The sequence below is a fragment of the Meles meles genome, chromosome 11 (assembly GCF_922984935.1).
Source record: "Meles meles chromosome 11, mMelMel3.1 paternal haplotype, whole genome shotgun sequence".
In the NCBI taxonomy this organism is placed as follows: Eukaryota; Metazoa; Chordata; class Mammalia; order Carnivora; family Mustelidae; genus Meles; species Meles meles.
In genome coordinates this window covers 1,589,975-1,700,767 of record NC_060076.1, presented here as the reverse complement: position 1 = coordinate 1,700,767, position 110,793 = coordinate 1,589,975, and the positions used below count along the sequence as shown (strand labels likewise).

Sequence of the window (110,793 nt, the reverse complement as noted above, 5' to 3'; positions counted from 1 at the left end):
GACCCAGGGTCGGAGCCAGGCGCCCCGAGCTGCCCAGAGAAGAGGCCACCCCGGTGCGTCCTGCTTCTCGGCCGGGGCTGGTGGGGCACAAGCAGCGACATCGCCGTGTCCCTTCCGTGTGTGACGCAGTCTGACAGAAACCTGTTCGAAGTCAAGGCCAGTCCGCAAACATCAGCCTCTGTCCTCAAAGGCGACCCCAAGCTCATCTGAACCCAAGTTCCTTCCAAAAGGAAAGCTTCTTTAGGTGAGTTCTCGCCCCTTCCGAGCACAACCACGGTCACAAGCGGCAGAAGTACATGCAAGGAGGGACCGCCGAACGCTGCTCGCATCTCCGCCCTCCAAGAGCAGGCCCGGGGCCCGAACACCTGCCCGGACGCGGCTCCGGAGCGGCGCCCGGAGGATGCGGCATGGAAGGCCCCACGGGCAGACGGGCCACCTGTGCGCCCACACCCCAGCTGTGATACTGCTGCGCGCGGGGGTGTGGACGCGAGAGCAGGTCAACCGAGAACTGGCTGGCATCCGTCCTACAACGGCGACCCTCGGGGCTCCCGGCGCCCCATGTCCGACCAGTCATCTGGGTGCCACTTCCTCCACAGGCTGAACTCTGCGGCGGGACAAGCACAGACCGACTCCAGCCCGTCAGCATTCCAGGAGGCCACGAGACGGCTGTCGTGCCGTCCTACGAGATTTGCGACACGACGCAAATACCACGGGGGCGTTGGAAAACGTGCACCCTTTATAAAGCTGTAAGGCCATCCTACAGAACTGAAAAATGTTTGCCGCATCAAGCCAGAAGGGACTAAAATCTCAACCGCGAGGCGTGCCTGGTGGCTCTGGGTTAAGCCTCTGCCTTCAGTTCAGGTCATGATCCCAGGGTCCTGGGATTGAGCCCCGCATCGGGTTCTCTGCTCAGCAGGAGCCTGCTTCCCCTTCTTTCTCTGCCTGCCTCTCTGCCTACATTTGATCTCTGTCAAATAAAACAATTTTAAAAATAAAAAGTAATAAATAAAATCTCAACCACGAAATGCATCCCGTGGGTCTGAAATTTTTCATAGTAAAAAAGCTGGCTCTACCAATCGATACACCAAACACTTCTATCGGCCATTTCAGCACCGGCCTGACGACAGGACATCAGAAACGACAGCTGCTGGGGGCACCTGGGGGCTCAGCTGGCGAGGCAGCTGCCTTCCGCTTGGGTTCTGGCCCAGGGTCCGGGGATCGGGCCCTGAGTCCGGCTCCCTGCTCAGCAGGGAGCCTGCTTCCCCCTCTGCCGGCTGCTCTTCCTGCTCGTGCTCTCACACTCTCGTGCTCTCTCTCTCTCAAATAAATAAAATCTTTAAAAGACAAATTTTTTTAAAAGTGTCAGCCTCTAAGTGAGGGCCTGTTGATGTAAGGGACAATGAGAAGACTGTAGGGACAATGTCCGAGCACTCCACAGGCCGACTAATCCCATCAAGAAAACCCAGGATTTACCCGGTCTGGCAGGAACTCACTTCCCAGCTCTCTGCCGTAAGCGCTGAGTCCTCGGTAACAACCACCACATCTCCTCACTTCACCAGGACCCTGGCGAGTCGGCAGAGAAGCGGCTACCCGTTGGGACTCCACGAAGGCAAGCGGCTCGTCAGAAAGCCTCCATGCTCCACACGACAAGAGGACAGGGCTCTCTGGGAGCGGAGTGTTTCCAACGTAAAAACCACCAGAAACTTCTCGGAGCAAGGAGTGGACACAGACCGACAGAAGGACCCACAGCAACCGCACACAGGTGTGACTAACAGAACGCAAATTAGTTAATTACTTTATTACGTCTTAGCGATCTCTTAAAATAAATATAACAGTAGAAGATCAAACGTACAAGGAGAGACACAGCCCACGAGTGAAACGCACGGGGACAAGAAGTCCACTGCCGACCCCTTCGCACTCCGCTTCCGGAATCCTGCAGCCCCGCAACGCGCTCCCAGGACGGAGCCGCTGCTAACACAGGACGGACGGACCTGGGGTCTTCAGAGGGCGGAGGGCGCCGATGGGAGGAGGCGGAAAGAAGGCCCACAGTTCCTCCCCGTGCTCTGTAGCCTGTTCCCTCCTTCCTCAGATACAGAACTCACTTACCTTCCATCTTCTGCAAGTTCGGGAGCAGGGACAAGGGTCTGACTTTTCCCATCGATCTGAAGGGTCTGCCGCAGTTCAAGACAGATTCGAATGATACTCCCAAGAAAACGTGCAAAACTAACGCACGCGACTCCAGAATGTTCCGACACTTGGCTCAGATCAAGGCCCAGAGCAGCTGGTCAGTCACACAGCGTCAGCAGGACTGCAGCTGCGTGAAGGCCGGGGGGCCGGGCGCACCTGTCTCCCGGGAGCCTCCGGTTGGGAGAGGCACGGACGACCATCTGCACCAACACGGACAGAATCCAAAGCCGTTTCGCTTGCTTGGAGTTCCCAGATAGCTGCAAACAACCACTTACATTGTTTGTAAATCCGCAACAGCACACAACGGCTGATGTGAACGGAGCCCTGCACAGTCCTCTCAGGGCGCGCTGCCCGTCAGAAGCCAGACTCGGGACGGACAAGTCAGGACATCGGAACGCCACGGAGGGACCCGTCAGCCTAAGTGCATCAGCTCTCGAGAGAAACATGCTCAGAGTGAAAACTATTCTACGTTAGCAAAATCTGTCTTTATTAAAGTGAACAAATCATCAGAGTACTATCTAAAACGTCGCGAGCGCCGGCTGGCATTGGCTCGGCTTGCGCACCTGCAGTCAGGCAGCCGCGGGCCACGCGTGATCACGCGCCGGCAGTCGCCACGTCTGTAAACATCATCTTAGCAGAAGACAGACTTTGCAGATTTTCAGGGCTTTTAGTGAACTGGTATTTTCAGTAAACGTTTTCTGAGCAGCAAAGAACAAGAATTTTTTTCAGAAATCTCAGAACTGGATATAAACATTGGCAGTAGACACAATCAATAAATATCATACAATTTCTCAAATGACCAAGATTCCCCCAATTCAAATCCCTTTCCTAAACACATTCAACCCCCGACCCGAGACCGAGCCTCAGCCCCGCCATCTCCTGGGATTGCAGCCGGCCAGCACGAGGGGCGTGAGGTCACGTGCAAGGTGGGGAGGGCAGGAGGTGAGAAAGTGAAGATCACTTTCCATTCACACCGAAGGAGAACTTCAAGTAAAGGGATCCACGGCCTGGAGACCTCACGACACCCCCCGTGGTCGGCCGCGGCCTCCACGAGCCACTCAGCGGGGTGCCTCGTCCTCCTCGCTCCGCCCGGCATCCTGTGCGTGCGCTGGGAGCCAAGGGACGGTTTTCCGCGGTTTCACGGGCAGCCTCTCTGGAAAAGGTCTGTGACTACGCACACTTCGTACCCAAACGGATGAAAATAATAAATATCGATGCTGTCCACACACCCTTCGGACCCGCCCGCCGGCGCCCCTGTCATTTACGAGTCTGGGTCTTCTTTGGCACCGCGGGCCGCTTGGGCTGCCACAAGTGGTTATGAATAGTGAGCGCGTCCACACTGACGGACATGGTTTTGGCCGGGATCAGGTTAAACTGTTTTCGGTCTGAGCTGTATTTATACAGCTTGTCGATCATCTTCTTGGTGATGCTCTTTGGGCCCGTGCCGGTCAGCTTGTAGATCTCCTCGGTGTCGGGATAGTAGCAGTAAAGCGCTCGGAACTGGCAGCCGGCGTCACGGAACAGGATGATGTAGTGATTGGCGTCACACTTCTCCAGCTCCTGCAGGAAGGGAGGAGAGGAGGAGAGGCGAGGGCTAGAGAGAGGCTCCGGCGCGCCTCCCGCTCTCTGCACGGCCCACCCACACCCCGGCCGAGGTCCTCCCACTTGCACAGCGGGGGAGCAGCACCTGCCCCTGAGACTTGACTTAGGTGGTCCACGTGTGTGAGGAAAAATGCTTCTGAGATGGAGTGAAAAATCACACACGCCCTCATGGGCCACCAGAGAAATGCAGATCAAAACCCACACTGGGACAGCGCTCACGCCACGGGGAGGGCCACCCCCCAACAGAAGGACGATGGCAAGTGCCAGTGCTGGTGTGCAGAGACCAGAGCCTCCCGCGCGGCCACAGGGAGCGGACCCAGCTGGGCGACTGCTTGGAACGTTGAGCACAGAGTCACCCCCCGAGGCTCGGCAACTCTCGTCTGAAGCTTCCACACAAAACCTCCTACGTGAATGCTTGCGGCGGCATTCGTTAGCACCGTCACCGGAGCAGAAAGCCAGATGCCCTTCAGCGGGAGAGCAGAGAAACACACGGGGGCAGAACCGCACAATGGAGTCAGATGTGGCCACTAAAGGGAGAGCGCCCCTGCCCCGTGCTCGACAGGGATGGGACACACCCATGACGCGGTCAGGGAGCAGACAGCCCCAAAAGGCCTCCCGGTGCGGGACCTCCTTCATGGGACACGGCCAGGGGAGGCCCCTCCAGAGACGGACAGCAGGTTGGTGGGAGCTGGGGTACGTGGGGAGTGGCTCAAGGGACAGGGTTTCCTTCTATGCCCGAGCTACAGACGACAGCTGTACCGGTCTGCAAACAGACGGAAAACTGCCAAGCCTACCAGGGACGTGCCCCCAAGGAGCCCGAGGCAAGCAGCAGGGTGGGTACCGGTCACCGTGTCCGCTGCGTGCGGCTCTGACCTCCAGGTTTCCGTGTTAGAGCCCAAGCTGAACCACCCAACCCAGCACCATCGGGGTCCCCGAGCCCAGCGCCCTCTCACAGCCGCGGCCGGGCTCTGCCCTCACCCGCTCGGCCCAGCGTGCCACGGGCTGCTCCAGAGGCCGGGGACAGGCGTTCCTCACAGACCACCCACAGAAGCACACAGGGACCAGGCCGCCCTCCATGAAGCCAGGAAGTTAAAAGATTCGTAAAAATGCAAAGCAGAGCCGCTCTTCTGTTTCTGCTTTAGAAAACACACTTGTTTTTCACAGACACATACCAGCTTCCTAAGAATGTAACAGGCTCATCGTTTACTTAAATAAACTCACACACAAATACATATTTTCAAAGATCAAGTGGGAAAACCCGGATCCGGAAGTATAAACGATACTGACTTCAACGAACTAAAAAGTGCGTTTAAACAAGGAGCAAGATGCAAAGCAGCAGCGCCGCCAGACACGGGGCCCCCCACGCGTCCCACGCCGCGGCCCGGCCCAGTCGCCGCCCTCCTTCCGCACCCCCGCTCCCCGCCTCGCGCCCCTCGCGCCGGCCCCTGGCCCGCAGGCTACAGGGCGCCCGGAGGGCCGGCTGCGTGTGCGCCCCCCTGCCCACAGCCGCCAGCACCACCTCACCGAGAGCCCGGCGGGTCCCGCCGCCGACAGCGCCCTGTGCGAGCTGCCCCATCCATGTGCACCGGCCTCCCCCGAGCTCCTCCAGCCCCTCTGCCCCTGGTGTCCACGCAGGCTGTGCTCCCGGCTGCGGGCGGACCCTCCCCCCGGCCCCCGCCCTGCTGTCCTCTCCGCTCCCAGGCAACTCATCGCTTCCTCTTGTGCGGCACAGGCCCAGCGCGGCCGCCACCTGCCGCCGTCAGCAGTGCTGCGGGCACAGACCACGCCCACTCGGTCACACAGGGTCTGCGGCCGTTTCCACGCCACAGCACCAGAGCGGACACCACGTCCTCTCCAGCCTCTCCCAGAAGCAGCCGCGAGCTCCTCCGTCAGGGCCTGCCTCACACCCCAGAATGTCCACATCACAGCCCGGGCCTTGGGGTTCGCCCCGCGACTGATCCCCAGGATCGAGCCCTGCGTGAGGATGCCGAAGGAGAGGCGTCCCCACCCTGCGTGGGGCACGGGGCGTCGCCACCCCCGACACTGAGAGCCAGTCAGGCTCAGGGCATGCAAGCCACCTCGACCCTCCACTTCCCGCTGCAGATCAACTTCTCGCTGAGACCGTCATCAGCTTCCCCCTAAAGTGGCCGAGGCCAACACCATCCCGCGGCAGCTGTGATCACGGTGGCCAACACGAAGGGGGCGTCCGGCACCACGGAGCCAAACAGCAAGCACTTCACGCCAAGCTTGCATCTCCCGTCATCCCTCAGGATATCCTGCCGGCTCCTCCCATCTCCAGCCGACACGGCCTCGGCCACGGCCACAGGCACCGGAGTGCAGAAACTCCGGTCCCCTCCGCCACCTGCAGTCACCCTGCCCTCGGCTAACGGCCGCGGCTACCAGCTCCTGCCACTCATTCCGCACGTGAGGGCCCTGCCCTCGACTCCAGCTCTGTCCCCAGGGCAACAGCCCTGAGTCCGGCCCGTCCGCAGCCCTCTCTTCCTCAAGCGCCCCCCCCGCCCCCGCGCAGCAGAGCGCCATGCAGGCGGCTCCCGTGTGCCCGCGCTTCCCCACCCGCACCACCAGTGGCGCCCGGGCGACTCGGCGGCAAAGCCACGGCGGGGAAGCACCTGCGCACTGAGTAACCAGGCTCTGTTTTAGGAAAGGCTCTTCATTCACTAACATCCTTCCCTCTACGTAAAGACTCGTGGTTAGTGACAGCGCGCGCCAACGGTGCCGCACTTAAAAAGAACAAGCGGCTGACGTTGGATACTTGCCTCCAATATGGAATTCTTGTGAGGCTCGTTCACTTTCCCAGCCAGACAACAGTGAGAGATAGCGTTGTGAATGATCGGTTTGTTTGACTTGCTACTGGGCTCCTTAAAGAGCTTGGGACCTGTGAAAACAGGCGAGAGGCACAAAGTTACACTCTCAGGCGCACGCACGCACAAGAAAACCCAGAGTTCCCCAAGCAGCAACCAGGCAGGGTCAGCAAGGTCTGTTTTTGAAATCGGAAGGCAACAGCCACTTCAGATCTGTTGGAAAGCATTCATTCCGAGTTACCATCTTTCAGTAAACTAAGAATCAAGGTGGTGTTAGTCCCTTTCTGGTTTCACTTGCTCTCATACGTAAAAGAACCAAGAAATAGTTTGAAGGTCTACGTCTCCCTAGTGCCAAGACAAAATGACTCGGCATGGGGCCAAAGGAACAGAAAGGCACGTCGTGGGCCATAGCCGGGCAGGGCCTGCCTCCCCCCGTCCCCCCGCGGCAGGGACGCGCCCATGACCTCCCGTTACCTGTGTACTCGGCCACGGACGCGAGAGACGACGCTGCCGACGCCGTCTCCCAGTCTCTGTCTGTGCTCCGGCTGGGGTTGCGGCTCAGGGTGGGCAAGGCTTCCAGGGACTCGACTCTGAAGCGGGGGGGTGGGGACAGGGGAGGGACAGTTGCAGGCGTCCCCTCTCGCCCAGCCCAGCCAGCCAAGCAGGAAGCAATGCCCGCCGCGGAGGAGCCGGGCAGCGGCCCCACCCACTCTGCCTCCCAAACATGACTACAAACTCAGGGCAAAATACAAGGGGCCCAACACAGTGACGAGAGTAGACACCCTGCAAGGACACTGCCCTCCGTCAGAGGCCTGCCTGCGGCGGCACCCCACTGGAGCAGGAAAGCAGCTCCGAGACTCTGCTGGCTCGGGAAGCTTCCAGACTCGCTTCGGGAGATGTGCGCTGCTGACACACGAGAGACAGGCCCCGGGAGGGAGCACCATGGACGGAGTCCCGAAGCCCAGGTCTCGGCCCCTCCCCGACGCCAGGCGGGCCTAAGGGCACCCTCGGGGCCGTCCCCGCAGAGCCCAGCGGAAGCCAAGGGTGGCAAAGCAGCACACGGCCGGCCCAGGGGACACCGCGGCGGAACCGAACCCCAGCCAGGATCCAGAGTCCCTGACGTGGGCCCTGCGCAGGGCGCTGGTGACAGGAAGCCACCAGCCACGTGACGAAGAGGACCACGTGGCCACGGCCACAGGAGGAAACACACAGTAAAGACCGGAAAACACGCGGGGCCAACGACACACGTGCAGAAGGCACAAGGCCGTCGGTGCTGGTACCAGCAAGTCCCCCGTGCAGTCCCCATCACTGCAAGGTCCCAAGGGAAGCTGTCCCACGCCACAGAAACCCGGCCTCATGCAGGCCGGGCACTCGCCTGCCGCGGCACCGACCAGCAGCAGCCGCCAGACCCGCAGGCTGAACCCAGCCAGGGGCGGTCACCATGGGAGCCACATCCAGGGTACGGAGGGCAGAGGGCAGAGGGCCGGTCCTGATCGGGGTCCTAAGCCCGCAACGCCACCACGGGACGGCTGGAGTGCACGCCGGAGGCCCCAGCGAGGCACTGCTGGGAGCCGTGGTACTCAGGGACGCGTCCGGGCTCACAGGGAAGAGGCAGCCCCGCACGGAGGCTCCAGCGCCTCGGCTCGGACGCAGCCTGCGGGGTGGGGCGGACAGGACTTCCCGGGAAATCACCCCAGGATCACCGCCCGCGACCCCCCCCACATCCGCCCCACGGGCCCCCTTACCGCTGGGAAGGCGTGCCCCCCGAGTGCACGCTCTCGGGCTCGGTGGTCGCCGCGGAGGCCAGGGACAGGCTGGAGCCCGACTGGGCCCGGCTCAGGTGGTCGGCTGGTGGGAGAGGAGAGCTGCCGCCAGGCCCGCCGCGGCACCCCCCACCGTCGCCGCACACGGCCGCCCGCGCGCCCCGCCTGCTTACGGGTCGAGGAGCACTTGGTCCCCGAATCGCTGCATGACTCCTCGCGGTGGACGGACTTGGGCCGCGGCTTCTTGGGCTTGGCTTTGGGCTTGCCCAGCCCCTGCTCCTCTAACATCTGCTGCTGCTTCCGACGCAGGTACTCCTGCTTGATGAGCTCCCGCCGCGCCTTCTCCTCCTCCTTCCGGACCCGGTCTTCCTCTGCTTTCCGCCTGCAGACACGCGCCCGCTCACACGCGCTCCGCGGGGCTCAGGGCCGACGGCCCCGCACTCTGCGCCCGTGCACGCCCGACGCCCCCACCCGGCGGCAGCCGGACGCGAACCCACAGCCCTGACGGTCACGCATGGCGAGGGGGACCAGCCCTAAGGGTGTAAAGCAGAGCCCGGCTTGGCCCCGTGGGGGGCGGGATGGGGACAGGCCGGGGCAGGAAGGGGGAGCCGGCCGGGGCAGGGAGGCCCGAGCAGGGGTGCGGCGGGGGCCGGCTCACCGGGCCTCGTCCCTCCGCAGCTCCACCTCCGCCTCCAGCTGCTGCTTCCGTGCGCGCGCCTCCTCGGCCTTGCGCTGCTGCTTCAGGAGGAAGGCTGCCCGCTTCTTGGCCAGCTCGTCCTCCGCCTTCTGCTCGTCCTGCAAGCGGGCCGCTCGCGTCACCCGCCGGACACAGCCCCCGCAGCGCACGCGCGCCAACAGCGGGTCCTGGCACAGCCGCAGGCGTCCCCGCCTCCCTCACCGAGGATCGGCCGTCCTCGCAGACACGGGGACACTCGGGAACAACTAGGCCACCCCGAAAACAGCCCCAGCCATCACCTTCCTACTGGGTCCCATCTGCCTCGCTTTCCACACAGGAGCTGACAGGTTCAAAGCATCAGGTGCCACGTACGGCCTGGCTGCTGGTCAGAGGAGACGCACCCTGCGCCCCGAGGGAGAAGTCGTGGAAAACAGCAGAGAAGCTCCCCCACCCCGCCTCCCTTTCTACCTGAGAAAACACCGCAAGAAAGACACAGCCCGAAGGAAGTTCCTCAGAGATCCCGCTGCTCTCCCAGGCTCGGCAAACCTTGCCCTGGAGGCCGGACCCAGCCCCCACGGGCCCAGGAGCTAACAACCGGCGTTTACCGAACGGTCAGGCAACCGTCAACAGAAACAGAACACTTCTGAGCCATGAAAACGGCAGGGGATTCCCGCTTCGGCCCGGCACTGAAGCCTCACGGGCACACGGCCACGCTCGCTGCAACAGGTCGCACCCATGGGTGCTTCCGGTGGAGTCGGTCCCAGCGACAGAGCTCGCGGGGCCCAGCTCGGGTGTGAGCCTCTGACACACCCGTAAAACCAAGGGCACGAGAGGAAACCCGACACCCGTCCGACAGTTTACCTTGAAGAAGAAGCCGACCCCCGGCTTCTGATCGCCTTCGCTGGCAAGGTCCGCCGAGCTCTGGGGGCCCTCCGTCTCCCCGTCCTCATCAGGGGCCTTCAGGTCCGAGAGGTCCACCTCGATGAGACTGGCCTTGCTCCTCGGGGGCTCGTCCACAGGGACACTCTCCTTCCCGGACACAGCCGGAGAGCCAGGTGCCGCCTCCTCCGCGCTGCCATCCAGAACGTCTTTGAGGCCCACCTGTTCCGAGAGGATGTTTGTGTCTTTGGAAGGGGGCAAGACAAAAGTCCGCTGGTTGTTTTCATCGTGGAGCCTGTAGCTGTCGAAGAGGCATTTGTCATGAGCCTCGTTTCCAGGCTCCGCAACACTGTCCCAGCCCGGGTCGGAGGGGGTCCGAGGGGTGAAGGGCCGCAGGTGAGGGAGGGTCTCTCTACTGGGCGTGGGGGTCTTGCTGCGGGAGGAAGCCTGCTGTCTGTCCTTGGGCACTTTGAGCTCGGCTGGCCTGCCCGAGCGAGAGTTCCGACCCTGCCCAAGGCGGGGAGGCTTGCGGTGACCCGTCGTCCCGGGCGGAGAGAGCGGCTCCACGAAGTGGATGGCCGCCCTGACCTTCTGGTCCTGGGCGTTCTGCTTCGGGCCCGGGGCCGCGGGCGGCTTCATGAGCAGCTGCTCCTGCTGCTGCGAGATCCTCAGGATGGCCTGCTGCAGCGTGCTGATGGTCTCATTCAGCTTCTCGATGGACAGCTCACCCTCGCTCACGTCCAGCGCCTCGCCGGCGTCCTCCAGCAGGGCGGCGGACAGCACCTTGCTCTTCTCCAGCTCGGGCAGCGTGGCGGGGACCTTCGCTCTGGGCGGCTGCAGGAGAAGCAGGCCCTCCGCGTCCACATCTGGAGACGCCAGGACGCCTTCCCGGCCCTCCTCCTTCAGGACAAACTCCTCGGATGTGCAGACCCCGCCGTCGAAGTCCTCGCCGTTGTGCTGGGCGTGCTCTCCCGCCAGGGCATCCGGCTTGCGCGGCGGGAGCACGCCGTCGGCCTTCCCCTTCTTGACCACGTGCAGGAAGGCGGCCTTGCCCAGCTGGAGCCGCTGCCGGGCCGACAGGGCCTCCACCTTGTGCTTCTGCGCCTCGATGGCGCGGCGCTTCTCCTCCAGCTGCATGTGGAGCCGCGCCAGCTCGGACGCCAGGAGGCCGGCGTGCTCCCGGCCCTGCCGGCTCGGGCTCTGCTCCCGCCTCTGCTTCCATGTGGTCAGAGGGGCCGGGCAGCTCTCGGACGCGTCGGGCGTGGTCTTCTGGGAGCTGCTGGTGCTCGACTTGGTCTCGCAGCTGTTTAGCCTCTGCAGCTTGCGCTCCGCGAAGCTGGTCATCTTCACGCTGCCACTGGCCACGGAGACGCTGCTGACCTGAGACACCGTGCTCAGGCACGGGCTCGAGCGGCCGCTGGCGTCGTCCTTGTCCTCGTGCTCCTTCCCCTTCATGTCCTCCTGCAGCTTGGCTGACTCCTCCTCACCAACACACCTGGCCGTCACCACGGGGGGGTCCTCGCCCACGAAATCCTGCTCGGCTTCCTCCAGGTCCGCCACGTCCGAGTCTGAGTCCTGCCTCAGGATGGCCCACGGCTCGTGCTCGTGGGCACCGGGGCTCCGGGCACAGCCGACGCAGAACCTGCCCTCGGGATCCTCATCAGCTCTGGCGACGTGAAGGAAGAAGCCATCGGCAGTGTGCCCCTGAGGTAACAGATTGAAGCCACCGCTGCCCAGGAGCCCACCGCGGGCGTCCCCGGCCACCGGCGGCCCCGGCTCCATGGGCACAGGCTCCGTGCCCACAGGGAGTTCCGCACAGGAGATTGGGGTGAAAGTCCTACTCAGGTCACGAGCACCGTGACTGCTGGGTGCCCTCTTGCGCACCAGGGGCTGGTGGCCCTCGCCGGGCCTCTTGGATGTGAAGCTCCGTGGCCGCCCCTCCCCACACTCTTCCTCCTTGGCGACCGCCTGCTTCTCTTTGGCGGGCCGAAGCACGGCCGGCATCAACGGCTCCAGGAAGAAACTGTCAGGCTTACTTTCTAGGGCATCCGCCAGCCTCTGGGGAGACCCGGCGCTTGGGGGCAGGCCCCGGTCACCACAGTGGGGTGCCACACCCGTTCTAATGATGGCTACCAGCTCTTCTTCCTCATCCTCGATATCGACATTGTTCAGAAGGCTCTTCCCATCGGTCTTCAGCGCCGTGGGCTGCGGCTGGTTCTGCGGCGTCAGGTTAACGACATTGGAGGCCAGGCTGTCCTTGCTGATGGAGCGGGCCAGGCTGACGCTGTCACTGGAACCGGGGTCCATGTCACAGCTGGTGGCGTGACGGAGAGCGAAGGGTGCCGGCTGAGACACAGGCCTGCCACGTGGGGAAAGAAACCATTGGACATGCCACCGTCTACACAAGCAGTGACTCAGACCCCGAGCGACACGATACTAGTGACGGAAAAAGACGACAAATCGGAGCTCTAGAGGATTTAAGCAAACCCTCGGCCAGGGAAGGGGACGACAGAGACCAGCTTCAGTTCAGCAATTCTCAAACGTTTCAGTCCAGAACCCCTCTACATCCTTAAAAATCACTGAGGACACCAAATAGTTTTTAGTATATATTTATCAATATGAAAATTTATCACACTCGAAATTAAAACTGAGGGGCTCCTGGGTGGCTCAGTCGTTAAGCCTCTGCCTTCAGGTCAGGTCATGATCCCAGGGTCCTGGGATCGAGCCCCTCATTGGGCTCTCTGCTCCGTGGGGAGCCTGCTTCCTCCTCTCTCTCTGCCTGCCTGTGATCTCTGTCAAATAAATAAATAGAATCTTACAAAAAAAAAAGTTTATAATATGAATTATTATCTGCTGTCCACCCGGACTCCCATGTCTGACTCCAATTCGATCGACCTCCAGAGTGAGGAACATGGAGAACGGCCCAGCCCCGTCAGGAAACAGTTCTGCCCCGTGGACAGGGGAGGGAGCCCATCGGGAGAGCCACTGTGCTCGCCTAGCGAGCACGTCACACACAAGCGTCTCTGACACGCGGAGCTCACCTGTTCTTTTTTTCTGACCACGCTAGCGGTGCACCGCGCGGCTGAGCGTCGACTCGGGTTAAAGAACTGGACCGGTGTCTCTGATCTGCGTGTGGGGAGAACGGGACGCTCGGGGTTAAGCAACTCATTTCATAGTATCTGAAATTCTTTCAACATAAGGACCATTTCTTAAGCAAATGCAGGACACAACTGCCCAAGGAAAGCAGAGCATCGCAATGCGAATTTCGGGAATTCCAGTGAGCGACACCTGACTCGGTAATTAGTCCACATCACGACATGGAACAACCAGACCTCAAGTAAACATCAACACACAGATGCTCCTGCTTAGCGAACACACAGCAATCTTCTGTAACTTCACATAGGTTATTAGGTTTTAAGGATATTTTCTCTATACAGACTATAAACGCGAAGGAATATCAAAACAAATTAAAATTTATTCTACCATCACCTTCCTAACTAAAACAACCACATCACAGTAGGAACGTTCAACTTGAGGACGATCTCTTTAATGAGTTACAGGAGAAAGGGGGAGGGGAAGGCGGGCGAAGGGGAAACGGCGCTCTTACCGGGGGGGCCCTCCCCCTGCACGGCCTTCTGCTGTCTCTGTCTCAGAGGCAGTAAAGGATGGGACGGGCTAAAGGCAGAAGCCCCTTTCCCCCTAGACAGGAAAGAACAGGCGAGAGAGTCACGGGCTTGTCAGTCCGCAAGGTCAGCGGCAAACACAGTAAACTCAAGAGAACGTCACAGGCTCACAGCAGTCTGGGAGGGAATCGTAGATTCTTTGGGAAAAATTAATTATTATAAAAACAAGCCCAAAAAGTACCAAGAATTTCCAACCTGGGGTAAATATCCCAAAACTGCAACTGAGGCTCACAGGGACTTGCGGCCCCTCTGCGTGCCTGGAGGGTCCCGGGGGCAGGGGGCAGGGGGCCCGGCCGGCGGAGGCCCTCCCACGGCCAACCCCCCAGCACCTCCTCCCTCACCCCTTTGGAAAGACGCTGCAACTCAAGCTGCCAAGCAACTAGAACAGGCGGACGGGCCGGGGACTCACAGGTGTTCGGGCTCGTCGTGTGCGCGGTGCCTGTGGCCACCCTCAGCCAGCGGCTGGGTGAGCGGCTGCGCGTCGGCGGGGCTCACGGCTGCGGGGCTGCCCAGGAAGCTGCGCTTGGTGGCGTTGGAGATGGGAACGGGGGGCCGGCTGCTCTTGTGGTGTGACACTGTTTTAGCTGCAGAAAACACAGTTTACAGAAATGTTCACGTTACTTACAGTTACTTAAAGCATCAGCAAGGGGGTGCCTGGGGGGCTCAGTGGGTTAAAGCCTCTGCCTTCGGCTCGGGTCATGATCCCGGGGTTCTGGGATGGAGTCCCGCATCGGGCTCTCCGCTCAGCGGGGAGCCTGCTTCTCCCTCTCTTTGCCTGGCTCTGCCTGTTTGTGATCTCTGTCCAATAAGTAAATAAATAGAATCTTTTTAAAATAATAAATAAAACATCAGGAAAAACACCTAAAAAAAAAAAAAAACCCCACAGCTTTTATAAGAACTAAAAATTAATGCAACTTTCACCTAAAACAAACTTGTCCAAAACACTGGTTTCAAATCAGTGAGTGTATTTCGTAGTGATGAATACTGCAAACGTTCTACCAAGATGGCTACAAAATGAAAAGCTACACCACAGATTAGAGCAAGAAGCCCCGAAACTGGCGGGCGTGTCTCCAAACACCACCAAGCCGCCACCACCACCACGGGCGCCCTGCCACTGGCTGCCACGGCAGCCCCAGACTCAAGACAGCCCCGGGCAGCCCTTCCTGGGAAAGAAACCAAACACAGGGGCTCAGGGTGCAGAGGGCAGCGCCCGCACACCCCCATGTCCAGGAGGCCACTCCCACACGTCCCGTGTCTGGGTCTGAGCCAGGGTCTGTGCCTGGAACCACCGCCCAGAAGAGTGTCACCGCCAGGAGCGAGGACCCACAACACTGAGGCAAGACCACCCGCACTGACCCTAGAGTCAGGCCCCACAGGGACAGTCACCACTTACTCAGGGGCCCACGCGCTGGGGCAACGGGAAACTTGAAGTGTCACTGACGGGTGGACACAGGCCTGAGTCGATCCTGACACCCAGAGGCCCGAACCACTGCTGTGGCCCCTTCAGAGTGGGGAGGTGGAGGCCAGTGAAGTCCAGCTGCCAGGGGGCTGGCTGTGTCCGCCCTGCGTGTGGGAAGGCGGAAGGGAGCCAGAGAAACTGCGCACCCCACGGCCTCAGCCCTGAGAGGACAGCAGGACCCGAGTAATCCCATCGGGGACGGATCAGCACCCGTGAAGGGCCTGCACACTCTGAACTTGCAGCCCCGGGCTGAGCTGGGGCAACTGGACGGATCCCGGCCCAAGTCGGGGGGACCACAGGGAACAACCTCTGCACCCCAGGGCCCGCGCCGAAGTGGCCCTGGGAGTGCCAGCAGGAAACAGAACCTCAGAGCTCGAACCAGGTGTGCCGGGGTCGGACAACCCAGGTCATCCCATCCAAAGTAAAACACAAAAGACACCATCTCACAGCCTGTGCCGTGAAGGAGGATCCTAGAGGTCACATGGTGACCTGGAACACGGCTCCCGCCGGGGGACACAAAGCAGGCAAGGTCCCGGGCCCCACAGCTCCACAGTCCCTCGGGCCTGCAGGCATCAGTGGCAGGAAAAGAGCCACAGGGTGCCAAGTCCCAGGGGCAGAAACACGGACGATGACCGCGGATGCCCGCTGTGCAGGGCCGCACCACCCGCCACAAGGAGCCACCCCCCTCCAAACACCAAGCCCTGGGGCGCCTGGGAGGCTCTGTCGGCGAAGCGTCTGACCCTCAGCGTCGCCCAGGTCATGATCTCAGGGCCCTGGGATCGAGCCCCATGTCAGGCTCTGCGTTTGGAGGGGAGTCTTCCTGGGCTTCTCTCTCCCTGTGCCCTTCCCCCAACAAGCCTGCACGCACCTGCCCACCCTCTCTTTTCTCCAAATAAGGACATCTTTAGACAAACAAACAAAGCAACCTGGCACACACTGGGCATGGCAGAGACCAAATGCCTCGGCCACAGGACACCCAGGACAACGTGTCCCGAGCAGAACGCTGTCCCGCGCTCCCAGTGAGGAAGGCAAACCGGCCTCCAACCAAGCCCGGAAGCTGTCGGTGCCTCCGGCTGTGGGTGACGTCCGCCACGGCCCCGGCGGGCTCCCAGCTCCTGCCCGTCACTGGCAGAAGGCAAGCCCGAGCCTGGGGAACAGCGCGTCAATTCACAATGTGGACTAGGCTGCTGGCCACTGCCCGCCGGGGTGCCCGCAGACCCCACTGCATGGGCACAACAGGTTTGCGCCTGTACGAGCCAGAGGCAGGGGCGGGCCTGCACCTGGGAGACGAAAGGCGGCACACAGCCCGCAGAGGAGACCCAGTGACCACTTGGTGGCACGTCATCTCCACCAGGCCCACCGTGGGAGGACCAGTGATAGCCGTGAGCAGACACACGCGGTCAGCCTGGAGGCTGCCATTCCCGTCTGCACGGCTGGGCCACACGGCGGCCACACGCTCCCAGCATGTCGGGCAGCGTGGCACCCACGCGGCCAGCACCAGACCAGGTGGGCTCCACGAGTCAGGCCACAGCCCACAGGGAGCCTCACACGTGCCCCCTTGCCCCGCACGGCTGCCCCCACGCCTCCCTCCCACTTTTTCTGGAAAACCACCACCCCCCATTCGGAGGCCAGCTCTTCTGGCCAGAGCACAGGTCACAACACCGAGTGGTCACCACGAGGCATCTCGTTCCCATCAGCACTTCTGGCGCCGGCCGGGCTCCACACACACTGCTGGGGGCTGGGAACCCAGGAAAGCACAGCAAGGACCAAGGCGCAGGGAAGGATCGCGGTCAGGGCACGACCTCACAGGCACCACGGGAAGGACGGCAAGTGAGGCGGCAGCGAGCATGGGGCCCGGCTGGCAGAGGCGGGGCAGGCTCCGGCCTCTCAGGCAAGAGGTGATGCGAAGGCTCTTGAGCTGGGGCGACCCCTGTCGCCCCAAAAACAAAAGGGGAGGGAACCGCACCTGCATTCCGGCCCCAAGCCCGCTCGACTGTCTCACGGCCAGTCCGCTGGGGCGTCCGTCCCGCAGTGCTGCTTTCAGGGCTGAGGAGGCTAAGCCTTTCCCGCAAGGCGACTGGGCGTCCGCAGTACGACTTTCTTAAACTCCCTATTCAAGTCTCTTGCTCATTTTTCTGCTCTTTTTTCTTAGTGATATGCATGAGCTTTTATATACTTTGAGTACCAGGGACACGCTCCGGGCCCCGGTCACGCCGGGCGCCAGTGACTCGCGCTGGGCACCAGGATGTCAGACACCAGGGACACACTCCAGTAGCAGGTAACTGCTGTACATATTATAAACACCTTCTCCCCACTGTGACTCCTTGTTTTTAACTCTTTACTTTCTTTCAATGAAAAAATCTTAATTTTAATACAGCAGATTTCTAAGTGTTTCCTTCGTGGCCTTTTAGATCCTTAACAAGGAACTGCGCAGACACGGAGATGCTCTCCCGCACTGTGGGTCCCCACGGTCCCGGCTGATTCCAGGGCCTGGCTGATTTACCCTAGCCCACAGTCAACAGATGTTTCTTCTTCCTCGCGGACGAGAGCGGAGCTGTACACCCCCCCTCCAGGGAGGCTAACTGGAAGCCCCCAGAAGCGCTTCTCCAAATACGCCGGGATTCTGATGCTGCGGACAAGCACGGGCCCAGAGCGGAAAAGCTCATGCAGTGACCACCGCGGGCCACAGCGCAGCAGCACACGGCAGCAAAGACAGCCACCCTGAGCTCCGTGTTCCCAGGAGAAAGCAGTTAAACACCGCCTTGTGCGGAAAGGCAGAGCCCTGTGACGGGCGCCTTCCTGTCACTGCACCTGGCGTTTCGGACAAAACCACCATCTGTCCCCAGAAAGGCTCGCCACTCACCGTCCTTCAGTTCCTGAACATCCCTGGGCTGGACGAAATCCGGTTTGACGTTCTCAAACCACCAGAAGAGCTCGGCGATGAAAACCATAACGTTCGGCTAAAAGAAAAGAAACAAAACCAGGCACGCAAGTAAGCAGCTTATTCATAAATGGGTTTAAAACCTGCGTTTTTACTAACTCACGGTCACCTTCAGCACGAGGGGAGCATAGAGCATGTCCTCCAGCGTGAGATAGAAGCATCTGTTGAGGTACTCGTTGGCGAACTCTCTCAGAAGCCGGATGTTGTACAGGCTGTCGGCCATGGACGTGACCTCCTTCAGGCATATATCTGCCGGACAAGACAGGAGCGGCTGATCCTGGGGACACTCTGCTCCCAAAGCGCGCGTACACACGTGTCTAATTCTGCCCTGAACACATGCTAAATGGAGGGAGTGCGGCTGTGAAAGGGCAGCGCCATGGATTAAACATTGCAGGAAATGTAACCAGGGACACTAAGTACAGTAGGCAAACACTCAAGAAAGAGATCGAGAATCCCCAGGACCTGAATTTAACTGTTAACACCTAAAATGCGTAAGAGAAACCGTCTGAGATTTAAGACTGGGCTCCAAAACCCTGCGGTTTCTCCAGGGGCCTTGCCACACAAAGCTGGCCAATGTTCCACTGCGTCTCCTTCGCCAACCGCAAACCCTCTGTGAGACGTGATCTCCACTGGGGGTGGGGACGGGGGTACAGAACAGGAAATGTCAGGCTTTCCAAGGAGTAACATTGGATACTTCTAATCACACACGCACAAAATCAGGAGACCACACATAACAGCAGTCTCCCTCCAGCAAAGCGGCTGGGGACTGCTGGCCGCTGGCGTCTGGGGCGGGACAATTTCCCAGGTACACTGCTTTGCACGAAGCCAGACCCTTCCAGCAGTCAACTCACGCATGGGCCTCCAGCCCCAGGAGTCTGAGTGCTGGGGGAGGAAGTGGGCAGGGAGCGGAAGCGGCTGCTCTCCAGCAAGCGTGGAAGGAGCTGTGCCGAGCACTACGGGAGCTCTGCCTGCAAGCTCACGTACACGAGAACGCCAGAAGTAGAACTTATTTGAAAATAACTCTTTTCAAGAAGCCACCGCCAAGAGTCTGGAAGCAGGACAACTGAGATCTGCGGTGTGCCGTCCTCACCGAGCAACCCGGCCCGCCGCCACGCCTCCAAAGAAACCCAGTAACCGTGCACGCTGCAGACAGAAGCGCGTCCCTATCTTAAGCGCGGACTATGAAACTGACAAATGCAGGGACCGGACCCCGAGCACCCGCACGCAGACGGGAGAAGCGATCACAGCACACCTTATCTGATTCCGCTCTGCTCTTCCGGGGCTCGAAGCCCACAGACAGTCTTGAAGCCCACCCCACCGTGCGCCCAAGGCCGTGGCTCTCTCCGGCTGCGGAACCCGCGCCCGCACAGGTGTCCGTGTGCACTGCACCGAGACCCCGCTTTCTCCGATGGATGCTCTGGGTAACACAGGCGACCTACCATTTTGCAGCCTGTCTTTCCCCAAGCTCAGGTTTACGTTTCCAAGTCCTTCTGTGTGGGCGGGAGATCTCAGTTCTGCGTGTGGACAGCTGGCCCACGTCCTCCAACTCCCGCTGCTACGCCATGAGAATCAAGTCTGCGCTCGGCTCCTGCGGCTCTCCGAGAGGCGGCGGGGGGAACAGGAGCCATGCTCCGCACACCGGGCTGCCTGCTCTCGGCCCCCCGGCCACCAGCTGGGCGTTAGCCAGCCTCGGAGCTCCTGCCCCCTGGATGCATGCGAGGTCCCCCTCCTGAAAAGGCACCTCCCTGACCACTGGGGGCATTCTTGACGTCCTCTCTGCCGAAGCCTGTCCCTTCTCTGCAGGCTGCTCGTCTTCTCACTCATTTGTACAACCTCTACTCACTGCGTTTATGGCAGGACCATGCGACGACCCTTCGTCTGCTGGTCCCATCATTTTTTCACGGGTCATCATTCACCACTACATTTTGTTCACAGTGTTCCTCGGTCAGCGCCCTGACCTTCAATATGGTTAAACGCAATAATCCTATCGCTTGTGGTTGTTTCGTAATCTCAGTACCCATCCCAATGCTGAATAAAACATTTTCCTGTTTTTCCTTCCCCAAAGTTTCACGTTTCAGGTGTAGGTGTTTCACCTCAGGCAGGGACTCCCACCTCAGGGAGACTGAGACCTCACGGCCTCCCCACGGGTGGCCACCCATCCATGGCACCAGGAGCCTCCCCGGCACCAAGCCCCCAGAACACGGCTTGTGCAGCTCCTCGAGGCCACCGAGCTTTCCCGGGCCCAAACCACCTGGTTCGTCAAGTTCAACGAAACCTGGTCTTCAGAGAGCCAAGTACCCACACTCTTATTCTTCAGAATGACTTGTCCGAAGCCGGCGACAACCACGACAGAGTAACGAACACGTGGGTTACAAGCGCTGGACCAGCAAGACCCCGAGCCCCCGAGACAGACCAACGCATAGGCATGGGCAGAGGAAAGGCCAGAGATAGAAAACCGTCGACGGACAGGACCACCAGCAGGTCAAAGTCTGATGAGAAACAGGCTTAGGTCTCAGAGCCCCTTCCCCAAACAACTAATTAATGAGAAAGCAATCCTAGTGGTCTCAGACTGGAGAAGCCCAGCGACACCTCCTGACAAGCAACCCAAGGGGCCACGACGCCGGCCCACCCTGGGAAGACACACCACTGGTGGGGAATTCGTGCTAAAAATGCCCGCCCGGATCTCAGCAGGAGGGCACAATGGACAAACCCGAACAAGGGACGTTCCGCAAATTGAAGGACCTGCTGTACCCTTCAAAAGGTCAAGGCCAGGAAAGACAAAAAGACTGGGAACCGGCTCCTGACGACAGGACACCACACAAGAGGCCTGATGACTGCCACGGTGCGTGGCATGGGCTCGAACCCGCACTGGGAGCAACACGACAGCAACAACAGACAAAACTTTCCCGACTCGCTGTGGTGACAGAATGCTTCTGTCCCCCAAGGCCTTCTCAGATGGTCCAGAGAGAAAAAACCCAACGCGCGAGACAGCGCAGAACAAAGGCGGCGTCGGATCAAACTACAGCGGGAATTCCGCGCGCATCTCCTGTGACGCGCGTATCCAGACAAAGTGCAACAGAACAGTCACTGTGTCCCTTTGCCTTCATGCTTCCGAGTCAGTTTTTACGTGACTCGGTCCCTTTCTGTAACAATTCATTTACTGGACCGGCAACAAACGAGCAATCCGAGGAAATCACGGGTTTTGTACTGATGCTCCACATCCGCAAATACAGTTTAAAACTCCTTCCAAGGACGGTCAACAGGTCCTCCTTTGTTCAGGACTCAGGGCCAGTGGCTCCCGGAGGCAGGGCAGAACCCCGAGGCCAGGACCCCGAGGGCAGACTGTGTAGGCGCAGCACGGCCACAGCAGTCTGTGCGGGCCCAGAGCCGGCGGGCTCCCAGGGCGTCCAGCACACGCGGGCAGCGGCTTCTCACGGCTTGTTTCTGGCGCATTCTGCAGCCGTCCTGGCTAAGTCCCCCGCCTTCCGGCCCTGTCTGTCCAGACGGGGTCTCTCACTGCTCCACGTCGTCTCTCCCGCCGTCCACTTTGCTTCGGGGCTCTCCTTGCTGGGGGAGCTCTTCACGGCCGTCCTCCATCGCTCGCGCGAACTCCGAAGTTGCAGCGCCGCGTCTTATTTCCAGAGCCCGCCTGCGCCGTCACACCGCACACCCGTGTCTGGCGCTGGTCCCCGCCGGCGCCCTGTCCCTGGCGGCAGACCCGCTGTCCTCCCTCATCTCCCGTTGTCTTCTCTCGCCCCCTGCATGGCCTCTCCTGACCTGGCCTCGAGTTCAGGCCAGGGCCTTCCTCAAATGTGGGGGGGTCAGCAGCCACCCAGGGTCGAGGGCAAGGCCGCAGGGGAAAGACTCCGCGTGGGGCAGTGGGCGGCCGGCGCCCTCCCGGAGGACCGCCAGCAGGCAGCAGCTGTGGGACCGCCCAAGGCCCGTTTCTGCGGAGAAGAATCCTTTCCCCTTGTTTTCAGCATCGCAGACTCATTTATTCAGTGATATAAAAATTGTCCTTACGCCATAAAATGAGATATAAAACACTTGGTCACTTAAAAAATTACTGATACGAAGAAATGCTGGTAAAAACTGGCCTTCAAGCACATGACTTTATCCCACTTGGTACGATGACAGGAAGCAAGATTAGACAGGAATTAGCACAACTTTCTTTTAACATTTATTTATGTTTCCTGGAGACAGAGAGAGCATGCACGTGAGTGGGGCGGGGGCGCCCAGAGGGAGAAGCTGGCTCCCGTGGAGCAGGCAGCCCCACGCGGGCATCCCAGGACCCCGGGATGAGGACCTGAGCCGAAGGCAGACGCTTCACCCGCTGAGCCCCAGGGCACCCCAGCACGACTGTCTGACGCGCAGCTGACATCACACCAGCTTCAGGCGTAGAGAAGAGCGAGCCGGCAGCTAAATACGTCGTGAGACGCTCCCCATGACACGTGAGGTCACCGTCTGTCCCGCACGAGGCCACGCCCACACTGCCGACTGGACCCCGGAGCTGTCCCTGTCACCCCGGGGCTGCTTCTGTGGCTGAGGTCCGCACTCTCCCAACCCGGCTCCGCCCCGGCAACCGGCCGCCCCCCCCCCCCAGTGCTGATTTGTTTGTTTTGTTTTCGTACATCCCACACGCAAGTGAAATCATACGCTGTTGACGTGTCTGACTTCGCTGAGCTGGATACCCTTTAGGTCCGTGCATGTGGTCGCAAAAGGCCAGATTTCATTCTCTTTTGTGGCTGCATAATAACACCCCCGGTGTGCACGCCGCCCCCCCCTTCATTCACCCCCAAGGCCTTTGGCACTGGGAGCGCGACAGACGGACCCGAGGTGCCGCGGGAGGCAGGCAGCCGCCTGAGCCCGCCAACGGCAAGAAGCAGCGTCTCGCCCTCCGGAACGAGGAAGCTCCCACCAGGGCCGGCTGTCAGGGCGCCCGGCCGCCGTACCTGCCCGCCTGTGTGAGACGCCCGACGCCACAGCTGTGCGGCCCAGCTTGCCCCGAGGGCGGTTGCCCATCTCCTGAGACGTGTCAGGTCACCACAGCCTGACGGAGGAGGAGGGACCCCGCCCTCGCGGCAGGCACCCCAGCCAAGTCCCCACTGGGTGCCTCCCTGAGTGCGTCTGTCCTGCTGCCTTTCCGGGGTTGTCCGGGAGTGAGCTGCTCCCATTCCCCGGGGCCGCAGCTCCTTGCTGCGCCGTCATCAGGCACTTGCCGCTCAGAGTCCGGATGCGGCCCGTTGTCCTCCGAGACCAAGTCCACACCTCAGCTCCCTGGGGTCGGGGCTGCCGACTACGGAAGGGGAGAGAAAGCCACTCCCCGTTCTCCTTCCTTCAGCTTTCTGGGCTTCTTTTCTAATGCGCCAGATCAACCTAGTTTGTTAGGTCTTCAAGTTCCCCACTTTCCAGAATGTGCCCTGCGGCCACAGGTCTGCCCTTTCCCGCCGTCCCTGGCTGCCCGGCACAAGCTCTGTGCGCGTCGTCCGTTCGCTGGGCGGCGCGGGTCCCCTGAGCACCGACCTGTCCTCCGCGCGGGTGAGATGGACAGAAAGGACAGCTGCCCTTGGGGAGCTCACACTGGAGAACCCCGCTAGGACGGCCACGTATCTTCTCTGCTCTCTAAACATTAAAAATTTTAGAGGTTTGGAGAACGATTTCTCATTTTACCGCATCGAGGGAAGTTTCAGTTCTCTGCAATCTGCCCAGTTTCTCTTGGGGCCTTAATCAGGTCCACCTCGCACAGACACTTCCCGGCTTGCTTCACAGCGCAGGCCCCGCGGCAGCCACGCACCGGACCGGCCAGGTCCCTGGTGCCCAACCGCCCCGCCTTCCTCCACTCGTAGCCGCGCCTCCTCCGCTTCTGGGACGAGCTTAGGGGCAGGACTCGGGTCACGCCTCCTGGACTTTGGTCACTTGTAAATCCCACGCCCATGTGCTGCCGGCGGACGCAACGAGGCTCGAGGCGGCCACGTCTTCCCGTGGCTCCCCCTCCTCTGTGCTGGGGACTCCCTCCTGCCAGAAACTCGTTGTCTTACGACCCCGACCCCGGGTCAGAGGGGCAGGCTCGACGCACTGGAAGCAGGAGCCACCCGCACTGCTGAGCCGGAAGGCGGACGGAAGGTGGACCGGAGGCGGAGGGAGGCGGACGGAAGGTGGACGGAGGCGGACGGAAGGCGGACCGGAGGCGGACGGAAGGCGGACCGGAGAAACAGCCAGAAGGCGGAGGGCGACAGGCACGCAAACCCCACCCCAGGTGCGGAGGGCCCGGGGCAGTTCCAGCACACACTGAACGGTCCGTCCCCTCTTAGGGTTCCCACGGCCTGTCATGTCCTCCGTCGTTCTGAGCGTTGTTTCTCATTCCAACATTCCGTTTCACGCCCGCCCAGGAGTCAAACCCGACGCTGCACGTGCCGTTCCCCACACGGCCCTGCTCGGCCACGGAGCCCGTCCTCCGCGCTGGGGTGGCCGTTCTCCGCGGGCACGTGGGGAGCCCGGCTCCTGGAGGTGCCCCCTTAGAGCAGCCCTCCTCCTCCCGTCCCCTCCTGCCATGGCCCCAGGCTCGCACAGTGCTAGACTCAGTTCGGGAATTCGCCTGCCCTCACCACGCGGGCAGCCTGCAAGTCACCCCCTCACACCTGTGATGCCCCGGGAAGATCTATTTCCTCAAGAAAGACCACCCCAGTCCCAGGGCCACGGGCTTCCTACGAGTCTCCTGAATCTTTCCGAGGCCGGTATGCGGGCGTTGGTCCCGTCACCACGGTCCCAAAAACACAGCCCCGAGGCCAGACGAGCACGAGAGGCCTGATAGTCCCGGGGTGAACAGGAGCCAGTCACGATGTTCCCTCCAAGACAGAGACCCTCTCTGGAACCCAAGATCGGCCCTTTCTTTCAAGCTCAGCTACGGCTTTAGCTATAAATGCTTCGACACGCAGCTCCCCCGTGTTTGAGGCAGGATCAACCTCCGCGCCATCCCCTGGGGCCCGCGTCTAACACAAACACTTCACGGGTAAGGGCGTCGTCCGGGCACGCTCCTGGCCTGCGCGTCCCTCCCTCAGAAAGAAGGAAGGATGCTTAGCAAAACCTAAACCTGCATCCCTGTTCCCGTGGTCCCCGCTGCCCTGCGGTCCACGGAGCCGTCTGTGTCTCCTCCCCCACCCACCGGGCTACGCACGCCTAAGAGATACGCTGACCTGTCACCAGCACGACGCGTGCGGGAGCCACTCAGAAACTTGCCGTCCCCCCAACTAGGCTCCAGATGATTTCAGTTTTACTGACTAGGGCACGGAGCCCCATGCAGGGCTTGAGCTCACCACCCTGAGACCAAGACCTGGCTGAGACGAAGCCAGCGGGCCCCCGGTTCCAGATGCTTCAAACGGGCTGTAGCAAGACAGACAAACCCTAGCCACGCTGAAATGTAAGAGAAATCACATATGTTTAAGACTTTACCCAAACACTTCCGAAATCCCACTTCTTTGTGAGATAAAAATGTAGGTCACCCTGGTCTGCCTCTACCTATCCACCGACATCCTGGCTGGGGTCAAGGACTCCACGTGCTACGCCCCGGCCCTTGACGCATCTGGCCCCACTCGCGCGCGGTGCTCCCGCAGGGCTCGGGTCTGCTCCCCGGGGGCGTGCGGCACTCACCGTCCAGCTTCATCTGCTCTGGGCAGTAGTAGTGGACCACAGCCAAGAGCGCGGCCCCGTCGCTGCCGTCCCGCATCAGGTCCTCCAGCAACGGGAAGTAGGGCGGCTGCCTGGCGGACAGGTGCTCTCGGCGATAGCGCACCTGCAGCCGAGAGAAGGAGCACAGTGCAGGCGAGCCGCGCCCCCACGACCGCCACGCTGCCGGCCGTCACGGGGACAGCGGACACGACGCCCGCTGGATGACGTGGGAACAATGGCGATCGCGCGGGAAAAGCTCGAATGTCCGGACGACGTGCTCTGCCTTGAACACACATGCTAAGGCCCGGGGAGCTGAGCGCCACGGCCACCCTGGGGGACAGTAGCAAGCCGCAGACGACGCCGGGCTGTCCCATCCTGAGGGTGCGTGAGAGTGAGGCAGGGTGCGCGGCCACACTCCCGCAAGCCGCCCGCTCGGAACGATGAGAAACAAGTTAAATGGTGAGACACTGAGGGTCGGAAGACCTGCCTCACTGCTCCTGGCTCGGCGGGATCAGCTCTGACCTCAGCCATTAAGAAAGGGGCGAAACAACACTAACGTACAGTTTGAGAAACTCCCCAAACCGCGTTAGAGAAAATTCCAGACTTCTCGTAAATGCGACAGGGCGTCAGGAGACCAGACATGCGCACCTGCCCTGCGATAAGCAGGCGGCCACGGCCTCCACCCTCCTGCCTTCGGAGGAGGGGCTGTGCACCGGGTCCCAAGCCACCCCCTGCCTGCCGGCAAGGCCCCCACTGCGGGATGTCCGGGGACGGGTGTGCAGACACACACGCCGCCCAGGGGAGGCGAGTGCACACAGGCACCTGTCCCTGGGTCCCGCCACGCGCAGTCCGTTTCCTCTGCATCAACCCTCACAGCACAGCCGCCTCGTTCCGGGGGAAGAAAACACATGAGGCAAACAGGAAAGAAAACCAGCCGTCCGTCCTGACGACCGCGGATTTCTGAGACTCACGCAGGATTCCACCCAAAGAAAAACCATCTCCGAGCAATCGAATTTAAAGTTGTCTGAGTATCGACCTGAGCAGAAGAGTCGACACGGCTGCCGCGGGCCGCGCATCCAGCAGGGACGGGTTTCCTCCGTGCCCCTGATGTGCTGACGGAGACTTTAACTTGTTTCTCAGGGCCCGCGACAGCGGGGACGGCAAGCGCCCATGGGACAGCCCGCGGGCCGGGTTCAGAGCAGAGCGCATGCACCGGGCCAGGCTTCCACACAAACGACACAGCACACACGGGGACAGACGGACAACGGCATGCAGCAAAGCGAATGACGTCTGGCGGAAGATGGATGGCTGGGGCTTAAGATCGGGGAAAATGACTCAACCTCGGGGTCCAGAGAGCTTGTCTCGTTACCTTCAAGGCAGGTCCCTAAAACGTCCAGGCCGCACAGCACCAGCACAGAGTAGCTGAGCCTGCCAGGCCTGCCCGCCGCGCCCCGGGCTCGGCCCCACGAGCCTGTCCACCAGGCTCCAGAGGTGCAGCCCCGGCTACTGGCCTCTACGCGGGGCCTGAAGGGCCACTGCTCCTGACCGCGTCTTTCAGACTCTACGACACTGTCCGCTGAGACTCGCCTTCCTACAGGACGGCTCCATTCCCGACGACATCCTCACTAAGTAACGTAACTTAACACTTAGGCCGTTGGCCTTCCCGGCTCAAGAAGTGCGGAGACACACAAACACTAACAAGCTTGTCCTGTCTTGGTTACAAACGCATCTCAAAGAAAAGCAAAATCCTCCCCAAAGCTGGCCACAAAGCAGAATCCAGCACACGCCCCCCACGGGCCGGCTTACAGCCATGGTGTCTCCCTCACGATCAAACACCCAGGACTGGCTGGTCTGAATAACTAAACTGAAGGCACGGGCAACGAGGAGTCTGCGGAAAGCTCTGTGCGCCACAACTCCAGCCTAAAACGCACCACTGGAAGGGCCCCGTGCTTTCCCACAGGAGTGGGGCGACAAGCAGCTTCTGCTTTTAGAACACATCACCAGGGGGAGCACAGCTAAAACTGTAGACCCAAATCCCCACTTTTCAACTTTCTTCTTATGGGAAAATTCACACTTACTGTTAAACTGGATTGCAGAAATCCTGAATCTGCTGACCTAATTCAGACCTGCAGACCTTGCCTGGCCGTCCCGTTCCCCACCCCAGAGTGGGGGGGTTGGAAGGGAGCAGGGGTGCTCCACACACCCCAAGAGACGTCTCTGGAGAGGGACGTCCCCCTCTGCCACGAGAGCAGCTTCCACGAGGCACGCCTCCTGCAGCCACCCCATGACCCGGGTCACACTCACTAGGAGATGTCACATTAAATCTCACCGTCAGGGAACGTAACATCTTGACAAAATGTCAAGAGTAACCTGGAAACTCGACTGTTCCTTCCTGTATCTGTTAGACCAGAGACGGGTCCTCTCGTCTACGTTTATGCTCATCACATAAAGAAGTAAACTAAGTGTCCGTAAGAAGAAGGCCAGACTCGGCCTATAAAATTCCCTAAGAAACCAGGCAAAGCCAAGCTGGGTGTGGTCTACAAAAAGCCTACGGAGCCCAGAACCGGGTCGCGGCTGGCACTGGGGAAAAGCAGTGCCCACCGCAGGGAGGACCCTCTCAACCAAAGGACCGGGTCCGGGTGTGAGCAGCTGTTTAATGGAAGCAAGTGACCGCGACACGACGGCTGTCTGGTGTGGCTGGGCACACGGCGTTCACTTACGGGCACTAACTTCCAGTACCACTTGGAGGGGGACTGCTCGGGAAGCAGGGGAGGAAGCAGGAGAGAGTGTCAGCAGACAGGCCCTGGCGGGACCGCGTCAGACACACCGTCACACAACATTCACAGAGCCGGGACGTCCTCTGAGAAGGGCTGTCCGGTGCACGTGACCCGGACGCCCTCGCTCACCACACGACTGAGGTGCAAAGTCACAGGCACCCGCACCAACACTAGCCTCTGCGGGAGCAAAGGACACCCCGGAAACTTGGCGGGCCAGGCACACGACAGGCCATCGACAGACGCCAACCGCCGCTCGGAGAGGCGCTCGGGGCGTCGTCTGTGCCCATCTGAAGACCAATGAGGCTCGGAAAGTGTGGCCCAGAGCGTGGTGCCCACGGCATCCCCGGAGTCCAGGAGCGCGTGGAGGAGGCGAAGGGACGCCGAGACCACAGACGTGACCGGGCCACATGGTACATGCGTTTGAGGGATGTGGGTTCAGTCACATGCCTGCTTAGCAAAAAAATACTATCGCAGGGGAAGGAAAGGTCAGAAATGAGAATGGAATATGCCGCATCTGTGTCATTTCGTGGGACACGTAACATTATCTGCCTGGGCTCCAGGCTCTAGACACACCACGGCCACGCTCGACCTCGCCGGCCACAGAAAGGATTCTCGAGGGCACCTCTGACAGCAGGCGATTTTCTCCTCTTTCTAGAGGCTAATTCCCAGGTAGCACTATACGTCCCCATTCAGAGTTTCTAATCCCTCCCACATCTCCCTCTCCCTCCCACGTGACCTACATGACCCCCCCCCACCCCCCCCTCAGGAAGAAACCCAGACTGCCCTGCCACGCCCACCACACCCACCCAAGGCAGGGAGCTGGTCTCCCAGGAGACCTCGGGCCTCACTCCTCTGCAGGGGTGGGGCGGGGGCGTGCAAATAAAGAGGAAGCAAGTAGTGAGCACTGACACAATTCTTGAAACCCGGAGAACACTAGCTGGACGCACTCCAGAGGAGCTGAATTTACCTTTTGGTGAGCTGGGCTTTCCAACAACTGCTGTTTCAACTTCACTTCTTTCTCTGTTATCTCTCTCATTTTAAGGTTTACCTGAAGCAGAAGAAAAATGCATTAAAAGGGCTGTGGCTTTAGTATCTGCACACACGAACCTCTGCACCCCCCAGCTGCACCCCACCCCGCTTGTCCACGTTCCCACGGGCACAGGCATCCCTGAGGCCCACCGCACAGATGCAAGACCCCACGGCACGGTCGCTCCACAGGGAGACCAAAGCTGGCCTGCTGCTCCCCGAAACACTCCATGCCCCTGCCCGCCCGTGTGATGCTCGTCACCTCCCGACAGGGTCAGCGGGCCACCTCGGTGAACGCCTGGGGCACAGAGACAGCGCAAACTGTCACCACCAGCAAACGCCACTTGTGAGACCGTGTGGCTGGGACAGCCCGCGGCAGAGCCCAGCAGGTGTCCCATGTGCTCCCTGCCTGGTCACATGTGACACCAAACCAACTTTAACCATAAGATTTAACTGTACTAAACAAAATTAAACAACTAATACAAATTCTCAGAAATTGAAGTATTCTCTCCTGGATGATTAACCCAAAGATAAAATCAAAACTGCAACCATAAAATAATACGCAGGGGGCGCCTGGGTGGCTCAGTCGGCTGACCGTGCGACTCCCGGGTTCGGCTGAGCTCACAACCCCCCGGTCGAAGTCGACCCCAGGGTGGAAGTCCGGCTCTGGGCTCAGCAGGGAGTCTGCTTGAGGATTCCCTCTCCCCTCCCCCGCCCCTGCCTGCACGCTCCCTCTCAAAATACACTTGTACAAAATATCGTGTACTCTCTCTCTCAAAATAAATAAATGTTTAAAAAAATAAATAAAATAAAATCATGGAGAAAAATACTCATTAATGGTTCAAGGGGTATGGTCAAAACTATAATCAGATGAAAGGGCTCCAAACTTAATTTTTTTTAAAGATTTTATTTATTTATTTGACAGAGACGGGGGTGGGGGGAGCACAAGCAGGGGGAGGGGCAGAGGGACAGGGAGAAGCAGGCTCCCCTCTGAGCAGGGAGCCCCATGCAGGACCTGATCCCAGGACCCCGGGATCATGACCTGAGCCAAAGACAGTCACTTAGGCGCCACCAGGCACCCGAAACTGAATGTTTTATTAAACAAGAACACAGGCAGAGCATGTGGGTGGCTCAGAGGGTTAAGCCTCTGCCTTCGGCTCAGGTCATGATCTCAGGGTCCTGGGATCAAGCCCCGCATTGGGCTCTCTGCTTGGCGGGGAGCCTGCTTCTCCCTCTCACTTTCGCTGCCTGCCCCCTGCCTACTTGTGATCTCTGTCCAATAAATAAATAAGATCTTTAAAAGAACAACAATAATAATAATGATTTTTAAAAAGGCTATCTAACTGCTGAAAGCAAAGTAGTACGTCTGCGATTCCAGGGAAGCGAATGCCAACAGCACCACAGAGGTCAGGAAGAGAAAAGACGTTTCTGACATCATTTGTGAAATGGTATCACTTTATCTGAAGTCCATGTACAGAAGTAAAGATGCATACTGTAAACCCTAAACGAGCCCCCGAAAACTACTGGATAAAGCAGAGTCCTGAGAAATAGTCCGACACAAGCCATAAAAGAAGAGAGAAAAGGAAATAATGAGAAAAATGGAAAGCAGATCTCAAGCCCAGATGTCTCAGGAACCACTTTACACGTAACTGCTCTGAACACTTCAGCGACAAGGCCGGTGCTCGTTTTAAAGAGAAAGACAAGAGAGGGGCGCCTGGTTGGCTCAGTGTGGAGCCTGGACTCTTGATCTTGGAGGCTTGTGTGTTCGAGCCCCATGCTGGTAGAGATTACTGAAAACCAAAATCCTTAAAAAAAAAAAAAAAAAGGGAAAACAGACAACAGAGTGAAAAGGTACAGAGGAGGAACGGAAAGGCAGAGCACAGGCACCAGGGGTTAGGAAGCCGGGCGGCTGTGCTTCAGGAGTGGAGGCGGCCCTGGGGACAAGGACGGGCACCTGGGAGAGAGAGAGACACTCCCCGATGACAAAAGGGTTCATCCATCCAGGAGATACAGAGATGCTAGCGACGGTACGTGTAACAGCAGGCCGCAAGCACCAACACGGCAGAGCGGAACCCACGACGGGCGCTGAGACTGCAAGGACCATCGCAGTGGCGGCGGGACGGGGCGCCCGCGGCAGAGCACCCCGCAACACCAGCACAGCACGCGCCGTGTCCCCGCACCCGCCGAGCACTCAAGAAAGCCACGCCACAGACCGTCAGCCCCCAACAGAGTCAGGGCTGCCATCGCGGACTCTACTGTGTGAGCACCAGAGAGTGCGAAACCTGAGCACCGCAGGAGCCCAGCAGCCGCCCAGACTCAGCCCCGCACTCCAGGTAAGCCGCAGGGGGGCAGGACGAGCGCCTCAGCACGCAAACGGGGGCGCTCCTGCTGGAGAGCTACAGGCTGGCGCGCTGCAAGAGCTCACTTTCTGTCTTCGACCAGAGAGGAGAGCAAAGCAAATCCAAAATAAAAAGGAAGAGACGTTAAATAGTAAATGAAATCAGTAAAAATCTAAAGCGTGTTTTTAGAAGATCACAGAAGATGACAAACCAGACCAAACCGAGGAAAGAAACTCAAGTGACAGCAACAAGAGGAGGCGTCACTACAGACACGCACGCACTGAAGGGGTAATAATTTAATTCAATCACTTAAGTAAAACTGCGATTCCTTGGAAGTCGCAATTCACCCAAACTGACAGAATTAAAGACAAAACGCGAAGTCGGGCAGCATCCTTGAACACGCGGCTAACCCCGGACGACCTGCAAGCGTCCCCAGTCCTCGGGAAGGAGCGGAGGAAGCCGGGGGACGCCGGCTGCACACGTCCGCTCCAGCGGCGCCCAGACTGACAAGGCCAAGGGCTGGCAACGGCTGGGGCCACCGGGGCCCCCTCGGTAGCGGGAGATTCGTCACTCGCGAAGACACTCCAGCAGTCTCTTCCAACGGTCGGTCGTACGTCCGCGCCGCTGACCCGGCAGCCCTACTCCTCCATGCGCGCTACTCAACGAAACACACCCGCGTGGGGACTTGTGCGCGGTGTCCCTGGCAGCGTCAGTCACAAGAGACCGACCCTGGGAACAAGCGCAGTGCCCATCCGCGGGGGACCAGGAAGCCACGCTCTGCTCATACAACGGAACCCTCCTGAGTTGGGAAAGAAAACCGCGGGCAGACGCTAGCGAGGATCGATTTCAGGACCGTTTCATTCCGCGGAAGAAGCCATCCGCAAACTGAGCACATACAAAACCTGCAAGAGCGAACGCTAACTCGCAGGGCAGAAAACAGAGCAGCAGTGATCTAGGCTGCAGGACTAGTTGCACAGGGCACAAAGGGACTCTGACGTGACGGAGGTGCCACCCTGACTGTGAGGGTTAAACACACAGCCACTTGTCAAAACTCAGACACAGAGCAGTGAAGCTGGGCTCTGTTTGTTTGTCAAAGACTAAGCAACTGGCCAGCCATCAAGAAAAATGGGAAAAGCCACAGCAAGACGGTCCTGGTAGAACTCCAGAACTCCAGGACAGAGGACAGCTCGGTCACACGCTGAGAGCACGGACTCTGGAGAACAGCTCAGTGGTGAGTCCCAGCCCTAGGGAGGGCAATTCCCCAGCCCCCTCCAGAGTGCTCGGTGACCCAGCGGGAGGGAAAGGGGCCTGCTCAGAAGCTGGGAACGTGGGCAAAGCCGCAGCCTTTCTGAGCACGCGGCCATGTCCGGACACGCTCCCGGCACAGCGGCACCCGCTGAGAGGGAGGCCGGGGGCCGGCCCGGCACGGACGCCAAGGGCTCTCCAGACGGTGGTGAGGCAAGTGCCAGCTGGCAGGTAGGCAAGAGCCTAGGTGGCAACCACCGAGCCACTTGGGCTGGGCAGCACAGTCCCGAGAAGTGATGCCAGAGAGGAAAAAACCCAGAGGTCGCCGGACAAGCGTGTCCCTCCACAGTGGCTGGGGGGGAGACAGCGCCCAGACACAGAAAGGAAGCGAACCCACAGAAACACCTTCCCAAGTGAAAACGGGCCAACCCGGCCGTGAGAAAAGCCAAAATCTGCACCCAGGCGTACTCACCCGGCAGGAACCTGGGGAACACACTGTCTACAACCACAGCTTCGAAGAAGACCCAGATCTCCTCAGGCACTGCACACCGACGCCGGGAGAAAGCTCCTGCGTGAGCTCCCGAGAACCTGAACACGTTGAACACGCAGCAGTTTTCAGTGGGGAGAAAACCCACCGCAAAACGAAGGAGGGAAGGCTTCCGGGCCCCCTTCTAAGCCGCCAGCACCCGAGGACCCACAGCCACTGGCGTCCACGTGGGAAAGGCTGTGGGGAGCTCGCGGCCCGTCACAGCTCCGGGGAAACCCCGAGTGCCGAGAGCGTCCCTCCTCACACCCCAGAGGAGCCCCCGTCTGACACCGCAAGCCCGTGCTGGAGCGAAATCGCGGGGAAGCCGTGAGCGCGGCGGCCCTGGCCAGAGCTCCGCACTCGGCCAGCGTCGAAGAACACGCAGGAGGGAAAACCCATCAACGTACGAAGCTTGTGTCCACGTGGAAACACTAAAGGACTAGTGCGACACGGAAACTACTGGGCAGGGACAAAGCAAAGTCACCACAAAACGGAAGCAAGTATTAACTCCAGGAAAACCAAAGTGTGGCACTCAAGAAAAGGGTTGCGGGCTGTGACAATGTCGTTCCTAGTCACAGTATGTCACCCCTGACTGCAGATCCATCCCCAGCAGGCCACGTGACCACAGGAGGCCGCCGGGGACCTAAGGGGAAGGTCCCGTGAGCGAATACTGAACGGTACGGCAATGCCGACCAGAGGCAGATGCACCAGAAGCAGGGCTTTCTTCAAAACAGAGGCTAGTGCCAGAAAACAGCTGTGAACCGCCAAGTGACGCTGCCGGACCACACGACGGCCACCTTCCGCACCGCAGCCACGGCCCGCAGGCAAACAGAGGCAACGAGAACCTGGGGAACTGTGCGCAAAAACACAGCAACGTGGAGGGCAACCCTAAAATATGCGAAACGTGATCACGTCGGGGAGAAAAGGAATACACCCCACCCCAAAGAAATATGACCAAAGATAACAATTTACCAAAAAAAAAAGGAAGTAGCCAAACATATACCCTATTTTTTAAACTTTGATTTGACCAGTGAATGAAAACATAAAAGTAAAAGATGACGCTATGTTTCTCCCTTAAAAATGGCAAGTTCTTTCTCAGCCATCTCCGATCTAAGGGAAGTCACGGAATAAGACGCCTTCATGGACCAACAGTATGAAAAACCAGTCCGACCGCTACACTCAGAACCTGCAGAAACCAGTCTAAAGCCTGTAAAAACAAACCTCAGCTACGCGGCGACCACTGGCCACCAGTCGCATGCAGGAGAAAAACGCACACGGCGGCCTCCGTAGCCCCCGGAGACGACAGCAGGCGGGCGGCAGGTACACGCCCCCCATCCCGCCAACGGCAAGCCTCTGCTTGGGGCCCAGCAGCTGGAAGCACCCAGTTGCGCCCTTAAGCCTACATAAACGTCCAAATGAACAAGAACGATGAGAATCTATACTAAAACACTACATTTCCAGCTGGTAAGGTTACAGCAAATACATATTTGATTCTGTTTACGCACCGTGTTCTCTAAATTTTCTATAATGACCATGTCATTTTGTCTACAAAGGGAAAAACTCGATGAAAGTTGTTGGGGGGGAGGCTAGAACTTGAACTTCAGCGGTGAGGAAAGGGGTAACATCGGGCACAAGGGCCCTGCGGAGGCCGCGTGGCGACGGACAGCGGCTCCGTCTGCAGCAACCGCGGCGGGGAGCGAGCTGTCAAACCGCTGTGCCGACCTCCTGAAACCAACACAGCTTCGTAGGTCACCGGTAAGAACACACACGCCCGAAGGCCTGACCACAGAAGCTCACGCTGGATGTACGGAACAGTCCTGGTGAGCGCGGGCGGGGCTCGCTTGGCCAAGCGGCGGACTCGAGGTTTCACCCTAGCTCATGATCTCAGGAGGCGAGACGGAGCACCGCAACGGACGCCACACTCCATGAAGCCTGCTTAAGAGTGTCTCGCTCCCTCTTCCTCTGTCCCTCCCTACCTCTTGCTCTCAAGACAAAAAAGAAGGAAAGAATCACTCGGGGTTCAGTTTCCCATGGAAACATGCAGCAGCCCCAAACATCATTTTTTAACCAAGTTCTTGTGGGCGCTTCCGACACACGTGGGATTACACAAACGACAAGTAAGACATGCAGCCCCCACCAAGAGGCGACCTGCTGGGCCATGGCCAGCTTCCAAGTCCACACCAGGACCCAGAGGTTCCAGTGAACCGTGGAGAAGCCCTCTGCCTCACTGGGCAGGACTCTAGGTCGTCTGGTCCTCCATCTGATCCCGCTGACCTACACCTGGGCGGGAAACCAAGTACACAATGGGCGTCTTAGCGAGAAGTCACGACAGGCACTTCACATAAGGCCTTGCTTCCCAGGACAACGAGGGAGGCCCTTTCAAAGGAGCCGACCCACACACCAGGGCCGGGCTTCGCCATGTTCTTGGACTCATTCCACGGCCACGGATCCTCACCTCGCCTCTTACTAAAGCCTTACACTGTAAAGAACGCATGCACGGCTGTGTAAGGAAGTCCTTTACAACTCGTGGCACACTCAAACAGCGTGACAGGGCACGACTCCGTCTTCTTTTTTTTTTTTTAAAGATTTTATTTATTTGACCAGAGAGAAATCACAAGAGAGGCAGGCAGAGAGAGAGGAAGGGAAGCAGGCTCTCCGCTGAGCAGAGCCCAACGTGGGGCTCGATCCCAGGACCCTGAGACCATGACCTGAGCCGAAGGCAGCGGCTTAACCCACTGAACCACCCAGGCGCCCCACAACTCCGTCTTCTGTTCCCTCTGCTTTAGGACCCAAGCGTCCCCCAGTGCACACGTGCAAATAAGGATGCTTATAACTGAAAAGCGTTGGTGAGGTGACCCCATCAGTAACACAGGCCACTACCACGACTTCCACACTCTGCAGACCACACTGGCAGCCCCTAAACTCAAGGGGGGAAACAGCACTCGGGAAAATACCACTTTTCTCTTAATCGCCGAAGCGCCTTGTAAACTCAAGGCCTCCTTGAACGCCCAGAGGCAGGGAGATGAACCTCGACAGGCCGAGAGGCGTGCTGCTGCTCGTGCCCCACTCACACCCCTCCTTTCCACGGCCAGGCGCGGAGCCCTCTCGGTCCGCAGGGCCGCAGGCGCACGGCGCGCACGGCGCGCTCGCTCCTGCCCCCACGGGCCCCACCAGGGGCTGGTTCTCAACGCGACACGCGAGGAAGGTGCCTCCCGTCCCCTGTGGAGACAGCACCTGCCACCCAAGGGGCGCCCAGCCCTTCGCACTGCTCGGGGAGACGACTGCAGCCCCTCGTGCCCGCCCTGGCCGCGGCCCCCGGCTCTCACCTTGTTCACCCAGAACACCATGGCGTCCTCGAGGTCGTACGGAAGCTCCTTCGAGGCGCTGAATGTCGAGAAGCGCTTGACGCTGGCCACCACCTTCTCGATGCTGATCATCTCCACGGTGTAGGCCATCATGAGGGCGTCCACCATCGCCATGTGGGCGCTCTGGAAGCAGAAGCAACAGTCAGGTTCAACACGGACTCGGCTCGCAGGCTCCAACCAGTTCCGTTCTTTCAAGGTCGTTATCTGCACATTACCCGTCCCCAGGCTCTGGCCAACTCGGCACTCTGTGGTGTGGAGGGCCCCGTGCCTTTCTCATCTCCATGGCAACCTGGAGAGCCCCAAGGGGGGCATCCCTGTTCCGGGGCTGAGACAAAAGGTCCAAGGGGAAGAGGTGTGTCTGAGGCCACGGGACCACGAACAGGCCCCCAGGTGCCAGTCGGGAGCCCTGAAGGCTCACAGCACAGCACACCTTTGCACCCTTTCTTCCCAGAACCGAGGAACAGCCTCCTGACTCGCCCAACACATCGTCACAAAGCCCACGAGTGAAAAGCCACAGAATGCAAAACGCCAGTGACCAGCCCAAGCACCAACGTGGGAGCAGGGAACCGGCGCAGAGCGCCTGCGCGGTCCCACAGCGGTGCGGCCTCAAGGGAAATGGGGATGCGGAGACAGGCACGTTTCCTTCCGTATCGGGACACGCACGCGATACGCATGGAACAACCCAACAGGACGGGCTTGGGGACGGGTGGGCACGACACCGCAAAACCTCTGCCTGCAGATGTTTCTATTAACAGGCCTCAGCCCACGCTCGGCGTCCAGAGCTCTCCCGACGCCGACAAGCGCGGAGAGGAAGCGGCTCCTTCCCCACTCTCTGCAGCCCGGGCCCCCCGAGACACGCACAGCTCGGGGCCTCACCCGCACACGCGCACTGGGCCAGCCCGCGGGACTCTCGCGCCCGAGCCACCTGTGCCTCAAGTTTCGGGCCGACCGCGCCACGCGCAGCTGAGCCACAGGCGGACAGCCGGCAGCAGGACAGGCCGGGGCGCCGTGCTGGTGGCCGTGGCCCTAGCAGCCCTAAAAGCAGTCCCCGCGGCGACAGCGCAGGAAACTCACCATCTTTATGGGTGCGTGGCTGAGGTCGGGGTCCGTCACGGGGGTGTCATCACTCTCCATCACGTAAATCCCTTTCCGGGACAGGGCCTGGATGACAGACTGGTGTCCCTGAAGGGCGGCCACCTGGTCCCCCTTGAGGATGAGGCTGCAAACACGGCAGTACAGCTCACTGGACAGCAGGAGCTTGATGACGGGCGGTTTGATGTGCTCCTGCTCATACTGGTCAATGTAAAAGGGGTCCCTGAGGTCCTCGGGGATGTTATCTGAGCCAAGGGAAGAGAGGACCACGTGAGCGCGACGCGTCCGTTCAAAACACTAACAGAGGACAGAGCTGCCACTGATCCCGAAGGGTGACTCACGACGTAGAGAGACCCCAGGACCGCACACTCCCACGCCTTCTCCCCTGGCAGAGGCAACGGCTGCTTACCCCCGCAGGGACGGGCAGCCTGGGCGAGGCACAGCCTGGGGCAACTTCCCCACCACAACCTCAGTGAACAACTGTCCCGACACAGGGGAACGAGAAGTAGGTGTGGGGCCCAAAGCGGGTAATGGAGGCAAAAATCAACCGAGACACAGTGAGGCTGGGCGGCAGGGCACCTGGTCCCGCCACAGGCGACACGTGCGGCACCTGGGACCACCCAGCAGTTGGTGGCCCCGTGGGACAGCCGACATCAGTGCGGGAAGGGAGCCGAGCGCATCTTTCCTCTGACACCCAGCTGGAGAGGACAGCGAGGCCAAACACTGGGGTCTTTACAGACGAGAAGGCCGGGCCTTTGGCCACCGTGCCGAAGCCAAAACAGCGGCGCCGGGCCTTCACCCGACTTTGGACCAGGCAGCACCAGGGCCACCCAAGCCGTGTCCATGAAGCATCACCACAATTCCATCAAATCGAGACTTCTGTCTCTGCATTACAAATGGGGAAACGGAGGCACAGAGCGAGTACACCACGTGCTCAAGGTCACAAGCGGCAGAAACCAACCACAAACGCAGCCGGAGTCGGTGTCTACACCACCTCCCGCGTGAACACACCGGCTGTCTGTGCACAGCTGGGGACACTCACTTTCTAAATGGCTGGAATGGCCGGCCCTGTGGTGTCCCTCACACTCACCCTGCACGACGTCAACGGCTGTCCCCCAAGAGTGGGGACACACTGTACTCAAGTGGATTGGGAAACAGCCCACACAGAGGCAGGTCTCCGCTGGAGAGGCCCGCAGACCTTTACCTCTCCAGCCTGAGACCTCCCGCACACACGCCGGTCGAGCCCTGGAACCATCCCACCTGTGGAAGGCTTCCGACAAGCCCAGTCTCTCCGGGGAGGCTACTGAAGGAAACCCGAGACTCCCAGGGCTGAGACCCGGGGCCGGCAGCATGCCCTCTCCCTGCACGGTCCAGGCTCCGGCCCCACTCTCTGTGGCACCGCCTGAGGAAGAGGCCACCTTGCCAGGGACCCCCAAAACACCCTCCGCCTGCCCCCCCTGCCCCGCCCCCTCTGTCCCCCGCACTGTTCTCAGAGCGCTGAGTCACTTCACTGCGGCTCTGGGCCTCCTCCGCGTCGCTGTCTCCTTGGCGCTCACTTGCCACGACAGTAGCTACCTTGTACGCTGCCCTCGTGTTTCCAAGCTCCTGGCTCGAAGCCCCATGAGAGCATCAGGGTAGCCCAGCCGGCAGGGAGGACCAGGACCAGAGGGACACACCCTTGCCTCAGGACAAACCAGCCCAGGCTCCAGAATGAATGTACCCTGTCAGAGCCGATCCTATTTGGAAATCGCCCAGGCTTCTGAATCACAACAGACCGTACCAACTACAAAAGAAGAGAGGACCAGTGCGAAACACAGGGAGAAGATTTCCGCTTTCTTGGTAGGTGATCGGGACGTGCGAGTGGGGGGCGGCCAAGGCAGGGACCGGGTGCCAAGGCAGGGACAGGAGCCATCCCAGGGAGCAGAGAGCAGCCTGGGAGGACACACGTGGAGGACGCCAGACCTGGTCCCCAGCAGGACAGAAGTCAGGGGAGGACACTGAGCCAGGGAGTCCCCGGTCCGAGGACATTTTCAGGGGAAACACACAAGGCTGCCCTGGGCAGGGGCGGTGGGACCAGCCAGCACCGGGACCTCGGGACCCCCCCCCCCAAGTGTCCTGCCTCTCTCCACGCCTGCCCCACCTCCATCCCCTCTGCTGGCTCCCCATTTCTCCAAACACTGGAAGGGGCACTCCCCACTTCACCAGGCAGGGGACCTCGTCATCTGCACGCCCTGACGATGACCTGACGCCAGCCCCTCCCCTGAGCTCCTCCACCCCTCTGCCCCCTGGGGACTGGCAGGTGGAGGCTGCCACCACGGAGCCTAGCCCGACCTTCACCTCCCCCGCCCGCCCTCCTGGGCCAATCCGTCTCAAGGTCAGCTGCTCAAACCTAAAGCTTCAGGGTCATCCAGTTCTCTTCCTGCCAACCTTCTGGCAAGCAACTCTGGCGGGCTTCCGCTTTGAAACAGATCCAGACACTGGCAGCCACTGCCATGGAGAGGATGGGACACAGGCACAGCGAGGGGCTGGCCCTAGGAAGGACAGGGGTCCTGGAACATAGGGGCAGAAAGACACTCGAGCTGAACCCCGGAAGCCGGCAAGGCTGGACAGAGCACCCATCATGCCCCGCAGCTCCCTTCTCTTTTCCACAGGAGGCCCACTTAGTGGAAGCTTCAAAAATAATCACTACAGGGGCGCCTGGGGGGCTCGATGGGTTAAGCCTCTGCCTTCGGCTCAGGTCACGATCTCAGGGTCCTGGGATCGAGCCCCACATCGGGCTCTCTGCTGTGGGGAGTCTGCTTCCCTCTCTCTCTCTGCCTGCTTGTGATCTCTCAGTCAAATAAATAAATAAAATAATAATCACTATGAGTTGCTTCACATAAACCGCTTTTTAATCACGTAAGGACATGAACATGAGTCCCACGCCTGACTCACCTAACCTGCGGGCTCAGGACCCTGGCAGTTACGGGAAAATGATGATCCGCTCCAGGTACACACTCTGGACGTCGACACGGGCCCCTGCTGCCCCGTGTCCCGGCGGGTCCCTGTACCCCACCCCCAGGGCCGCACCAGCCCCCCCCACCCCACCCCCTCTCCAGCAGAGTCAGCTAACCAGCCGCTTCGGGGCTCAGCGCCTGCCAGGACTGCTTGGGCACATTCTGAAATTTCCCACCGGTTTTACTGAGTCAACAACCAGTTTAAAAAAAGACAACTTGCAAGCGTCTTGGGCCTATGCCCAGTGACTGACTCTCCCTCTCCTCTACGACCCAAGACCAGTTGGTCACAATTACCCGTTTGTTTAGGGCTCATTACTGAGCACCTCCTGGGAGCCAGAAACGTGCAGAAGCGAGGGGTCAAACGAGGCAGAGCCACCGCCCGGGGCAGGGCCTCTTCAGACGACTGAGCAGTCACCAACTGACACGGACACAAGGCTCTGGGCACCACGCAGACGGGGACAGGGTGCAGTGGGGCACAGATGAGACCCCAGGTCGGCACCGGAGGGCAGGGAGCAGGCCGTGCGCAGCCGACGAGGCAGGATGGGGGGCAGGGACGATGACACACGAGGGACACATGAAGCCAGGACCCTGACGAGAGGATTCCGGGAAACCACGGCCCCAGGCCGCAGGAGGAGCCGGCCTGTGGCCGCTTTGTTACTCGCCCACCAGGCGACCGACTAGGCCCCTACCCACTGCCCGCACAGGAGGGACTCGGGGTGTCCATGGGGCCGTCAGGCACTGAGGCGGGCACAGGTGCTCGGGGGGCCTAGAGTAACGGGGGCGACCAGCCCCGGGGGATCGGGGCAGTCGGAGGACAGGGGTCGCTAGCCGCCAGAGCCCTACTGCAGTCAGCGGCCCGAGTGACGGGGGCTGGCTGTGAACAGGCAGCGGCGGGAGGGGCACCAGGTCTGCGGTGCGACCAAGGAAGACGGCAAGTTGCCCACCTGGCCGACGAGATGCAGGACGGGGGCTTCTGCTAACTCGAAAACCAGAGGCACGGGGGACGGCCAGGCGAGAAGGACGCTCTCCGCCAGGCACGACAGCTCTGTGGCATCCAGGGGGCTCTCGCAGAGGTCTCAGCAGAGGCAAAAAACCCAGTGACCCAAGCACGGGAGAAAGGAGGTGGCTGGGACCCACGCCCCAGGAATCGTCAGGGCGGCCACGGGGTCAGCGTGCACAGGGCGCACCGCCCGCGGATGGCTGCCCAGCCCGGACACGGAGAAGAGGTCAGGGCAGGGGGTGCCCCAGAAGGCGGGGTCAGAGAGGGAACACATCCGAGCGGCAGTGGTCCGCAACACAAGACCCAAGAGGCTGGAAGGTGCCCGTGGGTTTACGAGTGCAAGGCAGCACCCGCCCTGGAGGAGCCGGCTGAGGCGGGCACAGGCCGAGGGGCTGCTGAGGGCCAGCGCCTCCCATGGCTTTGAGGGCGGCAGGGGGCCTGCAGGCGGCGGCAGGAGCAGCTCCGACCAACCGCGACCGTGGGAGCAGCTCTGACCGACCGCGACCACGGGAGCACAGCCGGCAGACCGAGGCCTGAGTGGTGGCCCCATCTCTGGCTGAGGGGGATGGACAGAAGGAAGGAAAGGACGGACGGAAGGACAGACAGAAGGCAGGAAGGGGGAAGCAGCAGGTGGGTGTGAGGGCAGAGGCCACGAGCCGAAGGCGCTCCCAGCAGACGGCTGGAAGGCAGGAGGCTTCCAAGTGGGAGGGCGATGCCTGGCAACCGAGCGGAACGTGGGGCCACGAGAGCGCGGTCTGGGGGACAGGGGTCCCGCTGACACAGGCCTGCGGTGGCAGCAGGCACACTGTGGATGGCCAGCGACACAGGGCTAGGACCCGCAGGTGCACGTCGGCGAAGGCAGTGTGGGTGATGGGAGGGCTCGGGCCCGCCGCCCCCGCAGAGGGAGGAGGTGGGGGAAGCGGAGACGGCAGCAGGTGCGCAGGCGACAGAGGGCAGCGCCTCCTGCCACCGGGCCTCCCAGATCCTCAGGGGCTAAGGGCATGTCCTCTGTCCAAGGCAGAGACCGGAGTCACGGTGCGGAGGGCAGAGCTGGAGTCCATGGGTCTCACGCAAGGGTTAGCGGCCGCTCTCCTCCACACGACCTCGAGGACTTTAAGAGGTTGAAGAGGCACGTCAAGGAAGCGCCCATCTGTCGCTGTCCGCCCCGCCACCAGGCAAAGGAACCCCCCGCCAACACCCAGCTCCCCCCCCCCCACTGAAGCCCAAGACCCCAGCAGGCTCCAGCGGGGTCTGAGGACAGCAGAGACCACCCAGCCGCCCACGACCCGCAGGACAGCACCTCAGCCCGGGGCTTTCAGCAGCCCCGCCGTGCCCTGCCGCAGCCCATCTCCACCGCGGGCGGGGGCCGAGACGTCAGCGCTCGCACCACTCTGAGGTTCCAGAGGCGGCTGTGACGATCCCCATCAAGGACACCTATGCCGCTTCTCGTCGGGGACGCATGGGGACAAGCCCCACAAATCATCCTAAGGGCAGTAAAACCGGCCAGAGGCCTTCGAATCTGCCCACAGCCCACGCCTACACGGGGAATGCAGGAAAGCCGAGCGGCTGTGCTGGGGGGAATCCGCGGACCCTCCTGCCCCTACAGCCACCAAGCTCAGCACCGAAGCCGCAGCCGACAGCCGTGCAAGCAGGCGCCCCGTGCGCGCTCTCCCCGCCCCGCTGTGCTGGGGCCGTCTCGGTGGCAGGAAGCACAGACTCATCTTCCAGCCAGACCAGGAGGACAGACCCTGGGAACCCCCCACCTCAGAAAGCAGGAGCGGATGCTGCATAGGGAATCCCCAAATCTGTGCGTCCTGTCCCACACGACCCGAGTGGCCCCGGTGTGACCCCAACGGGATCGGCACAGCAACGACTTGAGAACTACACGGGGACCCAGGATTCACTGTGGTGTCCTGTGGGCTGGCCAGAGGGGCCCAGGCCTTTCAGGACCAAACGCACACGGAGCTGAGCGGCACACGAGGCAGGCAGACTCGGTCTCTGCCTAACTGGGCGGACGGTTTAAAGAAAACTTTCTAGGCTGGGCGATGACACCGGGGAGGGCGTGTGCTACGGTGCGCGCTGCGAAGTGTGTAAACCTGGCAGTTCACAGACCTGTACCCCTGGGGGAAAATATGTTACGTGTTTATAAAAAAGTTTAAAAATTTAATAAAGAAAAAAAAAGAAAGAAAACTTTCTAGATCTTAACAGGATCCAGGGTCTCACATGTCAGAGTCAGAACACCCAAAACATGATCCGGATTTACTCCGCCAAGAAAACAGGAACCGCACTCAAGAGACCCCTGACTCCGCGAGGGCCCAAACGTCCGAGTCCTCTGACGGGGACCGACCGGTGTTTACGAGCATGCTCCAAGAAGGAAGAGCAAACGTTTCTTAAATGAATGAAAACACTAACACAAAACTCTGAGAAACTCCATTAAAAAGAAGTCCCAGGGGACACCTGGGTGGCTCAGTAGGTTAAAGCCTCTGCCTTTGGCTCCAGTCATGATCTCAGGGTCCTGGGATCGAGCCCCACATCGGGCTCTCTGCTCGGCGGGGAGCCTGCTTCCTCCTCTCTCTGCCTGCCTGTGATCTCTGTCTGTCAAATAAATACATAAATAGAAAAGAAGTCCCAGAGTGGAGGGAAACCCAAGACCAGAGCAGAGGAGGGCCGGGCACTGCTAAAGAGAAGAGGGGGCTGCGGACCACACAGCGCTACCCCCGGGGGGGAGACACTGCGGCCCTGGCCCAGCACCGCGGGAAGCAGACCTGTCAGCCCTGGGCAGGCCCCGCCCCTGCCCCCCCCCAACGGAGTACAACTCGGAGAACAGCTCTCTGACCTCTGACCAGGACGGTGCCTAGGGGAGGGAAGGGTTGAGCACAAACCCCAGCGCCAGTGTCCTGGCAAGACCCTCCTAGCTCACACCTCAGAGACTCCCCAGGAAGTGCTCGTCCCTCTCCCCAGGGAAGAGACAGCACCCGCAGCCACCACCCCAGGGGTTCCACCGCGGGCGCCCGACAGCAGGCCCCGCATCGGGTCAGGGAAGACTCGTGACCAGACACCAAGTTGGGATCCTTACACACCCGCGCGGAGAGCAGTGTCCAGTACCGGGAGGCCTCACATCCCAGACGGTGCACACAGAACTGACGCCGTCGGGGGTCCGGCTAGCTGACGAGGACAAGGTCACTGGACACGTTCCAGAGAGCCCACGCTGCTGCAGCATGCTGTCCGGGCCACCCTGTGTCCCAGGAGGACCCTGCAGCTGGGGCGCCGGGGGCTCAGTCTGTGAAGGGTCTACCTTCAGCTCAGGTCATGATCTCAGGGTTGCGGGATCGAGCCCCGTGTCGGACTGCAGCTCGGGGAAGCTTCTCCCTCTGCCCTCCCCTTGACTTGTGCCTCTGCTTCTGGCTCGGCTCTCTCAGATAAACAAAATCTCAAAAAAAGAAATAAAAAGAAAAAGTGAAAAAGAGTAAGCCACATTTCTAGCCTTTCAAGTTTTAAGGGCAAAATTTGGATTTGCAGGGCGGGACAAACAGCAGGGAACCCGGGTAACCTCGCAGACACTCTCGGCTGAAAACCCCAAAGGCCGCACCCCAAGAACAGGCTTGAACCAGAGCTCAGCAGCCCCAGAGAGCAGCCGGAGCCGCACACGAGAGGGAGGTGACCGGCGACTGGGGCCAGGGTCTACAAACGCACTCTCCTCCCAGAGGAAGGCTCCGTCTCAGACCTCCGAGGGCCCTGCCATCCCCCAGACACCTCATCCACTCAGCACAAATGACAAGAAGCGGAGTAGCAGAACGACAGGAGGTCCTGCACAAAGCCAGCAGAGACAACAAGCGGGAGAAGCCGGCTCCTGGGCCTGCGGGACTGCCAGGCTGAAGGAGGTCAGGACGGCCTCTCCCCACTGACCACCATGAACTCTGCAGGAAACCAAAAGCAGCCACGGGAGGGTTCTCGAAGCCAACAACAGCAGGCGACTGTGCGAGCAGCCCGAAGGAGCAACACTTACGGGGTCCCCCGCTCTGTACCCAGCTCCTCTCCTGCCTCTGAGCCGAGGGCGGCCGATGCAGCACCGCACGGGGGGCGCACAGCCAAAATTCTGACGCAAACCGGGTCCTTCCTGCCAGAGGACCGAGGGAAGGGCCCTGCATGCTGGCAAGTGGGACCCGGGCTTGATTTCCCCTCTTCCTTCCAGCCTGCCCTGGTTACAGGACGATGGGGACAGTGCAGGAGCCGGAACACGAGAGGGGAGGGGCCTCCGTGGTCTGAGGACGTGAGGGAAGCTGTTGCTCTCCCACCTGGCTTCGCTGGCCGCCCCGCCCCAGGCACGCTGGGGCTGCACGGTGGCATCAGGGGCAGCTAGGACTCCACCTGAAGCCCCGTCCTTCCAGCCGGTGGAGAGGGACTTCTTGGAGCCAGAAAGTGTAGGGAGAATCCAAGAAAAGAGAGAGCCAGGAAGGGGATCCCTAATTCCATGGATGAAACCAGACAACCCTGAGCTACAAGCATGTGGAAGAGACCCAAAGGACCAAGATGACCTTGAATACATAAACAAATCTTTTTAAAAATAAGATAGGGGCGCCTGGGTGGCTCAGTGGGTTAAGCAGCTGCCTTTGGCTCAGGTCATGATCCCAGCTTTCTGGGATCAAGCCCCACATCCGCAGGGAGCCTGCTTCTCTCTGTCTCTGCTGCCACTCTGTCGGCCTGTGTGCTCGCTCTGACAAATAAATAAAATCTTTTTAAACAATAAAATAAAAAATAGGAAAATGTGGCCAATTCTCGGGGGGGGTAGGGGGGGACTCAAGCAACAGATGCCAATCCTGGATGACCCCGATGTCAGAATGACCAGACTTTAAAGCACGGACTACAACCAGGCTCTACAAGATCAAGGTCAGGACTCTGGAAATAAATGAGATGATAAAAGTTCTCGGCAGAAAAATAAAACTGGGGGGGGGGGCAAAATTTGAGGACAAAACAACATGGTGTATTGACAAAATGGTCCCTGAGCAGGAAGGAGAACGAAGAGGACGGGGAAGTGGGTCAGTGAAGCAGAGACGTGTGTGTGACATCATCAAGCCGAGGGGACAGACAGAAGAGAAGAGCCTCGGGTGACGTCAGACGTCTGACGCCTGTGCTCCTGCAGGGAAAAGAACGGTGCCCGGAAGCCTCTGAGTAAGTCATGGCCAACTCTCCCCGTAGTTACTAGAAGACACAGGTCTGCAGGCTTAGGAAGCCCAGCAAAACCAAACAGAACCGACTGGAAGAAAACAGGGCCCAGACACATCCTAATTATACGGCAACGCAACAAAGACGAAGCAACAGGTTCCTGAGACGACGGCCGGCGTGATGAGCTGGAGGCCTCTGCTGACTACCCTGAAAACAATGGAAGGAGAAAAGACAAGACGAAGGGGCGCCTGGGTGGCTCAGTCGGTGAAGGGTCTGCCTTCGGCTCAGGTCAGGATCCCGGGGTCCTGGGATCGAGTCCCGCTTCGGGCTCCCTGCTCAGCGGGGAGTCAGCTTCTCCCTCTCCCTCTGCAGCTCTCCCTGCCTGTGCTCTCTCGTGTGTGTGCTCTCTCTCTCAAATAAATAAAATCTTCAAAATATTTAAAAATAAAATAACATGAAAGTATAAAAAACATAACATAAAATATTAAAAGAAGACGGGAAGCATTTTGACAGAAACACAATCTGGAAATTACAAAAAAAGAAAAAAGAACTTGTCAGATAAGAAAAGCGACGAAGCAGAAGGCCCAGGACAAAAACGTCCAGTAACTAAGCCTCACGCCGCAGACCCGCCACGGAGGAGAGCGCGCAGCAGAGAAGGGAAACGACGGAGTCCGCAGGCGTCACGGGAAGAGGAAGGAGAGAAAACACGGGACAGAAACTGTCCTCCAGCAAACACACAAGAATCTTCCGTACTTGCAAAGTTCACGAAACCCGGGGTACAGGCGTACGCACGGAAGAGCCTGCGGGCGGTGCGGCAGAACCGGAGAACACAACACCAACTCAGAGCAGCCGTGAGGGCCCTGTGGCCGAGTGCTCAAGGACAAGGGGGCACGGACTTGTCCCTCCCTGCTCCTCTCCTCTAAGTCCAACCACAAACCTCGGAAGAAAGTCAAAAGACAACCAAAAGGAGAATATGAAAGCCGCCTGAGGAGGGCAAACCGTTCTGGGACCCCCGGACTGGAGGAGCGGCACAGCCACGGGGCAGCTCATGACGTCCCACCCAACAGGAGTGTCCAGACCGGGCTTTCTTGACCCTCCGCCTCGCAACAGAAGGCAAGCGGAGTGGGCTCATTCCTGCCCCACACTGACCGGGAGCCCCACCGAGCAGGCCGGCCCGGCAGAACCAGTGGGGGGCAGACAAGAAGCCCCACTAATAAGCAGTCTGGAACACCTCCCTCACACAGCCCCCAGTCTGGAAGTACTCTCCTTCCAGCCCCCACCCCCGACAGTCTGCACAGGGGGGGACCCCACCACGGCCAGCACCCGGCCCAGGACATGCCCTCTGTCCTCCAGAGACGCCAGGACGTCCAGCGCCAGGAAGCTCTTCCGCGTCCTGAAAGCAGCACCAGCAGGCACAACGGGAGCCCCCCGGCCGCAGACGCACCAGGCAGCCATCCCGAAAGCACTCGGGCCCTGAACGTTAGACTGCCCTTGGCACCACACTGCACACAGGTAGGCCCAGGCCGGCGTGCTGCGCTTGACTAGGGATGGCGCTGCGGGAACTGTAGATGGGACCCAGAGGCTCCCGACACAAAAATGATCAAAAATCCCTCGTCACACCCAGAACCAGGAAACTCATGACTCGTGAGGAAAGATCACCCACTGACACCAACACCAAAGCGAGCAGAATGTCGGAGTTCTCTGACGAGGACTTTAAAGCAACTATCCTAAAAGTGATTCCACAAGCAACGACGAATCCTCCCGAAACAAGAAAAATAGAGAATTTCAGCAAAGAAAAAGAAGTGATACAAGAACCAAACACGAAACTGAACACTAGAGCTACACCCTGCACTGGCCGGCTGGGCTCAAGAGCGGACGTGACGGAGGGCGGCGGCAGTGAGCCTGCAGGCAGAGAGACACTGTCCCCCAAGCTGGACAGACAGACAGCACGCCGAAGACAAATGAGCCTTGAGGCCTGCAGGAGAGGAGCACGAGAGCCAACATCCAGGTCCCCGGAGTCCCCGAAAAGAGGGGACAGCGAGTGGGGCTGAAAGAGTATGAGGAGAAAATAATGGCTGAAAACCTCTCGAATATGGCAGAAACTATAAATCCACAGGTTCCAAGAAACCGGGTGAACCCCAAATGACACAGACCCAAAGAAATCTACACGGAGACACATCATCACTAACTTTTGAAAATTAAAGACAAAGAAAATATTTGGAAGCAGCTGAAGAGAAACCCTGCACTCCAAACAGGGGCCCTGAGCCCGACGGACGGCAGGTCTGTCCCGGAGCCACGTGGGCTGGACGGAAGCGGCACACCTTTTTCACGCGCTTGTGGCACAGAGCCATCAACCAGATTCCACATCTGGTGAAGAGATGAAGGAGAAATAAAGACATTCTAATTGGGAAGCAAACTTTATTTATCTACTTATTTACTTATTCTGCGCAGCGAGGGGCAGAGGGAAAGAGAGAGAAACTCAAGCAGACTCCACCCTGAGCACGGAGCCTGAAGTGGGGCTCGATCCCACAACCCTGAGCTCATGACCTGAGCCCAAACCAAGAGCCAGAGGCCCAACTGACCGCACCAGCCAGGCACCCCCAGACACAGGAAAACTTAAAAAAAACAAAAACAAACAGTAATTTCCGGGGCGCCTGGGTGGCTCACTCAATAAAGCCTCTGCCTTCAGCTAGGGTCATGACCCGGGGGTCCTGGGACCCAGTCCCGCATCAGGACCCCTGCTCCGCGGGGAGTCTGCTTCTCCCTCTGCCTCTCACCCTCCTCAAACTCTCTGTCACTCTCTTTCTCAAACAGATTTTTTCAATTTTCTTAAATATTAAAAAAATGTCCAGCACACCTCACACGAATGTCGAAATCCGCCAGAAGAGGGAACCCCGGAGCGTCGGGGAGGAAGAGTAACAGAAAGGCACAGATAGTCTGGTCAGACACAACAGACTCTGCTCCTCACGTGCTCTCTGAACGACCTCCGGTGACAAACGAAAACCCAGCGCCCTCTGATCCTCACAACAAGCATGTAAGGGTGGGGAGAGCAAAGGGACCAAGGTGGAAAACGGTGTTTGACACCTCACTCGAAATGGCCAACCGGTGCCCGTCAGCCGGGCTGAGCCCCATACACTGCGACACCCGCAGCTACTGAGAGCACTGGAGATGTGCTCCCGAAAACAACCTGCACAGACCAAGATAGAGTCCTAGGAAGCAGCCAAGCGATCCACGGGAAGGCAGGAAACGAAAACAGAACAAGAAGCATTAAACACAATAAAACGTCAGACTTAAGCCTTAACCACTAGCAACTCCACTAAACGTAAACACCCCAAGGGCCACACATAAAAGACAAAGACCGGCAGAGCGGACCAATACCGCCATGTGCTGCGGACGAGAGAGTCACCTCAAAGTCCAGCAGGAGGCTGGAAATGAAGGGACCGGAGAGGCTAAGCCAGGAAAACACTGTTCCCAAACAAACACACAAGTGCAGGCCTCGCTCAGCAGTACCGGACACAGCAGAGGAAAACTGAAGACAAAGAGATGTATCACCTAACAATGAGAGGGTCAACCCATCAGGAAGACATTAAAATCCTAATTGGGAACACACCAAATTAGAGCCTCAGACCCTGAGGGAAGAGAAGAGAAACCGACGAATGTGCAAGCAGGGCTCAGGGCTTCAACACCCCACCAGCACCGACAGAAGTGCTACACGGAAGTCAGGGAGGACAGAGATCCGCACGGTCCCACCCAGCCGAGGGACCCGGCGGGCACGTGCAGACCACTGCCCCCACGTAGAAAACGCCGCTCCTCCGGTGCCCAAGGAACGTTCACCACAAGGACCTTATCCTGGGCAGCAAAACAAACTCCAAGAAGTTTAAAAGACTAGAAATTCTACCGAGTATTCCCTCACCACAGCAGAGTCACACTAGAAATCACAACAGAAAAACAAAACGGGAAAATCTCAACACGTGGAAATCACACTTAAAAATAACTCCTGGGTCAGGGCGCCTGAGTGGCTGAGTGGGTTAAAGCCTCTGCCTTCAGCTCAAGTCATGACCTCAGGGTCCTGGGATCGAATCCCGCATCAGGCTCTCTGCTCAGGGAGGAAAGCCTGCTTCCTCCTCTCTCCCTGCCTGCCTGACAACTTGTGATCTCTGCCTGTCAAATAAATAAAATAAAATAAAAACCTCCTGGGTCAACGAGAAGCATCGAGGGAAACAGAGCTCACAGAACTGCATGAAAATGAAAACACAACAACCAGACGTATGTGGGATGCAGCAAAGGCAGTACCAAGTGGGAAGTTCATAGCACCGAGCACTGAGACCAGAAAAGGAAAAAGGTTAGTAATCTAAGAACCACCCCGGGAACCGAGACAAAGAGCAAGCGAAGGAAGGGCAGCAGGTGCGGTCGCTGTAGGAACGGGATGTTCTGTGTCTGCATCCTGCACGGTCAGTAACCGGCTGTCCTTCCCAGTTACCGTTCTGCAAGAAGTTACCACAGGGGAGACTGAGGAAAGGGGGCCCAAGACCTCTCTGAGTAATTTCTTACAAATGCCATGTTAACATACCATTATCTCAAAAGAAAAGTTTAATTTCTTAAAACACTGTCCGAAGACCTGAAAGCAACCAAAAACAACGACAAAGATTCAAATGGCCAACAAGCCTATAAAAAAAGTGCTGATCACCCTGAGTCATGAAGGAGCCCGCACGACCCGTGCACCCGAACGGCTAGTTACAAAGACCGACAGTGCCGTGTGCCGGCAAGGACGCGCGTCCACTGGGGCTCTCACACTTCGCTGGTGCCAACAGGAAGGGGAAGCAGCGGGCAGTGAAAAGCACCACGTGTCCCAGCAACTCCAGGGCCGGGTGTCCCCCAGGACAACGGAAACGGAAGCTCACACCCAGCCATGTCCGCGAGCACCCACGGCAGTGATATCCGTGGCAGACAGAAGTCCCAGCAGCCACGCCCATGGGAGCAGCCAGACCACAAGGGCCGCCGCGCAAGCAAAAAGGTCTGTGCACTCGGATAGCTGAGTCTCCAAATTACCAGGCCATGTGCAGGAAGCCACACGGCACAGCTGCGGTGTGCGGAGAGTACACACGGCCCTAGAAAATCCGAGCTCACCCACAGCCCCTGGAGCACATCAGAGAGGCTCTGGGCTGGGCCCCGCTGGAGGGGCGCACGTGGACCCCTGCAGACGGTCAGTGCAAAGAGCTGACCTTGACCGTGCTCGGGATCCTCAAACTACACTCTCAGAACGTGTGCGCATCGTTGTATGCACGTGTGCCAAGTGTCTCTCGACAGAGCCGATTTTCCCAGGGTCCGAAGGAAAACTTCCCAGTGCACCTGCCGAACAAGGGGCACTACCCTACCCTAGAGACTTCTCTGGAAGGCGCAGGTTTCCAACGTCTCTTCTCGCCTCACGAACCTTCAACAGCTCCCCAGTTGAGACAACAAAACCCCACTTTGCCCACCGGCCATTCAAGGCAGCCCAAGGCCGGGCCCCAGGCATCTCTCCCAACGCACACTCGCCTTCCCACCGTGCACCCAGAGCCACACCAGTCCCAGCTGCGCGGGTGGCCCCTGGGCAGGAAGGGGCCCTACCCTATCTCCTCCTCTCCATGCCGGCTTCCGACCGCCTGTGCCCTCTCCACCTGGTTCTTCCCCACCTAAGCCACAAACTCAGGCCTCACTTAACTCGAATGGAACATTCCAGATTCCCTCACACTCCCCTTACCTGCTCTGCCACAGCACCTGTTCCTTCCCCAGGTGCCTGTCCCCTTGGGTGCATCCCAGGTGTCCGAGTGTTTGGCCAAGTCGGGCACTACCCGAGCCCTGAGAGGCCTGTCAAGGACCCCCGAGTCCACAGCACAGGCTCGCTGACCTGACGGCCATCTAATTTTGTGTGAGTGAGTCTGACGCGAGTAGAGGAGTCACCCAGGGGCCCGCAAGTGCACGGGTTAGGCGCACAGCAAGGGCTAGGCCAGGTGGAGGGGTGGGAAAGGCACGAGAGCAGAAGAGCTGTGCGGAATAAGGGCTGACTAGTCCCACCCCGACGTCAACCCAGCCCGTCTCGGGGGTTCGTCTGCTCTGTCGTCCCCGCTGCAGACAGGCTAGGCTAGGCCTCGGCCCGTCAAGCACAACACCCCCAGCTCTGCTAGGCACTCTGTGTGCACCCCCAAGCCCACAGGGTGAAAGCCAGCCCCGGGCTGAAGGCGTGAGGAGGTGCACCCTCACCGGGGGGTTAGTGCCCTCGGAAGGAGGCTCCGGAGAGCTCTCCCGTCCCCGGCCCGGAGCAGCCACCTCCAAGGCAGGAAGCAGGCTAGCCGCACGCCGATGCTGCCGGCGCCAGGGTCCGGGGCTTGCAGCCTCCAGCCCTGGGAGAGACAGATGTCATCCAGGCTACGTCATGTTGTCATGGCAGCCGAAACACCCCGAGACCTGATCCCAGATCCCCCACTAGACTACGGCCTCTGCCCACTCCCACCTGCTAGAAGAATCCTGCCAGGCTCCGTCTCTCATCAGCCCCCCCCCCCCACACACAAACCTTCCCAGGCACGCATCACGAAAGAAACCCCTACAGCGTGGAACGCCGCAGCCCATCTGGTCCACACTGGTTTCCTAAACGGATCCCTACCATTCCAGTCCTCGAGCCCTGTCACAGGATACTCAGTCCGCATGGAGCACTTCTTCCCCTGCACACAACCAGCCAGACGCCCCCCTCTCTCCTGGAGGGGCTTCCCACGCCGGACCCGTCCTTCTGAGCCTCTGACCCACGAAGCCCACCCACTGCTCCAGGGGGCCCACGCCCCCGGCCAGCGGCTCCCCAGTCCGCCTCCCGACGGCTGAGGCACCGACTCCGTGCTGCGCTCGCTCACCTCCCTTCCCTCCCTACACGGCTCGTGTGGGCTTCAAGCCGATGGGCGCACCTGGGCCCGTACCGACGCCCTGGGCCACGGAGCACACAGGACAGTGACGCCCGGGGCAGCTACGCGGTGATCGCTGGCCCCATCGCGGCCACGCTCCGATCAGACGAAAGATGAAAGCAATCGGAGTGGCTCAACCGTCCAACTAGGAAGTAAAAAAGAACACTGTCCACGTACGGTACCACGGCCACAAAACCAAGCAACAGCAGGGGAAGCCCATGAGCTAGTCGGGGATAAGGGTCGCACGGACGGGCTTCTTGGAGGGGCCCGTGCACGAGTTACCGCTGCAGCCTAGGAGCGGCCGGCCGCCCTGAGGGTCGCTCCCATGTAAAGGATCGGGACAGTCTGAACTTCGAGGTGGACATCCGCGCCCTGGTTAGCTTCAGCTGGTGCCAACAGGACAGGAAAGAGGATGTGTGCAAACGGGTGGAGTTTGAGAAACGCAAACTCATGCAGGTCACAGTCGTGGCGACGGAACACAGAGCATCTCTCGCCGCACTCCAGCCACTTCAAGAAGGGTTTCAGCTCTGGCACCCGCTGGACAAGCAGCTGAACGTGGCAAACAGAGCATCCACCAGGACAACCGGGACCCCTGGCCTCACAGACACCAGGCCGTCCTCAGCGCTCCGAGCAGAGGGAAGGTTGTGCCACAGGCCTAGCAGCGGCCCCTTCACTATCTAGGAAACCTGGAGGGGACAGCCAGGCTGCCTGACCCCCGCACCTCCAAAGTCCCCGAGCTCCTGCCAAGAGCAATTGACTATTAAAAAGTACAATCCGGGGCGCCTGGTGGCTCAGTGGGTTAAGCCTCAGGTCATGATCCCAGGGTCCTGGGATCGAGTTCCACATCGGGCTCTCTGCTCAGCGGGGAGCCTGCTTCCTCCAATCTCTCTCTCTGCCTGCTTGTGATCTCTGTCAAATAAATAAATAAAATCTTTAAAAAATAATAATAATAGGGGCACCTGGGTGGCTCAGTGGGTTAAATCCTCTGCCTTCGGCTCAGGTCATGATCTCAGGGTCCTGGGATCGAGCCCCACATGGGGCTCTCTGCTCGGCGGGGAGCCTGCTTCCTCCTCTCTCTCTGCCTGCCTCTCTGACTACTTGTGATCTCTATCTGTCAAATAAATAAATAAAATATTAAAATAATAATAATAATAATAGTAAAATAAAAAGTACAATCCGGGGGCACCTGCAGGGCTCAGTCGTAAAGCGGCTGCCTTTGGCTCGGGTCCTGACCCAGGGTCCTGGGATGGAGCCCGTGTCGGGCTTCCTGCTCAGCGGGGAGCCTGCTTCTCCCTCTGCAGCTCCCCTGCTCGTGTTCACTGTGTCTCTCCTTCTTGGTCAAACAAATAAGTGAGGTCTTCAAAAAGAATTTTTTTAATTAAAAAAAAATACAACGTGAACTCATAAACCAGGAATCCGAGTAAATCACCAGGTTAAAAAAAACGACCATCTGCTTGCAAGTAAGGACCTCCCGACGGAGACTCACCTGGGCCTGTTCTCCCACCAGCTTGGGGGCTAGGGCAGCCGCCGGCTCTCCTCCCAGTTCTGGGGCCCAGAGAGGGGTTCCAAGCACACAGTGCATTTTCCCCAAAGGTCCCTGTGGCAAAGCAAGGCGGTGAGCCCCAGAGCTGCCACCGAAGAGAGGCTGCTGCCGACACCCACTGAGCAGACCGGCTCCGGCCGTCCCTGCGGTCTGCAGAACGCGACACAGCAGCCCGTCCCAGCTCCGTCACAGGGACCCGGCCCAGCCGTGAGGAGCTCGCTTCCCACAACACGCTTTCCCAGTCAGCTGTCTGATCACTCCGGTGCGAGTGAGAGGGCGAGGGTCAATCCCTCGCGGAGGACGGGCTCTCTCCACCGCCGTGAGCTGCCCTGGGGGCCACTCCGGGCCTGCCGGACTGGGGCAGCTCAGCGCCGGGCCAGGGAGCGCTGAGGGCGGCCAGTGTCAGCCCGGCTCCCGGCGCGCCTTGACAGGAAAGTCGCCCGCGTTCGGCCACATGGCAACAAGTCCGGAAGCAGCTGCGTGCCTCCCAGTACCTTCCCTGCTTGCTGTTTCAACCCTGTCCTTGGAAGAGAACAATTATGCCCTCCCAAGAGCCCCTGACACCAAGGCCTAGAACCCTTTAAGCTTCTAAGGTCATAAGCTAAAGTCAAAGCCAGGCACGCGGTAACCCTTTACGGCACTCTCCCCTACAATCAAATGGCACTTCAGGTCACTCCTTTTTTACAAATTTGTTACAACTTTCACCGAAAAAGACTTCACAAAATTTCCCAGGTAAGCAGCTTTTACTTTTATTTCTCTTGGTTTTCGTAAGTAACCTCTAGCCCCACGATGGTCTTGGACTCAGGACTCAGAGACCAAACGCCACATGGCCTACGGCTTCCACGCTTTCTTGCAGAAACTTTTAAACGGACGCCTTCAGCACATCCGACACACTACCGCTAAGAAAATGACCGAAGCACTCTCCGCGAAACAACGGTCACCCCGAGAAGGAGGGGCAGAGCAAGCACAAGGGGACCCCGGCTCTGGGCTGCAGCGAGCTGAAGGCGCCTTTCTGAATCACGGCAGGCCACCAGCAGGCCCGGCTGAGGGACGCGCCCCTGAGCCTCCCCGGGCGCTACAGATGGCGCGCGGTGACCCGGGGGGACGCGGAGAGTCCCACAAGGCAGACACAGGGCATGACGGCCGCGTCGGAGCACCGGCCCTAGAGCGCCTGCGCGCTTCCCACGCCCGCACAGAGCAGCGACGCAGGTCCACGCAGCTACTTGATGAAAACAGCACGGGCGAACACCGAAGGCTTCCACCGCCACCCGCAACACTGTCGTGCCCTGGAAGCTGCAGCCCCGAAGAACTGTCAAATTAGCTGGAACTAAACCGGAGAGACACAGGGAGCTGTCCCAGAGAAGAAACAAAGAACAGGCCCCTGGATCAGGAGAAGAATTTTGGGGCGGGGGGGCTGTCTAAACTATCCTATCAAAATCCACTCCCCCCCACCGTTCTGCTCTCCTGAAAGACCAGACCCCGGGCAGCGCCCGGCTCCCACCCAGGCCGTGACCTCCACACCCGCCACCTCCAAGAAACCACTCCAGCTGAGCCAAGGTGAGTCTTCTGAATCACGTGACTTAGGATCGCCCAAATCTGTAAATTTAAAGGGACATTCAACTAGGGAAAAAAAAAGTCTGTTCCCCTTCTGAATCAACGTACAGGCCGGAAAGGCCTTCTCGTATGGCAAAACTGAATGGAAAGCAGACCTCCCAGACTCAGCCTTTGCCCACTGCGCCACCGCAACGGGGAGAGCGACCCAACGCCGGGCGGGCAACACGGAATCCGGTCTCAGGCTCGGACAGCATCTTTCCCCCTCCAGCTCCCGCGCACGTTCCGCTCTACGAACACCCACCTTTAACGATCCCAAAACGGTAGCCTATTTTCATGAGTCTCTAATTAATTACCGGATGAGTCGACAAGCACTAAAGAGAGATCTGGTACTGCGAATAAAACCGGACCCTGAGAGGCGCACACTCATCTCCGAGAGCGGCCGAAGCCCCCGCCCGTGGCCAGAGCTGAGCGCAGTGAGACAAGCACACCCGCTCTGAAGAAGCCGCAGAGCGAGCAGCGGGCAGCGGGCAGGCTTCTGAAAAGTATCTGTGCCGCACAGCAGTCACCACCGGGACGCAGTCATTTCCACACGTAAAATCTCCAAAACACGCACAGCAGCGAGACCCCGCACACATGCCCCAGGAGCCGGGCCCAAGGACACACTGGGCCTCGGAGCCAGCGCCCCTGCGCGGTGACCGAGCCTCTGGTGAAGCACTACGCGGCCGTGGAAAAGCAGGAAGTCTGCCGGGAGCTGGGAAGAACCTAAGACGTCCTCACGTCGGAAAACGGTCTCGGAAGGCAACAGCAGCCCGTGGGAGGCAAAGCCGCAAAGGCCCACCCCGCCGGGGGCCCTTCGTTACCCCAGCTGCGAGACACCCAGTATTCCTCCTCACGGCTTGCTCTCACCGTTCTGCAGTTTCTATCAATTCCATGCTTTCCCTAAAATCACAAAATTCACGCGTGCACCCAACTCCCCAGAACCTGCATGGTCAGCGCAGCCACCAACGAAACCGCAGATCCAAGGCTGCGAAAGGAGGAAAAGGCGCTCCTAGCGCGCTGTCCCGCCAACCCAAGGAAGCCCGCGCAGGCTGCAGGCCGTTCACCGTCACGACTGGCCGGGCCTCCCCGGGGCACGGGCTGCTCCGACTGGTGCGATCGTGTCCCGGGGCCGCCCTGCTCCGGACGGGCTCACGCCGGCCCGCCAAGTCCATCCCCAAGGGCCGCTCCGCAGGTCGCTGCTGCGCCCCGCGAGCGGGGACGTGTGCACAGAGGAAAGGCCGGCGGACAGCGGCGCCCACGGAAAAGGTAGGCTGCCCAGCGCCAGCGCCCAGCACGGACCCAAACAAAGCACCGGGTCTTACGAAGCCACGACGCGGTCCCTGTCTGGGAAGTTCCGAGAGCAGGAGCCCGGAGCATCCTGATCCGCTAAGCACATGAGGGCCGAGCGCGGCGGCTGCGGCAACAAGGTTACCCAGTTCTTCACAGCCGGAGCCCCCCGCGGGGCCGGGGCTCGCGCGACGCGCTCCATTCCACACCCGTTTCCCGCCGGGCAGTGCCGCGTGCGAGCCTCTGCGCGCCTGGCCGGCGCAGGGCGTCCAGGGTCTGCCCCGCACCCACCCCCGGCAGGACCGCCGGCCCCGCACCCACCCCGCGCAGCCACCGAGCGGCGGCCGCGGACGCGCCGCCTCCTGCCGCACCTGCCGGGCGACCCCCGCCCGCGCCGCCGCCATCGCGCGCCCCGGCCCGCGGCCCGCCGGCTCCGGAGAGCCCCCCGCGCGGCGCCGTGCGGCCCGGGACCCCGCGCACAAAGGCGGCCCCGGCCCCACCGCCGCCCCCGGAACCCCCGCCCCGGCCCCGCCCCGACCCACCGATGCCGTAGGCCTTGGCGCAGATCCACTGCAGGTTGGCCGCGATCTTGGCGCGGGCCGAGTCGTAGCGGTCCAGGGGCACGATGTCCGCGGCGCCGTCGGGCGCGGCCTCCATCCTCCTCCAGCCCTCCCCGGCCGGGCCGCCGCCCGCGTCCACCATCTGCACACAAAAAGGCCGCTGCGGCGCGGGCGGCGCCCGGCCTCCGCCGCAACAAAGGCGCCGCGCCCCTCGCCGCGCCGGGACCCGCGCCCGCGAGCACCGCCGCCCCCGGGAGGCCGCCCCCGCCCCGGCCTCACCTCACAGCCGCCGCCGCCGCCGCCGCCGCGGGTGCTGCTGCTGCATGCTGCGGGGCCGCGCCGCGAGGCCGGGGCGCCGGGAGGCCCGGAGGCCCGGAGGCCGGGAAGGCGGCGAGACGAGGGGCGCGGGCCGGGCCGCGGGGCCGGGACTGGGGGCGCGTGCGCGGGCCGGGGGCGGGGGCGGCGGGGGCGGCGGCGGCGGCCGCTGAAGAGGCGGCCAACCGGCGGGAGCGCGCGCGACGCCGAAGCCCTGCGCACGCGCGCTGAGTGCCGCCCGCCGCCCCGCCCCCCCGACCAGCCCTCGCCCCGCCCCCAGCCGCACGCGCAATGGGAGCAGCCCGCCCCCGGCCTGCGCGCGCCCCGCCCCTTACCGCACGCGCAGTGGGCCAGCCCGAGACCCCGCCCCTCTCCGCGAGCACCGGGAGCGGGGTCGCGCGGAGCGGGCGCGGGAGCGGGCGCGGGAACGGGCGCGGGCGAGGCCGCGGATGCCCGCGGGCTGGAAGGCCCCGGCGAGTCCCGCAGCAGCCCTTTGTCTGGGCCGCGCCTCCTCCGCGCCGACCCCGGGTCGTCTGCCCCAGAGGTCCCAGCCGCCCCCGGCGGGCAGACGGCCACCCCCGGGGGGCGACACCCCCGCCCACCAGAGCAGCCCCGGGGGCTCCCCCTCCCAGAGAACAACGCTGCGGCCGGGCTGCCCCGCGCGGTGGTTCCCCGCGGACCCACCCCCGGCCCGGAGACCCGGGGCCCGCGGAGACCAGGGACGCGGGCCCCCTGAGTGCGGGTCCGGGCGCGGAGGGCCGCCACCCCACGCCACAGCGAGGAGCCCGCGGTCACTGCACAAGCACCGGGCGGAGAGCCGGGCCTGGGGTCCCTCCGGGCGGCCGCGGGCGCATGGGAGCCCGCGGGGAGTGACGGCAGGCGGGGGCGTCCGGGCAGGGGCACAGCGGCGGCAGTGCTGGGCCGTGAGCGACACGGACGCCCGAGTCCAGGGCCCAGGAGGGAGAGACACAGCTAGCAAAGGGGCTTGGGGTGGGGGTGGGGGTGGGGGCGGTCAGCTCAGGGAGCTCTGACCTCTTCTCGGCGGGGAGCCACAGGGGCCCTGGAGCACAGAACGGGGACAGGGACCGGGTGACTAACACTGTGGGGTCAAGGAACAGATGCTGGGCCGGGCAGGGCAGGCAGCAGGGAGACCGTGCCTGGCACAGGACGTGGAATGGGGGAGAAGGATCTGGTCAAGGGTGACTCCAAGGGTGTCCCTGTTGATCTTGTGTCCCGCTACTTTGATGGACGCCTCATTAGTTCCGACTGTGTTTCAGCTGACCCCTACAGATCTTCTGCATGTACGATGATGACAACTCCCACGTTCTGGGACCTCTTACTCGTCAGTCTGGTGTCACTTTATTTCTTCCCTTACCTGATGTCCCTGGCCACAGTCTCCAGGCATCCGCTGAGCCGAGGTCACGCAGTGCAGGTCCATCTCGTTTCTGCCCTTAGGAGAAAGCATCCCATCTCCCACTGTCCAAGACTATGTTAAGGGGGGGTTTTCTGAGCTTATCTGGCTGAGGAAATTCCCCTCTATTACTTGTTTGCTGAGTGTTTTATCACGAAAGGGTGTTAGGTTCTGTCCGAGCCCTTTTGTGATTGCTGAGATGATGGTGTAGGGTCTTTTTACACTATTAATGTGGTATTGGTTGATTTTCAGATATTGAACCAGCCTTGCATTCCTGAGATAAAGCCCAGAGCAGATCATTTTTTTCAAGTGCGGCAAATCATTTTGGAGGGGTTTGGTGGTGGTGGTGGTGTTAGCTTTACTGAGATGAGTTGACAGGAAGCACTGTGCAAGGTGTACCGTGATGACCTGGTCCGTCTGCAGTACGTAGTACGCGGAGTTTTTACATGTAGGTGTATATCATGAAACAATTACCGCAGGTCAGTTTACGTCCGTCTCCTCACCTGGTTACCTTCTGTGTGTGTGTGTGTGTGTAGAACATTTAGCATTCACTCTCCTAGCAACCTTCAAGGATACGCTACAGTGCTGAACACAGGTTGTGTCCACGTCTTGGCTGAGTAAATAATGCTGTCATGAACATGGGGGGGTAGATGTCTCTTTGAGAGAGTGGTTTTATTTCCTTCAGCAATATACCCAGAAGTGGAACTGCTGGGTCATACAATAGTTGTTTTTAATTTTGTTTGTTTTATTTTAAATTTTAAAGAACCTCCGTACCATTTTCCACGATGGCTGCACCAGATTACATCCCCCTATCTGCGCATGAGGCCCCCTTCTCCACATCCTCGCCGACACTCCTGATCTCTTGCGTTTTTGATTGTAGCCATTCTGACCAGTGTGAGATGATACCTCACTGTGGTCTGGGTTTACAGGGCCCTGATGCTGAGAGATGGCAAGCACCGTTTTCATATATTTGTTGGTCACTTGTATGTCCTCTTTGGATGAAATATCTGTTCAGCTCCTTTGCCAATTTTTAAACTGGATTATTTGTTTGGGAGTGCTTCCCCTCTTCTGGTTTTTGGAAGAGTTTGAGAAAGATTGGTGTTAATTCTTGGGGCGGCTGGGTGGCTCAGCAGGTTAAAGCCTCTGCCTTCAGCTCAGGTCATGATCCCAGGGTCTTGGGATCGAGCCCCGCATTGGGCTCTCTGCTCAGCGGGGAGCCTGCTTCCCCCTCTCTCTCTCTGCCTGCATCTCTGTCTACTTGCGATCTCTGTCTGTCAAATAAATAAACAAAATCTTAAAAAAAAAAAAGATTGGTGTTAATTCTTAAAATGTTTAGGACAATTCACCAGTAAAACCATTTGGTCCTGAGCTTTTTCTGGGGGAGGATATTTTTGATGATTTGTTCCCTCTCCTTAGTCAGTATTGGTATGTTCAGATTTTCTATTCATGATTCAGGTTTGTACATTTCTAGAAATAACATCCATTTCTTCTAAGTTATTCAGTTCAGAATGTAATTGTCCATAGTAGTCTCTTATGATCCTTTGTATTCTGCGGCATTTCTTACCACGTCTCTCCTCTTCATTATACTTTTGTTGATTTGAGTCCTTTTTTTCTTGGTTAGTCTAGCTAAAGGTCTGTCAATTTTGTTTATCTTTTCAAAACACCAGCTCCTAGCGTCCTTGATTTTTTTTTCCCTCTTGTCCTTCTAGTTCCTACTTTATTTATTTCTGCTCTAATCATCTTTATTATTTCCTTCCTCCTGCTAATGTTGGGCTGTTTGTTCTCATATTTCCCTGAAGTGTAAAGTTAGGGTGTTTATTTGCAATCTTTTTTTCTTAATGTAGGCATTTATGTCTCTAAACTTCCCTCTTAGAACTGCTCTTGCCCCATCCCATAAATTTTGTATGTTGTATCCTGTTTGTCTCAAGATACTTCCTGATTTCTTTTTTGATTCCTTCTTTGAGCCCTTAGTTATTCAGATGTGTGTGTTTTAATTTCAGTATATTTGTAGTCCTTCTCTTTTTTTAAACTTTATTTATTTGGGGGGAGGGGCAGGGGGAGAGAGAATCTCATGCGTACTCTGTACCAAGCGTGGAGCGTGACACAGGGCTCGATCTCACAATGATGAGATCACAATCATACCTGAAACCAAGAAGACGCTCAACTGCACCACCCCAGCCGTCCCTGTCCTCCTGTTACTGATTTCTCGTTTCATATCATGGTGGTCGGAAAAGACTTGTGATAGGATTTCAGTCTCCTTTGATTCATTAAGACCTGCTTCGTGGCCTAGACTATGACACATCCTGAAAAGCGCTCCGTGCACACTTGAGAAGAATTGCATTCTGCTGCTGCTGGGCCTCTTGTGTGTGCCTCTTGGGTCCTTTGGGTCCACAGTGTTGTTCAAATACGTCATTTCCTTACCGAGTCTGTGTCTGGGCAGTCTACCCAATGCCAACAGTGGGATCTTCAAATCCCCTCCTACCACTGTATGTCTATTGTCCCCTTCACTTCTGTTAATTTCTTTTTTCAGATTTTTAGGAGCTCCTATGTTGAGCTCCTATGTTAGGAGCTCCCATGTTTTAGGAGCTCCTATAGATTTACAATTGTTATGTGTTCTTGATAAATTGACCCCTTATTAATTGACCTTCTTTATCTCTTGTGACCAATTTTGACTGACGGTCTCTCTCCTGTCACACCAGCATAGCCACCCCTGCTGTCATTGGGCGTCTATGCACAAGGCATGTGTGTTCACACCCTTTCATCCTATGTGTGTCCTAGAACTGAAGTGAATCGCCCATAGGCAGTGTATTGTTGGATCTCGCTTTTAATCCATTCAGCCAGGATAAGTCTCTTGATTGGAAAACTTAACCCATTTACGTTTAAAAGAACTAATAAATGGAAGGACTCGGAATTGCCAATTTGTTCACTGTTTTGTATCACTTTGTTCTTCTGTTCTTCTTTCTTTCATCGCTTATTGCAGTGGTGCGCTCTAACTCCTTTCTCTTTTATGTAGATATAAGAGTCTTTTTTTTTTCAGTCGTCTCTACACCCAACATGGGGCTTGAACTCATGAGCCCAAGCTTAAGAGTCATACAGTCCACTGACTGAGCCAGCCGGGCGCCCCAGAACAGCCTATTTTAACACGACAACACTCGCCTTCGGTCACGTGTGAAAGCTACGCCATTGCTCCTCCCCCTCCCTTTATGCCACCGACACCACAGTTGACGACTTCCCGTGTGTGCGCCCGTTTGCAGGTTACTGTAGCTGCTGCTGGTTTTCACAGTGCCTCCCCGTTCTGCGCCTCGCACTGGGGACAGCGGTGGCTCACACGCCCGTCGCGGGGTGAGGGGTGTTCTGAATGTGACTATGCATTTGCTTCTATACTGTCACTTCGCATCCTCTCATCGCAGCTTGAGGAGGTCCCTTTAGCGTGTCCTGCAAGGCGGGTTTGGTGGCGATGAACTCCCTCAGCTTCTGTTTGTCTGAGATGTCTTTATCCCTCCTTCATCTCTGAAGATGCGGGGGCAGGGGGGGCTGGTCCACCCCTCTTCTAGGCTGTGAAGACCCATCTGGGTGGGGGAACAGCTTCCTCTGTCCCCGCTCAGGACGGTGGTGTCACCTCTGGTGTGGCCGTCATTCGGGGAGGAGCTGGCTTAGAGGCTGGCGCCGGGGCTGCTGGGGAGCCGTGGATGGCAGGCTTGTCACCGAGGCGTGGGTCCCGTCTGGTCCCTGGGGGATGCAACTGCCTTCGGCCAGGACCTTGTTCGGTAGGGCTGGCGCCGGGTCTGCCGCTGGGCCCTCAGACGGCAGCGGTCACCCAAAACCGAGTTGGCCTCTTGGCGGGCTTTAAGCCGAAACATACAACCAGGTCCAACGACAGGAGGAGGAAGGGTTTACGGGCAACAAGTCAAGGACCTTTCCCTGAGCTGTATCTCTCCCGACAACAAAACTGGGGAGCTTGTGAGCACAGGCCTCGCGCCGTGGGGGCACGGCCTGGAGTTGTGGCAGAAGTCCTCTCGCGGTGGCCGAGTCCAGGTCGGAGTCCCGAGGCCGGTGGGGCCCCTGGTGCTGAGAGGGGTTCAGATCCGAGACGAATGCTCGAGCGTGCACTGGGTCTGCTTAGGCTGTTCCCGGATGGTGGCTGATGTCCTTCCGTGACATGTCTGGGAGCTAAAAGGACACGTCTGTCTTCCTCCTGGGGACCCTAACTTTCTGCTTACATTACAGATCCCTGGGATGGGGAGATGCCATCTTCTGGCCGGGTCACCGGTGGGGCCCCAGGCCATGGCTGACCAAGTCCCGGCTGCTTCAGGCTACACAGGCACGACTGAGGTCTGCAGACCTGGCTTTGGAGGCACAGACACGTGTACTTCCGCCAGGCTCCTGGGTGGCCTGGACTGGGCTCCCTGGCCAGGGCTGGAGGGGCTGGAGCTGAGGGCAGGGCCTTTCAGAATCTCTGGGGAAACGGATGGGAGCAGGTCCTGCCGTGTGTCCCTGTGCTGGTGGGACCGCTCGCGGACTGTGGCTGGGAGGGGCTGGGGCCGGTCACACGCCGCCACTTGAGGACCCATAGCCGGGGTGAGGTCTGCGTCTGGTCACCAAGGCATGGCTGCGAGTACCTCCGGCCAGGGCCGGGGGCAGAGGAGGCCACCAGCTGGACCAGTGCCAGATGGGGCTGTTCCGGGGTCTGTGGCGGGGACCTCTCTGGGCAGGTCAGCTGTGTGGGGCCAAGGCTGCCTTCCCCAGGCTCCTCGGTGTTGGGCTGCACCAGATCCCACAGCCCCCACAAAGGCACTCTGTCTGCGCGTGGACGCCCCATCACAGCCACTCAGCAGGGACAAAAGGGAGCGTCTGACCCGGCCATCTTTGGGGGGCTCACCCGCAGACGGTCCTGCTTCCACGCTCCTGGGTGTGGCTAACCACCGCGACACTAGGGGTTCGTGCCCGGTTCGTGAGATACCGGCCCAGCGTTGTGTCTCTGTCTGCTTTGGGGCCAGGGGGAACCCTGGCCTCATAAAATGGGATGAAGTGTTCCCTCCTCTTGTGTGTTTTGGAAAGCGTGTGCAGAAGTGGCGTCCACTCCTCTGCGGGCACTGGATGGGGCTGAGCGTCCACGCCCAAGCCCGGGCCCGGATCTGTCGCTGCCGCGTAAGAATTCTCCCGCCCGGGGCGCCTGGCAGGCTCAGCCGCTGGAGCGTGCGGGTCTTCATGTCTGCTCAGGTCATGATCTGGGGGCCGTGAGACTGAGCCCCGGGAGGGGCTGTGTGCTGGGCGGGGAGCCTTCTTGGGATTCTCTCCCTCTGCCACCTCCCCCAAAAGGAAAATAATAAAATCTTAAAAAAAAAAAAAATTCTCCCTCTTCACTGGCTCGGGGTCTACTCAGATCATCTGTTTCTTCTTCAGTTTCAGTGGTTTGCGTCATTCCATCTCCGCTCAAGGGACTTTGTCCTGAGAATTCCAAAGGTCAACTCATCTTGCCCCAAGACAGCAAAGGCCAGGGCCCGGCTTGTGGCAGAAGGAGCAGGGCCTGGTGTAGCTTTGGGCATCTTAAATTTGGGACGCCTGTTGGACCCCACATGGACACGTCCACTCCTGGGATACGGGATGTCGCCATCGAGAGGGCACCACCAGCCGTGGACAAAGGGGCACTATGGGGAGAAGCCCCCAGAAGGCCATCGCCTCAGGCAGCGGGCAGCCTGGGTCCTGTGTGTGGGCCTGGAGGTCGGGGTGCTAGCCCCCGGAGAGGGAGCTGCCCTGGGGGCCCCTAGAGAGCCATCTAGGGCCCCCGGACAAGCAGACGTGTGGGGCGACAGAGGCGAAGCGAACGGAGCTGCGCGGTCCGGAGTCACAGAAAAACAGAGTGATGGCCCCGGGCAGGCGTGCGCGCTCCCGGGTGTTTCTGCGTCCACAGAGGGTGGACCCACAGCCTGTGGGTGCGGACACACCAGGACTGGTGCAGTACGGGGGTACGATGACGTCCTTCCACCTCAGGCCCAAGAAAGGGCCCAGCCATGGCCCTGGAGGGGGCCAGCGGCTTGCCGGGGGGCGGGATGGAGGCCCGGGGGCTTGAGGGGCCAGGAGGAAGCCCAGCGCAGGCGTGTGGGAGGGTGGGAGCGGGGCGGGGCTGGAGATGGCACGCACGGCTGGGCAGCCCCACGGGGCTTCTCGTGGACAGCAGGCTGATGGCACAGGGGCACATCCCCCACCGAGTGCACAGGGAGCCGCTGGGCGTGACAGGGCGTGGGGGTGCAAACGAGGCAAAGCCGGAGGGTGTGCTGCGGGGAGGGCTGGGGCCTGGACCGCAGCCTGGGGAGCTGGCGGCGTCGGAGGGGACGACGTGGAAGAAGTGCAGGCTCCCCCAGGGTGGTTAGGACCGCCGGGTCAGCGTCGCTACAGTGACCCTCCAGGACGGGGGCCTCTCCACTCATGGCTTGGTTTTCGTTTTGGGTAAGTCCTTTGTGTGAAGGAGCGTCTGACACAGGCCTCTGGGCGTTCCTGGAAGTTTCAGCTCGGAGCCGTTGTCTTTAACCCAAACTGCAGACACGTTCTGCCCGATGGTCCAAACCCCGACTTCACTGTCAATATGGGACTGGTTTTATTTGCAGAAGGAGTGGTTTGTCAGGGACCCATCCAGACACGAAGACGATGTTAGGACCTGCTCCCCAGTGTCCGGCCAGCCCTGGAGCCTGGAGGAAGCCAGTGGAGGGGGCCCCAGAGAGAGACCCCAGGTGGGGTTCCAGCTCCCAAGTCGGGGAGTGGCGCCCTGTCCTCCCCTTGGCCAACCGGCTTGGAGTGCGAGCAGGCAGGTCACTGCCTTGGTCCCTCAAAAGTCCACAAAGACACAAGGAAGCAAATTCTCCCCAGCAGCAGGTGGCCTTGGGCTGGCTCCCTCCCTCCCACCAGGTGCGTCCACCTGCTCCCGAGCCCTGTTCCCCCTGCAGGCAGCCCCAATGCCCTTCCAACCCCCAAAGAAACAAGACGACTGTCCTCAGGGCCTCTGCCAACTTCGTACTATTTTTATGCCATTTTCCCCACACGGTTTTTACAAGTCCCAGGTTCTCCTGCGTTTCCTTGTTCCCACAGATTCTCCAAGTGCCCGCTGCTGGTGGCATTTCAGCTCCTGGGGACACGGCCACGGACCACGGGCGGCCCGGCCCAGCAGCGCCCGTGCGTTGGCCAGAACGGGCCAGTGGAGGCGGCGATCAGGTTCTGCTGAGCTCCTACGGGTGCGACCTGAAGAAAAGTCTGATTCAGCCTTTTCCAGTCACCCGGCAACTGTCTCTTCTTCATGGAAATTTTTTAAATGACATGTTTCTATTTTCAGTTTTGATTCCATTAAAATCTGGCGTATTCCGGTCTTCCTGAGAGCCTCGCGGAAGCGTGAGGTGTGCTGAGTCCCCGGTGGCCGGCTCCGGCTCCGGCCGTCACGCTCATCACCGCTGGACAGACCGTCCCTCGGCGGCCCGGCCCACCGGGGTGCGACCGCGTGTGCCCATCCCATGGCCCGAAGGAAGATTTTGTTATAAAAGAAAAAAAGTATTTTTGCCAGGACAAAATAGGCCAACCTCCTGGCTTTTTCTTTAAAAAAGAAAAAAACAGAGAGACTAGGTCAAAATAAAAGCCAGAGCCGGAGCCCAGCAGCACGGCCCCGCCTTCGGAGCCCGGCTGGTCAGGGAGCCCGCACCGGAGGCCCAGCCCGCAGCCCGGGCCGGAATGATCTCGCTGTGTTCAGACCCGGCCTCCCAGGGCTCGCTGAGCGGGTCCTTGTGGGCCACCCGCGACCGCGGCCTCTCAGCGAGCCCTCGGCACCCGCGGCTGAGGACCCTCGCCCGGCCCCCCAGGGAGGAGGTGGTGGCCTGTGGGGTACACTTACCCGCCGCCCCCCGCGGGCTCCGAGACGCACCCCGAGTGGCAGGCCGAGTGGATGCTGTTTATCCTGCAACCGACAGGCCAGTGAAATGGTGCCGGGGCTGAAAAGGACGCCCCCAAGACAGCCACGTCCTGTGCCCGAGCCTGTGGGCGTGCTGCCCGACACGGCAGGAGGACGCGCCGATGGCACCGGGTCGAGGACCTTGAGATGGTGACGGTCCTGGATTTCCCGGGTGGGCCTGGCCACAGGACTGCTCTGTAGCTGGGAGGGTGTCGCCCCCAGAGTCACAGTGTAGAAGCCTAACACGCCGCCCCAGGTGAAGGCCCCTTGGGAGGAGAGGAGGTCACAGGGCGGAGCTGCAGGAAGGGACCCCAGAGGCCCCCGTGCCCCTCCCGCCGCGGGAGGACACAGCGAGAAGTCCCGTCTGTGAGCCGGGGAGCGGCCCCACCGGACGCGGACGGTGCGGGCGCTGGGGTCCTGGACGAGCAGCCCCCGGAGCTGTGGTCGTGGCCCGTCCGCGGCGGCCCATCCCAGCCGCCGGGGGTGGACCAGGGCCCGTCGTCATAAAAGGGAGGCAGGAGGGTCAGAGTCAGAGGGAGAAGACGGGAGGACAGACGCAGAGGTCGGAGAAAAGCCCGGGGTAGGCTCTGCTGGCCTCGAACATGCGTATAAGCCCCCGAGGAGCCGGAAAGGCAGACGTCCTCCCCAGAGCCCTTGGAGGGACCAGCCCGCCACACCCACACCGTGGCCAGTGAGGCAGGACCACAAACTGGCATGGGTTGAAGCCACCATGTCAGGGGCACTTGGTCCCAGTGGCCCCAGACCCGCACCAACAAGGTAACCGATTCCTCGCTCTTCCCAAACACACTCGGCATGGCCCGGCCATCCCGGCCCACGGGGGACACACGGTTCTCAGCCCAGGGCTGCTGCCTGCCACTGTAGCCCCCTGCCCAGTTGCCCCAGCCTAGTGGGGCCCCTGCTCAGGGCTGGGCTTCCCGGCCCCGTAGGTCACCCAGGACAGACACGTGTGACGGGTGAGGCTCACGTGTGTGACCTGCTCCCACGGGGTGGGGTGGGGCAGGGTCCCCGGAATTCCCAGCTGTGAGGTGATAAAAACAAACGCTGGGCGTCTGTCCGTGGTTCCTGGCGCACAGCTCCGAGAACCCCTTGACTGGGGGGGCCAGAGCATGCTTCGTGGGCTAACGAGCGGAGTGGGGTGCGGCTGGAGCTTGGGGCCGGGGCGGGCCGCGGCGGCTCGGAGACCGGCCATTCGGCACCAGCCCCACCACCGGCGGGAGGGGAGATGGAGTCCAGCACCACGGCCAGCGACAGCATCGTCAGGCCCGTGCCGCAGGGCAGCCATGGAAGCCACTGACTGACGGCGTCCAGAGAGCTTCGGAGCTGCTGACCTCGTTCACGTGCTGGGAGGGTGGTGCCCCGGGTTGTTTGGGGGAACAGCCAACGTATCTTGTGTCCTACGCGTTTGCATGAAAACAGACGGACAGGAGCACTGGCTGGTTCAGTCGGCGGGGGAGTGAGTCTAGTCTCAGAACTGGGAGTTTGAGCCCCACGTTGGGGTAGAGTTGACTTAAAAATAATAAAAATGCTTTTTTTTAAGACTTTATTTATTGAGAGTGAGAGAGCAGAGGCAGAAGGAGAGGGGGAAGCAGGCTCCACGCCAAGCAGAGAGCCCGATGTGGGACTCGATCCCAGGACCCTGGGATCATGACCCAGGCCGAAGGCAGACGCTTCACCCCTGAGCCACCCAGGTGCCCCAAAAGTAATAAAAATCTTCTTAAAAAACCAGACAACTGGGGCACAGGCAAGCTCTAGCGCATGCCAGGATGGGAAGCCCGTCCTGTCCACCCTCACCGGCTTGGGACAGAAGCGTGACCCTCCCCAAATCAAGGAGCCAGCATCAGCAGTCGGCCACCCCACGTCACAGCCGCCACCCACCGACCACAGCACCCTGACATTCAGCCCGACGCCCCCCATCTGGCCTTCCTTTCATCGCCGCTACCCAGAAGGTAAGATGCTAATTTGAACTGAGTTCATTGGATTCAAGCCCCCCCAGGGAGAGACACCCGAGGGGAGATGTGTGGGCCGGCCGGGCTGTGAGCCCCACAAACACTCGTCGGAGGGAAGTTCCTGCCGCCCTCCCCCAGGGACAAGAGCGTCCCGGGAGAAGGAGGGCTTGAGGGCACGTGGCAGCTGCCAGGGCTGGGCCGACACGGGCCACGCATCCATCACCTTCCTTGGAGGACGCGGCACCCAGGAGGGACCTCACGACCCAGGAGCTCAGGAGAGGGGGCTGCGGGTCAGGGGCCTTGACTGTGCCCTTGACTGATTATGGCTTCTCCCCACCCATCCATCCGTCCTGGCCGGCCGTCACAGCTGGTGCCCAGCAAACCAGAAGCGAGCACTTCCTCGTCCCTCTGGGGAGCAGGGGCCCGGCTGAGCAGCAGGACCCTGGCAGATGCCACCCCATGCCGCGAGGGGTCAAGGCCACGGACGTCATCCTGCCCCATTTCAAAGGCACAAAGTATGCACCTCTTGGAGATTCACGACTGAGTCACTTCCCCCTTTCACCGCAGAGGCCTGGGCTCCCAAAACCTGGCTTCGACTCAGCTCTCGCCAGGAGCGAAATTCTAGTAGGAATGGCCACTGGGGTCACGAAAGGCCTGGGGAACCGGAGGCTCCAACACGCCACGTTGTCACGAGAAGGCACTTGTGCATGTCCTGAACACACTGCTCCCGCCACACGGAGCCCCAGGCGGCCTCACGCACTGCCCGCCCACCCCGGCACTGCAGGCGGGCTGGGCGCCGGGCGGACGGAGCAGGGGTGTTCCTGGGCGCCGGGCAGACCGGGCAGGGGTTTCCCAGGCCGCCGTGACAGCCCCGCAGACCAGCCCTCGTCCAGCAGCTCGTCTGGTCTCTGGGTCCTGAGCTGCCGCCCAAAGCCGGCTCCTGCTGGGTCCAGACGGAGGTTCTGCTCCAGCTTCTCCCAGCTGCTGGCGGCCTTGGCTGGCCCAAGCGTTGCGAGAAGCCCTGCCCGCTCCCCCCCCCCCCATCTCCGCACAGCCTGCACCTGCCACGCGTCCACCTCACTGCCTGGGAAGACTGGGACCACCGGTGACCTCGTCTTCCCCGCTCCCCACTGTGGAAGCCCCGACTCCCGACGCAGGTGCACCCAACGTCCTGGGGAGAGGGGCAGCAACAGACCTTCCCTGAAGGACACAGTTCAACCCTGAACAGCTGCCTGCGTGTGTCAGGAGTCCCACAGCAGGTGACATGGGACACAGCGGTGCCACCGGTCATCCTGGACGTCTCTGTCCCTCACCCTTGAACTCAGGCCTCAGGCAGCACCTGGAGCCATGAGACAGGGTTTATGTCTCCATGTCCCAGGTCTTGCCCCCTAGCCTGTCGCCCGTCACGCGTCCAGGACCTGCCGTGTGCCGGGGTGGGATGTTGCACACTGTGCCCTGGAGAGAGCAGCCGTGCCTCCCTCCGCCCACGGGAAATGCTGGTCTGCTCCTCTTTGCTCTCTCCCTCGGCCCACGCGGGCTCCTGGACACAGCTGAGCCCAGGACACCAGCCCAGGCACGCACACGTTCCCAAAGCACGTCTCCGACCGCCACGGGCTCCCGGCACCGGGCCACCCTGGCCTCATGCCACGCCGCCGCCGGGTCAACGACAGGGCAGTAGGGCGGACGGGTGTGGGCCACGGAGCCCCCCGCCGGTCCTGGTTCCAGCCACGTGGTGGGAGCGCACGCCTCACCATGGTCAGCACCGGCCCCTCCTGGAACACTCGACCTGGGGTGTACTCCTGACCAGACGACCCCAGGCACCACGGGAGCTGTGCTCCTGGTGGGGGGGTGGTGCACTCCACGCAGATCCTTGCTCTGCTGACTGGAGCACACGCTCCCCATTTCTTTGAGGACATTTCGCTTAAAATAGCCGCTCGGTCCCCAGAGGAACAGTGTGCGGTGGGAGCCACTGCAGGGGACAATCCAACGGCCCGTGGACCCGTCAGGATCTGCCACCTCTCGGGAGGGACAGCAGATGAGAACGGAGGCGAGCGGGAGCAGGCCCAAGCCTGAGTGCCGGCGGGCAGCGCCCACGTTCCTGGTCCGAGCAAAGAAGGAAAGCCGAAACACCCGGGGTCCCCAGGCGGGCTTCGAACATGAGTCCTCTCAGGCCGGTTTACATGCTGAGCGCTGAGGACATTTGGCGCGGGGGACGTCAACATGGGCATCGACACCTTCCTACTGATCAACACGGGCATCGGCACCCTCCACGGCCCCCACAAAGGAGTCGCGAGGAGGGCGGGTGGGATGGGGAGGCACGCCGGGGCCCCGCAGGTGGAGAGGAAGCGGGCACGCTCGCGCAGGCTCTTGCTCAAGCCCCTCGGCTCGCCTGCCTCACCCCCGAGCCCACCGCACACGTGCGGCGCCTCGTGCCCTCCGTGCCCACATGGGTTCCCGTGGCCGCCAGGCAACACGCAGCTGAGGCCCCGCGGCATCGTCTGCGCCTGGAGACCAGCTCTGCCGGCAACACACCGCTGTTCGCGCTTAGTTCTCGGGGAGCCTCCTGGAACAGGGCGACCGCGCCGTCACGAGCACACTGCGCTCTGCGAGAGCTGGAACGGTTTCCAGAGCCCCAGGATTTAGGTCACGAATGTCCGTGTGCTTTGGTCTGCTGTCCTGAGGGCGCGGCCACCGAGAGCAGAGTGACAACCCGCAGGTGCGGAAACAGCCCCGCCCGGGAGTGTAGTGCACGTTTGGTTCAAACCGCGGTCTGTCCCCCTCATCTTCCTTCCCAAGCCCGGCAAGTGATTCCATCGTGTCTTCTCCAAATCTCACTGCAGACGGTACAGCAGCTACCCTCGGGTATTTGTCACGGACGAGGCAGGAATCCAGCGGGCGGCGAGCTCTCAGCAGCCGCGTGGCCGCCCAGGGACAGGAGGGGGACATAACCGGCCACGGCTCACCTTGGACAGAAACCTCTACCGCCAGCCGTGCCCCGAACCACGGGCCTCAGCTCAGCCACCTTTTCCGCCCCCCGAGCTGCACCTGAGCCCGGTGTGCGGCTCCCACGAAGACGGACCACGGTGAGAAAGGGGCCCTGCTGAGGCAGCCCCAGGGCTGCACCGGAAGCCACGGACGCCACGTGCACACGCCAGGCCCACGCCACGAGGTCCTCCTGCAGTTTGGGGGGGCAGCCTGGATGCCGGCGTCACTGCAGGTTCTCATCAGTCACAGGAGACGCAGCTGCCCACGCTCACCTCCGGTGCACCGCTGCCCCGGGTGGCCACGGCAGACCCCCAAACAGGGAGAGAAGCCTCATGGGAACCAGAGCCGGGCAGGCCCATGGCTCCCCGAGAGATGACACCAAACGCCTCACTGGCTCCCAACCCGAAACCGTCTCCAGGAAGCGACGCAGAAATGGTGTCTGGGGGAGGCCCGGCTGTCCGGCTGCGCTACGGCACCAGACGTCTTCATCCCCAGCTCCTGGCTCGGGCTGCTCCGGCGGTCCGAGGGCAGGCTCTGAGCTGGGTACGGCCGCACTCTTCTTCCTGAAGGATCTCCGGAGCGGTGGGTGGAGAAGAAGGTGCACTCGGAGAGCCCGAGGCCCCCGGTGAGGCTCCACCCACGCCCACCCGGACAGAGCTGCTGGGGGTACGCGCTGGGGCCAGCCCCCCGGACTCTGCCGCCGGTCGGTCCCGTGGAGCCTGAGAAATGCACGGCCCACCCAGCTCTCGCTGGGCGCAGGGACACCCCGCAGAGCGCCAAGGAAAACAGACACGAAGCCAAAGAGCCATTTGCAGTCGGCTGTTCTCAAGACAAGACGGGACGCCTAGTAAGAACGCAGAGCCCGTCCCTGGCCCTCTGTCCGACAGCCGTGGGAGCGAACGGTGGACGCCGTCTGATTCACGACCTTCAAAGCTGACTTCCGCTACTCGTGTGCACAGTCTGAACGTAGAGAAGAATGAGCACCCAGATCTGTGGGAAAACGGTTTCTTAGAACACTGCTCCCCGCTGACACGGGGAGGGAGCTGGGCCGAGGCTTCCCGGCAGCGAGGCGGCCCCGGCCTGCACCGGTCCACGAGGCCCACAGCGGGGCCCACCAAGCTGGGCTGCAGGCAAGGCTTCAGCAGAGAAGTCCAGAGAAGCCTTTGAGACCCGCTGTAAGTGCCGACGAATGAGCAGAATTGGGAAAAAAGGAAAGCTACAATGTATTTTCTCATCTTGCAACATGAGCAGTTTTTTTTTAAAAGATTTATCTTCTGGGGCGCCTGGGTGACTCAGTGGATTGAAGCCTCTGCCTTCGGCTCAGGTCATGACCTCAGTGTCCTGGGATCGAGCCCCGCATCGGGCTCCCTGCTCGGCAGGAAGACTGCTTCCCCCTCTCCCTCTACTGCTCCCCGTTTGTGCTCTCTTGCTCTGTCAAATAAATAAATGAAATCTTTAAAAACGTAAGTAAAAATAAAAATATTATTTTAGAGGGAGAGCACGAGAGAGCATACGAGTGGGGGAAGGGCAGAGGGAGAGGATGTCCAGGCGACTTCCCACTGAGCGCAGAGTCCACACAGGGGGACGGTATGCGAGGTGAGGGGGGGCGCTTCACTCCAGGACCCTGAGATCACGGCCTGAGCCAAAGTCAGGAGCCGGGCACTCCACCGACTGAGCCACCCAGGCACCCCCCAAGTAATGTTTAAAAAGGGAACGGTGTGGTAGAGGCCGACGGCTGGTGCCCCGATTGGGCCAAGGGTGGCCTGGGGGGCGCCCGGCCGGCCCCACGACAGCAGAGTCCCCCCGAGCACGCCCGAACCTGCACGGCGCCCACAGTCCGCGCCCGCGACAGCCCAGGAGCCGGGCAGCAGAGCCCAGCGCACTCTGTCAAGAGCGCCAACGGGCTCTTCTCTGGCGGTGAAATGATACGAACACAGACGATAGGAAAAAGGGAATTTATTTGTTAAAGAAAAAGCATCTGTGAATTCCTCTACTTAAGTTAGCACTGGCGTTAACACTTTGGGTGGAACGTGCCTTCTTCCAAGGAACAAGCAGCAGCTACAGGTCGGGTCCGGGGCGCTTCCAGAGCCTGCAGGGGCCCTGTCGGGGGAGGCGACAACCCCCGGAGCAGCCACCGCCGTCTGAGGCTGGACGCGGCCGCACATGCGCCCATCACACAGGTTTTCAAGCAAAGATCAAAGTGTGGCAGGAGCCCTGCGCCCTGACGCCTGGCCGCAGCGAGGTGCCCTCCAGTCCCGCCCCGTCCCCCCGGCCCACAGCAGCCAGGGGTCCCCACGCTCTCCGGCGCCCGGCGGGGGGGTGGGGTGGGGGGTGCTGCGGCTGCAGCCAGCTCGAGCTCCCGGGACAGGAGCAGGGCAGCAGGGCGGGGCGGCCGTGGCGCCTACGCGCGGTTCAGGGTCTGGAAGATCCTGGAGATCTGCAGCACGACCGGCCCCGTCTCCGGGTCGTTCATCCACTGGCTGCTGTTCAGTGGGTTTTCCAGCATGTCTTCGAACGCTGCGGGAAGACAGAGTGATGCCGGCTGAGACGGCCCCTCCGCACCCAAGAGCCTGGCCGTGCCGTCCTGGAGGGCGGGCCTCGTGTCGCTGGGGCCACCCGCCAACCCCCTGCCACCCCCGCAGCATCTGCCGTCCCACGCATGTACTCGCTGTGGGCAGACCGCGAGCCCGGTCCCAGGTGCCAGCGGCAGCCCCTGCACTCGCCGGCCCACCGACACCGGACAGCGACCTGGCCGCGGCTACCAGCGATCTTGACACAGTCACAGCCTGTGAGTCGGTCGTTCCGCTTCCAAACCCACCAGGCAAAGTCACCAGACGCAGAAAAGACAGGGGCACACTGCTGCAAAGTTACACTGTCTGACGGGAGAATCAGAATGTTCCGTCTTAAGGAAAGGACTTTAAAATACATAACTGAAGGGCTCCCGGCTGGTTCAGTGGGCAGAACAGGTGACTCGTGACCTCGGGGTCACTGAGTCCACGCCCCATGTTTGGTGTGGAGACGACTTTTTTTCCTAAGTTTATTTGAAAGAGAGAGAGAGCACAAGCAGGCAGAGAGGCAGGAAGAGAGAGAAGGAAGCAGGCTCCCCGCCGAGCAGAGAGCCCGATGCAGAACTCGATCCCAGGACCCTGAGACCATGACCTGAGCCGAAGGCAGAGACTTAACCCACTGAGCTGCCCAGACGCTCTGGAGACGACTTCAAAGTAAAATCTTAATAAAGGAATCAGGAGGCAAACACAAAATGCACACGTGACTGAGCAATTCCGCAAGAAACAAACCGTCTCGGCAGTTCCACGAAAGCATCTCCCGCAGAGATAGCATGAGCAGCCCTCGCCTGCGGCCAGCACGCAGCTGCCCCCCACGCGCAGGGCACAGGGGCCACTTCCTCCAGGGCCTGGAGGCTCTTTGGGGTCTCGTGGGCCCACGGCTCCATGGGAAAGGGCGCTTCCCTCGCGTGTAGGACGGACAGCCCTCCCAGCCCTCGAAACGATCGCCGCGGACCCTCCCGATCGAAAGCCTCTGAAAACCAGGCCAAGGGAGCAGGGAACCCGAAGGACACCTGGGCATCCGGGAGAATGAGAGGGAACACGGGCGGCACAGGGGTCCAGAGCGGGGAGGAGCCCATGTCCACCTTCCTCCTGGGAGCCCAGGGCCGAACAAAAGCGTGGGGCGGGCCGACTGCGGAGACCACCCGGCAGGCTTCGTGGGGAGCTCGGTCTTCGCGGGCCTCACACTCGAGAGTTTCAGAAAAACAATTTCTCGGAACCGAAGACCGACCAAGTCCACACGATGACGAAGGACGGGCGTCGACAGGCACAGACCTCCAGGTCAAGCTCGGAGGCCGAGGCCGCAGCGGGAACAGCGGACCCTCCAGGGCGCGTGAGGATCCGAGACCGGCACACGCAGGCAGGGACGCGAACAGCCGGGGGCACAGCAGCCAACCGCGGGGCCCGGGCCCCCAAGCCAGGCATTCCACCCTCCGGAGCTCGAGCTGCACCCGAAGCAGGAGGCACAGAGGAGGGCGGTCGGGGTGGCCGGCCCACTGCCACGAGGGGAAGAGCCGTGGTGGGAATGGGGGGACAGCGCGAGCTTCACCACCCAAGGCTTCTGCACAGAATGAAGGACCAGCACCAGCTAAACTCCTCTGTGAGCGACAGCAAGGCCAAGGGGCTCTTTGCAATCAGGGAAGCGTCCGACTCCGGCGGCTCAGGTCGTGATCTTGGGCTCGTGAGATCGAGCCCCGCGTCCGGCTCTGTGCTCAGCGGGGAGCCCACTCAGGAGTCTCTCCCCCTCTGCCTCCACGCGCACACACGCACACGCTCCCTGTGTGTGTCTCTCTCTGAAATGAGTAAATCTATGAAAACAGTAAAACGGCGAAGGCAGGACGTGCAGCACAGGGGTGCACCAGGACACGGGGTAAACCGGGGCACACACAGGCCCGCCGTGCCTCGGAAGGAAACCAGCGACGGGGCAGCGGCGGGAGCAGAGGAGACGTCCGCTGGCTTCTGCACCCTCTCCAGCTCGCCCCAGGGGAACTAGGGCCAGCGCTTCAGCTCATCTGAAGTGATCACGGACGGTCACTTTAAACTCTCTTGTCGGGAAGGTGTGTGCATGGGCCTGTGCCCCGGTGGCATGGGGGCCCAGCGGCCGGGGAGGCTGTCCTGGGGCAGGCAGAGTGCCGGGGGCACGACACACGTGGCCCCCCTGTGCTGGGCAGCTCGGGGCCCCCAGAGCTGTCCATGAGCCGCAGCTGGGCGGCACCTACCCTGCCCCCTTGTTTCGGAAACCTGAGGAGAAGCTCCCCGTGGGCAAACGTGACCCCGCAGGACGGTCCCAGCAGAGGGCAAAGACGTTCAGTGAAACGCCACGTCCGTGGTGAGGGAACCCTCCGAGAAAAGACAAAACCAGTCGGGAGCAGAGGGCAGTCTCGGGGGCATCAGAAGAACACCCTTCAGAAGAGGGTGTGGACCGACCCAAGGCAGCACCCTCCTTCCTCCCGTCAGGCCCGCAGGCAGCAGGGGAGCCGGGGAGCCCAGCGAGGCGCCCACACATCCCGCACAGAGAAGGAAAATGCACGTACACACGCGCCACCAAAGCCCGGAACTTGGGGACCCACAGCCTCCCCAGTCTGCACCGCACACACTCCTGGCAGTGACCGACTTAGAGAAGGAAAGCAAAACCGACAACTTCTAGAAACAAAGAGTGTCTTCCTCACCTCCAGGCCAGAGAGTTTTCCCAGATGAAACATACACATGTTCAACTATGTTGAAATGCGTCCCTGTGACGCAGCAGGAACCCCGGGAACGGAGAAGGACATTCAAGATACAACTGAACTGATAAAGGGCCGCGTCCAGCAGACACAAGGGGCTTTGCGGCTGCGTAAGAAAATGCTCCAGAGAACACCACCCAGGACGGGCCTTTCAGAGCTGAGGTCCTACATGGCTCCCGGAACGGGCTGGGCCTCACAGCTCACAGCTGTGCGCGCGTGGGCGGCGGGCGCTCTCAGCAGGCGTCCTGGGAGACCGGGCCTGACGCACCCCTGCGGCCCCACCCGCACACGCCTGGCCTGGGGATGGCAGAGCGGGGACACGCCCTGTGTCACAGTCTCACTCCGTGGCACAGTCCCGCTGGGAGACAGAGGCCCGCCCGGGACCCACCCCGCCAGAAAGGCAGGCGCGAGGGGACGGGGCTCTGGGGACAGACACAGGCGGCACCGCCTCCTAGGGGCCCGAGCGACAATGAAGTCTCGCTCCCAGGGCTGGGGGGACAGGGGTGCAGTACGGGAGGCGCCCAGAGGACCTACGGGGCCTGGAACACTCCAGACTTCTTTTAATACTGTGTTTTTCTTCAATTTCTTCTAAAGATTGTTTGTTTGTCAGAGCACAAGCCGGCGGAGCGGCAGGCCGAAGGAGAGGGAGAGGCACGCTGCGCGCTGAGTACAGCGCCGACGCGGGACTCCCCGGACCCCGAGAGCACGACCCAAGCCGAAGGCAGACGCCCTTTAACCCCGTCTTCCGAAGCAGAACGTCGACGCGTGGCTGTTAGTCTTACTTTAAGTCAGGAAAGTCCCACACGCTTCCGCACACACGTTATGTTCCACAGACAAAATGGGGCCGGAGAAGTCCCTCACCCCCGGAAGGGCCAAGGCAAACGCCTCCCACCCACCCGGTCCGGCCTGTGGGTGCCGCCCACGCTCGCCCGCACCTGGACAAGCCACCCTGACTGGTCCAGGAGCTCGTCCAAGGCCCCGCACAGAACCACCACCCTGCGGGCACAACCCGCGCGCCGGCCCCACAGTGGCGCAGGCAGGAGTCCCAGGCACTGGCGGAGACCCCCATCACTTGGTGACATCCGTGGGGTGCGACGGGCCCGCGCTAGGGAAGGCCACGTACCTAGTAACGTTTTGGGGTTGGTCAGGCCCAGCTGCACCACCGGGTTATCCAGAATGGCTTGGAAGAGAGGGCTGTCGGGGTCGATGCCCTTGTCCAGCTCCTCGGGGGACGGCTTCCGGTCTCCCAGCAGCCACTCGCACTGCAAATGCAAGAGCCGGCCCCGTGAGCCCCTCCTGACCCCCCACAGCACCAGCTGCCCGCAGACCCGGGGGCTCTGACATCGGGAAGGAAGAGCCACACTGGTCTAGCCGATCCCCGCTCCGCAGCTCAGGCAAACCGCGGCGGCTTCTCGGTCCTCGGTCACTGAAGGGGGAGGAGGCAGGACCCAGCCAGAGTACTGGGAGGAGAAGAAAGACATGCACGGAACCCCGGGCTGCGTCCCCGGGAGGGCCCGGAGCCGGCTGGTGGGCAGCCGAGGCGCCCGAGTGCCCACAGCGCAGCGCCCCCTGCCGGCCACCACGCCCTCCCGGGGCCGCGGTCCGCCAGCCGCTGGTGCGTGTCCGCAGGCGGGATCCGCCTCAGGGTCGGTTCAACACGCTCAGCGAACAAACACACCTGCCTGCCAAGCATGTGCTTTCTCAGAAAGACATTTTATGCCCTCGGACCCTCTCCCCTCGTTTCACCAGGGAATTAAACAACCGGCGGCCTGCGGGAGGAGCCGGACGCACACAGGGCCCCCGGCCGGCGGTACTCACGGCGGCGCTCTGCTGGTTGTTGTTCACTCTGAGGGCGTCCATCACTTCCTTCTCGTCGAAGCCCATCTCCATCAGGGAAGCGACGGCCTGCGGGGGAGGCACAGACCGCTCAGAGCCCCGGAGCGGGCCCCTTTCACCACGGCATCCTCGCGGGCGGCCAACGCGGTCGGCCCGGGACGTTCCGGGGCACCGTGCTCGAAGCCTGCCTCCCTCCGCCGCGCGGGCCGGCCGTGCCCACGTCAGACCCCCGCAGGCTGGTCCCCGCGGTTCCCACAACCACACAGGAGCTCGCAGCGGATGACCCCGTGACCCAGAGTAAAAGGTATCAGGAAGAGGCCGTGTAAGCAAACCCGATCGAAGTGAAGACCAAAATGGCCACACTAACATTCATTTTGGGAAGAAAAAAGGTGGGAGGGAGAATTCTTCAGATTCTATCTTTAAAAATCGACACTGAAATTAGTTTTCAACATTTCACTGTATTACGACGTAAACTGCATCTCGAACACTTGGTGACTTTAGAGGGAGCGACTGGGCTCAGTGTTCTGGGAGGTGGGGACACGCACATTTTCATGACAAAAAGCACGTAAAGACACCACGGCCTTGCTTTACTCTTGACTTTTTACCTTTTTTATTACTAATTTGAGAGAGAGCAGCAAGCACGAGGGGGGGAGGAGCAGACTCCCCGCTGAGCAGGGAGCCCCACCCAGAACTCGATCTCAGGACCCCGGGATCACAACCTGAGCCGAATGCAGACGCCCAACCAACGGGGCCACCCAGGAGTCCCTGTTCTTGATTTTCACACAATTTTTAGAAAAGTCCACTTTGGGGCGGGGGAGGTAAAGATTTTATCAAGTTAATTCTTTTTTTTTTTTTTTAGATTTTATTTATTTATTTATTTGACAGAGATCACAAGTAGGCCGAAAGGCAGGCAGAAAGAGGGGGGAAAGCAGACTCCCTGCTGAGCAGAGAGCCCCATGCGGGGCTCGATCCCAGGACCCTGGGATCATGACCTGAGCCGAAGGCAGAGGCTTTAACCCACTGAGCCACCCAGGCGCCCCAGGTTAATTCTTTAAAGACCAAACCACACTCTTGTGAGGTCCCATCTTCCTCCTGCCATCACAGCTCTCCTTCTGCCTGGCGCCTGGGCAGCAGTGTTGGGCAGCAACCCGCAGAGCCCCCGTGCGCCACCCTCTGTGGGCCAGGCTCAGCCGAACTAGACCGTCGGGTGTCCCAAGGAGCACCCGACAGGAAGGACGTCAGCTGCACATGGCCGTCAGGACTGACCTTGCCCGGAGCCAGACGGTCGCGGCTGAGCTGAGCTGGCGCTCTCCCAACACAGCCCACGTCCCCGGCTTTCCTGCACCGGCTCCACCCCCGAAAGCAGGAAAAAGGACCCACCGCGCCACAGTCTGACTCCCAAGTCACATAAGCTCGCCCAGAGCCCCCCACTAAACCCAAGGACAGGGTGGCCTCCCTGTGGCCATCCGTAAAAGCGAGCCACTCACCTCTGCCTCAGCCCGGGAAGCGATGCCCCAGGACTTGTGCACGGTGACCACAGGGGTGTGCCCCGCCTTCCTGCCAGGGGCCTGGGCACTCACTCGCGCCCCACCCGCTGCAGCTGGCATGGGGGGCGGCTGGGGCACGACAGCAAAAAGACTGTTTCGGTCTCAGCACAAGCCCCGCTCTCGGACCCGGACTTCCGGACTCTTCTCTCCAACGGCGCAGGACCAGAGGCTGGACGGGCCTCGACAGCCCTTTCTGACGGTCACAGACCGTCTACCACCGAGAGGCCCGAGGAAGGCCCAGCAGAGGCGCACATCTCAGGAGAGGGGCGCGTCGGGACAGCAGCGGTGCTCGCCACATGCCAGGGCCAAGCCGACGGGCTGGACGAGGACGACGCAGAAGCGCCCTCAGGGGACGCCCGGAGCCCCAAGGCAGAGCACAAACCACCCCAAGAGGGCGGCTGCCCGACCCACAGGGCTCGGCCCAGCACACACCCCAGGCTCCAGAAACACCCGCCCCAGCTCAGCAGACACGCTGCCGGATGCACAGCTGAGCTCGCCGGAAAGCCAAGATGAGCAGCCAACTCGCGGGACAGCGGGGCTGCCGTGGGAGGCGGCGGGAGCCGTCAGCGTGGCCTGGGGGACAGGCCGTGGGCCATGGGGCCCTATGAAGTGAGCAGTCGGAGCTTAAGGCCAGGACCCTGTGAAGCATCTACACCCTCCGAGCCGCGGCTGTACCGCACGGAGGCCCGGGAGCCCTGCCTTCATAGCTAATGTGGAAGCGGGCCCCTGGCGGGAGGTGCCGCTCAGCCTGGGGCAACAGCCTCAGAACCCCCCGTGGCGGGTGGCCCACAGCCCAGCCACCCGGGGGTCCGCAGAAACACAAGCCTGCAGGTGAGCCCCCCCAGACGGCACGGGGCCCCCCGCAGAAGCAGACGTGTGGACTCAGAACCCCAACAGCTGGAGCTCACGGATCTGTAACCGGAAAGAAAAACGCAGGCTTAAAGCACCAGACGCGTCCCAGAGGAAACAAAGCCCAGAAGAGGAACGGAGCAGCGCAGAGCCGCGGAGAACAGAACAGAACAGGCAGCCACAGGAACGCTAAGAACGGGATGGCAGCAAAGGAGCAGCCTGAACCCACAGCAATGTCGCCCCCGAGCATGGCCCGCGCCGGCCGGGCCCCAGGACCTTTGATCCTGCAGACGCGGTTCCCAGATGGCCGGAGGCTGCCCAGCCTCCCAGCCCACAGGCAACCCCGCAGCGCCCCATCCTCCCACCTCCGGGCGGCGTTCCGGCCCAAGCCCATGGCTCGCCAACAGCGACAACGTAGACGAAACCCTGCTGTAGCTCTCAGGGGGTGACAAACGTCTCGGCAAACTCCTTGGAGAAATGCCCACCGGGATCCACGTGGGGACAACTTAAAACTGGGTTTGGGCCCATCTACGAGCCCCTCACTGAGCTCCACTCCCACGTGGGGCAAGGCAACCCCGCCTGGCCGCCCCCCGCCCCGGAACACGTACCCGAGCGTCAGCCCGAAACTCCCTTTTCCTCCGGATCTTCTTGAAGATCTCCGTTAGCTCATCTCTCGGCTCCTCGTCTCCCGTGCTCGTCCCGGCAGCCTCGGGGGCAGCCTCGGGAGCAGCCTCGGCCTGTGCCCCTTCCTGCGAGGCCTGGCCTGGGAGCGGCGCGTCAGCGGTCGGGTCTTCCGCATGCTCGATCAGCCACTCCATGGCCTGAGGCACCGACATGCTGAGAGGCAACAGGAGACTCTTTCCAGCAGCCCCAGGCAGGTCAGAGGGCCTCGAGCCTCCTTGACATCCCCAGGGAAAGCCTCTCTGGTAGCCCTCGTCGGGCATCTCAGTACAGAAGGGTCTGGAGCTCTGGGCCCTGCCCCAAACGATCCCAAGACCCTGGCCAGGGCACAGAAACCCAAGCACTAAGCCCGGAGAACGAACCCATGAGGTACACGTGAGAATCAAGGCCCAAGGCAAAAAGGAGCAGAGCCCGCGGACTGTCCTCTGGAGTACAAGTCGTGCGCTTCGGATCCAAGGGTAGGCGTGGAAGCGAGCGGCTGCGGCCTGGCAAGCCTGGGGGGCTCCCGGGGGAGACACCGCATGCACCGCCAGCTGCCACGTCCCTGACACGCGCAGGCTCCCACGTGCTGCCTGCAATGGCCCCGGGGAGGACCACGGTTCAGCCTACCCACAGCGCGTTCCCGGCAAGGGCCACTGTCCCGAGACGGCCCACTGAGTCACTCCTGGGACGTGCCCTGAAACACCTTGCTTTAAAAACGCACATTTACTGTACACGGTTCAACCCAAGACTCTGGGACGGAGGAAGTCACCCCAGGGGAGCCAGACAGCATGGGCAGCAAGGGAAGTAGGCGGCCCGGACGTACTGGTTCAGCCGAAGGGCCTTGGCGGCCCTGGTCTCCGGGAAGCCCATCTCAGTGAGCTGCCGCAGGGCGGCTTCGTCCACTCTGCCATCCTCCTCCTCGTCCAGCATCGCTGCGGGCGAGAGACGGGGCCACCTGTGAGGACCAGGCCAGTGCGAGGGCAGCCCCCAGCCTGGAGCCCGAGGGGCCCACCTGCAGGCCAAGCCCCCTGAAACGCAGCACGTGGACACGGAGCCCTCGGCCGGCACGCGGAGCAGGAGCCCCGCGGCCACAGGAAACGCGAGCAGACTGGTGTTCCCAGTACTGACGCGGGGACCGTGAGGAGTGTGAATGCGGACCGTGGGCGGCTGAGCCAGCCTCTGAGGTGGGGGCACGCGGTGGGGTCTGAACGCAGGATCCGGTCCCCCGGGGCGCGCTCATACCATTCGCCTTCTTAAACAGTTCGACCGCGTCCGGGTTCAGCGCCAACAACTTCTGCGCCACCTCGATGAGCGACACCAGGATCTTCCGGAGTTCTGTCTGGAACTGCGGGGCAAGAAAGAAAGACTCTGACTTCTCCAAGTGCCCCAGAGACCTGCCTGGATGGGTGACCACACTCCCGGGCCTACAACTCCGTATCTGGGCGTCCCAACCACGCCGCTATCGGTTCCGGAGTGTGGAGCCGGACGGGGAGGAGGTGGGTGAGGCCAGAGTGGCAGGAGGGCCGTGTGCCTGGCGGGGAGGAGCGGCCTCGCTGGCACAGACGGGCTGTGCGCACGGCTTCTCAGCTGGCGACGCAGCACGAGCCCGCTACGGAAGCAGAAGAGATCAGCCTGACCGATGGGCTTCCCAGAGCCGGGCCTCTGATTGTTACCCGGCCGGAGGCCGGCCGGCACAGCAGAGTCGGTATCTGCCAGCCGGCCCCCACCGAGGAAGGCGGCCACTGGGAACGCATTCAGAAACCCCAACAGACGGTCCCCAGCCCCACGGGCGAGACGGGGATCAGCCGCCCCTCTTTCCCACAACAGGCCTCAGCCTATGAGAGCCACTGCTGGGCCAATCCCGCACACGGCCCGGGACACCGTCAGAGCCCGGCGCCCTGCCCGGTAGGGAACCCTCTGCTGCTCCAACCAGCAGGGCTGGTGGTGGTGCTCTCGGAGGAGACGGCCGTGCCGTCCCAGTCCTGCACAGCGTGGGCGTACCCCCAGTTCTCGGACGGTCCACAGGGCACTGGACACACTGTATTTAGCCTAGAACCTTCCAATCCAAAGAAACTAAGAATCCAGACTTCTAGCTGCAAATTTTTGGCAAATTAGAGCAAAACGCTAATATTCTCCCAGTGGGATCAGTCTTGGTCCTGCCTTCCGATGTCTTTTCAAACCTGTTTTAGAACAATTCTCGGTTATACGCAAAGCTCCTGCCCGCCCTCTTCCCCGGCTTCCCAAAGCACCGCCGAGAAGCCGTGCAGCCCCCACGCAGGCGTGACGGGCCCGCGGCGCAGCCCACCGCGAGCACTCACGTCTCTGATGTTGGTCTGGACCTCGGCCCGGTCCATGTTGTGGGACGGCACGTTGGCAGTGGCTCGGTAGATGGCCTCTCTGTCTGGGGCTTTCTGCTCCTGTTTCTTCTGGAGGGGACAGTGATTAGGAAGTCGGAAATGAGTACGAGAACCGTGCCAGGCAAGGCCACCTGAGCTGAACACACAGGGAGAGAAGCACTCTCGTCGGCAGCAGAGGGTCTCTGCGGGTTCGGTGCTCACTCGGGACACAATTCCTGCCTGTCGTGGCCAGAGGGTGGCAGGGCCGGAGAGAAGATGCACACGGTCCCCTGCGGCCACAGAGAGAGCATCCCCCGTGAGCTGTGGCTGTGCGGGGCCAGGAGCACACAAGCACCCCGCCCGCTTCTGGAAGCCCTCGCAGCAGCGTGTCCGGACTGGACCGTGAGGCTCCGAGACCGAGAACAAGAGAAACGCAGACCATCTGCCCAGACAGAAACAGGGTTCCGCAGAGCGCTCGGAGAAGCCCGACCAGAAACCAGGCCTGGCCAACTCCAGGCCAACACCACAGCCCGAAGGAAGCCCGCCGGGCTTGGAGTGAGCAGCTGGACCCGAGAACACGGCTCCTCCGCCGCCCTGCTCAGCCAGCATCCGCCTGGGGAAGCAGACTTGGGGAGCCCGGAGTCAGGGAGCCTGGGCTCAGCAGCAAGAAAAGGCGGTACCATGCTAATCCTCGACAATGAGACCCGGCCCCACCCCCCACCCAGTCGGGGACACGGAGCAGGAGACCTCCCGCTGTGGGGAGGTGGAGCCCAGGGCTGGTCTGCCCCACAGGGAAGCCCGGCGGCAGGTACACCCCACCGGGCACAGAGAGCAGCCGGTGAGCCCCCTTGTCTCTTACTGAGAAGGTGGCCCAGGAGGGCCAGGGGCACGCGGGAAGCCCCCACCACAAAGGACAGGGACCAAGACAAGAAGGGAAAGGAGAGAAGCAGGGAAGAGAGAACTGGAGGAAACCGCCAGAGAGACAGGGTGCTACCACCGGAGGCCATGTCCCCACGGGAGACGCAAACTGTCATGGCCAGATCAACAGGCCGCAGCGGGCAGAGGACAATGTCCAGGACACCGCCCTGAAGGCAGGTCCAGCATCCAACCAGCAGCAACTCCAGAAAGAGGGAAGAGAAAATGAGGGGAGGGCATCCCCGAAAACAATCCAGGAAAACTTCCAGAACAAAAACACACGGTCTCCAGACGCCACATGCCACGCGCAGCAGAGGCAGAAGCCGTGAAGTCCCAGTGCCCTCACCAGGCTCCCCCACCCGCGGAGAGACCCCGGACGGAACGGAGCACGCACAGGAGACGAGTCAGGCCCGACCAGTGCCGGCCACACGGCCACCCTGGGAACGGGGACCGCCTTCCCCGTGCGCGCACGCGGCCGGCCCTCACCAGCAGCCCCTCACCAGCAGCAGGCAAGAAGGCCACGCTGCAGGACAGGCCTGGAGACCCTCGAGGCTGCAGTGCAGGGGCCTCAAGACCCCCCTCCTTTCTAGAGGCCGGAAGAAGCCAGGCGCCACCAGACCAGGGGACAGTCAACAGCAAGACACTGGGTCCTGCAGGCAGAGTTCGAAGACGGCCCTAAGAGCCCGCTCCTGGCAATGAGGCCTGCACGATGCCAGAGCCCGTGAGCAGGATGGCCGCTCCCCGCGGTGCGGTCACGCTGTGGCACAGCCAACCTGACCTAAGCGGGTAAGGCCTGAAAAAGGACGGGGCTCTTTCTGGCCGGAAATTCAACACTTGAGAAATTCTGCTGCTGGTTCCAGAGATGCAGGGAGAGCGGCAGGCCCCATGCGCCGAGAGAAAGTCCCCCCGGACCTGGGCTGACAGAGGAAGGAAACGGGACCGGCCCTTCAGCCGGCCGCACTGCCAACCGCCTGCAGGATCTGGAAGCAGACCCTTCCCCACAGCCTCCCTGGAGGCACGCAGACCAGCCACACCTTGACTGGAACCCGACGCCCAGGGAGGGCCCAGCTGAGCCCGCCCAGACTGCAGGTCTGCAGGTCAGACCGGGAGCTGTGTGCAGTTCTGGGCCGCTGCGTCCGTGATCCCGTGACAGGTGGCAACAGGAAATGTCCAGATACACCAGGTTCAGAAGCTCTGACACAGGGGTGAGGCGAGAAGGCCACGCCGCACGACAGGCCTGGAGACCTGTGAGGCAGAGGGATGTGGCCAGAAGAGCTGGAAGGACGTCCCCAGGACAGCAGGGACCGGCAGATGGCCTCATACACAGGACCCTGCCTTCAGAAGGATCTATCTGAAAGCTTAGCGATACGCCTGCAGAAAACACGTCGACGAGGCAATCGCTGACTCTGGAAGAAACGAAGTTGCATGAAAAAGGATAAAACAATCCAAGTACCCCTCGCTCCTGACGGAAAACAGCACGTGCACGCTAACGCCGACGGAAGCCCGGACACCTTCAGCCAGCGTCAGGGTCTGATCCTCCAAACATCAAGGAGCCCAAGAACCAAAAACTGAGAAATACTCAATTCTGCGTGTGGTTTTGAAATCAGAAGAATTACTGGGGAATGGGGGAAAGAGCTCCAAGAGGTCGGCTTTAGGGCGCATGACACCGGTGGGAGGAGGATACTCTTATAAGAGACCGGTTACGTGAGCTGACTTCAGAAACGCACGTTACTTTCACTTAAAATTAAGACTAATTCTCAAGAACAGGCACTAACGTCGCATGTTTCCCTTTGCAAATTCACGCACAGAAAAGGGGACCCACCAAGTGAGGTCCGTGGGTTGCTGCGAGGCACCCAGAGGAGCAGGGGCGCTGGGAACGCCGCCGTCTACACCGGCCACCCAGGGCCAACGCTGTAACCCGAGAAGCGCGGGTGGCTCTCAGGGCGGGGCAGGGCAGGCCCAGATCTGCCTCCTAGAGATGGGGTGAGCTGCCGGCCTGGCCTGCGGGCCAGCGGACGCCGGCCAGGTGCAGCCACAGATAAGAAGGGCGCACAAAGCCCAGGGCCGTGGAGCCGCAGCAGGCCCTCAGATAGCTCAGCCCGCTAGTGGCGCAGGGCCCAGCCCACAGAGCCCGGCCTGCTTTCTCGGGGTGAGCACTGTCCCGAGCATTTCAAAGCAAGAGCAAGAAACTCCACCCAAGAGAAACAAAGGAAAACCGTGAAATGAGCATGGCTGCCCGTTGGAGCGGCACGGCTTTGCACGGGGCATGGCGAGGGGGCTGCCTGGCCCTTCCCTGCGCACGTGCCTGCCCTCCTGGGAGAGGGGCCGAGTGCGCCACTCGCCACCCCTTCCCTGTGCCCCTTCTCCCTGTCCCGTGGGCACAGGCCTCGCGCGATGAGAGGCAGGCCTGACAGCGGCTCAGGAGTGGCGCCGGACCAGCGACCAGGAGGGGCTCGGCCACGACAGGAGACCCCGCAGTGGTTGACTGCGGGCCCTGCCGGGTCTGGGAATGACTCATTCCCAGAACGCTTCTTTCTCGCAGGCTGGAGGGTGGAGACTCACACCAAGACTTGCGGTTCCACACTCGGAAACTCACCTTTTCTTCTGCCGAGACGTCAGCCATCTTAGGAAGCGGGGTCGGAGCACGTTTCTTTATCAGCAACAAGACATCTAGGGAGAAAGGACGCCGTCAAGCTGGTTGCCGATCTCCTCCGTGACACGGCAAAACGGGCGCGAGAGGACCCACGGCCAGAGGAGCAGGGGCTCCCCCAGGTGCCGCCCAGGCCCAGAGCTCACGCACGCCCGTGCCTCCCCGCCTTCCTGCCCGCGGGTCCCACAGGTGGCCGGCGGCCGAGGAGGCACACAGCACAGCCCTGAGAACCGCGCGAACAGGTGGAAGAGAGCCCACAAAATGCTCGCATTCTCCCGGGCTCGGGCTCGACCCTCGGAGCTGACCACCTGCCGCGGGCCAAGGCCGCGGGCGCGCGGCGGGCCCGCTCCCACCCGGCCGTGGGCTGGACCGCGCCGGCGGGGGTTATAAACAGTATGTCCAGGAGAATCGCGAACTGAAACCACCCTTTGAATGACAAACACAAAAGTACAAGCTTCTCCTCAAGCGCCTCCCGACACAAACTCCAAGCGAGTGAACGGGTGTGCGCGGAGTCAGTGTCCCCCGAGGGCGTCGGAAACAACGGCCGTGACTGGACCTTCCCGCCCCAGAAGGAAGCCGGCAGCGGCTCCCGAGGCCCCGGTCCTGCTCCGACACAGTTAAAAATAAGTTCACATCTGGCTTCTCGGATGGGTGCTGCTTGTCCAATTTCGGCGTGTGCTGTTTTTCACAAACGGCCCACAACGCACGCTTTGTTTCAACAAAGGAAGAATAAAAGCATTTTAGCTGACCCGGTTTCCCCGCTCGGCCCCAGCCTGGAGCACGGACTCGGACGCCGAGGGCGCCTCTGCCTCTTGCTCCCCACTCCCAGCTGCGCCGAGGCTCCCGCCGCTGCCCCGCGAGGCCCCTACCTTGGTCTTGGACGTTCTCTTCCAAGATTGTTTTGGCATCACTCAGCACCCTCTCCGAAGCAGCATGGATCAATTTGTGATGGGTCACGCTTTTGGGGTCTTCCAAGCTCCCATGGGCACACTGGGGGGGAGGGGATCATATATTTAAAGACAAAATAAATCATAACCGTAATGATGTTAGGACCTGACACCCCGAGCCACAGCAGGCGGTTCCTGGTTACCAGCTAGAAAACGAAGACACAGACGACGTCAAAGACCCCCCACGAATGGTGGAAGGCGGACAAAATGCCACAACATCTGATCCCTCTGGGCAGCGATCTGTCCACCGACCGCTATGTCGTCCTGAAATAGGAGCCCAGCCTGACACAGAACACCTCGCTGCCAGAGGCGGCCCGAATCGCTTCCCTCGTCTGGAAGGATCCGGAGAGTCATCTAAAAATGAAAAGCGCAGGACCACGTTCCCTGAAGGTCGAGGTGTGACTCGCGCACTTCTTCTCTCCTCCAGATGCAAGAAGGGGCTGAGAGAGAGCAGACGGAGAAGCTGGCCCACGAGAGCCAGAAATAGGGGCCGGACCGCTTCGCCACCTGCACGAGCCCGAGGGCAACCAGCCCCCGCGTGACCCTTGGTTCACCAAGTGACCACCACATGGACCTTGAAGCTGCGGGCGCCGCGGGCAGGCCCCTCCTGGGCGTTCAAAGGGGGTGGACTGGCACACGGCTACAGCTCACAGGACCCCAGGAGCCCCAGAACGCAGCACCGGGGCGGGGGGCACGGACATCCAGGCCGGAGGGGGCTGCGGCGACGCCCGGGACGTGAAGGCTTCGGGGCGCTGTCGCACACTCACATAAACTGGCCGGGCGAAGGGGGCGGAGGTGGAGGCCAGCCCAGAGAAGATGCACTCCCACCACTCACGACAGCGGACACCAACCCCCTCGCTCGCCTTGAGTTCAACACTGGCTCTGCTCCCAGAAATACTGGGTGTGCTTCTTCTAACCCTGAAACCTGCAGCCTAGCGCATTCGACACGTTCAGAATACAGTCTATGAGACACAATTTTCCAAAACAACCCTCATCTGGCTCCTGCCACCGCCGGCGGGAGGCATGCCGGCCGCGTGCCAGGGGCACAACACAGGCTGAGTCACCCGTACTGCGCGGTTACTTCTCTCTGGGTCTTTGTTCTCAGCAGAAGCCCTCGGAGCAAGCGAGCCAGGGCAGCCACAGAGCCCCACAAGAGCCCAATGCCTGGGCCGGGAGGCTGTGACACGCCCCGAGACTGCCTCCTCCCCAGGGGAGCCAAGAGGGGCTCCCACACCTGACATCCCGTGTCGTCCCAAGACGCACGATCATGTGACCTAAGAAACATGAACAGCCTGGGGCGCCTGGGTGGCTCAGGTCATGATCCTGGGGTCCTGGGATCGAGCCCCGTAGTGGGCTCCCTGCTGAGAGGAGTCTGCTTCTCCCTCTGCCTCTGCCCCTCCTCCCTGCCCGTGTGCTTGCTCTCTCAAATCAATAAAATCTTAAAAAGAGAAAGAAAGAAAAAACATTAACAGCCGTACGGACAGTGACTGTATCATGTCGTAGCAATTTCATGAAAGATCTCAATCAACACAAAACCCCAAAAGAGCAAAGCAAGAGCAGCACCCCAGCTCCCCAAGAGGTTTTTTTTTTAAGATTTTATTTATTTATTTGTAAGAGAGATAGAGCGTGCATACAAGTAGGCAGAGAGGCAGGCAGAGGTAGAGAGAGAAGCAGGCTCCCTGCCGAGCAAGGAGCCCGATGCGGGACTCGATCCCAGGGTCCTGGGATCATGACCTGAGCCGAAGGCAGCGGCTTAACCCACTGCGCCGCCCAGTGCCCTTCTCCAAGAGTTCTCACGACGATACCCTCAATGAGAAAGCACCACACTCCCAACAGCACCGTGGGGGTGGGGAGACACCCACACTGTCCCCTCCACGGGCAGGGCTCCACCTGAGCCAGCACCAAAGCACAGTGGGAAGGAGACAGACGCTCAAGCACAGGCCGAGCCTCGCTGCCTGCAGCGACAGGACATTCAGGGAACGGTTTCGGGGGACATTCGAGGCTGCAACTTGAGAATGCTCTCTCCTAACCAACACGTCCTGGCTGGCTCGAGAGGCGGCAGGCCCTGCCTACGGAACAGGACGGGCTCGGAGGTGGGAGGACTTTCTGACGACTCAGCTCCCGGGTCTCGTGATTTGCGCCGTTCCTCCACCCTGGGAAAGACCGCAGAGTGGCATAAAATCGCCATTCAAAGTAGGAGAGTGCCAGAAAAATCCCAACGACACACCTCACTCCCAGCTGGAATAATAAATATCAGGTACATAATAATTAGCATCTTACTCAAATTGGCTGCCTAAGACCCCCAAGAGCTCCGGAGATCCATCAGCAATCTGGGGACCAGTAAGCTCCCATTTCCGGGTCCCCTTCACGAAACAGTATTAGGACGGCTACGTAGTGAGTTAAGCTGAATGCCATCCCCATTTACCCACGACTTCTCCCTGCCTGACTCAGCAGGTGGCCTGCCATGTCCACGCAGTCCTGGACTCTCAATCCTCCCCACGTGCCCCATTAATCCACACGCTTGTTTGGGGCGCACTGGGAGCCTGGCCCCGGACCCGAGAACGCAGGCCCAGCCCTCAGGGAGCTGCTGTCTTTGGTGGGCTGCCGGGGAGGGGACACGGCATCTCAGGGAGGCTGTTGCTAAAACGCACCGCGCTACACAAACATGGTGCCGGCTCTGTCGGCCTGGACGGTCCAGGAGCCCCCGGCCTGCTGGCTGAGTGCCGTCCTGGGGTTCATGGCGACAGCACCCAACAGAAGAAAGGACGGCACGGCCGCCGGCGGCTGCCAGCCCAGAGCCCCCTCCTCGTCGGTGAGAGTCACCGCCGTCCAGCACGTTCCAGAACAGGGCTCACTGGCAACCAGAGCGCTCCCTGGCCTGCCCTGGGCCGTTACAGGGCAGCTGCACAGGGACTCAAAAGTGCCTCCGGAGCGGTTACCCGGACAACCCAGAGCTCGTTGGCGCAGGGCAAGTCGCTGGGCAGCGGCGACCGCGGGGAAGGGCTGAGCTCCGCTCTGACAGCGCTCGGTCCTGCCCAGCACCGTTTCCCGCGGCCAGAGCGGGGCAGGCGGCGCGCGGAGGGAAAGCCGCCCGGGACTCGTTCCAGACGTGAGCAACCCGAGGAGCCCGCCCGGCCAGGAGCCCAGCCGCGACGGAGCCGTGAACACCGCGTCTCCCCGCGCCCCGGCCCTGCCCCGGGCCCTGCCCCGGGCCCTGCCCACGAGTCAGTGTAAAGGCCTCGGGCAAGCAGGGCTCCGGGGCAGCCGGGCCCGCGCCCGTTCGGCGGCACGAGCGGCCAGAGCCGGGCGCTGGCCCACGGGCCGGCCCGCAGGGAGGGGAAGGGACGTCTCCACGGCGCGCCCCTCCCTCCCCGGGCACTGCTCCCCGCTCCCGGGGCCTCACCCCAAGGGCAAGCAAGCCCAGCGGCCGGGAAACCAGGAGGGCCTGCCGGGCGCGGCGACGCGCGTCCCTGCCGCAGTCTCCCGCCCGCGCCCAGCTCCCCGGGCTGCCGCGGGACCTCCACGACCCGCGCCGGGCGGGCGGGGGCTGGGCCGGGGGCAGGCCGGGGCGCGGCGGCCTTACGTGCTTGAGGCAGCGCTCCTTGAGCTGCTCCACCGCCGTGTCCTCGGTCGCCTCCTCCAGCCACTCGGCGCCGTCGGACGCGCAGATGTGCAGCCGCAGCACCTTGCCCGCGAAGATCTTCTCCTCCTGCACGAACATCGCGCCGCCGCCGCCGCCCGGCCTGCGCCCGCCGCCCGGGCCGTGAAGGTCACCGGGGCGGGGCCAGGCCGCCCGCGCGCCCTCTCGCTGGCCGCCGCCGCCCCGCCCCGGCTCCCCTCGGCCCGCCGCCCGTCACTTGCCGCGGGCCCAGCGGTCGCCGCGCTCCCGCCGCCGGGCCGCCGGGGGCGCGCTGGTGCGCCGCGACGGAAGTGCGTCACAGCGCGCGCCCGGAGCATGCCGGGAGATGTGGTTCTCCCGCGGCCGAGGCGCGCGCGCCCCCCTCCGCGCAGGAAGTACGTCACAGGCCGGCGCCGGGGCATGCCGGGAGCTGTCGTTCTGGCGCTGCTAGGTCTCTCCAGCACCGGCCTGCGCTTTGTCGCTTCCGGCCGTGGCCCGCGCTACCCTTGAGTCCGGTGGCCCGTTCGGAGATGGGCTCTCGGTGTAGAGTACACAGCCAGTCCCCACGACTGCGGAGGGAAGAGCAGTGAAAGACGCTCCACACTGTCTTTACATCGTTTTAAAGGATTTTATTTATCGGACAGAGCGCGCGCACGCAGGGGAGTCAGGCGGGGGAGCGCGCGCACGCCGCGGAGGGTCGGGCGGGGGCGCGCACGCAAGGGAGGGCCAGGTCGGGGAGCGCGCACGCAGGGGAGGGTCAGGCCGGCGGGTGGGGGGGGAGCGCGTACACGCAGGGGAGGGTCAGAGGGGGAGAGCCTGTACACGCAGGGGTGGGTCAGGCGGGGGGGCGCGCACGCAGGGGAGGGTCAGGCCGGGGAGAAGCAGGAAGGCCGACCTGCGGCCCGGCCCGGTCCGAGCACCCGAGCGCAGGGCAGACGCGCCACCAGCCGAGCCCCGGGGCCCACCTTGCTCACGTCTCGAAGTCACAGCCCGGGTGGCCTCCGCTGCTGCTTTCCCCGCTTGACGAGGCGCCTGCGGGTGCATTAGTTGGGCCCGGGGCCGCCGCCGTGCGTCTCCGACCGCAGGCTCTGGAGCGCCGTCCCCAAGTCGGTCCCCAGCCCAGCGGCAGCGGCACTTGGAAACTGGTTAGGAAGGCGGGTCCCTGGCCTCACCCGAACCTCCCTGGGCTCAGGGGGCAGAGTGCTAGCCCACAGCTGCGACCCCTGACCAGGGCACTCTGCACGCACTTCCTGGGAGGATGACAGACGTGGAAGGAGCCCTTCGGGCCGGACCTAGCCCAGGTGACTGATCAGCCACCACTCGCTCCTTCGTTCGTCCGGAAGTCCTTCACCGCGCAGAGACCAATACGGCTCCTGCTCTAGGAGACTGGCCGTCAGATGGGAAGGTGGTCCCAGCATCTGTCCCAGTCGGCCACTTGCTGTCCCCAAGCTACTTTGTACACATGCCCTCACTCTCCCCTAGAATCGTCCTGATCCTGCCCGAATCTCATCTGTCCGGAGTAGTGATCAGTAATTCTTCCATGAGTCAGACCCTCCGCTAGTCACCCCGCACACAGGCATGATTAAGGCCGGAGACGGGAATTCTGCCCCAGGAAGACGTTAAGACATGGTCTCATGGGACAGAAGGATGCCCGAGCAAGCAGAGCCAGAGAGGAGGGGGGCACCAGGGGCGCTGACGGGACCCAGTGACATAGGAGGGCCGAGGATGAGAAGTGGAGAATGCTGGAGCAGTGGCGTGGGGGGAGGGGGCAGTCTCAGCATGGCCGGGAGACGGGCAGGGAGGGCGGGCGAGGACACAGGAAGCCGCAGTATGGCACATGGACCTCACCGGAGGCCGTGGGAGCTGCGTGTGGGTGGCGGGGTCTCCGATGGGGGTAGGGAGGAGGACAGGAGCCATCCTGGACGCAGCAGAAAGCCGGGAAGCTCCTGCACCCTTCCAGAGTGTGACACGAAGAGCCTGAACCAAGACAGCGAAGACAGTGGCATGTGGGCAGGAGACGCGGCCGGTGCGGGAATAGCTCTGACGGAGGAGGGCACGTGAGGCGAGAGCAGAATCCAGGGTGCCGTGAGCGCCTCCAGCGTGCTGACAAGGTGCACAGCGGTGCCGCCCCCCGAGGGGAGGACAAGGTGGCGCGGGGAGAGGCTGAGCTCTGCTCTCCACGTGCAGGGGTGGATGTGCGGGGCGTCTGAGGGACCGGCCGGAAGGCAGTTGAAGGCACCGAGCTGTTTCCTCTTCTAGGGGAGGATTAGGACTCGTGGGGACAGGCAGAGGGAGGACTGCCCCCCAGCTTTGGGGAGCGGTCAGCAGCTGCCTTTGTTGCTTTGCAGGGTCGTAGCTCCCGCTGCTCCCGCGGCTGAGCCGTGGCGTATAAAGACCCAGCCTCTCCCCGGCCCTAGAGCTCCCCACCAGCCCGGCCACAGCCAGCTGAGCTTCTCCCCGCGTCAAACCCCTGCCTCCCCCGCCCCCCGGCAGAGGCTGGTCCCTAAGGCGCACTGTGGACCGGACTCGTCACAGCCTCTGCCTGCAAGAGCTGCCTGGTGCGCCTGCCTCGCCCCCCCCCCCCCCGAGTCTTCAGCCCCTACTGTGTGCTGGTGCCCCTGCAGGTACCGGTAGGGCAGCAGCTGGGCACGAGTAAGGTGGCCGCCCGCTCCGGGAAGCACTCTCAGGACCAAGGGCCGGTTGGTCTGAACGTGGCAGGCCCAGGACCCAACGGGGCTTCGGCATGAGCCGAGGGTTTCCCTGAATGCAGCAGAGCCAGCTTTGGCTCCCGTCCCAGCACCGAGAGTGCCCGGGAAGAGCCCGAGCTGCCCTGGCTGGTGCCAAGAGGATGAGCTCCCCCCCGTGGTGTCCCCACACCCTCTGACTCTGGCCTGGATTCCGCTCCTCGGCCCCTAGCAGACAGCGGCTAGGCCATAAAGGCTGGAGAGGGTCTCCTGGCTAAGGGGACTCCAAGTCTGGCTGAGAGGCGTCCATCCTGGAGCTCCTGGCCCCCAGGGCAGCCCACCCTGTGGGGACCCAAAGCCTCCGACAGCGGCTGCCCAGCGGTGCCTCTGGGCGACCGCTAGAGGGCGGGGGCGAGCCGCGGTCCAGCGGGCTCCCTGGTGACCCGCAGGCAGGACCCAGCTGGAGTCCTCTCAGCGCCGCTGCTGGGAGCCCTCTTGGGCCCAGCAAGCACCGCCCTGTGAGGGTCATGGGGGCGGGCCATAAAGGATGCCTAAGAGCTGTCCTCCAGACCGCAAGAGGAAGGAGAAGATGGTTGAGGGGGAAACTGAGGCACCCAACAAGAAGAAACAACCCTGTCACCCCTGTGGGTGCCCTGGGGAGCCCAGTTTGAAAAGCACAGCTCTGGGCCAACACCCTACGGTGGGAGACCCAGGCCCAGAGACCGGAGGGGCAGGCATCTGGTCATTTAACCTGTTCACGCAAAAGGCCGCACCCAGCACCTGCTGCTTAGGTCTGGGGGCGGCTCCTGGTTCCCAGGAGACAGCTCCACGCTTGGCCCCCTCCGTCTGGCACCGCCCCTTAAGGTCGCCGAGTGTGGGAGTGTCCCACAAAGAATCTACTCTCACCCAGCTCTGGGGGCCGCAGGTGGGGGCAGGGCTCATCCCCTGTGGGGGAGGGTCTGTCCCCGGCCTGCTGTTGGTGTCCCTCCGCGCAGAAACAGCCCACACTTGTTGCTGCTCTCCCTCCTGGGCCTGCTCCCTGTGTCCCAAATTTCCCTCTCCACGCCATGCCCCTGTCTCTCCTCCTTCTAGAAGACGCTGTCATGAGATGAAGGGCCCTCCGTAAACCCAGGGGACCTCATCCCCAGATCCCTAACCGATCACATCTGCAAAGAGCCTGTGGCCACGTAAAGCCAGGCCGAGGTCTGGGGGGGTGTGGGCTCCAGGGACACCCTACTCAAGCCCCAGCCAAGAGGTCACGGGCACCCACCCCGCTGGGTGTGTGCGAGCCAGGCGCACCCCACCCTCGAGGACCGCAGCCTCGGGAGTCGGCAGATAGGAGTGGTCCCAAGGTTAATTAATCATTACATTAAAAATTCACCCGTTAGGGGCCCCGCAAACAGGAAAAGTATTAATCACTCGTTTCCTCAGAGTGACAAGTGCATTTCCCTAAATTCCTGGGCTGCTGACTTAACCAAATGCTAATCCCCACGCTGCTGCCATTCCCGGGAAGTCACGGCTCATGAATATTCCAGGGTCACAATTTGCTTTTTAAAAGGACAGACTTATTATTTCATTTTTAAGCTTGCTGTCATGAATAGTAATATTCCAGGCCCTGAAATAATGAAATGGCAGCGACTTTCTGGTCCAGTCTCTGCCCCGTAGGGGACCGGGTGGGGGTTCCAGGCCTCCCCATCCCGCGGCCCAGACACACGGTCGGCCCACAGCAGCGTCGGCCCCGCAGGAGCGTCAGCCCCGCAGCAGTGTCACTGCCTGAGCAGCGGGTGGGCTGCAGCCCCTTCCCTTCCCCTGGGCACTTCACAGTTTATAAGCAGGTGTACCCTTGGCTCCTGGGATCCTCCTGGCCACGACGGTGGCCAAGGAGGCGGGAAGCTTTGCCGAGGAGCTAGATAGAGGCCAGTTCAAATCTTGACCTCGAGTGACCCGAGCCAAGTCCCTCTGGGCCTCCATGGCTCACCTGTGAAATGGGGGTCTCAAGCCAGGTTTTGAGCCAGGCTTAGCCGATGCCAGAGCCGGTGTTCTTAAGCCTCTCGCTGCGGCCTCAGGTCTGGGGAGACAGAGTCCCGGGCCCCCCGGTCCTGACGTTTGCATCTTCGATCTCCGTGGAGCAGGAGTGACGGCACCCCCGGGCAGACGGAGGAGGCCTACCGCCCGGCAGCGTCCCCGGGAACGTCCTCTCAGTGTGATCTCCACGACTTGATGAGATTATGGGCCGTCCCAGGCACCCAGGAACCCGCAGCCGCTCACTAAACACGTGTTCAAGTGGAAAATCCGATGCCGTGTCTCCCTTCCAGGACCGTTCAGACGGGAAGGAACTCCTCTCAGAGATGGGCTGCTGGTAGCTGGGAAGCTCCTGGGACCCCAGCCCTCCCCCGGCCTCTTCAGCGCTGGCCTCCCTGCCCCCAGCCTGTCACCAGACAGACCCTAAGGGCCCCCACCATGGCCGTCTGTGGATTGGGGCTCACCTCCTCAGCCTGGTCTCAGGTTGGCGACCAAGGGGGCCCAGCCCCGCACCCCACCTGCCTGGGCTTCCTCACTCTCTGCACCCACAAAGCCCCCACCCCAGCTTGTACTGAACCCCCCCACAGCCCCCGAGACTCCATTCCAGCCTCCCTCTGCTGCAGAGCCCACCCCGGCTGCCCCTACAGGCGTGAGTCGCCCTGGACCCGAGCTCAGGCCTTCCTGTCTCCCTGTCCTCACTCCTGCCTCTCCTGCCTCACTGGCAGGCGCCTCTGGTTCCCGGACCCCAGCCCCAGTGCGGCGCTTGTGGGAGAGCAGGCGGCCATGTTCTTGGTTTTGTTTTGTTTTTTTAAAGACTTTATTTCTTTATTTGACAGACGGAGATCACAAGCAGGCAGAGAGGCAGGCAGAGAATGGGGTGGGGGGAGGAAGCAGGCTCCCCGCTGAGCAGGGAGCCCGATGCGAGGCTCGATCCCAGGACCCTGAGATCATGACCTGAGCCGAAGGCAGCGGCTTTAACACACTGAGCCAGGCGCCGCTCTTGTTTGTTTTGAACAAGTGAAGAAGGAATGAATGAATGAGTCGCTCTGGGCCTCGGTTGCTCACCCGTGAGACGGGGGAGAGCTGTGACACAGGTTTACTCTGGAAATGATGCGCACGGACAAGGTGTGGCCCCGAGAACTGTCTCGGAGCATCACACCACGTCTCACTCTTCCAGAACAGAGCTGCAGAACGCGTGTCCATCCCGGGGTCTGGACCTCCAGGGGCCCACAGTGCGCTCTGTGAACAACCGAGGGGCCGCCCCACAGGCCCCAGGGATGAGGTTGGTGCAAAAAGTGGAAATCTCACGGGGCTGAACGCTTCTCCCCAGCGCCGAAGCGTGCTCGCATAGGCAGGCAGCACCGCGCGCCCAGAAGGCGTCACCGACCCCTGCTGAAAGCCACTGATGGGGACCAGAGCAGCCTTACCGTAACCAGACGTCTTCAACTGTCCCTGGGATCTTGTCACAGAGAAGTTGAGTGGCCAGGGCCTCCAGAGGCTTCGTTTCCTGAAGGCTGTGTGCTTTTTGCTGAAATGGCATTTGTGGGACGCGTGGTGATTTTTCCCAGGGACGCCATCGGCGCTGCGGGGGAGGGGCTCGGAGCAGAGCCGCTCACCCACGAGTGCCCTTTCTAGTCCCAGCCGGGGGATACGAGCCAATACCACACCCCTTGCCTCCGGGACAAGAACAGCACACAAGCCTCTCCCAGGGGCTGGGGCCATGCCACCCCAGGGGACGAGCTTGGTGTCAGGAGCTGAAAAGCAGGCAGGCCTTCTCTGTCCCCTGTCCCGGCCTCCCCTGCACCCTTCCTGTCTTCAGACGGGCGCCCTGGTTCCAGGAAGCACCCGTGGCAGTGGGTAGAGTCAGGAGGCCCCTAGGCGGACAGGAGGCTCCCTGAGGCCGTGCCCGGTCAGTGCAGAACGGGTTGGGACCCAGACCCCTGAGAGTCATTCCCAGCTGGGATGGCCTTCAGGCGCACAGCCTCAGGCAGGATCGCCCTCCACCCTTGCTGGAGAAGCCCCGCAGACCCTGAGATGCAAAGTCCTTGGGAAATGTTGCCAAAGCCCTGCCCGCTTTGCCAGAGTGAGCAGCCGGCAGGCAGAGGTCAGGACGGCGTCTCCGGACCGGGTGCAGGCGCGGCCGTGTCTCTCTCCGCGGTGCTGAAACACTGCCCCGGCTCAGGCCGCCCCGCCGGCTGGCGTCGTCCCGTCTGGGCTTCCCGTGGACGCCGGTCCAGCCCCTGCACCCACACTGCTCACCAACCTCGTGTGCTCACTTTTAAACGGTAAAATACATATGACACGACACTGACCGTTCGCCGTCTTGAAGTGCGCGCCCAGGGGTGTCAAGCACATTCACACCCATCCCTCGAACAAGACGTTCGTCTCTCCAGACTGAGCCTCTTATCCCCATTAACTATTGACCCGTCCCCCCAAGTCCAGCCCCAGCCCCCGCCCTCCCCTCCCTGCCTCTGCGGGCCGGCTCCTCCGGCCTCCTGGGAGCCGTTCCTCCGGACCCGTCCCTCTGTGCCGGGCGGACCTCACCGGGGACCACGTCCTCCTCGTCCACCCGCGGGGTGGCCGGCGTCGGGACTCCTGCCTCTTTCAGGCTGAGTCACGTTCCGTGGTGTGGACGGACTGCGTTGTTTATCCATCCGTCCTTCCGTCACTGGACCCTTGGGTTGTGTCTACTTTTGGCTGCTTTGAACGAAGCTGCTATGAACATGGGCACACGAACACCTTCGCTAAACCTGCTTTCCATTCTTCAGGGGACATACCCAGAGGGGGATTGCTGGGTCAGAGGGCAGGTCTATGTTCAGTTTTTAGAGGACGATCCCCCGCCCCCTCGTCCTTTCTTCCATGGTGGCCCCACCACTCTGCACCTGCACCAAAGCTCGCAAGGTCCCCGTCTCCACGTGCTCGCCGACACTGTCATCTTCTACGTTGGACAGCAGCTCTCCCAATGGGTCCATCCTTCTCTTGTTTTCCTCCCACTGTTCTCTTGCTTTGTTTAATCTCGTGGGGAGTTTTCCAGGCGCAGGCATGATGGTCGAGATCCTGATTCTGGAGCCAAACGGATCTGACCCAAACACTCGCCCTGACATTCACCAGCTGCGCGACTGCGGCCTGCTGGCCCAAGAAAGGGGGGAAGGCCTGTGAGGGACCAGCAAAGTGCAAACAGGGGGACATGGCGGCTCTCCTTGTTGTCAGCGTGACCTGGGCTGGGCTGCGTGTTTAGGGAGGACTGTCATGCAGAGGACGGCTCACGCGGGTGACCCAGCTGCCGGAAAGCTGCGGAGGGGGCCCCACCCTGGCCACCCCCCCTCTGAGGACAGCACCTCCGGGGGCGCCGGGCAGGGTGGCCGCGGCCTTGGAAGCACCTCCCTTCCCCACTCCGAGGCGGACGTCCTCAGCGATGAGCTAACACTTCCCCGTTCTGAGATAATGACCTCTGAACACGCACCAGAGAGCTGATGTCCGGACGCCCCCGAGGCAGGAAGCACCCGGCTCCGATTCTGGGAACACGAGCCATTTAAGTGACTGCCTTGCTGAATATTTCATGATTTACATTAATGGCTTTCTGGTGTTTTTCATAACAAGACTGTCCACATTATGCTGGGTTAAGATGTGGTCATTCCAGCCACTGTCCCTCTGCACACCCTCTCAGAGCGCCGGCCACCATCCCTCTGTCGACCCGACTCCTCCCCGAGCCTGCGTGTCCTAACCCTGGCGCCCCTCCTCCAGGACCCACGGTCCTGCCCGAAGCCGGGGTTCAGGCGCTGAGATGTGCCCCACAAGCTGGCCTGGGGTCTGGAGCTGGAGGGACCCCCACAGGCCCCCGCCACACGCTCCCAGAGAGCGCCAGGCACCCCCAGGCATACACTTTTGTAGTTCATCTAAGTGCGCGCTCTGTCAAAGAGCGTGAGTTTTTACTGAAGTCTCTGCCTGCCCAGGGTCCCTTCGCTGTCGTAGGGGCTGCCCTGGGCCTCATTTCAATGACCTTGATGGCTGTGAGGAGCGCAGGACCGGGATTTCGTGGAATGGCCCTCAGTTGGGATTTGTTCCACATGTCCTTTGTGACTGGACTGGGGGGGCGGTTTCAGGGAGACCCCAGAGCTGAGGTGCCCCTTCTCAGTCCACGTGTCAGGTACGCACCACCAGGTGATAGGACAGACGGTGACCTTGGTGACCCTGGCGGCCAGCAGAGGCGTGGTGAGCAGGGCTGGCCACAGCCGCCCACGCCGGTGCCTACCGTGTGCCCTGAGGGGCGTCTGCGCGGAGACCCATCTCCCCGGCCTCTCTGCAGACCGGTGTGGCCCACAGAGATTTATGACCTCAGCTTAGAGCCCGACATGACCGTTTTGCTCAGACTGTTCCACTCCGGGCCCCTGGGCTCTTTTCACACTGGCCTCTGTGTCCCTTGAACCCTCAGTGGTGCTCTGTTCGTGGACCCCAGATACGTTCCTAAGTATACGTCTTTTAATCGTGGTAAAGAACACAAAATTGACCACCTTAGCGCATTTGAGCACACAGCTCAGCGGCGTCAGACACACTCAGGCCGCCGCGCCACTCCGTCCCCGGGACACTCCACCTTCCCAGACTGAGCCTCTGTCCCCTCTGAACGCTGACCGCTCCCTTCCCCCGCCCGGAGGCCAACGCAATAACGTCCACCGACTGCTGCAGCGCAGCCGGTACCGGCGGGATGGGGGCGGGGGGGGGGGGGAGCCACAACACAACCGGGAGAGTCCCGCCCCCTCACCCTCGGGCAGCGTGCCCAGCCAGGCCCCAGGGTTCAGGCCCCCACGCTCCGCAGGACCCACGGTGCCCCAGGGTGGCTGGAATATTTCAAAACTCCTGTTACAACATCCCCAAAACCAGAACCATCAAAAGCCGCTTAGAGGCGCCAAGGCAAGACGCTGTCAGCAGGACGAGCACAAAACAAAATCGGTTTCTTCTAAGCAACGCGTGGCCTCTGCGCGTGAAGTCTAATGCCAGGGGCTTGCTGGCTCCTCTCCCACAAATCTGTTCACCCCGAGAGAGCCCTGGGTCACCCCCACTGTCAGCGGCTGAGACCTCAGACACTTGGGCCTGGCCCCGTACGCATCACGTCCGGAACGGAGGCCGCACAGGTTCCAGCCCGAGGACAGGCTGTGCAGAGGGCCGGGACGAGCCCTCACTCTGCAGCCCCCGTGGGGGAAGGGCATCAGGTCTTGGAGGAGGTGTGTGGGGGGGGGTGACAGCTGACCCCCCAGCCCCGGGGAGGGTGGTCATGAGGGCGACACCCCCAGCCCCCTGTGCACCCCCATCAGGGCCTCTGGGAAACTGAGGCTCATGGGGGAGGTGATCTGTGGAACCCGGAACCCCCCTGCAGACCCCGGGACTCTGTGGGCTGCCCCGTGGCTTTCCCACCCTCGGGCATCCTGGGGCTGAGCCCAGCCCAGGTGCCTGCCCCCAGGGTGGGGAGGGGAGGCTGGCTGCCTCTGGGGGTCATTCTTGTAGGGGGTGAGGGAGCCCCTAGGGGCCTCAAAATCCCTCCTCCTCCCACTGGGCTGCTGTGGCACCAGCCTTGGCGACCCACCACGGAGGCACCAACCCAGGGACGCCCGGCTGTGAGTGAGTCAGGAACCAGCAGGCTCAGCGCACCGGCCTCTCGTCAGCCGGCTGGGGACCTGGCACGCCGCCCAGGTGGCAACGGTCTGTCCCAACTGGGGGCCACGTGGAACCCAGTAGGGACACAATGTCAGCCCGTCTTCATCCCGTCCCTGTGCGGAGAGCCAGGAGGCCTGGGCCACCCACGCCCCGCTCAGCTCCAGGACACCCGAGGAGCTTTCATGGGTAAGCATGGTGAGTTCCCCCCCCCAGTCACACGGCTGCGGGGCCTGGAGGCGGGACATGCACCCCAGCCCCTCGCCCGTCTGCACCCTGGGTCCCCACCTGCAGGGTAGCAGAGCCAGGCTGGAGGGGTGGGTGAGGGGGTCTCAGGAAGGCACAGGGGTCCAGAGTGCAGAGGACCTCGGTCCCCATCTGCTGTAGTGGGTGCCCACCTGGCTGTGTTCCGCTCCTGTCACTCATGGGCTCACCCCCCCCCCGGGGGAACAAGGCCCAGAGGGGGGTGCCGGCTGCTCACACCCCCCAACCTCCTGTTCCCCAACAGGACCCAGACCATTAGGGAGGTGGCAGGATTTGGAGGGGTCCCCACTTCAGTCATCCAATTCTGCCATGGACGGGGTTTTCCCGGGATGGCCACGGGGCTTGAGGGGGTCACTGGGAGGCCCCAGCCACCCTCCCCTCCCCTCCCCTCCCCTCCCTTCCCCTCCCCCCTCCCCAGCCTGGCCCACAGCCCCCCCTCCCCACCCCCTGGGGTCGTGGAGGCTCCAGCAGCTGCACACACTGCATTCAGATCAGGTCCCTGCCCAGGAGGTGCTGGGAACACAACGTTCCTAACCCTTACCCTGTCCACCCTCCCTCCTCCGCGCAGGCACTTTCTGCAGAGGCAGCGAAGTTCCCGGACACCACCCCATCCCCAGACACGCGCTGTCCATGGCCGGCCCCCTGAGAATGCCTTGGCCACCCAGAAGCCAAGGAGGCGTTTCCCTCCTGCCCTGGGCCGAGTGCCCCACGGGGCTTACATCTGCCCACGGCCGACCCCCGACCGCGGGCTGGACTGGGCAGTGGTTCCGGTCAGCCTCCTTCCTCTGGGGCCGCTCTGCCCCAGGCTCAGGCCTGACCTGGCTTCAAGAATCGCTCTGCTCCTTTGCCACCTCCGAGACTGTCTTGGAGACTCACCTGCCGCTTTGAAGGTTTTGTGCTGAGTCCCGGCGTGTGGCCGTCTCCAGGCGCCGCTTCCTAGGTATCCTGCGGGCGCTCCCCCGGCACAGCGTCCCCAGGGAGCCAGAGTCTGCATCCTCCCTGGCTTTCGGGGACTCTGGCCTCTGCTCCTCCCCACCATCCATCTCCCTGCTCTACCCCTTGCCCATGCCCTGCCCCCTCCAAGCTTGTCCCTTCTCTGGCCTGGCTCATGCGGGACCCGTGGCCTGCTCCAGAGCTCCTCCTCCATGAAGCCTTCCAGACTGCTCCTCCTGCGTCATCTGGTCACGGTGGACCTCAGGCGTCCTCCTGGGGACGAGGGACAGGGTTCCTGACCCACGGCCCACCGACTCACTAGGACCCCCAGCAGCCCTTCCAGGCCAGAAGGTGGCTGTAGAGGCCGGGCTTGTCGGAGGTCGGCAGAGTCAGGACGGGACTGAGCCTTCCACAGTCCCTGATCGTGGAGGCGGTGGAGGATTCAGCGGGTGGAGACTAGAGAGCCCCCAGCCCGAGCCTGCCAAGGGCCCAGAGGTGAGCGGCCATGGGGCCTGGGCGTGGGCAGATCAGGTTGGTAAGCAGGGGTTGGGGCGGCAAGGACCGTGAAGGGGCCCGGCCGTGGCCATGTCTCGGGTACCCGGACTGTGAGTAACAGTGTCCTTAGTGGTCGCAGTGAACCACACGCGCTGTCCCCCCCACAGACCACCTGCTGGCTCCCCAGCCACAGCCCCAGGGCCACTGGAACACCCCCAGGCCAGGAGACCCTCGGAGTCTGCAGGGCCCCAGCCCCAGACACCCGCCCCTCACAGACGTACCTCCAAACTGGGACAGGCTGAGGCCTGCACCCGTCCGAGAGTCGACGCCCTCCAGGGCCACCCAGAGAAGTCCCCACTGTTGTGTTGTCCTCAGAGCCGCCTTGACCAAGCCCCACGGAGCGATTGCATCAGAGAGGAGTGAAGGCAAGATGTGGGGGCACGGCGGGGGCCGAGGGACCCTCCTTTCTCTCGAGCTACGGGAGGACCCGGGTTGCCCCAGCCCTCAGCCCCGGCCCCCGTGGCTCCCAAAGTCTCCCCATGACTCCCGTGGCAGAGAGGGGCCGCGTGTCCCAGCTGGTGCCGGGCCTGATGCCAGGGCAGTAACTCCTAATTAGATAGAACACGAAACTGGGGAGGGGGAGCGATTGCCCGAAACGTTGGACCTTGAGGAGCAAACACGTGCCCATCGTGGCGTGGACGCACGGCCATAAAGCAGGAACAGAGGGAGCCTGACGGCGAATACAGAAACCTTCTCCGAGGCCGCGCTCAGAAAGGGGCCGCTTCCTGGAGAGCGAGCGGAGGGGACCGCCTGCTCCGAGCCTGATTTATCGGCACAGACGCTTTGTAGTACTTGAAATTAATACAAATATTTAATAAAGAATCAAGATGTTTCACCTGTAATGCAAAGAGAATCACATTGCCTGTATTTTTCTTACTGAAAAATTGGAAGCAGGAAGAAATAGCGATGTCAGCCACTGGGTCAATGACAGAAGTGCCCATTCTGGTTCCGAGCCGCGCTCCGCGATCTCGCTCTGCCCCAGCACAGAAGCTGCTGCCGCCGCCCCTTCCGGCGGCTTGCGGAGCCCGCTCTGCGCGGCGGCGGCGAATACTGCCCTGTTCTCAACAGCACAGGGAAGTGATTAAATAAGAAATCAGTTTGGCTGTCACTGCATTTAAAATCAAATCAAGGATCATTTGTTACCCCAAATGAACCCGCTCTCCTTCCCTGCCCGTAAGTAGGCCGCTGTTTGCCGAACCATTTAGAAATGTATATAGAGTCAACTCGGCGCATAACGGCTTGTGCTGAACGCGATCTTTATGGGGCTGCCGTGCGGAGCTGCCGGCAGACCCATAAGCAGCTTTTTTAATTTAAAGTTATAGGTATGAGACTTCGCAGATCCGTCCGTCCGAGTCCTGTTGGTGGAGGCCCACAGCATTATGTGGGGGCCACGGTCCCAGGACCCCTTCCGCTCCCGCCACCTGCCCCTGGCGGCAGGAGGGGCCGAAGCAGGACGGAGGGTGCCCATCCCGTCCCAACCCTATGTGCACCCATCCGCCAGGGGCAGCAGGGCCGGGAGGAGGAGATGAGTGGTCGACCCAAAGCGGCTTCCTTTCTCACATGGAGAGCGCGTCCACGGCCGGGGCGCTGGCAGAGAAGCAGGGCGGGCGTTGGGACCAGGAGTGGGGACCCCAGGCTGGCCCCAGATGGCCGGTCCACAGTGGTTTCCTGAGATGGGGCTCAGGGACCCTCCTGAGAAGGTAGGGCGCCCCCCAGTCTGAGGCGACCTTTGCAGGAGTTCTGTACACCAACATTTCACAGGGTTTCGTACTGTAAGGGGTCGAGTTGCAGGAAAGGCACTAGCCCCTCGCCCTGGCCCCCAGCTCAGGGAAGAAGCAGGCGGTGGAGACTCCGGAGCTTGCCTGGGGGCTGGGGAGAGCATCCCTTTCTCCCAGACCCAGAGAACCGGTCCGAAAACCCGGGAGCGGGCCTGTCTCCTGCCCCCAGGCTGGGAGGCTCCAGGCTGTCCCCTTGGCTCCACGGCCCCCCTCAAAGCTGCCCCCCACCAGGTGTCAGAGGCGTCACTCCTGCCCTTTCTCCCCTGCCGCTGCCCACCACCACCCCGACCCCTGACCCGGGGAAAGGCAAGCCTGGAGCCTGCAGGAGGGGTCCCAGGGCGGGGGTGGGGGTGGTGGAAGGGGCTCGCAAGGGGTGGCCAGGGCTGGAGACAGCCCCCTGCAGCCTCTCCCCGACCCCCAGGGCTGTGGCTGCAGCAGCGCCCTCTGCCCGGCCAACGCCGGCCACCAGTCGGGGCAGGAGACGCCGGGCAGTCGCTCCCCATGGCGAGACTGAGGCCAGGAGAGGAGCGGACGGAGAGACTCAGACCAGACGGGAGCGTGGCTGGCCCGGCTGGCGGTGAGCCTGAGCCCTGCTCTGCGCCCTGACTCCCGAGTCCCCCACACGGTCCTGCGGGGCTGGACACGGCCCAGCGGCTCGGCAGGGCGGTCCGGCAGGCGTCCCCGGAGTGGCCGCCGCTGCTGGCCCAGGGCGCTCGGGTTGGTGCCCCTCGTCAGGGGCCTGCTGGGCTCAAAGGTGCTGCAGAAGCTCAGACGTTCGTTGCTCTGCCTCCGCGACGTGAGTAACTGACCTGGAAGGACACTCGGCCGGCAACCGCGACTGCAGACTCCTTCCTTGTTGGACGATTATGTTGCACCAAAAGCCTCTTGTTAGCTCGTTATTTACGTTTTCTCCTCCCTCAAAAAACAAGCTTTTATTCTGGCCCTAATTTTTAAATGTTCAAAGGAATACGGATTATGTCTGGGGCTGTACGGTGGCCACGGGACTGGCCCGAGGGGACGCCCTGACCCGAGGTGCAGGGCCGCCCCCCCCACGGGCTCAGGGCCCCTCCCTCCTTCCTCCCAGGGAAGGTTCAGGGTGTGCAAGAGGCCTCTGTGTTTCCCACCGGTGGGGGACGACTCACCGCTAGCCCGAGGGGATGCTCCTCCCCCACCCGGGGGCCCCTCAGAGCCCGCAGGGGTGGTGAGGCATGGCCCTTAGGTGACCTGTGGGACGAGCACTCCGGCCTGGGGCAGAGGCGAGGGGGCGGGCTCAGGAGCTGAGCGCCCCGGGGCCTTGCTTCCTCCGAGGCCAGGCCGGGAACACCGCAGGGGGCTTTGTGGTTGCCTTCTGCTGGGTCCCCGAGCCCGGGCCTCACAAGCCCCTGGGGCCTCCGACTCTGTTCCCCGTGACCTGGCTGGCAGGTCTCTGGAGGCTGGGGCCCAGACACAGGTAGGGAGGGACCCCAGGGCCGGCGGCTGGTAGGGTCTACACGTGGCCCCTCCACCCACCGTGCGGCAGAGACGGTCTCCCCCTCAGCCGCCGCAGACAGGAGGTGGAGAAACTGAGGCTCAGGCGAGGGCTCCTACGCGAAGCCCCCGGCCCTGGACAGCCAGCCTCAGCACGCTGAGTCCACACGTATCCACCCACGGTTGCGGGGGGCACCGCGCACCCGGAGCCCCCAAGCCTGAGGCCAGCGCAGCGTCCAGCAGCCTGCAGCGCTCCGTGGCCCCCTCTGTGCAGGAGCCCCAGAGGCAGCGAGACCGTCCGGCGCACCTCTGCGCCCCCGGGGCGGCTGCGAAGGAAGCCGAGGCTGAGGGTCCGCCAGCCCGAGAGGGGCGAGCACTACGGGTGGAGGGGTTTAAGCCCCTCCCGGGCCTGCCTCCGGCAGGCTGTCCTTATTGCTGGAGGACAAATCGCTCTCTGACAATAATCAGATGACCGGACACTTAATTATGAGGCCATGAGACAGCAAGATTATTAATTTTGAATCATGCAACCTGCTCCTGAAAGCTAAGCTGGACAGTGTGGACAGCGTGAACGCTCCTGGGGCCCTGGGAGCAGTCCGAGGCTGGGGGGATCCAAGCACCAGAATGGGGACTTCCAGGCAGCCCCAAACCTCTCCCTCCGGCCGGGGGAGTCTAGGTTGCAGGGGGGAGGTGGGGCCAGGGCTCCAGTACCCCCCCCCCAGAGGCTGCCCTGCCCGCATGCCCCAGAGACTGACCTCGGTGAGACCGACCCAGCCCCTCATGCCCACAGAGGGCCATCCTGCAGTCAGTGCTGGGCAGACCTCCTTGCCGAAGGGCCCAGTTCCGCTGAGAAGGTCCTGGGCCTAGGATCCCCTCCAGCTAGGGCGGGTGTTGGCACGAGTGTCTTGGGAAGGAAGGGGACTTGGGCATTGGCACAAGGCTGACCTCAAGAGGTGGCCTGTCCCCCAAACCTCAGGGACACTTGCTCCCTCCTAGAGCTTCTCATCTCTTCCCACACCTCCTGTCTCCCCAGAGTTCTGTCATTCCTCCCACGGCCTCTCCCAGCCGC

At 61.4% G+C, this 110,793-nt stretch overlaps 2 protein-coding genes across 3 annotated transcripts; both read right to left on the bottom strand.

The window, feature by feature from the left end:
* Positions 1-2,650: 2,650 nt before the first annotated feature.
* CAMSAP1 (calmodulin regulated spectrin associated protein 1) lies at positions 2,651-59,483 on the bottom strand. 2 transcript variants are annotated; one of them, XM_046022187.1, is made up of 19 exons: positions 59,398-59,483; positions 59,101-59,260; positions 38,030-38,292; positions 36,917-37,078; positions 29,422-29,502; positions 28,398-28,430; positions 25,660-25,801; positions 18,122-18,261; positions 17,935-18,031; positions 14,022-14,196; positions 13,537-13,628; positions 12,971-13,055; positions 9,912-12,288; positions 9,033-9,169; positions 8,548-8,756; positions 8,357-8,459; positions 7,086-7,201; positions 6,567-6,685; positions 2,651-3,747 (listed from the first exon to the last, which is right to left on the bottom strand). In XM_046022187.1, the coding sequence occupies exons 2-19, from the start codon at positions 59,258-59,260 to the stop codon at positions 3,445-3,447; spliced, it is 4,794 nt and encodes a 1,597-aa protein (XP_045878143.1). In that variant the 5' UTR covers positions 59,398-59,483; the 3' UTR covers positions 2,651-3,444. The 2 variants fall into 2 exon arrangements, with proteins under 2 accessions (XP_045878143.1, XP_045878144.1); XM_046022188.1 differs by lacking the exons at positions 28,398-28,430; positions 59,398-59,483 and having other exon boundaries at positions 59,101-59,386.
* A 16,183-nt stretch (positions 59,484-75,666) lies between these two features.
* On the bottom strand, positions 75,667-94,597 carry UBAC1 (UBA domain containing 1). Its single transcript, XM_046022530.1, has 10 exons — positions 94,340-94,597; positions 90,679-90,799; positions 89,756-89,829; positions 86,227-86,334; positions 85,151-85,253; positions 84,732-84,840; positions 83,854-84,082; positions 80,832-80,918; positions 80,137-80,275; positions 75,667-76,243 (listed from the first exon to the last, which is right to left on the bottom strand). The coding sequence occupies exons 1-10, from the start codon at positions 94,475-94,477 to the stop codon at positions 76,128-76,130; spliced, it is 1,224 nt and encodes a 407-aa protein (XP_045878486.1). The 5' UTR covers positions 94,478-94,597; the 3' UTR covers positions 75,667-76,127.
* Between the last annotated feature and the right edge of the window lie 16,196 nt (positions 94,598-110,793).

Excerpts from the sequence above, each read along its gene's own strand:
- UBAC1 (XM_046022530.1), bottom strand. The coding sequence starts at position 94,477 with ATGTTCGTGCAGGAGGAGAAGATCTTCGCGGGCAAGGTGCTGCGGCTG. Across the intron at positions 89,830-90,678 it reads AGAGAACGTCCAAGACCAAG|ATGTCTTGTTGCTGATAAAG; the intron begins GTAGGGGCCTCG and ends CTTTCTCCCTAG. Across the intron at positions 86,335-89,755 it reads ACGTCTCGGCAGAAGAAAAG|AAGAAACAGGAGCAGAAAGC; the intron begins GTGAGTTTCCGA and ends TGTCCCCTCCAG.
- CAMSAP1 (XM_046022187.1), bottom strand. The coding sequence starts at position 59,260 with ATGGTGGACGCGGGCGGCGGCCCGGCCGGGGAGGGCTGGAGGAGGATG. Across the intron at positions 13,056-13,536 it reads GCAGGGGGAGGGCCCCCCCG|ATCAGAGACACCGGTCCAGT; the intron begins GTAAGAGCGCCG and ends CCCCACACGCAG. Across the intron at positions 7,202-8,356 it reads GGGGGCACGCCTTCCCAGCG|AGTCGAGTCCCTGGAAGCCT; the intron begins GTAAGGGGGCCC and ends CCCCCGCTTCAG.